The sequence below is a fragment of the Bos indicus genome, chromosome 1, assembly GCF_029378745.1.
Source record: "Bos indicus isolate NIAB-ARS_2022 breed Sahiwal x Tharparkar chromosome 1, NIAB-ARS_B.indTharparkar_mat_pri_1.0, whole genome shotgun sequence".
Classification (NCBI taxonomy): domain Eukaryota; kingdom Metazoa; phylum Chordata; class Mammalia; order Artiodactyla; family Bovidae; genus Bos; species Bos indicus.
The window spans coordinates 150,831,987-150,963,598 of NC_091760.1; the positions used below are offsets into that span (position 1 = coordinate 150,831,987).

General features: G+C 43.4%; 1 protein-coding gene and 1 long non-coding RNA gene across 7 annotated transcripts; one reads left to right on the forward strand and one right to left on the reverse strand.

Annotated features, from left to right (window-relative positions):
* Positions 1-35,100: 35,100 nt before the first annotated feature.
* On the reverse strand, positions 35,101-41,717 carry LOC139185192 (uncharacterized). 3 transcript variants are annotated; one of them, XR_011568727.1, is made up of 4 exons: positions 40,881-41,717; positions 39,527-39,687; positions 36,617-39,016; positions 35,101-36,251 (listed from the first exon to the last, which is right to left on the reverse strand). It is a non-coding gene; the product is annotated as an uncharacterized lncRNA (long non-coding RNA). The 3 variants fall into 3 exon arrangements; XR_011568725.1 differs by having other exon boundaries at positions 35,101-35,733; positions 36,179-39,016; XR_011568724.1 differs by having other exon boundaries at positions 35,101-39,016.
* On the forward strand, positions 39,378-97,078 carry KCNJ15 (potassium inwardly rectifying channel subfamily J member 15). Of its 4 annotated transcripts, none has more exons than XM_019964215.2 (3): positions 39,378-39,630; positions 91,040-91,144; positions 93,605-97,078. In XM_019964215.2, exon 3 carries the CDS (start codon positions 93,625-93,627, stop codon positions 94,750-94,752), a length of 1,128 nt encoding a protein of 375 aa, XP_019819774.1. In that variant the 5' UTR covers positions 39,378-39,630; positions 91,040-91,144; positions 93,605-93,624; the 3' UTR covers positions 94,753-97,078. The 4 variants fall into 4 exon arrangements, with proteins under 4 accessions (XP_019819774.1, XP_070652980.1, XP_070652983.1 ...); XM_070796879.1 differs by lacking the exon at positions 39,378-39,630 and adding an exon at positions 41,195-41,919; XM_070796882.1 differs by lacking the exon at positions 39,378-39,630 and adding an exon at positions 87,043-88,332.
* The last annotated feature ends 34,534 nt before the right edge of the window (positions 97,079-131,612 follow it).

The window sequence follows — 131,612 nt, forward strand, 5'->3', positions numbered from 1 at the left end:
GGACATGTATGAACATGATATATATTTCTGTTCAGGTCTGCATGGTGGTGGTGGTTTAGTCACTAAATCGTGTCTGACTGTTGTGACCCCATGGACTAGAGCCCACCAGGCTCCTCTGGCCATAGGATTCTCCAGGCAAGAATACTGGAGTGGGTTGCCATTTCCTTCTCCAGGGGATCTTCCCGACTCAGGAATTGAACCCGGGTCTTCTGCCTGGCAGGCAGGTTCTTTACCGACTGAGCTATGAGGGAAGCCCATTCAAGTCTACATATTTCCTCTTAAATACTGTTACGTTTGGGGGGTATGGTATTTTTCTTTCCATTTATTTCTAACAATCTTTTCATTTTGATCTGTTCTAGGACCTATGTTTATTAGAAATGTGTTTTTAAACTTACAGAAAGTTTTAAAACTCATGCTTTGAATTAATTTTAAATGGTTACTTTCTGTTTTTTAGAATAGTATGCCAAAAGAACATAGCTCCATGATATAACTATTTTGACATTTAAATATTTGTTTTATGGCTTATGAAGTGGTAATTTTTGTGTGCTCTATGGGTATATAAAAACAATTTATTTATGCCCTCTAATGATGAGATAAGAGCTTCGTAAATACTAACTGGATCAAGGTTGCCAGCTTTCTCACCTAAAATCCTACATACCTAATACTTTTTCTACTTGGTCAGTTTTTCTGAGATATATGTGCTAACATTTTTAATTCTTCCTGTAGATTTTAAATTCTTTCTCGATAATTTTCTTAATTGTATTTCCTGTATCTTTAGGCTACAAATTTAGATCCATACACTTGCAGAATTTTTATATATTGAATTGTTAGTCTTTCATGATATGGTGACCCTCTTTATTTCAGATGTTTTTTGTTGTTGTTGTTTGTTTTGTTTTTACATTAAAGACCATTTTTTTCTGACATTAATAGTAAAGATATCCCTTTTCTTCTGTCTTTGTTTACTTTTTAAAAATTTAAACGACATATAGCTGGATTTTTAAAAGTCTGACTTGAAAAATCCCAATCTTTTAATTAGTAAACACAGCCCATTTTAATTAATCACTAAGAAAATGTGTACCATGTTATTTTCAGTTTTAGATGAAAATAGATGAGATGGTTAGATAGTGTCCCTGATTCAATGGACATGAATCTGAGCAAACTTCTGGAGGCAGAAGGGGACAGAGGGGCCCGGTGTGCTGCAGCCCATGGGGTTGCAGAGCACCGGACGCGACTTAGTGACTAAAGAACCATAGCAACATAGGCTATATTGTTTTGCTTCTTTTCTTCTCCTCTTCTGATTTTTTTTTTTTAGAAATTACTTTTTAATTCCCTTTCCCAGTCTTTTGTGTGTTGTATATTGTACTTCTTTTGGTCTTTAACTGGCATCTTTTAAATATTTAGCATACATACCTGAGTCTAATATTAATGAGCACCTCAGCCATTTTCTTGAAGCCCAATCACTCTCTCTCACCTTTTAGGCTATAGTTTCTTATTAGTTTAATCAAACTTCATTTTTTATGTTTTATATTTAGCTGCAACTTTTTAAAAGATCTCTTTTAAATGCTATGCAGCACTTTTAAATAACTGTGGCATGACACTTGTAAGATTATGCAGGGTACCAAAAATGCTGGTCATTTTAAGGTCAGGTTGTAAACATGTGTTCAATCTGATCTCAAAGAAAATGCTTCTTAGAATCAATGTAAAGAACTAAAAAGTTAAAATATGGAACATACCCTCTTTAAAGATATTTCTGAAAAAATGAAATTAATATCTGCGATGTCCCTCCTGTTGTTCTCAATGATGAGCTGTGTATTTGTTTCTTAAGCTGTCCGTCAATGCACGGAAGAATCATACTGCAGGGCTGGCAGCAGCAGATGCAGTTCCACAAGCCCCCAGCAGGTGGCAGAAATGCCCTCAGCCTCCAGGATATGGTCTAAATGCTCCTCCAGAGCCAAGAATAAGCAGAGAGGAGAACCGTTTATCATCTCAAGGAGAGTTTGGTCGGAGGGCTGGAGTTGTGTGAAGTCTGAGGCAGTCAGGAAAGCCCATATATCTTAATGTGACCCCAGCGACACAGGAAAATATCTCAGGCCAACACAACTCCATTTAATTTCATTCAAGTTCCTCAAAAGGGGGGAAAATAGTGGTTTTCCCAACAGCAGAGCAGGAGGAAGAGAAAAGTACTCAAAGAGGGGGAAAAGTCTGAATTTTATGGAATATTTTCACTGGGTGGTCCTTTCTTTGATGGTAAAACACCATTTCTTTTCCCCTTGGTTGATTAAAAAATGAACCCACCCTACTTCCCCCTCCCCCAAACACAAAACAAACAAAAACTAACCCATGCTCAGCTGGTTTTGCCCCGGGATCGACTTTCCTCTTCAGAAGAAGATCCCTGTGTCTCTGCGAATTGGCAGCTCCAACGCTGATGGGAAGAGAGTCCTGCCCTGAGATCGCCCAGTGCATGGGCTTGTCTGGTTCCTGTCAGTTCCAGGGACGTGGGAGAAATCCAAAGACCAGGAAATCTTTGGAGAAGAGCAGTCTTTAGAATCCCCAGCCTTGGCGCCTTACTTTAGAGGAACAGAAGGCCTCGTTACACCTCACGATCTGCACGCAGCGACAGGAGACACACAGCTGAGTGTGCAGCCCCAGGAGCACACGCACCTACCTACCTGGGGGTGCCTTCTCATCCTCTCCTCTGGGATTTCCCAGAGGAGCAAGACACGGGCCAATCCCAGGAGTACGTGTTGAGGCAAAGAAGGATCCAGAACTGTTTCTCACATCAGCTGGGTGACGAGAGCCCTTCCCGTCTCCTTCACATGCGGCCAAGGTCGCCTGGGCTTTGCAGCTGGAGGCTCAGTGCCACGCCTGGGGCAAAACTCCAGGATGAAAAAGTCCCAGGAAGAGGGAAGAGGGCGATGCGACATATCCAGATCGGGGTGTGAATGTCAAGGGAAGGGCAGAGAGATGACTTTCACGGTGCGTGATGCTGTGAATGGCATAGATTGGAAAACAAAAATAAGCACTGAGGGAAGCAAGAAAGCACCGTGAAGCCCACATGGGCTGAAAATACCCAGTTGTGGTTGGGGCTGGTCTGGGGCAAGGTGGAAAGGCAAGAATGGGACCCTCAGATCAAATCCCACCCACCCCAGCCTACGGCCCTTTGTACACATTCGGAGGGCGAGGCAGGATGTTTCATTGGCATGCAAGCTCCAACTTGGAAATACTACTTTGTGGTGGGGGAAGCTGGTTAACGTGAGACTTCCAATTTTCGTGGTTAGAAATGAGGGTCTGACAGTGAGTATTACTATTCAGTGATAACAATGTGTGCATGAGCATGCAAGTGTGAAACCCAAATGTCTTCCCGTTACATCGAGTGGGAGCTTTCCTCGTTGTTTCTTGTTTGTTTTTTTGTTGCTGAAACTCTGTGAAGCAGCCCTTCTTCAGTGACTGACTCAACACCCTCTTGTTACGTTTGTCACATTTTTCTCATTTTTTCCTCTGCAGTCACAGTGCTGCTTCTGTGTTCTCCTGCGGTTTCAACACAGTTAATTTTTCTCATCAATTCCTTTTTAGCTTTTGTGTTACACAGAGTTAGAATAAATCTTGGGCCTTCTTGCCTCACTTGGAAATCAACTTCAGTGTGTTTCAATCAATCACTGGAGTTTTTACTGAACTCCTTGAATACAGATTGAGAAGCTCGATGGCTCATTTATCAGAACATGTAAATTCGAGAGAAGTATTTTTTTTAACCCCCCATAAAATCCTGCTTTTTCTTACTTTGTATAAGCATTAATAACATCCGTTCTATTACCAATCCAATATTGGTAAAAGATGAAGGTATTTTTTACCTTTCTAAATATTTTCTTGTTTAGAAGGACTCTCTGTTAAATGTGTGGCAAGCAAATTTTGTATTTTTTGGACAGTCACTAAAGCTACAGTACCAAGTATGGCAGTTAAATAGAAACACAGTCAGTCCTTAATCCGTGGAAAGTTATAATTACACCTAGACCGTTTTCCTGACTGGGTTCCCTTTGAGCTCCAGGATATGAGCTGCAAGTAACAAAAATAATCTGTCCTTTAGTTTTACAGTGAGTGATAAGGAGTGTTTAAGCTTCTAGAAATATAAATTATTTTTAAGCCAATTAATTACTGCTATTAAGCACTGTATACAGTGGTCCTCACCAGGCGCTACTTTCCCCCTGTCCCCAAGGGACATGTGCCAATGTCTGGGGACAGTTGTAGTGGTTATAACCAGGGGAAAGGGTGTTACAAGCATCTGAGGAGCAGGAGCCAAAGATGCAGCCAAACACCCAGCAATGCATAGGACGGGGGACCCGTCCTCCCACAACAACAAACGCCTTGGCCCAGAATGTCAAAGGTGGCCACATTAATAACTGTTACTATAGTGAGTGATTTTACTAAAGAAACCGAACCTCATACGACATGACTCGTAAGTCTGTTAAATTTCTCACACCTTTGTTGTTCAGTCGCTGAGTCGTGTCAGATGCTTGGCAACCCCATGGGCTGCAGTGCACACCACCCTCTGTCCTCCATTATCTCCCGGGGTTCACTCAAATTCATGTCCGTGTAGTTGGTGATGCTGTCTAACCATCTCGTCCTCTGTCATCCCCTTCTCCTCCCGCCTTCAATCTTTCCCAGCATCAGGGTCTTTTTCAATGAGTCGGCTCTTCACATCAGGTGGCCCAAACTATTGGAGCCTCAGCTTCAGCATCAGTCCTTCCAGTGAATATTCAGGGTTGATTTCCTTAAGGATTGACTGGTTTGATTTCCTTGCTGTTCAAGGGACTCTCAAGAGACTTCTCCAGCACCACAGTTCAAAAGCATCAATTCTGCAGTGCCCAGCCTTCATTATGGTCCAACTCTCACATCTGTAAATGACTACTGGAAAAAATATAGCTTTGACTCTACGGATCTTTGTTGGCAAAGTGACGTCTCTGCTTTTTTAATATGCTAAGTTTGTTGTAGCTTTCCTTCCAAGGAGGATACATCTTTTAATTTCATGGCTGCATTGAGATATAATTCACATACCAAACAATTTACACATTTGGAGTATACTATTCAATGGTTTTTGCTTTTCATGGAACTGTGTAGTCACAGTTCAATTTTACATTTTTATCTCCCCTAAAAGAAACACATTACACTTCAGTCATAATCTCCCCACCCTCCCCCTACCCTCCCCAAGCCCTTGGCAAACACTAATCTACTCTGTAACTGTGTAGATTTGCCTCTTCTGTTTATTTCATATAAATGGAATTAATGTGGGCTTCCCTGGTGGCTCAGGTGATAAAGAATCCACCTGCAATGCGGGAGACCTGGGTTTGATCCCTGGGTTGGGAAGATCCCCTGGAGAAGCGGAAGGCTACCCACTCCAGTATTCTGGCCTGGAGAATTCCATGGACTGTATAGTCCATGGGTTCACAGAGAGTCGGTTGGACACGACTGAGTGACTTTCGCATATAATATGTGCCTGTCTTTGTTCACTTAGCACAGCGTTTTCAAAGTTCATCCATATCATGGCAGGTTTCAGCTCTTCATTCCTTTTCACTGATGAATAAATAACACGGTTTGTAAATAAACTGTCTTATTTATGCATTCATCAGTGGTAGGGCATTGGGCTGCTTCCTTTTCAGGCTTATTTTGAATAGTGTTGCCAAGTACGTTCGTGTATAAGTTTTTGTGCCAGTGTGCGTTTTCATTTAGGAATGCCAGGAATATATCTGTACCAGGAATAGATCAGATAACGCCACTTTTCACATTTTCATTTTCCATCACCACCACTAATGTAAGAACATTTCAAATTCTCCACATCCTCATCTTTTATTGTTACCTGTCTTTCATCCTTATTACCCTAGTGGGTGTGAAGCAGTTCCTCACTAAAGTTTCAATTTACATTTCCCCAATGAGGAATGATGTTGAGCATCTTTTCATGTCCTATTAACCCGCTCTTTGGAGAAATGTCTATTCAGATCAATCATCCATTTTTAATTCAGTTGCTTCTATTTTTATTATTAAAAATTAAAAATTCTTTATATAGATATAAGTTCTTTGATATATGATTTGCAAATATTTTCTGTCATCCTGTGGGTTGTCTTTTTGCTTTCTTGATGGTGTCATTTGCAGCATAAAATATTTTAATTTTGTAAAGTTCCAGTTTAATTTTTTGTCACTTGGTTTTTTTTTTTTAAATTTCATATGTAAGGCTTTGGCTAACTCTAGGTGACGAAGGCTTCCTTCCAGGTTTTCTCTCAAGAGTTTTGTAATTTTAGCTCTTACATTTAGGTCTATGATCTATTCTGAGTTAATTTCTGAGTGTAAGGAAAGCATCCAACTTCATTCTTCTGCACGTGAGTGTGCAATTGTTACGTCCCCGTTCATTGATAAGACTTTCATGTCACCATTGAATTGTCTTGCTGCCCTTCTGTTCTATTTTTTTCAAATAATTTCTGAATAGTCACTATTAGTTCTCTTTTAATGTTTGGTAAATGCACTAGTGAAGTTATCTGGGCCAGGGCTTTAGTCATTCAATCTTTTTATCTTTTATAGGCCTATTCAGATTTGTTAGGTGGAAAATATGTTAATATTTTTTTCTGATAGATTGACCCTTAAATCATGACAAAATGTCCTGCTATTTCCAGTATCCATTTATTTAGCCTTAAAGTATATTTTTCCTGATATTAGCAGTACCTTATGGTTGTTATTTAAATGGAACATTTTTTTACATTTTTAATTTTTCAACTTATTTTTATCTTTGAATCTAAAGTTTATGACCTATGGACAACATATAGTTGAATCATGTTTTTTGTTTGTTTGTTTGTTTTTTTTTTCTAATGCAATCTAACAATTTCTGCTTTCACAGAAGCAACCTAAGTGCCCACAGACAGAGGAATGGACAAAGAAGAAGTGGTACATATACACAATGGAATATTCCTTGGGCATTAAAAAGAATGAAATAAGGCCATTTGCAGCAACACGGATGGATCCAGAGAGTGTCACACGGGTTAAGGTTAAGTAAGTCAGACAGAGGAGCAGGAATTCTGTATGGCATCCCTCATATGTGGAATATAAAAAGAAATGATGCAAATGAAGCTACGAAACAGACTTTCTGACTTAGGAAACCTATGGTTGTCAGGTGGAGGGGATAGTTAGGGAGTTGGGGACGGTCATGTACCCACTGCTATATTCAAAACAGATAGCCAACAAGGACCTACTGTACAGCTAAGAAAATGGTTCGATGTTTCACGGTAGGCTGGATGGGATGGGGGTTTGGGGGAGAATGGATACATGTGTATGTATGACTGAGTATCTTCAATTTTCACCTGAGACTATCACCGTGTGGTTAATCATCTATACCCCAATAAAAGATAAGAAGTTTAAAGTTTGAAAAATAAAGTTCTCTCCTTAACAATGTCTGCTTTTTGATCAGACTATTTGATCTATTCATAATTAGCACTGTTACTATATGGTTGGATTCATGTCTTCCATCTTACTTTTGCTTTCTATGTAGCTTATGCCACATTTCATTCCTCCGTTCTTTTTCTGCTTTCTTTTGCATTGAATAAACATTTCCAGTGCGATATTTTAATTCTCTAATAATTTTTGACTGTATTTTTGAGTTACTTTCTTAGTGACTTAAAATAAGTTATTTTCTAAGGTTTATAGTATGCATCTTAATTTATCAGAATTGACTTTAGTTTTGTCCTGACTTAATACCAACCAGTGAGATATAGAAACTTTACCCTTACCTAGTTCTATGCCACCGTCCTCCTTTTTTGTGATAATACATATTACTTCTCTCTCTCTTGCTCCATGTGTTCTCTCTCTCTCTATACACACACACATATATATATGAAATAAACCCCACAATTCATTGCTATAATTATTTACATTTTGTGATATGATTATTATACATGCTATCTTTCTCTTGCACACACACACACACACACATACACGGGGTTGGCCAAAAAGTTTGTTCCGATTTTTCCATACCATCTTACAGAAAAGCCCAAACAAACTTTTTGGCCAACCCAACACACATTATCTCTCTCTGTCATATATATAATATATCCAACAATACATTTCTATAGTTAATATTTTATCTAGTATTATATCATTTAAGGAAGCTGAGGTAAGAGAGAAGAGAAAAAATATATCTAAAGATTTGTTTATCTCAATCTTCTTAGTTTTCATCTTTGGTATCCTGCTTAATCCTACAGATTCAAGTTACCATCTAGTGTCAACTCTTCACTCCAAAATATCTTTGTTCTCTCCCACCTTCTTTATGCTTTTATTGTCAGATATATTACATTTCTATTATGTTTATATTCATCAGTTCAATTCAGTCACTCAGTTGTGTCCGACTATTTGTGACCCCATGGACTGCAGCATCCCAGGCCTCCCTGTCCATCACCAACTCCCGGAGTTTACTATATATTATATATATTTATCGGAGAAGGCAATGGCACCCCACTCCAGTACTCTTGCCTGGAAAATCCCATGGACGGAGGAGCCTGGTGGGCTGCAGTCCATGGGGTCGCTAAGAGTCGGACACGACTGAGCGACTTCACTTTCACTTTTCACTTTCATGCACTGGAGAATGAAATGGCAACCCGCTCCAGTGTTCTTGCCTGGAGAATCCCAGACGGGGGAGCCTGGTGGGCTGCCGTCTCTGGGGTCGCACAGAGTTGGACACGACTGAAACGACGTAGCAGCAGCAGCAGGATATATATTTATATGTATGAATCAAATTTTGAGTAGAAGTTCTACACACAGTAAATTTACTAGTTACTACAGACCTGGGTTCTTGGTAGACCAAAGAGTCAAAGAAACAACTTTCTTCAAGCAAGATGTAATCATGGAAATTAAGGGACTTCATGACTTGTGGTCTGTTGGCAGGACCAGCCAAGGCTGTGTCTAAAGATTCTCTCCGATTTATTAACAAAGGCTTCACAACTTGGAGCCCTTTCTGATCAGACCGACCAGGCAGTGAAAGAATCACAACGTCTTTAGTGTCCGCTACTCCTGTACCTGTAGAGACCCAGCTTGAATGCTGGCAAAGGCATTACAGGGTTCCTTTCTGCCTATATTAACATTTCAATACATGAGAGTTTATATATAAAGACATTTGTTATTTGAGGAATCTGAATAATAAGCACATGCTTTTGACAACATTTTACATTTCTGAATTTTAAAACTTGCTTAGCATCTTAAGTCAGACAAGGTTAAGAACAAAACGAAATACAAGCCTGGCAACGGAGGTGTTTTCTGACTCATGAGTGAGCCATCCAGGCAGAGGCCATACCGGTCAGGCAGGTTAGGTGTGTGGCTGGATCACTCTCTCCTTGCTCAGACAGCCTGTAAAGTCCAGACACCCTGTAAAGTCCAGACACCCATGAAAGTAGTTTCCTGCTCAAATTAATAAGAGCTGGGATTTCAACTAAGATCTTAACTCTTAAGAAAAACCAATACAGTCCAGATACAGTTTCAGCAGATTTCGTAGGTTTTGACACAAAATCTCTCCTGTGCAGTCTTTCTCGAATCATATAAAACATTTCCTCCCTTTTCATTTTACCTCTGTTTGTTGAAAAATCTTTGGACAAACTGCATCAGATTTTGCCTAAACTCATCTTCTTTTGCTCACAAAGCTGAACTAGAATTGAGGTTTTACCAGCTGTTCCCAGAGAAGGAGGGGTAGACCTCGCATTGCTCCCCCAGGGAGGGCTGAGACAGGCGCCTAGGGAACGGTTTGCTCTCCTGGGTTTCTGTGATTGTACTTTTACGCCGTGTGTGTTATTTGCTCAGGCGTGTGTGACTCTTTGCGACCCCATGGACTATAGCCCACCAGGCTCCTCTGTCCGTGGAATTCTCCAGGCAAAAATACTGGAGTGGGTAGCCCTTCCCTTCTCCAGGGGATCTTCGTGACCCAGGGTTCGAACCTGGGTCTCCCACATTGCAGGCAGATTCTTTAGTGTCTGAGCCACCAGGGAAGCCCTACTTTTACCCTGTGAATAAAGTTCATACATTTTGTCTGAAAAGTAGACCACCAAAAACACTAAGATACTGAGTACTTAAAACTACTTTAAAAACTACTTGAAGCCATCAGTGTCCACCAGTCTGTGAAGTACTCTGGAAATTGTTTGTTAAACTTTATGGGCAACAAAGAGAAGTGTGAAGATAAAACATCTGGATCTTTGTTGATCGCCAATCAAAGATGGTTTTCTCTGGAATCAGTTCATCTTTTTTCCTAAAGATAGGTGATTTAGACTGTGCTAATATTTTTATTCTGCAATTGTATTGCTATTTCCTTTGGCCCATAACTTTTAAAAAATTGAAATACAGTTGATTTACAATGTGTTAGTTTCAGGTATACAGCAATGTGATTCCATTATAAATATATATATATATATATATATATATGTAATTAGTATGTGCCTGTGTCCTCAGTCATTCAATCGTGTCTGATTCTTGTGACCCCATGGACTGCAGCCCACCAGGCTCCTCTGTCCTTAGAATTTTCCAAGCAAAAATACGGGAGTGGGTTGTCATTTCCTTCTCCAGGGGATCTTCCAACTCAGGGATCGAACCCACGTTTCCTGTGACTCCTGCATTGGCAAGTGGTTCTTTACCACTGAGCAACCTGGGAAGCCCACGTAGTGTGTGTGTGTGTGTATGTATATGTATATATATACACACACGTATGTATGTATATATATGTGTATATATATATAAGGAATATATATATATATATATATTCCTTTTTTACATTCTCTTCCATTCTTGGTTATTACAAGATACTGAGTATAGTTCCAATACACCATGTCCAGGGATTTGTGTGGAAAGAGAGTGGATAGAGGGAAATGCTTCTCCCATTCGGTTCTTTACATCTTTCACCTGTGTTTCCCTCATACAGCATTTGCATACTTAGAGGCTGTTCCCTGGTTAGACATGACCTTGTAGCTGGGAGGAAAGTCACTTGGGGATGTCTGACAGTTAAAACCCTATGAGTAGGGTTACAGATGTGACAGGGAACGTCTGGGCTGTTTCTGGATGAGAGTCAATTTGCAGAAACAAGCCATTTTCCACAGCACCATAGAAGCTGGGGAGAAAAGACGTGCCCACAGGAGCTGATGGAGAAGAACTCAGATCTAGCCATTTGATTTTGGTCTTTGATATTTCAGGGAGTCAGATGTCCCTAGAGGCGTGTTCATACTTACTAGATTCCAACCAGAATGCCGTTTCTCTGTTTGATGTGACATTTACTTTACAACTTTAATGTTTGTAACATTTCTCAGTTCCCACAAGCTCACTATCTGACCAGTCCAAGGTCACAAAGCCACCCACCCAGAAAGCACATCAAATGAAATGTCACAGCCATGGAGGGTGCTCAGGGAAGACATGCTATCTCCCTGGAGAATCCACAGGCAACCCAGAGGACTCCTTTGGCAGGGAATCTGAACACATGGGTTCTGATAAACCTCTTCTGGAGTCCTGATTTATTTTTATTTTTCCCCTTTCTCCTATTTTTCTTTTAAAAAGCTTCAAAAAAAAATTTCCATTGTAGCTGGCAAAGCAGGAAAGCTATTTAACTTCAACCACATTTTTGGTACCCTATAAAAGCTAAATAGAAATAATAGTTAAATCGTGAACAAAGCATAGCATAGAAGTGCATGGTCTCTGCAGGCCAATGAGCAAACCAAACATATGAAGAGAGTCGGCTCCTCCAACCTCATCTGAAGATAGAAATTAAGGTTACAAGGGAAATACAAGCCCTACCACTCCCAGCGTGGGGAGCTCTGCTTGGACCCTCATCTCAGCTTTAAGTGGAAGCAGAAAACATTTCTATGTGTCTGCTTTTCTGTGACTTCCCTACAGTGGAAAAAATGGACATTTTTGCCATGACTTTATCATATGATGCAGATGTTTGGCTCAAGTCTCCTGATCTTGTCAAAAAAACTGCCATTAAAAAATTAGAACAAGATTCTTGGCTTATTTATGTTTTCTTATGAGGTGTAAATCTGCATATATAAGCATTATTTGTACTGCAGTCCCTTACAGAGCTTCTAGTTCTAGGATATGTCTCCTATTCTTTCTCCCTGTTATGAGTAGTTAGATATATTACTTAAATTTACTGATCATTTCTGTCTCTCCCCACTCTTGTATCTTCAAAAGTGAAAAAGTGAAAGTGTTAGTCACCCAGTCATGTCTGACTCTTGGAGACTGCATGGACTGTAAGCCCCTCTGTCCATGGAATTCTGCAGGCAAGAGTACTAAAGTGGGTAGTCATTCCCTTCTCCAGGGGATCTTTCCAACCCAGGGATGGAACCTGGATCTCTTGCATTGCAAGCAGATTCTTTACCATTCGAGCCAGCAGGCTCAAGGACATCTCCCCCGCCCGCAACATCACAGTGACGGCCTGTGTTTTCTAATGGCCATTAAGAAAGGTAAACTTCCACCATGGAATTGCAGATGCCTAACCCTCTCGTGACCCTTAGATTTTTCAAAGTCTGCAAAGAATAAAAATAATGGCGAACACTCAAAGTTCATCACGTCCTAGATCTTCCTTAGTGGACCTACTGATTGGATTTGATGCACTCTGTCCAGTTTGCCTGATTGAAAATGGTTACAAAGGAGCTAGGAAGTACTGAAAAAGCAAAAGCGGTTATCATAACAAGTTAGGCATTAGTAAGGAAGTTTTGCTTGAGCATGAGTCTTAACCCATGGTCTGGGCTTTACGAGTAATCTTACACTGCTTGTCTGTTTTCCTTTTAGAGATGGATGGAAAGTTGTTCTCATAATGCATCTGAGTTGTTGAATATCCATTATGTTTCAGGGAAGTCATTCCTTCTTTCAAAACAGTTTTAATTTTTATGGAACCTAAGTTCAAACAGAAAGTTTTTTATCGGTAGAACATTTGGAATGCTTTATTATGAGGATTTTAGTCCATTTCTTGACCAAACATTGTTTTCACAATTGACATCTCTAAAAGAAAAAGAAAAAAAAAAAAGGATTTAAAAAGGCAGACACTTCTGGACTATAAATTCAAGAATTTTCATGGAGCTCAGTCTCTCAAAATGCCCATCTCCCAAAAAAGATTTTCAACAGGTGGTGCCAGCCATGAGTGCTCTGCTTAGGATAAAAATTGCACATGTGTATTATTAGTGCTGCTGAATTTAATAAATGCACCCAGGTCTGTTAATTTATTCAAATTTTGGATAGTTGGTGATTTACTGGGATTAATGATTCGGCGAATACAATTTTTAAAAAGTGTCCAGGACAGGGAGCATCATGGAACATATTGTACCTTATAGTAAAATAAAAATAGCCTTGGACAGCCCATGGAATGTGTTCTAGCAGCATAATCAGTTCTTTACTGTGGTTTTCCTGCCAGTCGGGGAGCCCTGCGTCACAGAGAGTGGGTGCCAAGTGTCTGGTTTGTGCTTTGGTAAGACATGTTTTTCTTGCTGAGAATTTTCAGGTTTGCAATTCCCCCATGCAAGGCAGCCGGGTCACCTTCCAATGCACTGGGGTACTGCTTTTGTTCCAGATAGCTCCCTGAAGGTTGGGGCACCAGCAATCACAACATCAATGAACAGCAGGTGCCCACGACCTCTGTGAAGAGCCCAGGTCTGGGTGGATGGTGGGGCTAGAGGCAGCTCGGTGGATTTTCATCTTGTACAAATAGTCTCACTGTCCAGATCGAAGCTCTCCGCTATGAATAGCAAGTTTGTGACAGTGTGTAGAGTTGAGGCCATTACCTAAATAAATTTGGGCAAAATGTACTCTTGGAGCAATATGGGATTTCTGTCTTGCATGGATTATCCCTCTTTTCAGTCTAAATTTTCAAGAAGGCCTTTGTTGTTGTTCAGTCACTCAGTCGAGTCTGGCTCTTTGCGACCCCATGGGCAGGCCTCCCTGTCCTTCACTATCTCTCAGAATTTGCTCAGATTCATGTCCATTGAGGGGAAGGCAACAGCACCCCACTCCAGTACTCTTGCTTGGAAAACCCCATGGACGGAGCAGCCTGGTAGGGGGGTCGCTAAGAGTCAGACACAACTGAGCGACTTCACTTTCACTTTTCACCTTCATGCATTGGAGAAGGAAATGGCAGCCCACTCCAGCGTTCTTTCCTGGAGAATCCCAGGGACAGGGGAGCCTGGTGGGCTTCTGTCTATGGGGTCTCACAGAGTCGGACACCACTGAAGTGACTTAGCAGCAGCGTGTCCACGGAGTCAGTGAGGCGTGACTCGCTCCTTCCTATCTCTTTGTCCACAAAGGCCCAGTGTTGGTGTGTGCAACCCGCTTTCCTCTGTCCAGGGATGGACACCTTTTCTTTAACACAGGCTCGGGCACCTGGAGCCCCAGCTGCCCTTCGGTACTCTGGTTATCCCTGCCCTACGCTGGGTCCACTGGTCATTTTGTTTTGTGCAGTTGAGACCTGGATGGTGCATTTTCCACCCTCTGTGTTGGTTATTTACTCAAACAGAAAATGTGGCCAGGGAGTGGCAAGATGGTGGTTATGTGCGTCCCGGCTGGACTCCCAGCTGTTCTTGTATGTGTACTGTTCACTGCTGCTTCTCTGATGTGTGTTTCTGCCACACTGACCATAATCTGGGGTTACCTGAATGCCAGGATTGCATGTGGGGCTGTGTGTGGGAGAGACCCCTTCCCCTGCACACACACCCGTGAGACCAAACCAAACCAAAACGAAGGACAAGGGGTTTAAAGAGAGAGGGCCTCACCCAACATTTAAATCATATAAAATGCTCAAGTAGAGAAAAAGGCTTCCTAGGTGGTTCAGTGGTAAAGATTGTCCCTGCAATGCAGGAGACACAGGTTTGATCCCTGGGTCTGGAAGATCCCTTGGAGTAGGAAATGGCAACCCACTCCACTGTTCTTGCCTGGAGAATCCTATGGACAGAGGAGCCCAGTGGGCTACAGTCCGTGGGATCACAAAGAGTTGCACACGACTGAAGTGACTGAGCACAGCACACAGAAAAGGGGACCAAGTACAGTGGTGGTGGGAATGAAAATTGGTGTGGTCATGAAAATTGGAAAACAGAATGGAGGTTTCACAGAAAAATTAAGAATAGAGTTGCCGTATGATCCCACAGTTCCACTCCCAGGCAAATATCTGAGAAAAAAAAAAAACTCAAAAAGATACCTGCACCTCCAGGCTCATGGCAGCACTATTTATGATAGTCAAGACATGGAAGCGATCTGCGTGTCCATTAACAGATGAATGGATAACGAAAATATGATACATATATACAATGGAATATTATTCGGTCATAGAAAAGGAATGAAATTTTGCCATTTGCAGCATCATGGATGGACTCGGAGGGCATTAATTTAAGTGAAATAAGTCAGAGAAAGATGAATACTGTATGATATCGTTACATGTGGTATCTAAAAAATACAATACCCTATTGAATATAACATAAAAGAAGTAGACTTGCAGGTACAGAAAAGCTAGTGGTTACCAGTGGGAAGAGGGCAAGTGGGAGGGACAGCATAGGGGTTGGGGAGTGGGAGTTACAAGCTACGGTATAAGAAAGACTCAAGGATGCATGAACAAAGCTGAGCACCGCAGTACTGATGCTTTAGAACTGTGGTGTTGGAGAAGATTCTTGACAGTCCCTTGGACTGCAAAGAGATCCAACCAGTCCACCCTAAAGGAAATCAGTCCTGAATATTCATTGGAAGGACTGATGCTGAAGCTGAAGCTTCAATACTTTGGCCATCTGATGTGGAGAGCCGACTTATTGGAAAGATCCTGATGCTGAGAAAGATAGAAGGCAGGACAAGAAGGGGACAACAGAGGATGAGATGGTGGGATGGTGTTATAGACTCAATGGACATGAGTTTAAGCAAACTCCAGGAGACGGTGAAGGACACGGAGGCCTGGCGTGCTGCAGTCCATGGGGTCGCAAAGAGTCGGACACGAATGAGCGACTGAACAACAAGGATGTATCATACAACATGGGAAATACAGCAGTATTTTGTAATAAGCAAATGGAAAATAACCTTTAAAATTATATAAAAATTAAAATAAATAAATACAATGTCAAAGTAGCTTCGTTTCCAATTCTTACGAAGGTCTCGAGGCTCTACAAGATTTTCTTCCCAAGCCCACAGCCCTGGGCCTTTCCTACCACCCAGGCATCCCGGCTCTCCTCCCGGGGCACACCCAAGCTGTCCTTCTCCTCTCAGGCCCTTTCTGTCTGTTTGGCTAGCTTCTCCATCTCCACTGGGCTCTGTCCCAAAGTAACCTTGTAAGTGGCACCGTCCTGGCCTTCCAGCAACCTCCGTATTTTCCATCACCCTCACCTGCTTTCTTTTCCTGCATCATCACCTGATAAGCTGCATGCTTATATGCTTACTTACACACTCAAGGCAAAGATAAAGGAAACTGGATTGGGTGGAGGGCCTGTTTTGTTTCCTGCCGTCTCAAACGCCTATAGAAGAGTGCCCGGATCATAACTGAGTTGCTTAACTAAACTTGGTGAGTGTCGAATAACTGAAATTATCAAGCCGAATGAACAAGGAGGAAACACAGTGTAGAAATTCACTTTCCTGCCTCTCCACTGGCTGCCTGACCTCAGTCCAGTTTAAAAGTGAAATAAGCAAGGACTCAAGCTTGAGCATCACTTAGCAAATGTTTGTTTAAGTAACAAATGGCCAGCGATAGGAATGCAACTCAAATCATCCCACCTTGCTTATGTCTATTTCAGAAGCATTGAACTTCTCAGGCCTTTGTCTGTACCATTACTGAGATTCAGTTCAGTTGCTCATTTCCTGTCCAACTCTTTGCAACCCTACAAATTGCAGCACACCAGGCCTCCCTGTCCATCACCAACTCCTGGAGTACACCCAAACCCGTGTCCATTGAGTCAGTGATGCCATCCAACCATCTCATCCTCTGTCGTCCCCTTCTCCTCCTGCCTCCAATCCCTCCCAGCATCAGAGTCTTTTCCAAGGAGTCAGCTCTTTGCATGAGGTGGCCAAAGTACTGGAGTTTCAGCTTCAGCATCAGTCCTTCCAATAAACACTCAGGACTGATCTCCTTTAGGATGGACTGGTTGGATCTCCTTGCAGTCCAAGGGACTCTCAAGAGTCTTCTCCAACACCACAGTTCAAAAGCATCAATTCTTCAGTGCTCAGCTTTCCTCACAGTCCAACTCTCACATCCATACATGACCACTGGAAAAACCATAGCCTTGACTAGACGGACCTTTGTTGGCAAAGTAATGTCTCTGCTTTTGAATATGCTATCTAGGTTGGTTATAACTTCCCTTCCAAGGAGTAAGCGTCTTTTAATTTCATGGCTGCAGTCACCATCTGCAGTGATTTTGGAGCCCCAAAACATAAAGTCTGACACTTTTTCCACTGTTTCCCCATCTATTTCCCATGAAGTGATGGGACCGGATGCCATGATCTTTGTTTTCTGAATGTTGAGCTTTAAGCCAACTTTTTCGCTCTCCTCCTTCACTTTCATCAAGAGGTTTTTAGTTCCTCTTCACTTTCTGCCATAAAGGTGGTATCATCTGCATATCTGAGGTTATTGATATTTTTCCCAGAAATCTTGATTCCAGCTTGTACTTCTTCCAGCCCAGCGTTTCTCATGATGTACTCTGCATAGAATTTAAATAATCAGGGTGACGATATACAGCCTTGACGTACTCCTTTTCCTATTTGGAACCAGTCTGTTGTTCCATGTCCAGTTCTAACTGTTGCTTCCTGACCTGCATATAGGTTTCTCAAGAGGCAGGTCAGGTGGTGTGGTATTCCTATCTCTTTCAGAATTTTCCACAGTTTATTGTGATCCACACAGTCAAAGGCTTTGGCATAGTCAACAAAGCAGAAATAGATGTTTTTCTGGAACTCTCTTGCTTTTTCGATGATCCAGCAGATGTTGGCAATTTGATCTCTGGTTCCTCTGCCTTTTCTAAAACCAGCTTGAACATCTGGAAGTTCACAGTTTACATATTGTTGAAGACTGGCTTGGAGAATTTTGAGCATTACTTTATTAGCGTGTGAGTTGTGTGGTAGTTTGAGCATTCTTTGTCATTGTGTTTCTTTGGGATTGGAATGAAAACTGACCTTTTCCAGTCCTGTGGCCAATGCTGAGTTTTCCAAATTTGCTGGCATATTGAATACAGCACTTTCACAGCATCATCTTTCAGGATTTGAAATAGCACAACTGGAATTCCATCACCTCCACTAGCTTTGTTCATAGTGATGCTTTCTAAGGTCCACTTGACTTCATATTCCAGGATTTCTGGCTCTAGGTGAGTGATCACACCATCGTGATTATCTTGGTCGTGAAGATCTTTCTTGTACAGTTCTTCTGTGTATTATTGCCACCTCTTCTTAATATCTTCTGCTTCTGTTAGGTCCATACCATTTCTGTCCTTATCGAGCCCATCTTTGCATGAAATGTTCCCTTGGTATCTAATTTTCTTGAAGAGATCTCTAGTCTTTCCCATTCTGTTTTCCTCTATTTCTTTGCATTGATCGCTGAGGAAGGCTTTCTTAACTCTCCTTGCTATTCTTTGGAACTCTGCATTCAGATGCTTATATCTTAAAGGTCAAACTTTGGATGGCTTTTCAAGCTTATAATGGTTTAGAAATATTTTCTCTCTAAAGGAAGAAATTCTCTTGACTTTTTCTGTTGGACTATAGCTTTCTGGACAGGTTTGTAAAATGCACCTAATTTTATTCTCTGGTAGGCCCAGGACAAACCCTGCACTTAATTCGTGCTCAATACTTACTTGTTGGGAAGAACCACTTTTTCTTCTGGAGACCTCTACTCACTGTGACCAGGAAGATGATATATGATATATATTTCACATGATATATTTTATATTGTTTGATCTGCTAGAGTTGGCAAAGTTTTTCTGAAAAAGACCAGATAGAAAGCATTTTCAATTTCGTGGGCTTCGCTTCTCACATTTTGGTCACTATTCTACAGTTCTGCTGTTCTAGTGTGAAAGCAGACACACAAAATTTGTAAACAAATGGTGTGGCTCTAATGCAATAACACTGGATTTACAGAAACAAATGGTGGGCTATGTGTGATCTCTAGGTTGTAGTTTGCTGGCCCCTGTGCTAGACTATACTTGCCATGAAAGAACTGGTCCTGAAAATAAGCTGTTTGTGTCTGTTGCGTTTCTGAATTGGGCAAGAGCTGTGTGAGATAATTTTAGTTTCATTTCTTTTTTTTTGTAAAGAAAGGCAGACTGCCACGTGCAGCGCCTCATTTGGATGTGTCTGGAGTCTTGGAAGCTTGACTACCCTACGTTCTCCTACAAATGGACCTTGAGAGCTTGTTTGGAGGTTCTAGCAGGGGAGCGCAGCTACTCGTATACCCTTGACCGAAGACCGGTCCTCCTCTAGCGGGGATGGTCGTCCTCTTCGACCGAGCGCGCAGCTTCGGGAGGGACGCACATGGAGCGGTGAGGGAGGAAGGGGACACCCGCCTAGCCAGCCAGATCAGCCGAATCAACCCTGGCGATCAATGGGGTGACAGATGTCGCAACCAGATTGCCCTCACATCCTTTAGTTTCATTTCTATTGTTGTCTTGTGGTTAATTGAATAAAGACTTGCTAAGTGACTCCCAAGTTTGAGTCCTTATTTAATGTTTAGATTGTACAAATCTTGACGCACCTCAGAAGTGTACTAAGGCTGCCTTTTCTTCTTTCTTTCCTCTTTTTTTCCACACAGCACCCATCTTTGTGACCCTCTTGTGCACATAAACTAAACCTGAGACAAGGCTTCTAGCGCTGGCTTGCTAAGCTCTTTGTGGTTAAACTGGTTTCTCACCCACCACACTCTGGAAGAGGGAAAGAAACACCAGATTAGACATGTTTTAAAGAGGGATCAATATGTAATATAAACCAGATTGTACCTCCTTCACTCTCCCCAGGCCCAGTTGCAAGCAATCCTCATACACAAGTGGGAACTAAGGGGTGGGCTTTGGTGCCTTAGTTGAGACTTTAAAAATCCCAGGGAAGCAGAGAAGAGTCTACGTTCCATGCTTAGGGCGGAAACCCGACCTAACCTGGGTCTAGGACTGCATACACAGCTACTGTCTTTCCTCATCCAGTGGTGGCCAAACCAGCTTCTGCATAGGTATGCCTTCTCCTTCACCTGAACACCACCTCCATCAGTCTAAGGTGGGTCAGAGATTATCCTTGAAACTGTCCTCTCTCCTGGCAGGAAGGGAAACCCAGAGCCCCACGGTCTCCGAAGGCCCCTTATAAGCAGAACGAAGACCTCAGCAGTTAGATCTTAATCTCTGACTCCACCCCAGTCCCTTCACACCCCTGAGTTCCAAACAACTTCAGGTCCCAGACCTCTGGAAAGCTAGGTTTCTCCGCAGGCCCTCAGGGCAAAAGCATTGGCGGCTAATGAGACAGCAGGAAATCGTCTTGATACTTTTATGGCATTTATTCTGCAGAAGTAATGGGAACCAGTGGGTCCTGTGGACTAAGAAGAGCCTCTTTTCTTCCTGAGATGACATAATCAAAGTCGCATTGTGGACTGGAAGCAGACCAATGGGCCAGCTGAGGGAGTTGGGCACACCCTGAGGTCGACTACCACGTGGACACCATGGGTCTAAGATGCTCTCTGGGGGCTGGTGACTCGTTCATAGTGTGCAGAGAAAGACACGCCCCTTCCTGACCACAGGCACTGTCGTGACAGGGTCTGACACAGGACAAGGTCAGAGGGAGAGACTCAGCAGAAGGAGACGGACTGGAGACCAAAAGCTGAGTTTATCACCTCCTGGTTCCCAGTGTTCTCTCTCTGTGTCCAGCCTCCTATTCTCAACTCTGTTTTATCCAAGTCATCTCAGGCTCTTAAACCCAAATCTGGTGTTAAGACCTCACCCCAGGCCAACTAAACTAGAATCTCTTGGACATTTAAAAAGTCTCTGGGTGATTTTAATGTGTAGGCAGGGTTGGAGACCACTGTTCTAATTCATTATCACCTTGATGTTGAAATACTACAGGAAGGAAATCAGGAAGGCTATCAGCTACCCTGAAATCTTTTCGTTTGAGAACCTGCTCAGTTAAGACTTGTAGATAAATTTCAGATAAGGCTGCATCTGAAACTAAGCTGTGAGGTCGCCTTATGAATAATGCCATTTATTAATACTTTTTGAAAAGATGAAAGAGGCCTATAGCTGGAAATCAAATAGAACCAGGGCAGACATCATGTATTCATTGTTGTTCATTTCAGCCTTCTTCATGGTGTGGTTCATTACTGCAGCTTAGTTAAGCCTGAGGAGACCCGCGCAGGCTGTGAATTTACGGGTAACTGTAAAATGCAGGGACTCAGAGTGTGGTCTTGGAATGGAGACGGAGATCTGAATCTCCACTAATGCTTATGGAGCAATGCTTAGATTGCTAACTATTTGACCTCTGGCAAGTGACTTAATTTAAGACTTAGTTTTCTCACCTACAAAGTGGGAAGAATACTCTCTGTCTCAAAGATAGATTTGTTAATATGATGTCTTCCATAAATGCCTTCCCTGTGTTAGTTGCTCAGTCACGTCCAACTCTTTGTGACTCCATGAACTGTATGTAGCTCACCTGGCTCCTCTGTCCATGGAATTCTCCAGGCCAGGTTACTGGAGTGGGTAACTGTTTCCTTCTCCAGGAGATTTTCTTGACCCAGGGATTGACCAGGTATGAAACTAGAATAAATAATAATCAATAATAATTAAACAAGGTGGTGGATATAAAACACCTAAATCAAATTCCTGACCCTTTCTAATCCTTCAACAAATGACAGTTATTATTATTACAACTAAAATGAATTGTGTGTCAGAGTCTTGGTTCCTTGTGTTATGGGATAATGACTCAAGGATAAGAATTGAATCCACTAATACTAAAGTCTTGATTTTTCTTGAAACAATGAGCTCATTAGAGTCTCCTTGTGTTGCCAAGTTCAACGAGATCCAGGAGTACTGGTTGCTGTCGGCGTACAATGAAGACATACTTCTGGAGGAATCTTGCTGTGAGATGCAGGCCAAGAATAAAAACTCCAGGGCCACCTCTGATTTCCTTTAAAGTCACAGCAGCTCACATGAGGGGTGAAGATATTTCCACATTCCCTTCTATCTGCTGGGGGTCAAGAGATGACCTGAAAGAGGTGTTTTTAAAATCTTGGTTAGGGTTTGTATTAAGCATGTAGGTAAAGTGTGAATATCTCCAATGCATGATTTCAATTCTTTCAATGCTTGATTTAAATTTCAATTTAAAAAATAAAGAATAAATATACCACAAAGAAAGCAGAATTCCAACGTAATCTTTAGAAGTTAATTTGTGTTTCCTGGGTGCTGCATTATGACCATAATCCTTGCTACCTGGCCAGGCCAGTACGGGGTGTGTGTGTACATGTGTGTGGGTGTGAATGTTGGTATGAGTGCATGTGTGTTGTGTGAGTGTGCGTGTGTTTGTGTGTGAGTGTGGGGGTATGTGAGTGCATGTGTCTTGTGTGTGTGTGCACATGTGTGTGGTGTGAGTATGTGTGTGTTAAACGGGCATGTATTTACCTACTTCGCTATCAGACTGGTAGTACCAGTCCTTTTCCGCAAATTCTAACATTTGGGATTTGCTGTTCACAATAATAGAAATGTGTGTTTGAGAACCATACTTGAACTTAGACCTTTCGACAGGAGACTTCTGTAGTTGGAAATTACCCTGAGCTTCAATTTCAAGAAAAAGACAAAGTTGAAGAAAAAGAAAAAGAAGAAAGAAAAGAAAAAATAGAGAAACAAAAAAGAAGAAAAAGGCAAAGTTTACGTTATAAAATCAGAAAGCGAAGGGCAGATGACTGGCTAGGCAGATGTGTACGTTGTTGGACAGATGAGTTTCATAAAACACTGGAGCTACTCTGCACGCCTGCCTGTTCTCCAAGGCCACTTGAACAGTGAGGCTTCTGGTGGAAGAACGGTAATACAGTCGTCTTTTTGTTTCACTTGTGCCTGGGTTCCATGTTTTCCCAGATTTCTTATAAACACACACATGGTTTAGCATGTTCGACTGGAAAGAAGCTTTCCGTCACCTGCCTTTGTGATTCCTACAGTTCAGGGGGAAGTTTTCCTTGTGTGTTTATCTCCCGCAAAAGCACATTACATCACAAGGAACAGCCAATACCATACATAAAACCCCCCTTAACCTTGCCCCTCCAGACTCGCACACATCAGCAAATTAGCTGTATCTGTCCTTGGTTCAGGGTTGGCTGGTGAAAGCACTTCAATAGCAAATGAGGAACAGGGGCGGTTTCTGAGCAGCATCAAATATTATTCTAAGTTCTACAACCAAGATAGGAGATACATTCTCATTCTCAACTGCTGGTAATACTAAGGTCCTATAAAAGTCAAGGAATAATGCTTAACTAAGCGGCCTAAAGTTTATAGCTTATCACTGCAATGCAATGCACTTCAGGAAAATTGGCACGAGAAAACTCAGTTTCCTAGGAACAATCTAATTGAGCTCTGTTTATTCAAGTAACCTAAACTAGCTGACTATTCAAATGGCTTGCAATAAAAAAATAGAGTGGGCTCAGAAAGCCCTCGTGCCTCACGCTGTCCTTGGAAGAACCAGCAGGGGGTTCTTGCTGGAGTTCAGTTGGGGGCTTCTAGGGACTGCGATGGAGAAGGCAATGGCAACCCACTCCAGTACTCTTGCCTGGAAAATCCCATGGATGGAGGAGCCTGGTAGGCTGCAGACCATGGGGTCGCGAAGAGTCGGACATGACTGAGCGACTTCACTTTCAATTTTCCCTTTCATGCATTGGAGAAGGAAATGGCCACCCACTCCAGTGTTCTTGCCTGGAGAATCCCAGGGACAGGGGAGCCTGGTGGGCCGCCATCTATGGGGTCAGCAGCAGCAGCAGCAGGGACTGCAAATCACTTAAGGGGTTTTAAACCAGCTCAGGGTCTCTGCAGAAGGACTAGTGTGAAGAGCAGATCTTAGAGGAACTGGAATACCCAGTTTATCTGTCCTACCGTCAAATCCAGAGGAAGAGAGGAGAATCTGGGTGTTAGAATAAGGATTTGCCTGTGACCATTCTTGGATCAGAGTTCTGGGCTTCCTGTCCCAGCGGCAGACCACAGTGGGCAGGAAGAGTGTCTGTCTAGACCCTGGCCACCTTCACCACTCCCTAAAGTTCTCTGATAGAATCCCTTGCGGCACTGGACTCTTCCTACACGCACACTCGAGTAAGCTCCATTAGCACCCTGGAAAGTGCATTTGTTTTCCTAAGTTCACTAGAGCAAAAACCAGCTCAGAGTCGTCAGTGAACGTGCCCCAGGTCATGCATTTGTGTTAGTATTCAATACATAGCCATTCTGGAATTAAATCCATGTCTATCTAAGACTAGACATGTACTTTTACTTATACTGTATAGCTTTTGAGAAAAAAATAGTATAACAAGTCAATGTTCTGAGGCAAGGATAAAGTGAGAGTTGGCTAGTAAGATAAGCGATACCATTAAGAAATTTGAAAAACAAAACATAACAGTGTTTGCCTAAGAGGCTGCCCTGAGTCTAAGCTGATGATCCAAGCACTCTTGTTGGGGTGCGTGCTTCACTGGGTGATAAGTGTACTTACTGACTGATAAATAGTAAGGCTGTACTTTTGCAATCACTGCAGCTTGTTAGGTACACACAGATTTCAGGAAAGAAGTGAGCAAAGGCAAGTTTGCAAGGACTAGAAGTTCACTCATGAAAGCAGTTTGAAGAAGAGCAAGTCTTAAGTCAACACTCACTCTGGGTTCACGTGACTACCCACCAAACCCAGGCTGGTGGGATGGAGCAAATAAGAGACAGGAAATATTCTTTAGAATGTGATCAAAAATAAATTCACAGGGGTGCAATAATCCTAGCGATATTTCTTAAAGGGAGAATTTAAAAAAATCAGTCACTCCTTTGCCAGTGTGCGTAGATCAAGAATCAACGAAAGGGAATCCTGTATCACTTGGTTTCAGGAGCCCAACCCTGCCTCCTATGTCTCCTTATATTCTTCAGGTTGGACCAATCTAGAAGGAGAAAAATAAGGGGAAGAGAGTACTTTTATTGGAATTCTTTATCACCTCTTTGTTCTGCTGGTGACTCAGCTGCCTCTACAAGTGCACTTAATAAGACAAACAAGAATGACCGTGGACAGTTTTCCTTCTGAGGTCATTCTTTTTTTTTTTTTCTTTAACAAATGTGTGTAGCCTTGGGTAAACGACAAGTTCTCCAGGCAGTGTTTGCTCAATGAGTACTTGCACTTGATAAAGAAGACCACGATTTGCTGGGGTTTGGTGCTGTAGTTTGAGTACCCAACACCATCTTTCTACACCCAGACTACTGCTTCAGTGCTAAGTCCTCTGGAGTTTATGACAACTCGGCTGGGACCTCCACTGTACATAATTAGCCAATTTTCTTTGCTCAGTTTTTCCACAATAACTAGAATGTTTGGCAAAAAGGTACAGTTTTGCAATGGGAAGGATCTCAAAGTAAAATCCTAGTTGTTTACCCAGTTCTGTTAATAATAAGTACCTCAAATGAGTCCTGAGAATTCTCCTAGGCTCTCTGCATTTACACCATGTAGGAATGGGGGTACTGATGGAGAATCAGGGTTTTACTTTCTTCTGTATGGTTACCAGAGGTAGAAACTATATGGATGCGTAGAGAAGAGTTCTGGAACATTATAGATGAGTTATCTCATAATAGCATCACTAAATGCTAAACCAAATAAAGAGCAAGAAAACATACAATGTGGACCCAATGGGCTGTACCAGAAGCGAGGGACTGAACTTGGGAAAAGTGGGAAAGAGGCTTTATGAATGCTCAGGATCCAAAATATTATGGCAAGAAACTTTAGAACAATGAAACCTTTAAAGAGGGGACAGTTTGATGGAACTCGGATGCTTTAAAAGTAATGCCTGTGTCCAGCAGATAAAATGAAACACGTTGCCTATACTTTGATATCTCCATTCCAAGAAGAAATATACTCTTCTGTTGACTGGATGAGGTTTTTAAAGCTGAAGTATGTAGCTTACCAGTGTGTGTGTGTGTGCCAGTACATGCTCAGTTGTGTCCAACTCTTTTTTTTTTTTCTAATTTTATTTTATTTTTAAACTTTACATAATTGTATTAGTTTTGCCAAATATCAAAATGAATCCGCCACAGGTATACATGTGTTCCCCATCCCGAACCCTCCTCCCTCCTCCCTCCCCATACCATCCCTCTGGGCCGTCCCAGTGCACCAGCCCCAAGCATCCAGCATCGTGCATCGAACCTGGACTGGCAACTCTTTGCAATCCCGTGCACTGTAGCCTGCCAGGCTCCTCTGCCCATGAAATTTTCCAGCAAGACTACTAGAGTGGGTTGCCATAACCTTCTCTAGGGGATCTTCTCGACCCAAGGATTGAACCTGCATCTCTTAAACATCACCTGCACTGGCAGGTAGATTCTTTGCCACTAGTGCCAGCTGGGAAGCTAAACTATGAAAACCAAAGGAAAAAGGGGCTCTGGTAGCTCAGATGGTAAAGAATCTGCCGGCAGTGCAGGGTTTGATCCCTGGTTCAGGAAGATCCCTTGGAGAAGGGAGTCGCAACCCACTCCAGTATTCTTGCCAGGAAAATCCCATGGACAGAGAAGCCTGGCAGGCTACAGTCCATGAAGTCACAGAGTCGGACACGACTGAGCAACTTAGCACAAGGAAAAAGGTAGAATGATCCACTACTTTTGTGTTCTCCAATTAATCGTTGAAATAATTTGGGGGTTATGACAGCACTTTCTGTAGTCTATCTTTTTTTTTTGTCTGCACCAGATCTTTGTTGTACAGACTTGTCTGCCTTGGGGCATGTGGGATCTTAGTTCACCCAGCGTCCCCTGCCTTGCAAGGGGACCACCAGGACCACCAGGGAAGTCTCTGTACTACTGTATTTTAAATAATCTAAATGTGACTCTGAGTTTTGTACTCAGACAACTACTGTGTACAGATTGGCCACTGGATGGAGATGGGGTCTGTGACCACAGACATCTCACTGTATGGCCTAGAAGGTCACTCGTGTGGTTGATTTAGAGTTAACAACCAGAACACAGCAATAGAGGACGTAAGTTAATTCAATCCAGCAGGTAGCACGTGGCCAGATGAATGACAGGTTTTGTAAGGAAGGTGGGATCATTCCGGCTGCAGTAGCCTGGAGGTGAAAACTGTACTGTAGGAACTGCATTCCTATTTACCAGCCATGTGTCAAGAGTGAAAAACAGGCATAACCATATACCTTTCATTGATGGAAATTGCCAAAAAACAGGTCACTTACTAAGGTGGGTCTGAAGTGACCCAGGAACGAAATGTGTGTATTTAATGTGCAGTGTAAGTCTGCACCCACAAGGGCTAAAGCAACAAAGCCCAGCTTGAATAAGGCAGGACGAAGCCGGATCACCACTGGATCCATGTCTGTAGTGCTTTGAGACTCACTGACTCCCAGGTCATGCTGGGACAGGGACTCGGAACTACCGACAAACCCTGGAGGGTATGGGGTTAAAGGAATGTGACCAGCCTCTATGCAGTTCAGTTCAGTCGCTCAGTCGTGTCTGATTCTTTGCGACCCCATGGACTGAAGCACGCCAGGCCTCCCTGTCTATCACCAACTCCTGGAATTTTCTCAAACTCATGTCCATTGTGTCGGTGATGCCATCCTGCCATCTCATCCTTTGGCGTCGCCTTCTCCTCCTGCCTTCAATCTTTCCCAGCATCGGGGTCTTTTCAAATGAGTCAGTTCTTTGCATCATGTGGCCAAAGGACTGGCGCTTCAGCTTCAGCATCAGTTCTTCCAGTGGATATTCAGGGTTGATTTCCTTTTGGATGAACTGGTTGGATCTCCTTGCAGTCCAAGAGAATCTCAAGAGTCTTCACCAACACCACAGTTCAAAAGTATCAATTCTTCAGTGCTCAGCTTTCTTTATGGTCCAACTCTCACATCCATACATGACTACTGGAAAAACCATAGCCTTGACTAGATGGATCTTTGTTGGCAAAGTAATGTCTCTGCTTTTTAATATGCTGTCTAGGTTGGTCATAGCTTTTCTTCCAAGGAGCTTTTCTTCCAAAATCAACTGTCTTTTAATTTCATAGCTGTAGTCAACATCTGCAGTGATTTTGGAGCCCAAGAAAATAAAGTCTATCACTACGCAGAGTGCCTCTATGCAGATTGTTGGGCATTTCCTGTGTCTAACTGGGTATATATCTTCCCATCTGACAAAACTGGATTTTACAAATGCTCTAGGAAATGTCCAGTTGGTGCTAACAGATTAGGAAATTGTGCCTATACTTACATTAAAATTTTTTTTAAAATTATATGTTAAAGTTTGACAATTGCCTCCAAAAGAGCTGGAGACAGAGAAATAGGGTGACCAACCATCACAGTTTGTCTAGGACCAAGCAAAGGCCCAGCACATGAGATTTTCAGAGTTGATGCTGGGACAGTCTTGGAAAGCCGGACTGACTTGTCTACAGAGGATTCACTTGAAGGAAACACTTTTGTTAAGTGACATTTCCATTTGTGCATAATTTTTGTGCTGTCCCATTAAAGAAGAATGTGAGAAAGCCCAACAGTGGCTTCAGTGTTTTTCAGAGGAACTCTTTTTAGTTGGGAATGGTGGTGGAAAGCTGGAGAAACCTCCCGCGGGTGATGGCCTGGGAACCCTGAGGAGCAAGAGGAGGCAGGGAACTTGGGACTTCCTAGAAGAGCCCGCAGCCAGACGACCTGCCAGCCAGAGGCTGGACTTTGTTCCACAAGACCCGGTTTAAAAACCAAGACGTGGACACAAGTTTAAGAGCATATGCACTTTGTTGTATCCTAAAATGACTTATTTTTAATTGAAGTATAGTTGATTTATAATACTGTGTTAATTTCAGGTATGCAGCAAAGTGATTCTGTTATACATTTTCTAAGATTATAATTGTGATTAGCACATACAAACTACCATATATAAAACAGACGAGCAACAAGGACCCATTACACAGCAGAGGGACTACCCTCGATATCTCACAATAAGCTGAAATGACTTACAATTTAATTGTTCAAATGTTATATAACAAATGCACCCACAGTGATTACATTTGACATTCATTGGAGTATAGTTATTTTACAGTGTTGTCTTAGTTTCTGCAGTATAGTATAGTTCACCAGCCATATGGATGTATATATATATGTATGTATATGTATATATCTGTGTGTGTACATACAGATATATATGTATCTCCCCTCCACAGATATATATGTATCTCCCCTCCTTTTGGATTTCATTCCCATTTAGGTCAACATAGAACATTGAGTGGGGTTTCCTGGCGGCTCAGATGGTAAAGAATCTGCCTGCAATGCAGGACACGTGGGTTCAATCCCTGGATCAGAAAGATCCCCTGGAGAAGGGAATGACTACCCACTCTAGTATTCCTGCCTGGAGAATTCCACAGACAGAGGAGCAAAGAGTCACACAGCTGAACGACTTCCACACACACATAGAGCATTAAATAGAGTTCCCTGTGCTACACGGTAGGTTCTTATTCAGTTCAGTTCAGTTCAGTCGCTCAGTTGTGTCCAACTCTTTGTGACCCCATGAACTGCAGCACACCAGGCCTCCCTGTCTAGCACCAACTCCCGGAGTCTACCCAAACCCATGTCCATTGAGTCGGTGATGCCATCCAACCATCTCATCCTCTGTTGTCCCCTTCTCCTCCTGCCCTCAATCTTTCCTAGCATCAGGCTCTTTTCCAATGAGTCAGCTCTTTGCATCAGGTGGTCAAAGTGTTGAAGTTTCAGTTTCAACTTCAGTCCTTCCAATGAACACCCAGGACTGATCTCCTTTAGGATGGACTGGTTGGATCTCCTTGCAGTCCAAGAGACTCTCAAGAGTCTTCTCCAACACCACAGTTCAAAAGCATCAATTCTTCTACACTCAGCTTTCTTTATAGTCCAACTCTCACATCCATACATGACTATTGGAAAAACCATAGCCTTGACTAGATGGACCTTTGTTATCAAAGTAATGTCTCTGCTTTTTAATATGCTGTCTAGGTTAGTTATAACTTTCCTTCCATGGAGTAAGCGTCTTTTAATTTCATGGCTTCAATCACCATCTGCTCATTAGTTATCTATTTTACACCTAGCAGTGTGCAAATGTCAATCCCATTCTCCCAATTTATCCCACCCCCTCTTTCCCACTTGATGCCCATATATTTGTCTATGTATATGGGGAGTTGGTGATGGATAGGGAGGCCTGGCGTGCTGCTATTCATGGGGTTGCAAAGAGTCGGACACGACTGAGCGATTGATCTGATCTGATGTCTCTACTGTTGCTTTGCAAAATGAAGCAACTGAAAAGGATTAATTTTCAAAATATACAAATAACTTATGCAGCTCAATACCAAAAAACAAACAACCCAATCACATGCACTTTTAAGCCATTCAGGGAGGGAGATTTTCCTGTTCTTTTCCAGAGCTCTTCCTTTAGCCCAACAGAAGTAACTGGCCTTATCACAAGGGCTGTGGACAATTTTAAAAGTCAGCTCAGCCACAGGGCCAGATTCTCTATTAGGATCCTTGAAAAACAGTTACTTGACCTTATGTACTCAGCACTGTGACTTAAAGTAATTGGTTTCTTAAGCTCCTAGTCAGACTTTGTTGTTGATAACTTCAAAACTTCTCAGGTCTTTCAAAGAATAGCCCCGTTCCTCACCCTAACTAGTGCCCTAAAACTTAACATCTGTGGCCATGATTGTAACAGCAGAGGACCACACTTAGGTATCTGAACCTTCAGTTAGGAAAAAATATTAAGTGGCCTTTGAGTCCTGTGTTGGGGCAAACTGACAGGGGGAAGAAGTGAACCCATCAAGGATGGGGTTTTGGCCACGAGACGTGTGAAGAGAGGCGGGCGCAGAGAGGCAGTGAATGCTGGCACCCATCAGTATCCTCACCAGGCAAAATGAAACGGTCCTGGGAGTGTTCTCATAGTCATCGCAAATGTTCTAAGTGTCTCAGTGATCAGCCACGGAAGCACCAAAAGGAAGGACAGACAGCCCTGGAGACAGGGGCCAGCACCTGCTTCCACTCTGAGCTAAATTCCTGGGGACACTGTTCTGTTTCTCACCTAATCTGGTGCAGTGTCCACTAGGAGGGCTTCCCACGCCCGAGGCTTTTAAATAGAAACAGGGATAGACTTTCTTTTTTTGGGCTCCAAAATCACTGTGGAAGGTGCCTGCAGACACAAAATGAAGACACTTGCTCCTTGGAAGAAAAGCTATGACAAACCTAGATAGCATATTAAAAAGCAAAGACATCACTCTGCTGAAAAAGGTCCATGTAGTCAAAGCTATGGTTTTTCCAGTAGTCATGTATGGATGTGAGAGTTCACCCATAAAGGAGGCTGAGCACTAAAGAATTGATGCTTTTGAACTGTGGTGTTGGAGGAGACTCTTGAGAGTCCCTTGGGCTGCAAGGAGATCCAACCAGTCCATCCTAAAGGAGATCAGTCCTGGGTGTTCATTGGAAGGACTGATGCTGAAGCTGAAACTTCAATACTTTGGCCACCTGATGCAGAGAAATGACTCATTGGAAAAATCCCTGCTGCTGGGAAAGATTGAAGGTAGGAGGAAAAGGGGACAACAGAGGGTGAGATACAAATTTTTACACAGGTTTCTGGCACTTGATATGAATATACATGTGTCAGTGGAGGGACTAGCTTACCAGAGCATGGTGCAGTGTATGAAAATCTGTGAAATTTCAACTTGAATCGTGGGTTCCAGTCTCTGTAGATGCTATGAAAGTCACTCTCTGTTTGTCCCTGTCTTAACTAGGAACATTGCAAAACTGGGCAGGGGTATTTCTAGGCTTCTTCAAGGTTTAACCAAGCCTTTGTGATTCTTCTTCTCCTTGCTTTCTGCAACACAGCCCTTAGTGAAAGTTTCCATTTCTCTCAGAGCCAAGCCCAGCAGAGGAGAAGCTGAGTGGGAAAAAGTTGTTGAGTGCAGGAGGCAAGGCTGCCAGAGGAAGAGAGGAGCCACTTATATGTATGGGAGTGGCAAGGAATACTGGTGAGGTGCCTTGATGAAAAGAAGTGAAATTTTCCTTGATGAAATTTGAAATTTCTATTCAGTGACTTAAAAGTCTGATTGGAAGATAGAAATAAGAGAGAACACATTTTGATTCTTCCATTCAAAAATGAATACTATTTACAAAGTGCTATAGACCCTGATTGGAGAAGGCAATGGGACCCCCAATCTAGTACTCTTGCCTGGAGAATCCCATGGACAGAGGAGCCTGGTGGGCTATAGTCCATGGGGTCGCTAAGAGTCGGACACGACTGAGCGACCTCACTTTCACTTTTCACTTTCATACATTGGAGAAGGAAATGGCAACCCACTCCAGTGTTCTTGCCTGGAGAATCCAAGGGACGGGGGAGCCTGGTGGGCTGCCGTCCATGGGGTCACATAGGGTTGGACATGACTGAAGTGACTTAGCAGCAGTAGCAGCAGCAGCATAGCAGCAGCAGCATAAACCCTGATGCTGGGAAAGATTGAGGGCAGGAGGAGAAGGGGACGACAGAGGATGAGATGGTTGGATGGCATCACCGACTCAATGGACATGGGTTTGGGTAAACTCTGGGAATTGGTGATGCACAGGGAGGCCTGGCGTGCTGTGGTTCATGGAGTCGCAAAGAGTCGGACATGACTGAGCAACTGAACTGAACTGAATGTTAATACTGTTAATGTTATAGCAGAAAGTGAAGAAGAACTAAAGAGCCTCATGATGAAAGTGAAAGAGGAGAGTGAAAAAGTTGGCTTAAAACTCAACATTCAGAAAACTAAGATCATGGCATCCCGTCCCATCACTTCATGGCAAATAGATGGGAAAACAGTGGAAACAGTGGCAGACTTTATGTTTTTGGGCTCCAAAATCACTGCAGATGATGACTGCAGCCATGAAATTAAAAGACACTTACTCCTTGGAAGGGAAGTTAGGACCAACCTAGACAGCATATTCAAAAGCAGAGACATCACTTTGCCAACAAAGTTCGTCTAGTCAAGACTATGGTTTTTCCAGTAGTCACATATGGATGTGAGAGTTGGACTGTAAAGAAAGCTGAGCACTGAAGAACTGATGCTTTTAAACTGTGGTGTTGGAGAAGACTCTTGAGAGTCCCTTGGACTGCAAGGAGATCCAACCAGTCCATCCTAAAGGAGATCAGTCCTGAATATTCATTGGAAGGACTGATACTGAAGCTGAAACTCCAGTACTTTGCCCACTTGATGCAAAGAACTGACTCACTGGAAAGGACCCTGATGCTGGGAAAGATTGAAGGCAGGAGGAGAAGGAGACGACAGAGGACGAGATGGTTGGATGGTTGGTTGGTAATGGACAGGGAGGCCTGGCGTGCTGCAGTCCATGGGGTCACAAAGAGTCAGACACGACTGAGAGACTGAACTGAACTGAACTGAATGTTAATAAATAAAATGTGACTGCTTTTCATCTGATATTATTAAGAAAAGAGCAACTTTTGGTCCCATGTGGCCATACTAATTTAACCTGTATTATTTCATGCTTAATGAAACACCCATAATGGTTCTGTGCTTAAACCATTTTTCTGGATTTGTGCTGTCTAAGGGTAAAGCTGTAACATCAGGCTCCACCATTGTTCAACTGACCCAGAGTTCAGATTTCTTGGCTCCTTACTCTTCACCATTATTTGTTCTGTTTCTTTCTCTTGGAAAGTGTACAACTCTCCTCTGACTCCACCTATGGAAATCTTGTCAGTTGAATCTGTTCCCTCTTCTGAAAGCGCATCTTAGAACTCCCAGTCAGAATTCACTGCCCTTCCTATGGGAATATTTTGACCATACACACACGACATTGCATTATAGTCAGCTATTTGCCCATCTTTCTGCTGAACTGTAATTTATGCCAGGGTGGTTAAAGTGTTAGTCACTGAGTCATGTCTGACTCTTCGAAACCCCATGGACTGTAGCCCACCGGACTCCTGTGTCCTTGGGATTTTCCAGGCAAGGATACTGGAGTGGATAGCCTTTCCCTTCTCCAGGGGATCTTCCCAACCCAAGGATCGAACTCAGGTCTCCTGCATTGCAGGCAGATTCTTTACCATCTGAACCATCTAGGAAGAGAGTGGCAAAAAGAAGGCATTCATCTTAGCTATTAATCAAATTAAATTGATGTGACATCCATCACAGTGGGTTCTATTAGTAACAGAAGGCTATGCTGTGGACTTCCCGGCACTTTGAACAACTGACCATCAGCACAGCAAGGCTATGTGCATCTAAATCAAATTCCAGAGTTAGTGCTGAGATTCCCTAATTTTGTTTTGGTCAGAAACCTGCTGTCATGGAGGGGGCAGAAGAGGCTTTCGGAGTGAGGGAGCCGAGATAAGGGGATGGTGCTGTGCCAATGGAAGGGAATCATTCCAGAATCACAGGATTCATGACTTTGGCCAATGTGGTGGTCTTCCCACATCCCCTTGGCCTGGAGTGCCTGCTGCCATCTCCCCGAGCCTCCCCTTTGGCCCCGGGAGCCTTTTCTTGGCAGATGCAGGATTCCAGAGCTCTTGGGAGCTTGCATAGCCTGGCACTCTTATTCTTAGCAAAGGCTGATTGGGACAAGAGCATGAAAGCCCTGTTACCTAATCACCCAGTACCCAATAAGTACCTTTTCCTAAGATGCTACCTTCACTCCAGAACTCCCTCCAAAATCAGGCAGGGAATTGGCTGTGGCCTGAAATCTCAGTGTCACGTGACTTCTTCCTTTCCCCCAGTTGGCTTCCCCCACTCCCTGGCTTCCTCGGAGAAATCGTGCTTTAATAAATTGCATGTGTAATGGTGTCTCAACATCTGCTTCTGGAGCATCTTCTTCGAGACAGAATTCCAACTGATGGTTTTCTAAGGGAAGCTTCTCGCTGGAAAGGTGAAAGGCAAGTGGGACCCTGCCTCTGGCCTGCAGTGTCCTGAAATGCTGTGTATGGGCCCCTCCACCCTCCACAGCACCCTCCTTCCGAGGGGACTTTCCGCCAACCTGTCATGGGGATTGCGGGTGCAAACTGGAGGCGGCCACCGAAATCCCACCTAGGCTGTGGAGGGTGCTTTAAGTGGGCAGCACCATAGGAGGTTTCCAGAAGTTTCAAAAACTCACATAGTCCTCCATAAATAGTTCCATATCTAACTCAACTGAAATAGATTTAGTCAAAGGTAAAATGTATGTTTTTTCCTCTCATCACACTACAAGGTTTTTTAATGTCTCGATTCAAGCCAAGATGAAAATTGGAAGCACTACAGGCTTTTTTTTTTTTTTCCTTTTTAGGAAATTATTCTTGGGAAATGGTTCTCTTAAAAAAGCTGGTTCTAGTGAGTTTTTTGTTTTTGTTTTTTTTTGCCCAGTTTTCAGACATCCCTTTAGAACTTTAGATAAAAGTCCAGACTCTAGATGTATATTCTTTTCAAACTGGACAACATAAGAGTCTTGCTTTCGGTGAAGTGAGAAGAAAGAAAGAAAGAGAGAAGACAGATGACTTGCTGAAGAGTCACTCACGTTATTTTTTATTTTAGGCTAAAGGATCAATAGCATCGACCATCTTCCATTACAAATTAGCTGTGTTCTTTGACGAAATCTCAAAAGGTAGATTGCAGAATCCACTCCGTAGAACCTGACTGTGTAAAAACATTTGTTCACTGGATGAGAGGGAGCTGAGGTGACAAAAAACATATTTTGTCAAGACTAGTGATTTGCCCTGGTCCCCTTATTTGCATGCATGCTCAGTCGCTTCATTCGTGTCCAACGCTTTGCAACCCCATGGACTGTAGCCCGCCAGGCTCCTCTGTCCATGGGATTCTCCAGGCTAGAATACTGGAGTGGGGTTCCTTGCCCTCCTCCAGGGGATCTTCCCCACCCAAGGATTGAACCCATGTCTCCAGTGTCTCCTGCATGGCAGGTGGATTCTTTACCTCTGAGCTACCACGTAAGCCCCATTCCCCCATTTACCCTCAGAAATTTCCAGAAATGCTTAGATTATCCACTTATTAAAACATGCATAATAAAGTCTGTCCCCTGTGACAGAAATCTCATGGATGCTGATTCTAGAATTTTCGTTCTCACCTGTCAGCTCTTTAATCATGCCTTTATGATGCCTCACCTTCTCTTGTGAATTCTATCAGATCTGCAACATCATCTGATTAGTAATATTTCCCCAAATGGAAAAAAAAAAGAAAAAACAGGTTAACATCACCAAAGTGAAAAATATTGTCTTAAAATTTAAGTTACTTCGTGTGTTCATCCTCTTTTTACTCATTTTCTTCTTTCATCATTTTTAAAGACTGACTGAATGAATCTAATCTCTACTGTGTATGGTCCTGCAAGAACTAACACTTGCCAGAGTATTAGCCTGTGATTAAATTTGTGCAGTGTATTACTTGATACTCAAAGGAATCTACAGGTGTACATCTATGCCCATGGTAGACTAACTTGGGAAAAATGTAGCCTAATGAAAAATGCATGCGCTGAGCATGAGAAGAGCTGTGTTGAGACTCAACCCACCTCTTTCTAGCTCTGAGGCTTTGAGAAAATCACTCACTGTCTCTGGCTTCCACTTCGTCAACCCTAAGGTGCAACTAATTATGCCTTTTGGCTCTGAGCATCCAGTTAATCACATTTCTGAAGAGCTTTGTAAGCCAAGACATGTTAGTGTCAGCCTCTCAGTCGTGTCTGACTCTTTTGTGACCCCGTGGATTGTAGCCCTCTAGGCTCCTCTGTCCATGGGAGTCTCCAGGTAAGAATACTGGAGTGGGTTGCCATTCCCTTCTCCAGGGGATCTTCCTGACCCAGGGATGGAACCGAGGTCTCCTCATTGCAGGTGAATTGTTTACTATCTGAGCCACCAGGGAAGCCCTATGAGCTGAGAAAGAACAGTCACATATTAGTTTACTAATAAGAGCTGAGACTGGAAATATGCATTAAAATAATAAGAATTAAAGTTCATTTGTAACAAACAGACCATCCATTTATAATCTTTCGTAGATCTACCTGAGAATTAATTTTCTGAGGGGCTATGATGTGTCAGGCATCCCTCCAGAAACTTGTGGGGAACCAGACAGGTGTGATCGAGTTCTGCAGTGAAGCACAGACAGTAATTGATAAAACATGAGGATTCATGTAACTTATCAGTTTAGACCATGCTAAATGACATACAAAGTGAGAGGGAATGAAATGGTACCATGTGGGCTAAATCTGGACCCTGCTGAGGGGTCCAGCCAGCAGACGAAGACCTGAAGGAAAAGACTGCAGACAGAAGGGACAGCTCATGCAGACCCTCAGGAGGGATACAGTCAGGTCTTAAAGGCTGCATTTTTCCCTTGCTCGTTCTTCTTCATCTTTGAGTTTACCTATTTTATTAGGGGGCTTTTATATCCAACCTCCTGGGAGGTCTATCTGAGTCTACCCACCTGGAGGAAGACCAGGTGGACCTGAATAACTCCTCACCCTTTCCTGCCTTCATTGAGTTCAAGATCCCTAAACAGCAACAGCTGAACCCAGGATCAAGGAGAGGGGATGCACAGGAGCCTGGAACCCAAAACTCAGGAAGAGGTCTGGACCTTATGTGGCTTCTTCATTGTCTCAAGTCCTGAACCCCTGGAGCCCAGGGTCTTTTCTTGGGGCGGGGGGGCGGGCACATACTCTTCTGATTGAAGAGGAAAGCTTTGCTTCATGAGAAAGAAGAGGACCCAAGGATGGAGGCAGATGCTTGTTCCCTCTGGGGAAGTGATCAGGGAACGATTATGCCTTGGCTCAGAATCAAGGGGAAAAGTAGGAGAAAGGGGCAGGTCTCGGACCTTTCCCCCCAAAGCAGAATAACTCCTCACCCTTTCCTGCCTTCATTGAGTTCAAGATCCCTAAACAGCAACAGCTGAACCCAGGATCAAGGAGAGGGGATGCACAGGAGCCTGGAACCCAAAACTCAGGAAAAGTTAACACATCACTTTTTTTCATCAAATCAAGTCACTCCCTGGTGTCTCTGATGTGAAGCAGCTGCAGGGCCCTGGGCTCTGCCCAGGTTCTGGGGTAGGGGACTGTGTGAGCGTATCAGTGTCTCCATGGTGACAGTCTTTGCATCCCACCCGGTGTTGTCTCTGGACCAGCATCGGGGAATCTCACTGGGGAAAGTGCCTGTGGGAATCTTATCCCTTAGGATTTACCAGGGTCCACAGGGCAGAAAAGCCTGGTGGGCTACAGTCCATAGGATCACAAAGAGTCTGACATGACTGCAGCGACTTAGCATGCACTCGGGTCACAGGATGGGGGTAACTGACAAGAACCACGGACTGGTCTCCCTAGGTGTGATGACTACCAGAAACTGGTGGGGTAGGAAGGACACGCTAATACATTCCAGGAAGAAGCCCACTGCTTCCATTGCCAGAGGCTGAGAGATCACCCCTTAGACCCTGGCTTCAAGGACGGAGTTCTGACTGTTTCTCACAGAAGTGCGAAACCCTGTGGACTGATGCTGGCCAGTTCCAACACTGAACTTCAAGTACAACTTCCACGCTGTGAAAGAAATTGGTTTTACCCGTGTCTATCCACTTTTATGCTTTTTGATCAAGGAAAACAAAGGCTATAGGAACAAATCAATACGGCCGTAAGAGGGGCTGAGTTGGAAACACAGTGTCCCTCTGCCACACTTGCATATATGAATGCCTGATAAAGACTGAGGGCGTCAGAGGATGAGGTGGCTGGACGGCATCACCGATACGGCGGACTTGAACTTGGGTAAACTCTGGGCGATGGTGAGGGACCGGGAGGCCTGGCATGCTGCAGCCCGTGGGGTCTCAAAAAGGCAGACACGCCTGGGAGACTGAACAGCAGCAACGTATTTGATGCTTGCGTGTGTCTATATGGGTTCATTCCGATTTTCCCAGGAGAGAGGATTTTGTTACTCTTCACCTGGAGAGGAAAGAGGGGAGAGGAGGGGAGAACAGGAGTGAAGGAGAGCTTGTGAGAAAAGATAACCCGGTTATTTATTTATAGTTTATTTCCGCAAAGGGACCTTTGCAAGGGCTTTGATAAGAGGGGCCAGAGTTTCTTAAAGATTAACCGGCCTCCTTTAAGAGGGCATTGGCCTTCTTTCACGCAGGTGTCTGGAGGATGCAGGACTGGGTGGCCCTCAGAACCTTGCTGGTCTGTAGATCCCCTTAAGACACACTGCTGACATCATGGCCTCCTTTCTCAGATTCCCCTCTCTCTCTCTCTCTCTCTCTCTCTCTCTCTCTCTCACTTTTCTCTCCTTCCCTCCCTCCCTCCCTCCTTGCCCGTCCCTCCCTCCCTTCGCCCAATCTCCCCCAGTCTCCTTCTCCCTCTCTTCAGCTCCTTCAGGTAAATCCTACTCCAACTTGCACCAACTTGTTTTTGACTGACAGTGAACAGCGAAGAGAGCTTTCTTGCTTTGGAGCACACCTCAGGACCCAGCCTTCCCCAGGCAGCCGGCGTGGACGGTCCCTTCCCTGGCCTTGTCCTAAGTCCACATCTAGCCAGGCATCTGCGTTCACCCGTCCTTGCAGGTAAGAGTTGCAAGCTTGTTGGTCATTACTGGAGCATGCTGCACCCTGAAGGAATTTCTGAAAAAAAAAAAAAAAAAAAAAACCAACTTTCCTTCGAAAGGTAATGAAAAAAGTATGACTCTGTTGAAACTGACTGAAATCATTCAAGACGTCCAAACTTATCTGAGGGAATTTACAAGTGCTGTTTGCTGTGGAAAACAGGTTTTTACTTAATGATGGGGCTAAAAAAAAAAAGGCTTTATTCATGCCCGTAAAACAATATCCAGATGTTATCTTGTATACTGTGGGTAGAAGCGCTCTAGATGGAGGGAGAAGGCTTACTCTCTTTGCAAGGTTTTTTTTTCCCCCTTCTAGTGTCTGTGAGAGCAAGTTTGTTATGGATTTTCAGTGATTATATAGTGTTTTGTTTTGTTTTGCGTCGTTCTTTGGTAGTTATTTTCCTTTGTCGGTGGAGAAATCAGTTTAAGTTGGCGTAAGGGGAAACCTCTCCAGAATATTTTAAAATCTTTTACCTATCCTTACGAGAAAATAGTTATGTAAGTTTTCCACGGTAGGTATGAGGAATGTAAACAGTTCTGACTACGGCAACATTAGGAACCTGGTTCACAACCCATGGCTAATGTGTTTTATAGTCTGTGTGTAATTTCATGGGCGTCTAGACTGCTGTTGGCTAATCAGTGTTATACTGGGTGCAATTTCCATATTGTTCTTGTGAATCTGGTTTTTTATCTCCTCTCTCCACTTCCGCATTTAGTTGCCCAAAGGAAATAAGGACGTGTTGTTCAATAGATGTCTCTTGACCTCATGAGTTCTTTAAGTCACAGGTTAGGAAGCTTACAACAAATGCAGTGTTCCACTCAGTAAAACCAAGGACCAAAATTTGGTCCTTCAAATTCAACTCAAACCTTCAGACTGAATTCTTCTTATCAGAAAATATCTTAATCTTTTTTTTAACCTATAGGAAGGATTTTGAAAAAAAAGTGACAAGTGATTCTTGAAGTTCTTTTTTTGAGATCTCAAAATCACACTGACACACACACAGTTAATCCTAGATCCTATTCCATTCTGCCTTCTCTCATAAATGTTTAAACAAATATGGAACAATCAGCAACAGCCTTAGGTGATCAATTCTTTCACAAAATTGCCCTAAAAATCAAAAGAGAAGAGTCAAATGCAATCATCATGCATATTCAGATGCCATCATTTTATGAAAATTTAGGAGATTTCTGGTTGAACAACTAAGCACTTACCTTGCACACAGCTCCCCTTGGTGCTGTTCTTGTTCTGGGTTTTATTCTGTAGCAGTTTTCCTTCTTCCCTAGTGATAAATATAATAAATGGCCAGGCAGGGAGTGACCCAGAGGTCGTATGACAAGTCTCTTTAAAAGTCTAGAAGGTAGAAGAGTTTCACCAAATCCCCGGTAGTGGTGTCTCAGAAATACTAATGAAATAATGGGCCTGACAGGTTCTCATTCAGTTAAATAAATGCCCAAGTCATTTGGGGGTTTCCTAGAAGTAGACTTAGCTGGATTTCGTGATTCTGGTGGCTTAAGGAAAACATAACTTTAAAAAGTCCTCCCGCCCTCTCATCCCTCCTCCCCCAGTCAACCGTTGTGGTCATTTTCCAGAAAATGCTCCTTTCCCCTATTTCCTCTCCTGACACTTAGAGCCAGTGCAGACAGCCAGTGTTTGAGGGGGAAAGAGACAGAGCGAGACCCCAGGCTTCCCACGCCCACCGTCCAGAAGAGCCAACAAAAGCAGCGCTGCCGGCTCCTTCCACTCTCTCTCTGCCCTTGCGTGGAGGAACTCTTAAAGGGATTGAACTTTCTTGTTTGGGGATGTGTGCATGTGTAATTATATACCTGAATGACAACATGCCTGGTACAAGGAAAACCACCACTGTGTGGCTTGAGGCAGCCGAGAGAGGAGAGGCAAACTTTTTCAGACTTTGTCACTAAATGTCAAGACTCTGAAGCCTCCTTTCCTGCCACACCCCCCTCTCATCACTCAGAGACACGGGGCAGCCACTGACTTTACTTCCTGACTCTGCTTCAGGGTTGTTTGTCGAGTGTGTTTGCCTGGTGGACGCATCAGAACCTTAGAGGCGGCACAAAAGGCCAAAGAATGAGGCATGAGCTTGCTAGAGTCGCTGACGACCGGCCCCTGGGGACGCTTGCTTAAGGCATATAAGCCTCCCTGATCATTTCCTTCAGCCTTCACTCTGTAAGGAATTCAGCTCCCGTCTTCTCCCCTGCAGCCTGTGAAGCACTTCATGCCAGAGTCGATCAGGTACTGCGCCAATCCTGCTGTTTCCATTCTTCTTTCAAGTAAAAAGAATTCTGCTCCTCAAAGCGGTAGTTAGCTATGGCCAGGGTTAAGGTTAGCTTATGTGCTTGTGAAGCAGAGTGTGTTGCTTATTAATGGGTACATGAGATGCATATCAGGGAGAAGCAGTTCTTCGTTCTCCTCTCTCCTGCTCTTCACCTTCCTTGGATGCAAACATCTTGGGAGTGGGGCTGGGGTGCCTTGGGAGTGGCTGGGGGCTGGATACAGAGAGGGAAGAGGCAGGAGAGGCGTGGAGTGATACAAGCAGGAGGGGAGCTTGCTCTGGGCATCTCAAGGAGGAGGTGGCACTGTGGAAGGGGGCAGGTTTGAGCCCAGACGCCTTGCTCTTTGCTGCCATGCAGGTGGCTTCCTGCGTCAGTTTTAACGACCAGGGAAAGCCTACGGTGGCCAGAAGCAGTAGCTCCAGAAGTGACAGATCCTCCCACAGCTAAAGGAGTGAAGGGCAGCCTGCTTGGCCACCTGGAGTGGAGAATTGAGAGAAGAGAAAAATAACTTAGAATCTAAAAGCAAATGTCCCGGGAAAGAAGCTTTATTTGCTAAATGTGACTTTGTTAGGATGAAAGGAGAAAAATGAGCACATACTCATTCCTAGTGGAAGACAAAACCAGATAAGGGAGCCTGGGGGACGCCCTGGTGGCCCACTGGTTGAGATTTCATCCTTCCAATGCAGGGGGCCTGGGTTCAATCCCTGATTGGGGAACTAAGATCCTACATGCCCTGCAGCATAGCTAAATGGTGTTTTTTTTTTAATTTTTTTTTTTAAAGTGGGGGAGGCTGAGAATCTGTCCTCCCTGCAAAATGCTGGTTGAGCCAATGCAGGCAGTGGTGTGGGCAATTTTGCTCACAACGCAGCTGAGTCCACATGGAGGTTCCCACCGTATCCCCAAGGCTTTTTACCCAAAAACATTTCTGCTCTTATAAACAAGGTCAGAGCTTGTGAGGAGCCTGTGTACCTGACTTCCCTTCAGCTGGTACTGTGAATTAACTGGTGAAGGCATCCATTAAACAAGAGTCACCACAATCCAACTGGACTCTACAAGTTCACACCTGGCCTAATTCGAGAATAGTTCTTCCACACCTAAAACTCTATAGCACAGAATCCCAGGTATTTCCATCATGCTTCCAAGATGAGCCAGGGTTTCCTGATCAGGGTTCACAGTATCAGAAGACACACGAGAAGGACAAGGTGTTGATTTGAAGCACTAAAACATACCTGTCTGTAGGAACACACCTGTCCACAGGAAAGAGTGAAGTAGAAGAGCATGTCTGTGCTACCTGAGGGCTGAGGACTCGGAGGACTTCAGTAATCCCTCTTAAAAGGAATTAGCGAGCAATAGAATAGGGCTTCCCAGGTGGTGCTAATGGTAAAGACCTATCTGCCAATGCAGCAGACATAAAAGCCCATGGGTTCCATCCCTGGATCGGGAAGATCCCCTGGAGGAGGAAATGGCGACCCACTCCAGTACTCTTGCCTGGGAAATCCCATGGACAGAGGAGCCTGGCAGGTTACAGTCCATGGGGTCGCAAAGAGTTGGACACGACTGAAGCAACTTAGCACGTAGCGATAGAAGAAGCCCAGTTTGGTTCTGTTCTTCCGCATGACCCTACAGCTCAGCTTCAGAGCAATCTAAAAGCATATTGATCCACATTAAACAAGGCAAGCAGTTCCTTTCCTACAGGAAAGGAATGTGTCTGAAGCCACATGGCTGCATTGACTATGTAGGCTCCCATTCAGGGTTCTGAGTTCAGAGAAATGACAGCCAGGGCCTGACCCTGTCCCTCTGATTACAAATCACACTAATCCTCAGAGTCACCGTCAGAGCTGTCGGAATACAAAGGAGGTGGCTCTGAGGAGGAAAGCTGCAGAAAAGGATTCAGTATTTGGGGTGTTTTGAGGGTCCAGATGGCTGGCTTTGGGTTTCAATCCACAACCTGTTTCAGCAGAAATTACCCTGCAGTGGGGCTGATAACTATGAACTTCTTGTGAGTTGAGAAAACTCTCCCAGGACCAGAGGCTGATCAAGACTTTATGGATCTTCAAGATTATGCAATTTAGAGGGCCCTCTTTAAGAAAAAGGAATGCAAGATTATGACTATAAAATTGGGCACAAGCTCTGGAGAGAGTTGGTGCAGGGAGGAGCCCTGAAGCTCGCATTTGTCACGTCCGACTCTTTGTGAACCTATGGACACTAACCTGCTCAGCTCCTCTGACCGTAAGATTCTGCAGGCAAGAATACTGGAGTGGGTTGCCATTTCCTCCTCCAGGGGATCTTGCCAACCCAGGGAAGGAACCCGTATGTTTTGCATTGGCGGATGGATTCTTTACCACTGCGACACCTGGAAAGAAAGATCTTTTGTTGTTGTTGTTGTTCAGCTGCTAAGTTGTGTCCGACTCTTTGTGACCCCATGGACTGCAGCATGCCAGTCCTCCACATCCCTCACTATCTCCTGGAGTTTGCCCAAGTTTATGTCCATTGAGTTGGTGATGCTATCCAACCATTCATCCTCTGAAAGGCATCAATAAAACACTTCGAACAGGCCTGAGGCTTTGCCTAGCAAAATATCTATGTGTCTGTCTAGGGACAGCCTCTTCTATTTCTATGAATGCTGTGTTCAATTCCAATAGTAGTTATCAGTGTCATTTCTCAGTGTGAATGCTGGCTAAACCCATGCCTGCCAGGTCAAATAATGCTCTTACTCAGTAATGTTTCCGTCTTCAAATATTTGCAGATTTGTATCTTGTTCACCTTCATATCCTTTGCCAAAGAATGTAAGGTTGGCTCTCCAAATGAATCTGGCTTTCTTACTTCCTGAGTTATTCTTTGTCTACCTTTCAAAAATATATTTGTGAAGCTTATCATTAGCTTTGAAATATCATGAAATTTGACATCATCTCTACTCTTCCTACCAACCTCATCCCCAAATACTTGCAACAAGTTAAAGAAAATATGTGAGCACAGGAGCCCCTGGATCCTGTGTCAAGAGCCATCTAACAACTAAAGAATGTCTTCTTCCTATTTTCAAAAGTCCAAAGGAATGGAACAAATGGAAGGAATCTATGTATAAGCGAAAAGTGAGCTACATCACTTGCAGACATATATTTGCAACTGACAAAGGCAGTGTGTGTGTGTGTGTGTGTGTGTGTGTGTGTTTAGCCATGGTGGCTCAGATGGTAAAGACTCTGCCTGCAATGTGGGAGACCCAGATTCGATTCCTGGGTTGAGAAGATCCCCTGGAGAAGGGAACACACTCCAGTAGTTTTGCCTGAAGAATTCCATGGAGAGAGAATCCTGGAGGGCTACAGCCCATGGGGGTCACAAAGAGTCAGACATGACTGAGCAACTAACGCTTAATAATGAAACTGATGGTGAGATATAGAGGGAATATTCAAGTGCCAACAATGTCACAATACAATGGGGCTTTGCTTTCAAAATTTTGCCTTGTTTGTAAATTTCAAATCTATAGTTAGATTAAGTGTTTAACAATTGCCCTCTGAACAGTGCTTCCATAGTGACGTTAGTCTCAGCATCCCTCTTTAACAAAGGAGGTGGTTTCATGTCATGTGACTCAATTCTTGTTGACATGGATGGCATGATAATCTGAGCAAGAAACACTCAGGGGTTCAGCTCTTGAATTCACAGCCTCCCTGACTCCTACTGCCTTGGGGAGATTAAGGGAGTGAAGGCTCCTCTCCGATGCCTTTGTGACTCAGTCTCTTGGAAACTTGAGAAAGATCCCTCAGAAGCTGGCTGTCTATTGCTTGTCTTAGGAGTCTAGGGAAAGGAGAAATTCCCTAGCCAGAAGGCTGAAGGGAGCATCCCAAAACACAGTCAATACAAGTAAGGCAGCATCTCTCCTGGTAAGCTCTACTGGTCAGCAAAGGGTCCTGGGGAGAGTTTTGTGTGCTCCTTGCCCTGTAGGAAATAAGAAGGTCTATACTCTGATTGGGCTTCCCTAGTGGCTCAGTCAGTAAAGAATCCACCTGCAATGTGGGAGACTTGGGTTTGATCTCTGGGTTGGGAAGATCCACTGGAGGAGGACATGGCAACCCACTCCAGTATTCTTGCCTAGAGAAACCCCATGAACAGAGGAGCCTGGCAGGTTACAGTCCATGGGGTCGCAAAGAGATGGACACGGCTGAGCGACTAAGCAGATACTCTGATAAGGGAGAGGCTACCCACTCCAGCATTCCGGCCTAGAGAATTCCATGGACTGTATAGTCCATGGGGCTGCAAAGAGTAGGACACAACCGAGCGACTTTCACTTTCACTTTTCTTTCTGATAAGTTTGGGAAATTCATCATAGTCTATAAAGTTCCCCTTGGAAGGTCCCAGTTATCATTACCATAATGAACAGTCTAAGAGATCTGGCAGCAAAGACATCCTTTAACTTTGAATCCCAAGATGTTTAACCATTCTGGACTACAAAGCCGCCTGCCACCTCCTTCCACCTCCTTGCAACTCCTATTCAGTCCTCTGACTAATATTTCGCATGACCCCATCAAGGACACTTACGCAGACTCTGATTGGTGTGGGGTGGAGAGGTTCCACATGGTCCAAGGGAAAAACACGTTATGACTTTGATACTCCACTTGGCTGTGAGTTGTACTTTGGGGACGTGCAGGTGACTGGCCAGCTTTTGGGATTTCAAAGTGGCCTCAAGGACTCAGCCACAAAAAAATGGATTTCCTTTTTGTTTCTTTGTATCTTTGAAGTGTAAGTCATTCAGTCGTGTCCAACTCTTTGTGACCCTATGGACTGTAGGCTCTTCTGTCCATGGAATTCACCAAAGAATACTGGAGTGGGTTGCCATTCCCTCCTCCAGGGGATCTTCCCGACCCGGGGATCGAACCCTGGTCTCCTACACTGCAGGCAGATTCTTTACCCCTAAGCCACCAGGGAAGGCCCTTGTTTCTCTTGTGCATCTCATTCCCAGAAGGATTAGAATGAGTCTGCAGAGATACACCCACACACCCTCACACAGATTAACATGAATTAATGGTAGATGGAAAAGAAAATAAAGGTAAGTCTCAAAGAAGCAGTCTGATGAAATCATTTACTTACATGAGTTTTCATCTATTTTTTAGGAACCACAAACTAAATGTACACAGACCTACAGCCGCAGAATTGTGTTTGTGCTTCAGAATTAAACGTATGTTTTAAAATATGTTTTATGTTTGACCCTGGAAATCAATTAGGCTCTCCCTGAACCTAGTTTTACTCACACCATGTTTTATAATTCTTTTGAAAGAATTATAATGACAATTATAATTAAAAGAATTATAATTAACAATATTAATTCTGCCTCTTGAGATCCCTTTCTTCTTTTCTGTTGCTCATTAGGGCTATGATTTAACTGTCTATAAGTGAGGTTATAAGCTTTCTTCATCCAGAATGTAGCTGACTGATCCCACATCACTCCACTTTACAATGGTCTGTCTATTTGCCTCTTTCCCCTACCAGGCAGTAAGCTCAACGTCAGTGGAGATTTTACCTTATTCTGTCTCTGTGCTCCCAGAGCTGAGTCTAAATAATTCCTCGGGCAATGCTTTTGAATCAACATGCATTGACGTGAAGGCATGATTTCTGCTATAATTACATCTTCGGTTGAACCATGATTTACACCCACCCCATCCTGCAAACATAGAGGACAGAACCCTGTGCCTGAGGTGTTTTGAAAATACATTTATCTGAAAACTCCTGACTAGGGCATTTTCTCCCTTAATGATATTTGCAAAGTGGTAGATTAGCTGTTGGAATTGCTTAACGGGGGTTATTAAAGAGCAAAACGTATTTGTATGAGGGAGAAGAAGCAGGCCACCAGTAGCTGTGGCAGCAGTTGGGTGAACCCACGCAGTGGAAATAGGAAACACACACACAGTGTATTTTGGAAAGAAGAAAATTGAAATAAAGCAAAAAAAATAATAAATATGGAGCCAGCAGTGATCTGTGTGGGCTGAAAGTTTGATCCTGGGGAAGAGAATAATGGAAAGGAAGGACAGAAAGAATTTACTGTGATCTTAGTAGGCAGGAAAGGGTGATTTGATCCATGGTGAGACCCATCCAGGAGACAGGGAATTCACATCATTTCAGGCTCCCTCAAATGCTATGTTTAGATACGGTCTGTGTTAGCATACCTGTGGCAATGAGGGTATTTGGCTCACAATGTGTTTTGAATTTTAAGATGAAGAGAATTTCCTAAGATTTGCCCATTTTAAAGATGAAATATTATAGGACTAAAATTGAGAAGAGCCACTTTTCTGTGGTTACAATCAAATGCGTATCATTCCGACTGGGGGTAGTGGATGCCTGTACATGGTGTTTCAGAATCCGCACAAGGGTATGGATAGTTAAACCTACATTTTGTAACTGTGGGTATTAACTTATCTAAAGTCCAATATCCTGGGGATGCTCTCTTAACTAGCCCTTTGGCACAGCGTTTTGCTTTGTTTTCAATATGTGAAGAAATGATCTGTGACCTCCTAGCACTGTGGTTGGTCGAAATATACATTTAATGGGTTTCTTCACCAATGCCCATCAGTATTTTGGTTGGTTAGGCTCTGACACTCCGTTCTGTCCACCTTGTACACATGTGCTGGCAACTCGCTCTGCAGGAGGCTGGGTGACGGTGTCTCAGATGATACAGGAGGAGAGGACTGTCTGTGATCTCAAGGAATCTGCATTCCCCTGCTGGGAGGCCACGTGCATGTGGATGGAGGGGCAAAATTGTAAAAAAAAATGATAATAATATTCATACTCAAAACCCATGAACAACCGTGGCACCAGGCAGAATGTGATGAGCGTTAAGTGAGGCCTTAACAAAGGGCTGAGGAGAGTCCAAGAGGGAAAGACTAGATCCATTCGGGGATCTGAGAAAGACCTTGGGCACTGGAGACAAACCTGGAGAATGAATAGGACTTTAATGTCAGGATGGGGAGGAGCAGCCTTCAGAGGTCAGGAGCATGGCAGACACAGGGGTGCACCCGAAGGGAAGGCAGGGAGGCCCAGAGTGGGCAGAGGGGTTGAGTCTGGCATGGGCAGCGTGGGAGTCGGGAGAGATGACTGGAGTCCAGGTGATACAGATGGTGGAAGACACTTCTGAGCACTCACCAAAGGCTGAGTCACTCTAGGTGCCTCTGAGTTCTCGAAACTACTGGCTCTCCAGTGAGCTTTCTTATTCACCTTGTTTGAGAAATTGGTCTGTAGAGTCAGAGCTATGGTTTTCTGGTAGTCAAGTACAGATGTGAGAGTTGGACCGTAAAGAAGGCTGAGTGCTGAAGAGTTGATGCTTTCAAACTGTGGGGCTGGAGAAGACTCTTGAACTGTAAGGAGATCAAACCAGTCAATCCTACAGGAAATCAATGCTGAATATTCATTGGAAGGACTGATGCTGAAGTTCCAATCCTTTGGCCACCTGATGCGAAGAGCCGACTCATTGGAAAAGACCCTGATGCTGGGAAAGATTGAGAACTGGAAGAAAAGGGGGTGACACAGGGTGAGCCAACTGTGGCTCAGATCATGAACTCCCTATTGCCAAATTCAGACTTAAACTGAAGAAAGTAGGGAAAACCACTAGACCATTCAGGTATGACCTAAATCAAATCCCTACGATTATACAATGGAAGTGACAAATATATTCAAGGGATTAGATCTGAAGAACTATGGAAGGAGGTTCATGACACTGTACAGGAGGCAGACATCAAGACCATCCCCAAGAAAAAGAAATGCCAAAAGGCAAAATTGTTGTCTGAGGAGGCCTTACAAATAGCTGAGAAAAGAAGAGAAGCTAAAGGCAAAGGAGAAAAGGAAAGGTATACTTATTTGAATGCAGTGTTCCAATGAACAGCAAGGAGAGATAAGAAAGCCTTCCTGAGGGACAAGGTGCGGAGGGAGGTGGGAGGGAGGGTTAGGATAGAGAACACACATACACCCATGGCTGATTCATGTGAATGTATGGCAAAAACTACCACAATATTGTAAAGTAATTAGCCTCCAATTAAAATAAATTAAAAAAAAAGAAAGCCTTCCTCAGTGATCAGTGCAAAGAAATAGAGGAAAACAACAGAATGGGAAAGACTAGAGATCTCTTCAAGAAAATTAGAGATACCAAGGGAACATTTCATGCAAAGATGAGCACAATGAAGGACAGAAACGGTATGGACCTAACAGAAGCAGAAGATATTAAGAGGTGGCAAGAATACACAGAAGAACTGTATAAAAAAGATCTTCATGACCCAGATAATCACGATGGTGTGATCACTGACCTAGAGCCAGACATCCTGGAATGTGAAGTCAAGTGAGCCTTAGGAAGCATCACCATGAACAAAGCTAGTGGAGGTGATGGAATTCCAATTGAGCTATTTCAAATCCTGAAAGATGATGCTGTGAAAGTGCTGCACTCAATATGCCAGCAAATGTGGAAAACTCAGCAGTGGCCACAGGACTGGAAAAGGAGAGTTTTCATTCCAATCCCAAAGAAAGGCAATGCCAAAGAATGCTCAAACTACTGCACAATTGCACTTATCTCACATGCTAGTAAAGTAATGCTCAAAATTCTCCAAGCCAGGCTTCAGCTATACCTGAATGGCAAACTTCCAGATGTTCAAGGTGGTTTTAGAAAAGGCAGAGGAACCAGAGATCAACATCTGTTGGATCATCTAAAGAGCAAGAGAATTCCAGAAAAACACCTACTTCTGCTTTATTGACTATGCCAAAGCCTTTGACTGTGTGGATCACAACAAACTGTGGAAAATTCTGAAAGAGATGGGAATACCAGACCACCTGACCTGCCTCTTGAGAAATCTGTATGCAGGTCAGGAAGCAACAGTTAGAACTGGACGTGGAACAACAGACTGGATCCAAATAGGAAAAGGAGTACGTCAAGGTTGTATATTGTCACCCTGCTTATTTAACTTATACACAGAGTACATCATGAGAAACGCTGGACTGGAAGAAACACAAGCTGGAATCAAGATTGCGGGGAGAAATATCAATAATCTCAGATAGGCAGATGACACCACCCTTATGGCAGAAAGGGAAGAGGAACTAAAAAGCCTCTTGATGAAAGTGAAAGTGGAGAGTGAAAAAGTTGGCTTAAAACTCAACAATCAGAAAACGAAGATCATGGCATCTGGTCCCATCACTTCATGGCAAATATATGGGGAAACAGTGAAACAGTGACAGACTTTATTTTGGGGGCTCCAAAATCACTTCAGATGGTGACTGAAGCCATGAAATTAAAAAACACTTACTCTTTGGAAGAAAAGTTATGACCAACCTAGACAGCATATTAAAAAGCAGAGACATTACTTTGATAACAAAGGTCCATCTAGTCAAGGCTATGGTTTTGCCAGTAGTCATGTATGGATGTGAGAGTTGGACTATAAAGAAAGCTGAGTGCTGAAGAACTGATGCTATTGAACTGTGGTGTTGGATAAGACTCTTGAGAGTCCCTTGGACTGCAAGGAGATCCAACAAGTCCATCCTAAAGGAGATCAGTCCTGAATATTCATTGGAAGGACTGATGTTGAAGCTGAAACTCCAATACTTTGGCCACCTGATGCGAAGAGCTGATTCATTGGAAAAGACCCTGATTCTGGGAAAGATTGAAGGTGGGAGGAGAAGGGGACGACAGAGGATGAGATGGTTGGATGGCATCGCAGACTCAATGGACATGAGTTTGTGTAAACTCTGGGAGTTGGTGATGGACAGGGAGGCCCGGTGTGCTGCAGTCCATGGGGTCACAAGGGGTCGGACATGATTGAGCAACTGAACTGAACTGAACTGAACTGAGGATGAGATGGCTGTGTGGCATCACTGATTCAATGGACGTGAGTTTGAGCAAACTCTGGGAGATAGTGAAGGACAGGGAATTCTGGCATGCTCCAGTCCATGGGGTTGCAAAGAACTGGACACAGCTTAGTGAATAACACCAAAGCAATGAAAAGTCACTGAAGATTTTGCTTGAGCTGCACTTGAGTATCATCCCAGCAGGAAAGTTATGCGACTTGTCAGAAGGGTATTTTGAGAGTCTGGGAGAAGGGAATGGGGAACTGGAGCAGAGCAGGGGCAGGAGAGAGGGAACGGGACACCCAGGAGATGCACTAAGAAGGTAGGACGCCTGGGCTGAGTCTAGATTAGGCAGGAATGAGGGAGTGTCCGGACAGGCAGGTGGGAGAAGGGGACACCATTGTTTGGACCCCAAAATCAGAAGTAGTTTGATATATGGAGAACAATGGAGCCAAGTTTTGGACTAGTCTGTTCTGAGCAGTTCTCTAAGGGAGGTGAACCAGGGGATGCTGGAAACAGAGTGAATCTCAGAGGGAGGAGCCACAAGTAAAGAAGTGGGGCCAGGGATGGCCAAGAGAGTAAGGCCAAGGATGCTGAGAGAGCAAAGAGAAATAAAGGAGGCTGCAAGTAAGACCCTGGGGGATATGACTGAGGGTGGGAAGGGGAAGAACAGAAGTCCACCAAGCAGAAAGCGAGTGGATAATCAGGGCAGCCCCTGGAAGACTACACAGTCTTCTGACCCAGTAGCAACAGGCAGAAAGAACTTTCTGAAGACACTGCCACTAATACCCCTCTGGCCCACATGTCAGAGAACACAAGAACTTGTGTGGAAGCTGAAGGAGAGAAGCAGCGGAGAGTCTGAAGAAAAGATGGGGGAGAAGGGCTGTGTAGCTCCCTCCCAACTCACCCTCCAGATAAAAAGTCAGAGGAATTGAGATTATCATTTGACTGGTAAATCAGAGTCTCAGAGGCTTGGAGAATGAGTGAGTGAGTAAGTGAAAGTCACTCAGTCATGTCTGACTCTTTGTGATCCCGTGGACTGTACAGTCCATGGAATTCTCCAGGCCAGGATACTGGAGTGGGTAGCCTTTCCCTCCTCCATGGGAGCTTCCCAACCCAGGGATCGAACCCAGGTCTCCCGCACTTCAGGCAGATTCTTCACCAGCTGAGCCACCAGGAAAGCCCAAGAATACTGGAGTGGGTGGCCTATCCCTTCTCTAGCGGATTTTCCCAATCCAGGAATTGAATTGGGGTCTCCTGCATTGCAGGCAGATTCTTTACCAGCTGAGCGAGGGCTTGGAGGATGGCTACTTCTAAATCAGTTAATGGCACAAGTTTCTTTCCCTTTATTTCCTGGTTTAAGTATGCTTAACCCATTCCCTTTCCTTTTAAAGCCAATCAAGTTATTCCATAATTTAACATACATCATGATTTTAAAGTGTGTTAGTTGCTCAGTCATGTCTGACTCTTTGCTACCCCCTGGACTGTAGCCCACCAGGCTCCTCTGTCCATGGGATTTTCCAGGCAAGAATACTGGAGTGTGTTGTCATGCCCTTCTCCAGGGGATCTTCCCAACCCAGGGATCAAACTCCGGTCTCCTGCCCGGCAGGCAGACTCTTTACCATCTGAGTCTATGCTTAGCTTCAAGATTGGTTATATGTGTACCCAAAGGAAGATTATATCAACTCACAGCCCCTGGGAACAGCATGAATACCTCGTCTTTGCAAGTTCTGTGATTTAGCTTTCTGAGACACTCTGGATAAAGTACAAGTCCTTTCTTGAATGTATTTCCAGTAAAAAAGAAAAGATAATGCAGTGTCCAGATTTGCTAATTACTGCCATGATTAAAGCAAAACTTTTCAAGTTGATTTTTTTTTTTTTTATAAGATCAGCAACCTTTTGAACACAAACAGGACCTAGCAGATGGAGAAGGCAATGGCACCCCACTCCAGTACTTTTGCCTAGAAAATCCCATGGACAGAGGAGCCTGGTAGGCTGCAGTCCATGGGGTCGCTAGAGTTGGACATGACTGAGCAACTTCACTTTCCCTTTTCACTTTCATGCATTGGAGAAGGAAATGGCAACCCACTCCAGTGTTCTTGCCTGGAGAATCCCAGGGACAGGGGAGCCTGGTGGGCTGCCATCTATGGGGTCGCACAGAGTCAGACACGACTGAAGCGACTTAGCAGCAGCAGCAGCAGGACCTAGCAGATAGTCTCAATGATGCAGAGAGAGCAAGCAAGCAAAGCCAGGTCCTTCAGAACAATTCCTTGCCGCCGGCTTTGAACTTACAGTTTAAAGTTTGTTTTGCTGGGAAGATCTTCTACTTTTTTTTGGTGCTGTAATAGGATTAAGCAAAACTTGTGCGTGTCTTAGTCACTCAGTCGTGTCCAACTCTTTGCGACCTCATGGACTGTATCCCGCCAGGTTCCTCTGTCCTTGGAATTTTCCAGGCAAGAATACTGGAGTGGGTAGTCATTCCCTTCTCCAGGGGATCTTCCTGACTCAGGGCTCGAACTCAGGTCTCCTATATTGCAGGCAGATTCTCTACCATCTTGAGCCGCCAGGGAAACCCCAAGCAAAAGTTAAGCAACACCTAAAATGCTACTTTATAGTAGTTTTGAAAAATATGTGAGTAGATTTTTTTTAAAAAATCAAAGTCTTAATTTGTTTAGAAAAAAATCAAGTGAGTAATCTTTTGGAAACTCCTGGATAAGAGAATATGAATATCTGATAACTGTTCTTTTTTTCAACTTTTTTGTTGATGTATAGCTGATAACTATATTGAACAGTAAAAGGATAAACATGAAGATGTAAAGGAGGACCTCAAAATCATAAAATGTAGGGGAGGGGAGGGAGAAAATGCAGATTTTATTTTTTTCCAGAGTGTGTTTGAGAAGAGTTCTTGAAGCCCTAGAGAAAAAATGATGAAAGGGAAGTGAGGAAAGCCTCAAGGCAAATAATGTGGAAACCTGAGAGAGGCCACCTGTGAAGAGGGCCAGGCAGTCTCAGGAAGAGATTTTGAACTTGGTACTGACACTCTTGGATGTGAATTTCAGGTGTGCAGACTCCCTCGGGTGAGGTGCCCTAACCATCAAAGCCTCAGTGTATCTTACGTGGCTTACGGGAAGCAATCAACAGAGGCTGGTCCCTTCTCTCCCCATTCCCCACTCTCCTCCACTGATCCCTTACCATCACTTCCCACCCCAAGGGCAACACAAGGTTTTTCTTTAAGGCAGCTGGTGGAAAAAAAATACATAAATAAAAAGCTAGACTTGAAAGTGGAATCCCTGCGTTGGAGTCCTCACTTCTTGGAGTCCTCACTTCTGGGCTGTGTGGTCCTCTGAAAGTTATCTAACCTCTTAGCTTCTTATCGGTAAACCTGGAGAAATTCTGACTCACAAGAAGAAAACAGGAGAGCCTGATGAGCTGGTTTTTGTAAAAATGTGGGGAAACCACGTCTGGTTCTATGAATCAGTAGGGAACTGGCATTCTCAAAATGACCCTCCATTCCTCCCTGAGGACCTAATTCCCTTTTTATACAATTATGCTTTTGAAAAACTTACTTTATAAAGAAACTCACCATTCCACAGTCTAGGTTATCCCCCATACAAAATCTGTAGGCTGCTTTTTACTTTTTTTTTTTAATTTTTAAAAGGGACTATACTCCTGTAACAACTCAAACTTTGATGGAGGAGAGTTTGGTTTCGGCAAGACTAGTTTACTGTGCCTCCCTCTAGAAATGACTGTAGTTCTCAATGCAAATTAAACTAGAAATTACTCTTGTAACTTTTTTGGAGATCCTTCATTCTTTTCTTTTAAAAGTACACAGACACATTCAAAAGGTAACTTTCTCCTAGGTTTTACAAGCAGAGGAGAATGACAGAGAGAAAGATTATGAACTTGGCATACCATTGAACTATGCCCTGGAATTTGGGTGGGTCTAGGAAAAAGTACAGACTTCAGTGGAAAACATACATGGGTGTGGGAGAAGCCTCTGTGAACTATAAATTGACTACATACTGCACAGGCTGAAATGGAAAGAGACCGCAAGTCTCCCAAAATCCAAAAAGAGGAGACAGAGTGAATTTGGCAGGGAAGGAACACCAGGTGCCCTTGGGAGGTGGAGATGTTCACAGTCAGCAGTAGTCCTAACTGGCTCTGTGGGACCCGGTAGTCAAAAGCGTCTACGATGGTGCCCGGCAGTTACCTGTTCTAGGACCTGCTTATCAGGGTCTCCAACACCTGACTTCACTCCCCGTTTTGTTGCTTCTAGATTTCATTCCACCTTGTTGCCTTTGTCTGCAAGGTCTCTTCCCTGAAAACTCTCAGAATCTCATTATCCATCCTTCACGACTCTTCAAGGCATGTTAGGCTCGGGTTTTCCCTTCCCCCCTTGAGCCTGACCGCTGCATGCTTCCTAAATTTCATTTTCTTGAGGCTGAATCAAACGAAGAGTGTATCCCTGCCACTAAGACCTAATCACATATCAGTGTCCTGATGTGGACATTTGCTGGGTGCAGTTCCTGCCTTCTTCCCCATCAGATTACCAGCCCCGGGACTGTGGAGGTCACGCCACACTTGACTGAGTAAAAGCCAGCTGACTACCCTCTGCAGAGTCCTATTTTCACCTTGAATTGGGCACATTCAGCTCACTGTTTGCCATCCCAGTCTGATGCCAGGTGAGCTTTATCATCTCTCTTTTGTAAAAAAAGGAAGCTGAAAATCAAGGAGACTAAGCCCCTTGTTCAAAGTCACCAGCCCAATCACTTTTCGTAAGGCATCTCACTTCCTCACCAAGGTGACCCTGTTAGATCAACCCTGACTCCAGCTTTCAGACTTTAAGTAACTTGCCCCTCCCCGCCACTGTTGTAACCAGAAGACCTGAGATTTGAACCCAAGTCTGTGTGTGGCTCCAACCCTACACATTTACACTTGATCACATGGCTTCCCTGTCATAGAATGCTCCAGACAAATGGACCATGAAATAGTAATAAATGAATACATGATGAATGATCCATCTCACTTTGTCAAAACTAAAGGACTATGACAAACCCCTGAATTTGACCAGAGAAGTAGTATTCCCTTGCCCTCTCTCCACCTTTATTTATATAAATAATTATAAATACATATATAGAGAGTGTATATGTATATGAAGAGTGTGTATATATATATGTGTGCATGCGTGTGTGTACAAAAAATATATATAAATATTGAAGGCAAAAGGAGAAAGGGCTGGCAGAGGATGAGGTGATTGGATAACGGCACCAATTCAATGGACATGAACTTGAGCGAACTCCAGGAGATAGTGGAGGACAGAGAAGCCTTGCGTGCTGTAGTCTATGAGGTCACAAAGAGTCAGATATGACTTTATCACTGAACAATAATATGAGCATAATAAAAATATAAATATTAAAATTATACATATTATTTTTTCAATACCTTTTTTAGGGCAGCTTTAGGTTTACAACAGAATTGAGAGGGAAGTTCAGAGGTTTCTCATTCACTGCCTGCTCCCACACAAGCACAGATTTCCATATAATCAACATCATTCACCAGATGGTAGATCTTTTTTTTTTTTTAATCAAGGATGAACATACACTGATCCATCCCAACCATCCCCAATCCATTGATGGTCATAGGGCTCACCCTTGGTGTTGAACATTCTGTGCGTTAGGACACATGTGTAATGGTGTGTATCCATCATTATAATATCTTGTAGAGTGTTTTCCAGAAAAGAGAAAGGCTACCCACTCCAGTATGCTTGTCTGGGAAATCCCATGGACAGAGGAGCCTGGGGGGCTACAGTCCATGGGGTTGCAAAGAGTCAGACATGACTTAGCGACTAAACTACCACCACCAGAGTATTTTCACTGCCCTAAAAATCCCTCAGACCTCTCTATTCATTCTTCCCCTCCCTAACTTCTGGCAACTACTGTTCCTTTTCTGTTTCCACAGTTTTTCCTGTTCCAGAATGTCATGCAGTTCAGATTGGCTTCTTACACCTAGTACTATATACACTGACGTTGTCTTCGTGTCTTTGCATGGCTTGATAGCTCATCCTCCTTGTATATTTATGAGAGTATCAAGACAATACTTGACTCTTCACTTTAAAGTAATAGGCTAAAAATATGTATCAACATGTTAATGTTTAAGAGAGTGCGTAACTATTTTATCACCTGAGTCACCATACTTCCATACCTGTCACGTGCCTCATAAAGAATTTCAAATGCACCAGATATGTTTCTATCCCAATTTCTTGAATAACCGAAGATGCTTCTGAGTGGCAGCATGGCTCTCATCTCATGGAGCCAAGTTCCCAGCAGCCCCAGGAAACACCAGAATCAGCAGGTGTCTTAGCTGCAAGAACTTCCATCTTTCTGCATCTTTTCAGTGGCAAAACTGAGCAGGGCAGCCTCCCAGACCGGTGTTCTTATAAAACTGCTGTACATGCTTAGATGAGCACACATATGGAGTTCAGGCTCTCTTTGCTTTATTTTGAAGATTCACTTAATAGAAAGTTAAAGCTTCAGGGGGTATCAGAGAAATCAGTGTGAACTCCTCTCCTATTAAAGATAAGGAAATGGAAGCCTGGGGGTCATGTGACTCACCTGGGGTTTTGCAGCATGTAGTGGAGCTGATGGTGCTTGAGACCTGTCACCAGGGCTCCTCTTATCCCAGGAGGAACCCAAGAGGAAAAGGGGAGCCCAAACTCAGAGGGATGCCGAATAACTGAACTGTCTTATAATTTGGAAACAGAGGAGAGGAGTGAATGGAAAGAATCAGAAAATCAGTTAAATATTTGCCGTTTTTCTATAAAAAGAGGAGTCCTACTTTTCCTAAACTGTTGACATTTGTCAACATGTCCTTCTCTGAACTCTCATTCCGAACAGAAGTCCTATAAGACATTGTTCAGTTGCTAAGCTGTGTCTGACTCTTAGCAACCCCATGGACTGCAGCACACCAGAATTCCCTGTCCTTTACCATCTACTCGACTTTGCCCAAACTCATGTCCATTGAGTCGGTGATGCCATCCAACCATCTCATCCTCTGTTGTCTCCTCCTCCTGCCCTCAATCTTTCCCAGCATCAGGGTCTTTTCTGATGAGTCAGCTCTTCTCATCAGGTGGCCCAAGTATTGGAGCTTCAGGGTTGATTTCCTTTAGGATGGACTGGTTTGATCTCCTTGCTGTCCAAGGGACTCTCAAGAGTCTTCTCCAACACCACAGTTTGAAAGCATCTCTTTGGCGCTCAGTGTTCTTAATGGTCAAACTCTCACATCCACACGTGACTACTGGAAAAACCACAGTTTTGACTATAAGACATGTTAGTCTTTTTTTCTAATCGGGAAGTGGTCAGCCTGTGTGCTATGGCCCTGGATGCTGGACCTGGTCCTTGTTACCATGTGCAGATTGTCCACATCCTGTCCTGAGGTCACTGTGGGAATGAACTGTGCAGGGAAGAAAGGTCTGTAGAATGCACTGGGAGGTCCAAGTAAAGAAGGTACGAAAGATCCAGCCAACGTCACGGGAAGTTTCTAGCATGTTATCATTTGTTTGAAATATTTATCCACCACAGGCGTCTGTGTAGTTACCTGACATTTTAAAAGCCAACTGCAAAACCTGTGGTTTAGTGCCAGGATCAGACCCAGGAGGGAAAGTATGAAGCCCTAGGACAGCTCTGAGAGCTGCTAAAATGTGAGGTTTTCCCAGGTAATTTCCCAAGGTCCCAGAACCCTCCAGATATAAATCAAGAGAGAGCAAGAACTCCTGGTGTCCCCTAGCTCCTCTGAAGAATAAGATAACCCTGTGCTGCCCCCCTGGAGAAGGCGATAGCACCCCACTCCAGTACTCTTGCCTGGAAAATCCCATGGATGGAGGAGCCCAGTAGGCTGCAGTCCATGGGGTCCCTAGGAGTCGGACACCACTGAGCGACTTCACTTTCACGTTTCACTTTCATGCATTGGAGAAGGAAATGGCAACCCACTCCAGAGTTCTTGCCTGGAGAATCCCAGGGACGGGGGAGCCTGGTGGGCTGCCCTCTCTGGGGTCGCACAGAGTCGGACACGACCGAAGCGACTTAGCAGCAGCAGCAGTGCTGCTTCCCAGGCCTCGGTGGTGGTGCTGCTTGGCAGTTATTTTTGTCAAATAGGGCTTCCCTGGTGGCTCAGACAGTAAAGAATCCACCAGCATTGCGAGAGACCTAGGTTCAACCCCTGGGTCAGGAAGATCCCCTGGAGAAGGGAATGGCTACCCACTCCAGTATTCTTACCTGAAAAATTTCATGGACAGAGGAGTCTGCTGGGTTACAGTTCATGGGATTGCAAAGAGTAGGACATGACTGAGCAACTCACACTTTCAGTATTTCAGCTTAAAAAAAGTCTGGGGCTGTATCAGGTATAATTATCTTATGACGCAAGGGGACAGTATTTTATGCACACAAACCAAGCCTTGTGTTAGATGCATTCCTGGCCCACGGGCTCTGTCCTTGGAGGTGAGCTGGGGCTGCTGGGGTGGGGACAGAGGCCCCTGTTCCGTGTCCAGGTTCCACCTCCAGGGTGGAGGGCACTTGTGGCCCACGCCCTGGGCTCTGACGTCAGCAGAAAGCCTAGAGGTGTGGATCAGAAACCAGCCTCCTGGCACCTCACACTTCCTCTCTGCAGAGCCAGGCTTCTTCATCACTTCCCCAGATGGCTGGGATCTTGAGCTGAGCTGGGATGGGAACCTAGACTCCAGGTAAGACCCCAGAGTGCTTTCCACTGATCACCAGGGTGGTAGAAAAGGAAGGGAAAATAAAACACCCTCAAAGGACCAGGGGATTTCTGGAAGATCCAACCAGAGTGATGGACCTCAGGCACGATTTTTTTCCCTTACTCTAATTTTAACTTGTATATATCTTACTGATTTGAAGAAAACTCTCACTTTGGAAACTTTCAGTGCTTAAAAATGAATAAGCACTACTGTGCATGCTTGCTCAGCAGCTTCTGTTGTGTCTGACTCCTCTGCAACCCCAAGAACTGTAGCCTGCCAGACTCCTCTGTCCTCGGGATCTTCCAGGCAAGAATAGTGAAGTGGGTTGCCATGCCCTCCTCCAGGGGATCTTCCTGATTCAGCGATTGAACCTGCATCTCCTGCATTGCAGGGGGATTCTTTACCCATTGAGAAACCTGGGAAGCCCACGCGCTACTCTGTGACGCTGTGAATAAAATATTCATTTTTGTCAGAAAAGCTAGCAATTAAGACTTGTATCCTATATTGTAAAACTGAAATCTCAATTTATTTGCATAAACAAGGACCTTGGTGTATAAAACTAAAATACAGTTCCCCAGGCCAAAGACTCCTTTCAACAGTACTTCACTGAACATGCTTTCATAAAGAGCAATTAGCTATTAATCCAGATAATATTTATAAGTAAATAATTTGCAGGGTTAGTGCTGAGTTTTAACCCTTAAAGACTTTGATTTCAGTGAAAGATGCATAAACATGCAACTGTTTGAAAAAGCACAGATACTTAGGCACATTTCTTTCAAGATCATGTGTATACATGATTGTGTATACTTGTTATTTGCAAGTTGCTCACTAGTACCCTAGTGATCACATTTTAAGTTTTCAGAATCCACTCAAGCTCTCAGTTCAGTTCAGTTCAGTTCAGTTGCTCAGTCATGTCTGACTCTTTGCGACCCCATGGACTGCACCACGCCAGACTCCCGGAGCTTACTCAAACTCATGTCCATCAAGTTGGTGATGCCATCCAATCATCTCATCCTCTGTCGTCCTCTTCTCCTCCCACCCAATCTTTCCCAGCATCAGGGTCTTTCTGAGGGAGTCAGTTCTTCACATCAGGTGGCCAAAGTATTGGAGTTTCAGCTTCAGCATCAGTCTTTCCAATGAATATTCAGGACTGATTTCCTTTAGGATGAACTGGTTGGATTTCCTTGCCATCCAAGGGACTCTCAAGAGTCTTCTCCAACACCACAGTTCAAAAGCATCAATTCATTGGTGCTCAGCTTTCTTTATAGTCCAACTCTCACATGCATACATGACTACTGGAAAAACCATAGCTTTGACTAGATGGAACTTCATTGGCAAGGTAATGTCTCTGCTCTTGAATATGCTGTCTAGGTTGGTCATAACTTTTCTTCCAAAGAGCAAGTGCCTTTTAATTTCATAGCTGCAGTCACCATCTGCAGTGATTTTGGAGCTCCCAAAAACAAAGTCCTTCACTGTTATCATTGGTTTCCCATCTACTGCTGTGAAGTAATGGGACTGGATGCCATGATCTTAGTTTTTTAAATGTTGAGTTTTAAGTCAACTCACTCTCCTCTTTCACTTTCATCATTAAAGATTATTAAACATTTATCTTTAATATTGATTATTTTGTTTATTATTAGTATTATTTATTATTAAAGACTAAAGATTTGCTCAAGGTCTAGCTAACTCTTTTTCATAAATTTTGAGAGGGATAAAAATGTTCCTATATACGGCACAGGGAACTATATTCATCATCTGGTGATAAAACACAATGGAAAAGAGTATGGAAAAGAATGTGTGTGTGTATGTATGTGTACATATGTGAATCATTTTGCTATACAGCAGCATTTAATACAACCTTGTAAATCAACTATACTTCAATAAAATAGATATTTAAAATAAGATCCTACAGATATTACTGTAAATTAATTTTAGCTCTGAAAGACAAGTCATATTTGCATCACTTTATCTAATATTCCTACCTATTATCACCCTAATATTTGAAAAGATCCTTCTCTCTCGCTCTCTCTCTCAATACCATTTGACCAATATTTCTCTCTTTTCTTCCATCACTCACAAAGAAATTCCCCAGGTTTGCAAATATTAGAACTCATTTCTAATCATTTTCTAGTCAGTTGTATCAATGTCCTATAAAAAACCTACCAATTACACTGCTCACCTACCCATGACACTTGCGATTTCTCCCACCACAACTGAGTTGTGTATTTTCACAGATCAACTAAGGGTTTTGTGTGCACAGACCTAACCAAGTCCTGTTTGCTCAGCAGCTGCATTTCCGAACACTAACAGTTAAACATTAGACGTAGACGTTAAGGGAGGAAATTAACTTTCAGAATTTCACATGTGCTCTCAGGATCAGTACTGACCGTGCTGGGAGAGAACTCTGAGGTCATTTTGTCCGAACCTCTCATTTTACAGATGAGGAAAACAGGACTAATTGATAGCTAGCAATACCAAATTACAGCTCTCCTAAAACTCGATAGCAGAGTTCATAGGCTTCTTAATGTGCTCAATTACTATCTGGACTCCATGAGCTGATGAGTCTGCTGTGACCTTGAGCATTTCCATTCTGTGGGTTTCCAATGCTTATGTTTCTAACATGGTTATTTGTCATCCGAGTCCCAGGCACCACTGGAGCTCTTGCCAATACCTAACTCAGAGCACCCTACCTCTTCCCACATCTCAGCCAGCGCCTCCAGGCTGCAAAGTCACGACAAGTGTCACCGAAGATGCCAGCTTGTGCTTGAGCAGCATCTAGGGCCTTTGCAGCTGGTTGAACTTCTTTCTCCAGTCCTTATCACTTCTCCCTGTGCTTCTCAGGAGGCAGCCCAGGACTGTTCAACATTTTTCAGCCTCGTTCCTCTTATGCCATAGGACTGAAGCATCAGTGCTTGGACTAAGGGCCTAATTCCTCAAGTTTCATTCTCAACTGCTCAAAAAATTCTTATAACTTTCTCATCTTTTTTTTTCTTCTCTACACCTGGACCAGAAGCTTCATGGAACAAGCATCTTGTCTGTACTCTGTATCCCCAGCATCTAGGTGAGTCTGGAAAATAATAAGGGCTCTTGACATGTACATGTGTAATGAATGTAACCTTTCCCCCTTCCTTCCTCTCTTAGGGAAGCAGGTACCCACCTCCAGTCTCATACCTAACCCCCTGGGAGCATCAGTGCCTCCTTGTTCACCTTGAAATCTCTGACCTCTGGATCATGTCCTCATTTTTGATATCTTGCCTCCTTAGTCATCCCCTTGATGAGTATCCAGAACTGTCTCACCAGCTGGTGCTCTTCCTTCAGTTACTTTGTTAGAAAGTTCTCCCTGTCTTCAATACAGGCAGTCCCCAAGAGTCTAAACTCAGCTGCTTTCTTGTATTGGTTTCTTTTCTGCAGAGCTCTTTGGCTCATGGTGGTCAATGTCTACATCTTATACAGTGATCTCCGAATCTCCATTGCCAGCCCCCAATTTCTAGGGATGGACTCCTCAAAGCAAACATGCTCAGAGCCAACCTCGACATGTTGCCCCCAACAACCTCTGTTTCTCAGGCAGGGCCACCTCTTCATCCAGGGGCCAGACTCAAGTCATCTCAGCTCTTAGACCCCACCCCCACTTCACATCTAATAGGGGTGTGAGGCTTACCTGTTGGTGAACATAGGTGGTGGTACCCCCAGATTCGTGCATTGCTTAATGAATTCAACAGCCTCCGAAATAATCTCTTTATAGCTATTCTTTCCTTCTCAATCTATTTAGCTAGATGCACCTGGCTTCTTTTTGCCTATTGAAAGGTCAAATTTTTCAGTTTGATCTCCATGGCCTTTTAAAATCTGTTGCCCATATAGCTTCCAATCTGGCTGCATACTAGGAGCAAATGAGGTGCTTGGAAAAAGCACCCAAATTCTGGCTCCTACTCACGTCTCCCCACCACCCCACCTCCCTAAAATAGTCTGATTCAACTGACCTATGGTGAAGCCAAAGTATTTTAGTGCATTTTACAATTTCCCAGGTGTTTATTACATGCAGTGATAGTTGATAGTCAAGATATACCTTTTGATACAATCTAGTGAGGGCAATTAAGAAAGTACTTTACTACCACCCCATATTTTGCTGGAAAATTCTTCTTGAGGGCAATTCTCTTTGCTGTCTGCTTCTTCCTACAGAATATGCATAAAGACTTCTGTGATTCTTCTCACTGGAGTCCATCCTTTTCCCGGAAATCTTTAGTAACCTTCCTGGAAGAGTCTTTGTCAGATAAGATAAATGGAGTGTTAGAATAAGACAAGGTCTCTGTCTTTTCACTGCTTCCCATCTTCTGGGACGAAAGACACAAGAAACACAAAACACCAAGTATTGTAAGTTTCATGATAGAAGTATGGAGGTGTTCATGAGACAGTGTTTAGGCATAAAAATCTCTAACAGTTTATGTGCAGTAAATGATGACATATGCATACATTGCTATTGTTGCTCAGTCATGAAGCTGCGTCTCTTTGTGTCTCCGTGGACTGCAGCCCGCCAGGCTGCCCTGTCCTGCACTGTCTCCTGGAGTTGGCTCAAATTCATGTTCATTGTGTTGGTGTCACGCTCTAACCATCTCATCCTCTGTGGCCCCCTTCTCCTTTTGCCTTCAGTCTTTCCCAGCATTAAAGTCTTTTCCAATGAGTCTACTCTTTGAATCAGGTGGCCAAATTACTGGAGCTTCAGCATCAGTGCTTCCGATGAATATCCAGGGTTGATTTCCTCTAGGATTGATTTATTTTATTTCTTCGTAGTCCAAGGGACTCTTGAGATGTATTTCAAAGACCACTTTTTTCTTAAAATAGTGTAAATGTCTGCTGAATCAATGAATGAGTGAACAAGTGAATTAATAATATGTTAGTGATTAGGAGTCATTGGGAAATACTTGCAGCTTCAAGAAAAACAGTGCCATAGTTTACTGCCTGCCCAGGGTGGAGGGTGTCCCACAGGAGTTCAAAGACTCACGTCATCATTTTCAGTCCTAAGCCATGTGTGGGTTTCAATTTCCCTCAACCATTTATTCCATAGTCTATTTTAAATGGTAATAAGAATAGTGTATTAGAAACTAGGTCCATTCTCTTAAGACTAGAAGGTGGTAATGGTCTGTCCTAAACAATACTTAACCTCTTTGAATTTAATAAGCAAATCCTAGAGATCAAATGTGATGGTTTGATGGCTAATGGGAAGAACTGGGGTGGAGGTGGGTGGAAGAAACACCTGCCCAGCCTATAGGTCCATGAGAATTTCTCCTTCCCTTTTGACCTTGCTATGGTCTTTAAGTCCTTGGGTCTCTTAAAGATGTTGTTGAGAAAGCTGCTAAAAATGGACACCAAATGAAGGACTTCCCTGGCTGTCCAGTGTTTAAGACTCTGTGCTTCCAGTGCAAGGGCTGTGGGTTCAATCCCTGGTCAGAGAACTAAGATCCCATATGTGATGAAGTGTGACAATAAAAAGTGTCCAAATAAAAAGAAATAGCCACCAAATGAATGAAATCAAATCAGTTAGTTCAGTCACTCAGTTGTGTCTGATTCTTTGTGACCCAACGGACTGCAGCACACCAGGCCTCCCTGTCCATCACCAACTCCTGAAGCTTGCTCCAAATCATGTCCATCAAGCTGGTGATGCCATCCAGCCATCCCATCCTCTGCTGTCCCCTCCTTCTCCTGCCTTCAATCTTTCCCAACATCAGGGTCTTTTCCAATGAGTCAGTTCTTCACATTAGGTGGCCAAAGAATTGGAGCTTCAGCATCAGTCCTTCCAATGAATATTCAGGACTGATTTCCTTTAGGATGGACTGGTTGGATCTCCTTGCAGTCCAAGGGACTCTCCAGAGTCTTCTCCAAAAAAAAAAAAAAGTCTTCTCCAACACCACAGTTCAAAAGCATCAATTCCTTGGCACTCAGCCTTCTTTACAGTCCAACTCTCACATCCATACATGACTACGGGAAAAACTCAAAATGAGACAAATAGGACCCTGCAGTAATTTTCAGGCTAATTGGAGGTGGGGTGGGGGACAGAATTAAGCAAGTGAGGAACCAATGCACATGTGAAAGTCATTGGCTTCTCCAGTAGAAACCTCTAATCCTTCAAGTAATCAATCATACTCTAAGAAGTAAATCATCCTTGGGGAGAAATCAGTATCTGAACATCCATGTACTCTGAGGATGCTAGTGAACTGCAGCATCAAGAGTCATCAACTGAGCGAGCTGAAAGGGTTAGCCCAGCTTCCGGGAGCGTCTGACTCAGATAAAAGGAAATGTTTCTTAATCCAGAGGATTTCAACACTATGGAAACTCATTTCCCACAGAGTTACAACAATGTGCAAATATAAATCACTTCAAAGAAGCCATTTAAAAACTTCGCCTGGCATGATACACGCGATGAAACTGCTCACATGTTCTGGGCCCTGTCTTTGACATTTATTCATCCTTTAATTTATGGATAGACTATTAATCCACTTATTTATTCATTGACTCATTTATAGAGTCATGAGTATGAGTTATCATTTTCTATTTTTTTGGTTTGAGCATCTGCTGCTATATGCCAGGGGCTGTGTTACTGAGGGTAAAACGATGACTGTGGTCCAATCCATGCCGGCATGTAGAAGGGGAGAAGAAACACGGAGAGGAAACCATGATACTGTGGTGAGTGTATTCATATGACACTTTACAGTGGTAAAGGAGAAGCGGGATCTTAAATGAAGAAGCAGTAGGGGAGTTTGGCAGGGGGAGAATCCAAGGGAACATTGAGGGATCTGGTTCTAGGATAGACTTTGCAGGCAGGAGGGACATTGGGAGCAAAAGCAGCTGTAAAACGGTGGGGTGTCGTATCAGGTGGGAAGAAGGGAAAGTCACTCATCATTGTCAAAGCCTGGACCATGGAGGGAACATCCAGAAATGTGACTGGTAGCTGGAAGATTCAGACACTGGGAAAACAGATTATAGACTTTAACATGTGAGACCCAAAGACCCACCTGAGAACTGGCATGGGGCCCTGACTTGGACACGTTCTACTTGTTGCAAGGTTATGGTTGCGGTTAGGGAGATCCTGGCTCTGAATGGGAGGCAGCGTGGAGAGGCGTCAGGAGGACCCAGCAGGCTGCTGAGGAGGGGGAAGCCGTGAAAGGGCAGGGGAGCAGGAGGGGGAAAGAGGGCTCACTCAGGAGATAAAAAGGCACAACGTGCGGCCATGGAGGAGAGGGACGGGGAGGCAGACGCCGGAAGTAAACAACACAGGGTGAGGAGCACTTCCAGGTGAGGCTGCGGGCAGGGCGGTGCAGTGCAGCTTAGGAGCACTGACTCTGTAGGCACAGAACCATCCGTGTCTTCCAACGGTAAACACTGGACTGCACAATAAGGGACTGAGGCAAAGTAATTTTCCCTCCACTTAGCTCATCAATTCAACTGATAGATAGGAGCTTTTTTTTTTTTTTTTGGAGACCCCAAGCTGCTTTTCCAGAACTTGAAGATTCCAAGCTCGCTTTGTTGTCATTCATGCATTCACTCATTCATACATTCGAAAACACTAAGCCCCTGCCAGAACCTAAGCACCGGCATAAATCAGGTAACATATGATAGCTCACATTCTAGTGAGAGGCAGTGGGGTGTGATGGATAGCCAGCTGGCTTTTGAGTTACAGACCAGGATCTGGATGTTGTCGCCAGTTCTAACCAGTTATGTGACCTTAGGCAAACTCTCTAACTTACTAGAGTCTCCATTTACTTATTTTGACCAGTGTTTTACCAGAGTTGCTCAGAAGTTCAAGTAAATGAACTGGTGACATGTCTGTTCTCTGCTACTGGTAGCTATTAGTTTGATAATTATTATTGCAACTAGACATATGCATGGGTCCATGCTAAGTGGCTTCAGTCGTGTCTGACTCTTTGTGACCACACGGACCGTAGCCCACCAGGCTTCTCTGTCCCTGGGATTCTCCAGGCAAGAATACTGGAATGGGTTGCCATGCCCTTCTCCAGGGGATCTTCCCAACCCAGGGATTGAACCTGAGTCTCTTACATTTCCCGCACTGCAGGCGGGTTCTTTAGTGTTAGTGCCACCTGTGAAGTCCTAATTAGATTTCCTGTCTGACGCTGGGGCCCCAGTGATAGCCAGCCAGGCTCCTCTGTCCATGGAATTCTCCAAGCAAGAATATTGGAGTGGGTTGCCATTCCCTTTTCCAGAATTAAACATGTACAAGTAAGCAGTTCCACTACACTGAGATAAATACTCGGGGAGACAAAACCACAAAGAAAGCACCTAACCCGTGAGAACAGGTAGGGAAAGCACCTACCTAGAAGCAGCAATGCTAAAAAAAAAAAAAAAAAGATACGACTTATTAATAGTGCTGCAATGAACAGATGGGGAAACAGTGTCAGACTATTTTTTTGGGCTCCAAAATCACTGCAGATGGTGACTGCAGCCATGAAATTAAAAGACGTTTACTCCTTGGAAGGAAAGTTATGACCAACCTAGATAGCATATTCAAAAGCAGAGACATTACTTTGCCAACAAAGGTCCGTCTAGTCAATGCTATGGTTTTTCCAGTGGTCATGTATGGATGTGAGAGTTGGACTGTGAAGAAGGTTGAGCACCGAAGAATTGATGCTTTTGAACTGTGGTGTTGGAGAAGACTCTTGAGAGTCCCTTGGACTGCAAGGAGATCCAACCAGTCCCTTCTAAAGGAGATTGGTCCTGGGTGTTCTTTGGAAGGAATGATGCTAAAGCTGAACGTCCAGTACTTTGGCCACCTCATGCGAAGAGTTGACTCATTGGAAAAGACTCTGCTGGTGGGAGGGATTGGGGGCAGGAGGAGAAGGGGATGACAGAGGATGAGATGGCTGGATGGCATCACCGACTCAATGGACATGAGTTTGAGTGAACTCGGAGAGTTGGTGATGGACAGGGAGGCCTGGCGTGCTGCAATTCATGGGGTCGCAAAGAGTCGGACACAATTGAGCGACTGAACTGAACTGAATTGAACTGAACTGAATGAATAGTGGGATGAATGCATCTTTTTGAATTGCGGTTTTCTCCGGGTATATGCCCAGCAGTGGGGTTGTTGGGTCATATGGTAGTTTTATTCCTAGTTTTTGAAGCCATCTCTGTTCCCTTCTCCATAGTGCCTGTATGGATTTACATTCCCACCAACAGTGCAGGAGGGTTCCGTTGTCATACTTAGAGATCGGACTTGTGGACACAGCAGGGGAAAGAGAAGATGGGATGAATAGAGAGAGTAGCGGTGACATATATACCATGTGTACAATAAGTAGCTACTGGGGACCTGCTGTGCAGCACAGGGAGCCCAGGCTGGTGCTCTGGGATGACCTGGGAGAGGATGGAGGTGTGGGGGAGGGAGGCTCCACAGAGAACAAGTGTATATATATATATATATATATATATATATATATATATATATATAATTCTGGCTGATTCGCATTGTTGTACAGCAGAAAGCAACAAGACATTGTAAAGCAATTATCTTCCAATTAAAAAATTTAATTTATAAATAAATACATATGAGAAAGCAGAAGGAAGGGGGCTTTCAGCAGGTGGCCCCCAATGCATTGACTCTGTCAGTAGAGGACCAACCCATGGGGACGACAGAAAGCCATTCAGCAGGGAGCAGACTGCGGACCAGCTGGTGTCAAGGCTAAGGTTTCCTATGCCCTGTTCACAAGGTCAGGAGCTGAGGCTATGCTTTGTACATTAGCAGTCCCCAACCTTTTGGGCACCAGGGACTGATTTCGTGGAGGATAATCTTTCCATGGACCAGAAGTGGTGGGGAATGTTTTGGGGATGATTCAAAGCACTTTCTATTTATTGGGCACCTTCTCTCTCTCTCTCTTTTTTTTTTTGTATAATTACATTTTATTAAAAAGCCTCTAGAAGGATATATATCCAAATTTCGACTGAACTGAACTGAATTATTTCTCTCTCTCTCTCTCATATATATATATATATATATATATATATATATATATATATTTTTTTTTTTTTTTTTTGTAAAAGCTCATTGGAATACAACTCGTATCAGTTGTATGACCGAACTGAACTCAGATCGGTTCGGTCGCTCAGTCGTGTTCAACTCTTTGAGACCCCCCTGGACTGCAGCTCACAAAACTGTGTTAATTTTATGTATCTTTAAAAAACCTTTTTATTTGGTTTTGGGGTATAGCTGATTAACAAACAATTGTTGTCACAGTTTCAGCAAAGAGACTCAACATTTTGGCCCAAATTCCCCTCCTATCCAGGCTGCCACATAACGTCAAGCAGAGTTGCCTGTGTGCATCTGTTTTCCAATCTAATGCTGCTACTAATCAGATAGGACATACCTATCCACAGCCCAGAGTTCCTTTTCCTCTTTGTTCTTCTTCACTTTCTGCCTTTAAGGTGGTGTCACCTGTGTATGTGAGGTTAGAGATACGTCTCCCGGCAATCTTGATTCCAGCTTGTGCTTCATCCAGCCCAGCATTTTGCATGATGCATATAAGTTAAATAAACAGGGTGACAATATACAGCCTTGACATACTCCTTTCCCAATTTGGAACCAGTCTGTTGTTCCACGTCCAGTTCTAATTGTTGCTTCTTGACCTGCATACAGGTTTTGCAGGAGTTAGGTTAGGTGGTCTGGTATTCCCATCTCTTTAAGAATTTTCCACCATTTGCTGTGATCCACACAGTCAAAGGCTTTAGTGGAGTCATTGAAGCAGAAGTAGATGTTTTTCTGAAATTCCCTTGTGTTTTCTATGATCCAACGGATGTTGGCAATTTGATCTCTGGTTCCTCTGCCTTTTCTAAATCCAGCTTGTATATCTGTAAGTTCTTGATTCACATACTGTTGAAGCCTAGCTTGAAGGATTTTGAGCATTACCCTGCTAGCATGTGAAATGAGAGCAACTGTACGGTACTTTGAACTTTCTTTGGCATTGCCCTTCTTTGGGATCGGAATGAAAACTGACCTTTTCCAGTCCTTTGGCCACTGCTGAGTTTTCCAATTTTGCTGGCATATTGAGTGCAACACTTCAACAGCATCATCTTTTAGAATTTGAAATAGCTCTGCTGGAATTCCATCACTTCCACTAGCTTTGTTTGTAGTAATGCTTCCTAAGGCCTACTTGAGTTCACAGTCCAGGATATCTGGCTTTAGGTGAGTGACCACACCATTGTGGTTATCTGAGTCATTAAGACTTTTCTATACAGTGCTTCTGTGTATTCTTTCCACCTCTTCTTAATCTTTTCTGCTTCCGTTAGGTCCATACCATTTCTGTCCTTTATTGTGCCCAACTTTGCATGAAATGTTCCCTTGGTATCTCTAATTTTCTTGAAGAGTTCTCTAGTCTTTCCCATTTTATTGTTTTCCTCTATTTCTTTGCATTGTTTACTTAAGAAGGCTTTGTTATCCCTCCTTGTTCTTCTTTGGAACTCTGCATTCATCTATACCACTTTTTTCAGATTCCACATATAAGCGACTTTATATATTTTTTTTCTCTTTCTGACTTACTTCACTCTGTATGACAGGCTCTAGGTCCATCCATGTCTCTCCATCCATGACCCAGTTCCATTCCTTTTTACGGCTAAGTAATATTCCATCATATACATACATACATACACACACACACACACACACCATATCTTCTTTATCCATTCCTCTGCTGATGGACATTTTGGTTGTGTCCATGTCCCAGCTATTGCAAACAGAACTGCAATGAACACTGGAGTGCATGCATCTTTTCTGAATTATGGACTTGCCTGGGTATGTGCCCAGCAGTCGGATTGCTGGGCCACATGATAGTTCTAGTTTTAGTGTTTTAAGGAAACTCCACACTGTTCTCCATAATGGCTGTACCAATCTGCATCCCCACCAACAGTGCAAGAAGGCTCCCTTTCCCCCACACCCTCTCCAGCATTTGTTTGTAGATTTTGTGAGGATGGCCATTCTGACCAGTGTGAGGTGATACCTCATGTAGTTTTGATTTGTGTTTCTCTGATAATTAGTGATGTTGAACATCTTTTCATGTCCTTGTTGCTCTGTATGTCTTCTTTTGAGAAATGTCTATTTAGGTTTTCTGCCCATTATTTGATTGGGTTGCTTTTTTTTTTTTTTTAATATCAAGTTGCATGAGCCATTTGGCTTTGTGATACAAGGTATCCTCCTTGTCTCTCCCCACATCCCAAAGAGAGGTGGTTTGGCCTTTTTCATTTCATGACTTTTATTTCCAATAATTAAGAGGAAACAAAAGATGTCAGCCAGAACAAACAAGAGGGCCATGCCCGGGTCTTTCAACCAGGGCCCCTTAAAATGTCAGCTCTCAAAATTGGCTCTCTCAGCTGAAACAGGACTGAAGATAGGTTCAGAGTAAAATATTAAGAATTGGCCAAGTAGGTCTGAATTTAGGGCCCAACTCATCTCAAGTGGACAACATAAAGGCCCCTTGGCACGTGCTCTTCATCCTCACGTCTCCATTTTCATGGTTAATCTTGAACATGTACTCTATTGTGTTGATGTGGTCAGAGGCTGAGTCCTGTTAGGATGCCTTATGTTTGTATGGACGGCAGACCTCGTCAGAAGAAGCATCTCTAATTCATTGATACATAACCTTTTTGTGGACACAAGTTACACAGTGGAGAAGATGTTAGATATTCGAAAATGTATTTATAACCACTTTTGCATAGTAAACCAGCTCAGAAATCAAACTAAGGCATATGGTTCATATTAGACTGAAGTAGTCTTAATAAAACTGTATGGGACACCCAAACATGAATTGCTGGGTAGACTTTGCGAACTAGGGGAATCAATTTATTTATCAATAATGTGTATGCATGTGTGTGAGACTGTGTATGCATTCGTGCTCAGCTGTGCAGTCATGTCTGACTCTTTGCAACCCTAGGGACTGTACCTGCCAGGCTCCTCTGTCCATGAGATTCTCCAAGCAGGAATGCTGGAGTGGGTTGCCAGTTCCTCCTCCAGGGGATAATCTCAACTCAGGGATTGAGCCTGTCTTTATTATGTCTCCTGCATTGGCAGGTGGATTCTTCACCACTTACCTGGGAAGCCTATGAGTGTGTATATTCACTCACAAATATTCACCAGCGGACTATATGTGTATCTGTGTCATTTTTCTCTTCTTCTTTTGGATGGAGAATGTCTGTAACACGCTGACTCAATATCAGGGTTGATACCCTGAGTGAGGGTATATGGAGGTGGCCCTGATTAGCCAGAAACTCCAGACTCAGCACTCTGCCACGTAAGTTAGCACCCCAGGGTCTTTGACCATCAGAAGTGGTCAAGACCTTGGTTTCCAGCTATGTTTCTCATAAAGGAAGTTGTCACATAGAAGCCAAACACTGAGCAAGAAATGCTGACCCCAGGACTGTTTTATAAAACTGATGGTGATTTTAAACAGTGCTTTTTTTTTTTTTTTTTTAATGAAGTCAGCTAGTGCCTGAACTTTCTCCAGTAGGTAGTCATGAGCCAGCGTGCTGCAGTTCACAGGGTTGCAAAGAGTCAGACATGACTGAGCGACTGAATTGAACTGAAAAGCCATGTGCCAGCATGCTTCTCGGAGGCCCCTTTCTCCTAGATCAGCCTTTGTGGCCCTGAGCTTCCTCTGCTTAGAATGAGTTATTGTCTCTCCTCTGCTCTCAAGCGACGCTAGCCACGGCTCCCCGTGGGAGCCACCAGAAAACAGTGCCGGCACCACCATCCGTGTTCTGTGCTGTGTAGTTCAGAGGAGGCCCTGGGGTTGCAAAAGTCGGGCTGCCACTCCAGGTGTAGCTGCCTCCAGCCTCAGCAGCACATCACCCGGGAGCTTACTGGACATGCCAATTCTAGACCTCAGTCCAGACCTTCTAAATGAGAATCTGCATTTTAACATGACCCCTAGGATATCTGCCCGCACATTACAGTTTAATATGCACTGGTCTAAAGCAATGGATGGGGCTCCCCAGGTGGTGCCAGTGGTAAAGACTCACCTGCCCATGCAGGAGACATAGATTCAGTTCCATCTCTGGGTCGGGAAGTTCCCCTGAAGGAGGGCATGGCAATCCACTCCAGTCTTCTTGCCTGGGGAATCCTATGGACAGAGGAGCCTGGTGGGCTACAGTCCATACGGTCATAAAGAGTTGGGCACAACTGAAGTGACCTAGCACACAAGGCAATGGATTCAAAAATGCACAATCACACACACACACACTCATGAACACTTTGGGACACACATGTAAAGTATATAAATTTTTTGTTCTTATGAATATATAATGTATGAGTTAAAGTATGCACAAGATACAAACATTTCAAAGGATAAAGTAGAAGCTAAATTTGAATAATTTGATTGCTTTCTTAATGTACCCTTTTAGGTTACTGGGGTATAATACTTTGGAGACCCCTGTTCTAAGGAAGGAAACACAGAGCTGAAGGGAATCTTAGAACACTTTGTCAGGGTGCTGCAGGGAGCACAAAGCACGCACAGAAAATAATCTGTGGGGCTAAATTTGAATATATTTATGCCTCCCATAGGTAAACCCATATGCCCAGCATATGCATTCATGTTTGTGAAGTGGAAGTGTTAAAGTGTTAGCTACTCAGTCGTTCCTGACTCTTTGCAGTCCCATGGACGATAGCCTGCCAGGCTCTCCTGTCCATGGGATTCTTCAGGCAAGAATCCTGGAGTGGGTTGCCATTTCCTTCGCCAGGGGATCTTCCCAACCCAGGGATCAAACCCAGGTCTTCTGCACTGTGGGCAGATTCTTTACCATCTGAGCCACCACATGTTTCACACATTTGTATTTAGCGCTCATCAATTTCATCAGTTGAGAAATGAAAAACTCTTTTCTCTCTTCAAGGTAAGATGTTGTAGGATATTCTTTGCACTATGAGTCAAAATAGGAAGTCTAAATCTTTACTTCTAGTTCAGTCATTCAAGTCAATAATATATTTGGTCTCCCCTGTTCTCCAACGTACCTTGCTTTGGTGAGGTTCCCTGTGACCTAGAACATAACTGATGAATTACATCAGTTATTAAATCTGGATGGTTCTGAGGTCACTTGAACATCGTCTCTGCCCATCCTCTTCCTTCCTCACACAGTGAGTCCTTCCCATGTGGCAAGTCTCGTGTTGACATTGGGATTAAAAGACAAATTGCCCACCCATGCCACAGAACCTGGTTTAAGGAGAAAAAGAAGCTTTAAAACAGATCATTATGGCAACACATAAGTATTGCCATCAGGTGTGGACAACTTGCAAAAGGCAGAAGAGGGGAGTAAGAGGAACTCCCTCCGAAAGCTGGAGGAGGTGACATTTGAGCTGGGCTTCAAGGAATGCATAGGAGTTTGCCAGACACAGGGCACAGAGAAGGAGTCTGAGGTAAAGGGACCTTCCTGAGCAAAAGCATCAGGCAGGAAACCTGCTTCATCAGCATTCCTCTTGGGTGAAGGACAAAGTCTTCTAACTCAGTCATTTAAATGAAGTGATTTAAATTGATGTGTAATAATAACCCAGTGCACTTACTGAACAGTAGGCTCTTGGGTTTGCACATTCGAAACAACTCTGAGAGTAAATGATTTCGTATGGTTTGGCCACGACAGCGTGTGGAAAGTTTCTCAGCACAGCACGGTGAGTACTTCTCATTTACAGTAAAATCTGGAATGTTTGGGAATGGTCTGGGTTAGGAAAATTGAATTTTCAGATTAGCTGCATAAAAATGGAAAGTCTGGTTTAAAAAAGACCTTCCTAATTTTGTTTTCCTTTGAAGAGATTAACTGCTGTTTGTTAACATTTTAATCTTATCTAAAGAAAGAGAAAAGTAGAGCACTTATCCTGTCCTTTCAGCTAAATGCTTTTCTAAAATTTAACGTGGTTAGCATTTTGTCATGACTTTTAAAGACTACATAGTATTTCAGCTTATAAATATTTTATAAATTTAAAATCGGGTCCATGTTACTGATAATCCAGGTTGGCTTGGAGGTTTCAGTATTATAACTAATGTAGAGAGCACGCTTGTACATAATCCTGATGCATACTTTATTAATTCTTAGAAGTAAATTGACTGGGTCAAAGATTAAAAATAAGTAATTTTAAACTTTGGTTATGCACGGTCAAGTTGTTGCCAGAAAAAAGCTATGCCAAATGACTCAATCTGAGGCTGTGTACAAAGCCATTTATCTCTGCACACTTGTGGATATAGTATGTTGACACATCTTTTAAAATCTCTGATTATTTGATCAGTAAGCTGTGTTTCTTGGATCCCTGAGTCCTTCTTGGTCTGGTTTGCCAAGGCCTTCCACTCTGCCTGGCCCCTGGGCTGCTCACGCCTCAGTCTGGGGCTGCTTCTTTCACACCCTAGGTCTAGGAGAAGCTCATCCATTTCCATGTCTCACTCTATTTGTAGACTTAAACAATAGAGGCATCCATCCTGCCCAGCCCTCTCTGTTGGGCATCATCAGGTCCATCAGCTCAGACCCCAGTTCTCATCGGAGCCTACCCTAGTGCACCCCCTCGAACCTCACCTCCAGATCAGGATCCTGTTTCTGTACTGAGATTTTGTACCAGAGTGAGCTCCACATTGATCAATATCAAAACCTTCTAACAATGTGGGTATCTGATAATGCAGGAGTGGTTTTTAGCTACAGGTGAAGATCCTGTGTCCTCTGCATCCGCAGCTCGCCCACACCCAATCCATCTCTTTCTCATGTCAGGAGTCATCTCTGAGACCTCATCCACCTCTCCGCTCACCCCCCAGCACCCAGCTGTCAGAGATGCATATTGCTTCTACCTGGAGTGTGTGACTCTGAGCTCCTGGCTCCTCTTGGTCCACTGACACCATGCTTGTCCACACACACATCAGTGATTTTAGCTTGGTTTATAGAAAGCGCCTGATAACCAGACTTCCAGCATCTATGCTTGCCTCTTGATGATTTTGGAAAGCAAGTCCAATCCTTTCTCTTCCTCGAAGGAAACCCGGAGATGTTTCTCGTTCACCTAGGAAGATGCTGATGGTCCTCAGTGGGGCCCACCAAGCCCTGCATGGAGTGGTTCAGCCCTAAGCTCCTTCCCACACCCCCTCCACTCTCCCCAACTCACTTCCTGGAAGGTGAAAACTCCAAGCCTTGGCAAATGCCAAGTGGCCCTCTGCCCGAACACTCATCCTTCTCCCAGCCTGCCTGCTAACCTGCCAAGTGCTCATCCTTCTTGATGTCTCCACCTTAATGCCACCTCCCCCAAAGAAGTCTTCCTGGAACCCCGTGCTAGGACATGTTGTACACCCCATGTTCTATTCTAATGACTTATTTAGTACTTTCTTCCCCTGCTCTGTTGGACACTCCATGAAAGCAAGCAGCGAGTCAGTCTTTTTGCCTGCTGGATCTCCAGGCCCCTCCACAGTGCTGCACGTAGGAGGTGCTTCATACACTCTTGGTGACCGAATGAATGAATAACTGTTGAAATAGCTTCCAGTGCGTTTATTTGAAATTGTTTATTTGTAAATGTTACTATTTGGGGGAAAAGGATTTCTATTGACTTACAAGAACTCTGTCCTCGGTGGTAAATTGTCTCTGGGTAAGTCACATTTTGTGTGTTTTGTTCATTGCAAGCATATGACAGTAACAGCTAACTCATATCATCACGAGTGTGAACAGGTGGAGCTTTAAGGTGCTTTTTATGTTTAACCTCACACCACCCTAGCATAAATCAGCATGATTATTAGCACTGCTGTGCAGAGGAGGAAACTGAATTTCAGAGGGTTTAATTAAGTTGTTGGAAGTCACACAGCAACTTTTAGCAGAAACAGGACCCTATCCTCTTTTATATGATTTTTTTTCTCCTCTTTAAAGCTTTTTGTTTTGTATTGGGATGCAGTCGGTTAACATTATTGTTATAGTTTCAGGTAAACAGCAAAGGGACTCAGTCATACCTGCACATGTGCCCATTCTCCTCCAAACTCCCCTCCCATCCAGCCTGCCACACACCACTGAGGAGAGTTCCCTGAGCTGTATGGTGGGTCTTTGTTGGTTGGGCATTTTAAAATAGAGCAGGGTGGACGTAGGACCCTGTCCTCTTAACCTTTACACGACGCTGCCTCTGAAGAAGGGTTTATTTATTTATTTTAAGTACAGAGGAGGTAATAATCAACCTGCCATTTGAAGAACAGGTAGAATTTGACAGAGAAGGAGAGAGCAGGACAAGTGCCCTTAGGAAGGGGCAGCTGCTGGTCATGGAGCCACGAATGCACTGAGCGGTCAGGAAAAGGCAAGTACATACTCAGGCTACATTCTGGAGGCAACAAAGCTGAAGAGGATAGACAGCCAGGGCTTAGAAGAGCTTTCTGCTTTGTGAAGGTGATCAAGATCTATCCTGTTAGCAGTAGAGGCTGCTGGAGGATTTATGAAGGTGTCTATTGTCTACAATACTCTCCAGATAAGTAAGCTTTCTTTTTTCCTGGTAAGAGTTATGATGAAATCATGCTAGCATATAGTTGCATGCAACCAAATAGTGTTTGGTTAGCAAAAATTCACCTTTCCAGTCCTGAGAAATCAGCCGTGAGTTCCAGAGGAGGGGATGTTGGACTGTCTCTGTGGGGGGTATGCTTGCTCCAATGATGTGAGCACCAAAGGAATGGTCACTGCCAATGCTAGCGCCCACAGAGATGTCTTACCAGAAAAGGAGTCCACGGTGATTTCAGCTGTGAAATATCCCAATTCTTCTTCCAAAAGAAATAGAATCTATCTGAAAAAAGAAGAAAGTGAAAAAAAGTGTTAGTCACTCAGTTGTGTCTGACTCTTTTGCAACCCCATGGACTGTGTCCTGCCAGGCTCCTCTGTCCATGGGATTCTCCTGACGAGACTACTGGAGTGGGTTGCCATTCCCTCTTCCAAGGGATCTTCTTGACTCAGGATCAAACCTGGGTCTTCTGCATTGCAGGCAGATTCTTTACTGCCTGAGCTACCAGGGAAGTTATCTATCTGAAAGGCTGCTGCTACCGCTACTGCTAACTCACTTCAGTCGTGTCCGACTCTGTGTGATCCCATAGACGGCAGCCCACCAGGCTCCCCCGTCCCTGGGATTCTCCAGGCAAGAACACTGGAGTGAGTTGCCATTTCCTTCTCGGATGCAAGAAAGTAAAAAGGGAAAGTGAAGTCACTCAGTCGTGTCTGACTCTTAGCTACCCCATGGACTGCAGCCTTCAAGGCTCCTCCATCCATGGGATTTTCCAGGCAAGAGTACTGGAGTGGGGTGCCATTGCCTTCTCCATCTGAAAGGCTAGTCATTATCAATGGCAAGAGAGTGTTTACAGGAAATTAATCAAGAAGGATTCAATAGGTTGGCCCAACTGACATGATCAGATGTTAACATTATCAGATGTGACATTATTGACATTATCAGAATTACTGTCTCACCCACAGCAAGGTTTACACCCAGGTCCATGAAACCTGGAGAAATGAGGGGTAGAATCAAGCATGTCTGTGACCTGGGATGGTGGGGACAGATGAGGTAGGGCAGGGGAATATCACCTGTAGCTAAAATCTAGACTTTTATTTTTTTTTTTTACTATGAATGTGTAACACACCACCATCATTTTAGTCCCAAGTGTGATTTCATTATAGTGGAAGTCACGGTATTTCAACACAAAGTTGCTTCAGAGATCTTGAAATAACATTTCAGCTCACCACCCTTTCTATGGAATTCTCCAGGTGAGAATTCTGGAGTGGGTAGCCTTTCTCTTCTCCAGGGCATTTTCCTAACCCAGGGATCGAACCCAGGTCTCCCACATTGCAGATAGATTCTTTACCAGTTGAGCCACCAGGGAAGCCCAAGAATACCGGAGTGGGTAGCCTATTCCCTTCTCCAGTAGATTTTCCGGACCCAGGAATCCAACCTGGGTCCCCTGATTTGCAGGCAGATTCTTTACCAGCTGAACTACCAGGGAAGCCCTTCAATATGGTGAGCTCTTCCTAATTAATACTTGCAAAAGAAGCGCAACTTTGTTTTTAAAATAATTGATGTCTTTTGTAGTCATACTTGTTTTATTTTTATGTATTTAAACACATTCTGAGATGGCAGTCTTAGGTCTTACCTGTCTGCCAAAAAGGACTATAATGCAAAAATGGTTAAAAAATCCCTGCTGCTGCTGCTGCTAAGTCACGTCAGTCGTGTCCAACTCTGTGTGACCCCGTAGACGGCAGCCCACCAGGATCCCCCGTCTCTGGGATTCTCCAGGCAAGAACACTGGAGTGGGTTGCCATTTCCTTCTCCAGTGCATGAAAGTGAAAAGTGAAAGTGAAGTCGCTCAGCCGTGTCCGACTCTTCTCGACCCCATGGACTGCAACCTACCAGGCTCCTCTGTCCATGGGATTTTCCAGGCAAGAGTACTGGAGTGGGGTGCCACTGCCTTATCCCAGAAATCCCTGAGCCATGTAGAAAACAGACTCGTGGTTGCCATGAGGGAGGGGGAGGAATGAAGTGGGAGTTTGGGGTTACCAGATGCAAACTATTATACACAGAATGGATTAACAACATATCTATAAGATCCGACTGTATAGCACAGGGAACCGTAGTGATAAACCATAGTAGAAAAGTATATGAAAAAGAATATAAGCATCTGTATAACTGAGTCACTTTGCTACACAGCAGGAATTAACACAACATTGCAAATCAACTATACTTCAATAAAAGGCATTTTTAAAAGAATCCCCGAGCTGAAATATTAAAAATGAGGCCAGCTTACTAGATTGACTGGACTTCCTGACACCTTCTGGTGCATCACACATGATAAAGCTTTCCTCCCATTAACGTCTGAGTTGTTTCCAGGACTCCTAGTACTGGGAAAGTATGGGTTGCTCTTCTTCTAAGAAAGTTGTCTGTGCTTTGAACCTTGTCTGAGTTTTTTTTTTTTTTTTTTTTTACTTTCTGAGCTTCTCTAGAACATTGGTCTGCTCTAACCTAGGGTTCCCAGGTTTAGCAAATAAAAATATAGGACTCCTTTTGACTCTATCTATATGGTACATATATGTGGATTTCAAATAAACAATGCCTAATTTTGAGAATAAATATTTATCAAGTACTGAATGACATACTTAAACTAAAAATCATTTGTTGTCCATTTGAAATTCAGTTTTAACTCACCATCTCATATCCTATCTGGCAACCCTAAAAACACTAAAATTGGGCCAATATTCCCCAACAGATGATTAGAATGTGTTTTCTTACTCTGTTGACTGATGGAGGTTAGTTAACTGCCAAAGATCTCAGACTAAATGTGATGCTATTAATATTTTGAAGTCTGAAATTTTCTTATTATTACTCAGTGATCACAAACACCTATATTTTCAACTTTGGGAAAAGTGGACAACTCAGAAATATTGCCAGACCTTAAAGTACCTTGACCACCATCCAAGAATTTTAGTTTTGACTGTGTCTCCTTGAGATCTCATGATAATTCATTTTCTATATCAGAGAAATGTGGTCAAAGTTTAGACTGACAGTGAAACTGAATTTCAAAACCTTTGACACTCATTCTATTGTTAAATAACTCCTTGGTTCTAAATCAAGGAATAGTCATAATTTCCTTTGTCTGGGATGAGATTTCAATCATGACAATGAAGAGCATAGAAATGACCGAGGAGAATTTCACTCTTGCGTCCAGGGGAATCACACCAAAACCCATTAATCATTAATTGTTCAAGGCCAAGAAGTCCAAATTTATTTTGAACAGAAGAAAGTAGTCAACATGAAGCCAGAAAAACAAGCCAGCTGAAATTCAGTACATATATTTATAATACGATACTCTTTTTATCAGCAGTGACTCATTGGTAAAAGAATCCACTTGCAACATAGGAGATGCAGGAGACATGGGTTTGATCCCTGGGTCAGGAAGATCCCCTGAAGTAGGAAATGGCAACCCACTCCAGTATTCTTGCCTGGAGAATCTACTTGACAGAGGAGCCTAGTGGGCTACAGTTCACAGGTTGCAAAGAATTGGACATGACTGAGTGGCTGAGAATACACACACACACACACACACACACACACACACACGCACACACACTCTTTCTGTAAATCTGTGCCTTCGTCATAGTAAAAAATATATTATAAATGTGAGACAAAGAAAAATTGTTATTGTTAAAGGCGGTGGGTTCGACGTCTTAGTGAGTGAGACATTTTAGGGAAAAGTCAGTCTGAATATTTCAAATTATATACTGATGCAATGTATAAGTGCAGTGATCTAGCCTCAAGCAACTTTTGAAGGCCAGAGATGGGGGCTTGAGAAAACAAACTTGCTTTCTTGCTTTCCATTTTTTTCGTCCTCTTTTAGAGCTATGACGATACCCAGTTTGAAGTTTCATTGAATAGAATACACTAAATACAATATTTGTTTCTCTACAAGTATCATCTGAAAAAAAACCAGTACCTGCTGTCCTGAATTATTTCCAGGTTACCAGTTATGATCAGACACACCCGAACACTCTATATTTTCACCTCTTTATCTCAAGTTTGGAGCCATCTCCCCTGTGGCACATTTGAATGAATCCAGACAAGAATAGAAAGTAAGATTCCGCGGGCTACTTAAATCTCTTCCCTAAAGACAAAGTTGGAAGCAGTGCATTAGGGCGTCTAGTGCAATCCAGTTGGCCTTGTTTTTTTTTCCCCTCAGACATAAATTTTCCTGTTTTGCCAGTCATCTTACAACAATGCATGTCCAAACCATGCTGTGATTAGAGGGGAGTATATGCTTATTACCCAAGTTCTTCACATGTCGGAGCATGGAGAGATCAAGGGTGGTAAACCAAAGGAAATTTCCATTTGCTTTTTAGCTGCTGCACATTTTTACTCTATAGGAAAGTTAACTGTTAGTAAGTAATGATGTTCAGCTGAAGTTGGTCACTCGTAACAACAGACAGATGTATAATGTTTTATTTGGGTTAGCCAGCTCTCTCCCAAAATAAAGGGCCTGAAATTAAACTGTCTTTAGAAAAATATTCAGCAAATGATACCTTATTCCAGGGCTCGGATTCTTTGCCATGGAAAATGGAAAATGAGTCTGCTAGTGAACTCAGTATCTGTTTAAACCTGTCTTTATCCAGAGAAAGCTTGATATTCTACAGAATTAAAAAAAAAAAATTTAGAAGAGCCTACATTGAGGGGCAAAGAGCATAACTATGCAAACCGCATGGAGAGATGGAAAAGGATTTTTTAGTTACTTATGGAATTTGAAACAATAATAATGGAATGGAAACATAGGAAAAAGGCTAAATATTTGACCACAGAGGCAAATTGGATCATTAGAGACCCACATGCAATGTCAAATGTGGGATTTGTCTTTAAAGCAGTACTTGATGCTTTTCCAACATACAATAAGGCACAAAAGACTTTGCCAGTTCTCCAAGCGAGAACCTCCAGCCACATAATCCTTTCGGAAGTCGGGTGTTTTTAAGACACTGGTTCTGATTCAGTGGCCCAAGCAGAGGACCACTTTAGCTGGCACTTCTGATGAACATTTCTAAGTGATGCTGGTGCTTCTGGCCTTCTTTTATATGCTGCCCTGTCTTCAGGGTCCAGGGTGATGGATAGCTCATCTCAGGATATTTCATGTCCACAATGAGAGCTAGACATCCCCCCATCAAATGGACTAAGACTCACAAAGCCTTGTTTCCAGCCCTACTTCTGCCACTGACTCAATGACCTTGAATAAATCACTCAACCTTTGTGATCCTCTTTTTCCCTGGATACAAAGTGCAAAGTTTAAACCAGATCAGCCCTCCTTAGGGTGCTCTCAAATGTTGGCCAAGTGGAGGATTTAGAGGGTTAAGCGTGTTTCTTTGCTATAGAATTCTCAGACCCTGTACTAAACAGATGTGCAGTGTGAGTCTACAGTAGGTAGAGACAGTGGGGTACTTGAGGGTTCGGGATGCAAGGCAAGTCACTTTATTTGTGGAGCACCTCTACCAGTTATCTATGTTAGTCGCTTAGTCCTGTCTGATTTTTTTGACCCCATGGACAGTAGCCCGCCAGGTTCCTCTGTCCATGGGATTCTCTAGGCAAGAATACTGGAGTGGGTAGCTATTCCCTTCTCCAGGGGATCTTCCCAGGGATCGAACCTATGTCTCCTGCGTTGAAGGTGGATTCTTTACCATCTGAGCCACACACTTAGGGGAAGCCTGAGCAAGAGGACTGCTAAGGCCCTTCTAGCTTCAGCTCTCAGTCCTAAGCTCCAGGATCTTTCCTCCAGCCTCTGGTGTTCTTAGCTTGTGAATCCTCAAGTCTACTGTAAGATGGTATCCATCATCCTAGAAAGAAAACTTGGAGAAATTTTAAAACAGTTACTTGCATTTCCCCCCAAATTCTCATTGTCCCCCTCAAGACAATTCATCTGAACTTCTAAACCCTAGGAGGCCCTTTTCTGGCTAACTGAAAATGCCACCCAACAGCTATCATATATTTGTATTCTTGGCCCCTTTAACTTGCTATTCCTTCGCACACCCAAGGGCCCACTCCTTTGCTTGAAAGCAACAGGACTGAACTTTTAGGTAACCTAGTTTATGTGCTTGTGAATTTCCCACAGATTCTATATAACTCTAATCTCAAAGTATCGTCTCTAGATGAGCAGCCTCAGCATCACCTGGGAGCTCATTAGAAATGCAGATTTCTAGGCTCTCCTCTAATCCGAGGGGCTTCCCAGATGGCTCAATGGTAAAGAGTCTGCCTGCCAAGGCAGGAGATGCAAGAGACACGGGTTTTATCCCTGGGTCAGAAAGATCCCATGGAGGAGGAAATGGCAATCCACTCCAGTATTTTTGCCTGGGAAATTCCATGGGCAGACAAGCTTGGAGGGCTGCAGTCCATAGAGTCACAAAGTCAGACACGACTGAGTGACTGAGCACTCTAAACCTCCTGGGCAGAGCCATGTGTATTTTAAGGCCTCCGGGTGATTCTGATGCTCGCTGAAGTTCTAGAACTCATGTTACAGAGGTGAGAAATGAGGATTACAGACTCAAACAGACCTTGTGCTGGATCTGTTCTTTACCTGGACGCCTGGAATAATGGCATTAATCCTTTCTGAATCTAAGTGAGAGTTAATACACGGCCCCTTAGATAAGGTGTGCACAGGATAAGCAATAAATCAATTATAGCTGTTGTTCTCTAAGGACTACTAACATGTAATGAGCCAGAACTCATTTTACAATGTGCTGCACAGAATTGCTCAACAGTGAGAGATGTCTACTATGAGTTAGTTTTGAGGACAGTTAGTTTTGGTTAGACAGGAGCACAGGTGTGAAGACAGGTCTGGCTTGCCAACAGGGTCCTTTAACTTTTATGAACGCGTATAAATGATTGAATCTCTCAGTTTAGTTTCCTCATTTAGAAAATCGAGAAAACACTTTCTTCACAAGGTAAAGAGAAGGATTAAATAAAATACTGTGTGTGTGTATGTTAGTTATTCAGTCATGTCTGACTCTTGCGACCCCATGGACTATACCCTGCCAGGCTCCTCTGTCCATGGAATTCTCCAGGCAAGAATAGTGAAGTGGGTTGTCATTTCCTTCTCCAGGGGATCTTCCCAACCCAGGGATCGAACCTGGGTCTCCCATATTGCAGGCACATTCTTTACCATCGGAGCCACCAGGGTTTGAAAAGGGCCCAGTCCCTTTTTAAGCAGCGCCCAGCCCACATGAAGGCTACTAATGACATAAGGTCTGGTATGCTGGGCATCACAGATCATGGTGCTACATGATCCTTAAACACTGGCTTCTTGCGCCACAGAAATAAGAACAACAGGATCTGAGGCTCTTACATCTTACCCTGAAAAATCGCCTTATCCTGAGAAATTTAAGTCACAATGTCAAACTATTGGAAAGAGAAAAATTATTCACTTTTTCTATGCTGTCCTTCAGGATCAGGCAAATCTTTCTTCTTGTTGAAATCTTAAGAGGTTTATATTTCTTTTCTTTATTTTTTAATTGGAGGAAAATCACCATGCTGTGCTGGTCTCTGCATTACTACAATGAAAATCAGCCATAAGTACACGTGTCCCCTCCCTCTTGAGCATCCCTCCCACCCTGCATCACCCATCTAGGTCATCGCAGAGTGCCAGGCTGGGCTCCCTGTGTTATATAGCAACTTCTCACCAGCTATCTATTTTACACATGGTAGTATAAATATTCTTTTCCTATTCGGTGTTTAGCCATAGACCAACATTTGAAGTTCACACTGAGGGCTGTTTCAAGACTTCACCTGTTTTCTTTAAATACAGTACCTTTTAGATCAGACACTTAGTCCTGAAATACAAAAATATGTACTAAGAGTATCGCTGCAGTCAGACTTTCACCAGGTTGTGTCTCATTATCAGACAAGGGGCTTCCCTTGTAGCCCAGTCTGTAAAGATTCTGCCTGCACTGCAGGAGACCTGGGTTTGATCCCCGGGTTGGGAAGATCCCCTGGAGAAGGAAATGGCGACCCATTCCAGTATCCTTGCCTGGAAAAATCTCATGGACAGAGGAGCCTGGTGGGCTGCAGTCCATGGGTTCGCAAAGAGTCGGGCACTACTGAGCGACTAACACTTACAGTATCAGACAAGTCCAAGAACTCAACAAGGTCACGGGACTCTTTTCTTTCCCGTGTTACGAGTCAGCCTGAGTTCAGCTGCAGCTCACTTCTCCCCACCCCAGTCCCCATCGCTGTCAAGAGGAAGAAACGGTCCACTCCGAGCCTCCCCTGAGAGCAGGGGCAGAACCAGAACTGAGCCACCCTCACTCCGTTCAGGTGAGACTTGGGTCCCCGCAGCGGACACGCCATTGGCCGAAGCAGTCACGTGACCACATCTGACCCAGAGGATGAACACACATCCCCCAGCAGAACCGCCTCGGGTAAGGAGGCTCATAGACTGACGATGGGCCCCCCAGAGACTGGAAGCCACAACCACCACAAGGAAAAGCGACCGTGGCTCCCCCAATGAGGCTCCAAGTTCCTCTCTTCAAAGACAGCTCATTAAGATACAGGACACCGGGTGGTGAATTTGCCGTAACCTTAACCAGATCCTCATATTCCTCATGGAGGAGAATGTCCAACGGCATAGCCTCTCAAACTTGCCAGTCCTCCCAGCCACCCTTAGTCCTCAGAAGGGTTTGCAGGAGGAAAGCGTCATTTCCCCGGCAGATAACAACCAAAGGGGCACCCTTGGGAACCTGTTGAGGGGCCACTCGGGGCACCTTGTTGTCGTTAATGAGCACGCCCAGTTCTGAGGCCACCTGGGCAAAGCCATCCGTGCCCTCAGCTGACGCGGAGGAAGCCAAGAAGCGGATTCAGAGAAGGAGGCGCAGCCGCTGGAGCGAGGCCGAGGCTGCTCGGAAGAGCGGGGGGAAGATGGCGGGAGGCCAGCGCCAAAGGCCCCCCCGCGTGTTTATGTGACCACAGTCACAGGACCCAAAGACAGGATAGCTAAGCCTCGCTGAGTTTATTTTCCATTACGTTTAAACCTTTGGAGTGCAGTGAACCCCAACTACATTCTTGTCAAGCACTTTTTAAAAAACATATTTCAGCACTTAATATTTAAACCCATGTACCCTTCAAGTAAAATATCAGCCAGGTGTTTCGGATTCGTAGCAAAGAGAGAGATCATCAAAAGTTTGCTTCGTCAGAAATATTTGACACCTGAGAAAGCTTTTAAAGCAACTTTTCTTACAAACAGGCAGCTGTTTTGCCAGCGTTCTCAAGTCAGAGTCCCTCAAATTCCAATTCTAGTCTGGAAATCAGGAAGTTGTAGTTGGATTTGAATTTTACTTTAAGCCTCGCCACCCCGTTTGAAGGTATGTAGAATGATATCACTGGAGGCGTGACTGAGAAGCTCCAGGTTTAGGGAGTGACTGTCTCCTCATTTTTAAATTATTGTTTTCTGCAACTGCATGCATTCTGTTAGCCCACCATGGAACACAGAACTTTTTCCCAGGATGGACAAACTGAAAACTTCCAAAATTTGACTCAGAAGAGTTCTAAATTCTTAGAAGTTCTCAGTGTTGTACTAAGAGAAAAAAAAACCCTTCTTAAACCATATTTTCTTTTCCTAACCAAGTGTTACATGAAAGTTAGCACGATTATCCCATTTTTGAGAGTCAAATACTCTGTAAACACAGTTTAGTTAGTAAAAGTTGTGGGTGAAAGTCTATTGTGGAAATGAAAGACTTGCCTATGCTTAATGTTGGCTAATATTTCTACTAGCATTATTTATATTACATTAAATATTTAATGTAATATAAATGTTTACTGTATGTTTACTGTAAATATTATATAACATAAATTTTATTATAAGCATAAATTGTATAGTAAACATAAACATGTTTACTGTAAATGTTATATAACATAAATTTTATTGCATATAATGCTTACATATTCTGTAACACAATATGTATATGACATTTATATGATGAATATAGATAATGTATTATAGTTTTGATCAGATTCTCCATATATTGCTACTTTAAAAAAATAATTTTATTTATTTATCTGTCTTCCTTTTGGCTGTGCGGGTCTTTGTTGCTGAGCAAGCTTTTCTCTAGTTGTGAAGAGTGGAGGTGACTCTCGAGTTGCGGTATGCAGGCCCCTCACTGTGGCGGCTTCTCTTGCTGTGGAAACAGGCCCTCGGTGCGTGGCCTTCAGTGGCTGCAGGTCCTGGGCTCTAGGGCACAGTCTATTTGTGGTGGCTGGGTTCAGTTGCTCTCTGACATGCAGGATCTTCCCTAATCAGGGATTGAATCCATGTCTCCTGCATTGGCAAGCAGATTCGTTGGCACTGAACCACCAGGGGAGCCCTATTGCTCCTTTAAAGAATTAATACTTAGCCGTGGGCCACTGGGTCACTGGCTTTCCTTTATTTATAAGGATGGTGGAGACTGGGAATTTCTGGAAAGTAATAAGCAGATGTTCTCTACGTCTATATGCAATAGTGTTACTTCAGGACTCTAAGGGCGAGTTGGGGATAGGATATTCACCAAGAGGGGAGAGCTGTTAAGATGTTGATAACGATTCAATTTCTGTATCCAGTGTGTTGGTTCTCAAAGTGTGTTCCTGGAGCAGCAGCATCATCTGGGAACTCTTCAGACCTGCAGTTTTTGGGGGTTCCACACCAAACCTACCAAATCGAAAATGCCAAGCCTGCCAGGAAGTTCTCAGGCACTTAGGGTCTGAGCGTCTTCGTCAGGCTGGTCAAGAATGTGGGCACAGGGGCTTCACAGGGACCCTTCTGCCCAGTGCCAGCTGTTGAGAGCTTGGATTTTCTGTGGCCCTGTTTCCTCCTTATGGGGATGCTCTGAGGGCTAATTATGGCCACACATGAAAAGCACCTAGGAGAGAGGCTGGTCCCTGGCTCTAGTGTTATCTGTTTATGATGATGAGTACTGTAATTGGTGATCTGAAGCTTTAGTGTTTTTGCCACTCACCTGAATCTTCATTACTGTCGTTTTATTTTCTGTATCCTTCCCACTTTGGGCTTCCCTGATGGCTTAGATGGTAAAGAATCTGCCCATAATGCGGGAGACCTGAATTCGATCCCTGGGTCAGGAAGAGCCGCTGGAGAAGAGAATGGCAATCCACTCCAGTATTCTTGCCAGGAGAATTCCATGGACAGAGTCTACAGTCCGTGGAGTCACACAGTAAGATATGACTGTGACTAACACTTCCCAATTTGGACCATTTCTGGCTCCGTCCTTACTCTGTTCTTGCTTAGTGTTTGCATATGTATTTCTCCTAATTGGTCAGGGTCTCTCTGTCCATTTACAGGTAGGTTTCTCTTTGATGGGATGGTGTGTTCCAGCTCACAGTAGTTCATTTCTTTGATCTTCCATTCTTACCATATATATATAAGTAGAGTTTAGTAAAAACTATTTCAGAAAAGGAGCATGCCAAAATGCCAAAGAGCCTGGTGACATCAGAACAGATTGCATTAAACTTCGGAGGTTTAAGAGGGATTTGTGTGCTGACAAGAACGCTGGTCTAGCTCCCAAAGACTTTGGAGCTTGTTCGTTCTGCCATGGGCAAGACAAGTCACTGCAACCTCCCAGGTCTCCTCATTTGAAAACCGTGTGTCAGATGCCTTGGTTCTGACATTCTTTTAAACTCTAATGTTCTATGACTCAACAGTAATAATGCATTTCCACAGGCGGTAAAAATATTCTAGACTCTTCCCTTCCAATTCTCACTGTTTACTTCCTCTGCACTTCCCCTTCCTGCCTCCCTGTTTGCCGGCCAGTTGATAGTGGGCTTCTGTGGGGGTGAGTTAACCCACTCTTTCCAGGGTGTTTTACTACTGAGCTCCCTCCAGAGGGTGGGAATTCTACAGTGAGGATTGTGGCTGGGGCTTCAGTTTCATTCCTGAAACACTCCTTGAGCTTTGATCTATTCTGGGCACCCTGCCAGATCGCCAGGGGGTGCGGGGGTGGAAGGTGAACGCTGAGGGTCAGTTTCACTGGGTCAGTTTCTTAGTAAACACCTGTGAGCTCCACGTGGCCCTCTTTCTTTCAGGAAGTAGCAGAGTCCCATGGTAGCCAGGTGGGCGAAGGGGAGTGAGGACCATCCACCTGCCTTGGAGAAGACACCATCTGACCCGCCTGCCGAGTGAGCCCCCAGGTAGCATGCGGTTCTGGGGGCACGGGGTGTTGGGAGGGAGGGAGTGGGTGTTTAGCCTTGGGGTGCTGTCCACCAGCCACTCTTTTCCACAGTGAGAGGCTGATCCCAAGGCCCTTATCCCCATCCATCTAGGTTTTCTTCCCCCGTATATGACCCCCATCCTCAGATGGCCGTTGGGGTCATTGATTCCAACAGTTGTGCAAAACTGTAGCACAGGAGCTTTGGGGAGAGAGAGGAGACAGAGTCAGCTCATCCCTAGCCTCTGCCCCTTTGAAGGAGAGGTTAAAACAGAAGCGTCGTGGCCCTGCCTTTGTAACAACAGGGCCAAGTCTCCCAGCCTCTGGCAGAAGGCTGAGCTGGGAGCTTCATTTGTGCCACAGGACAGTTGTGTAGCACGCGCACAAGAAAACTTAAGCTTCTGTTTTCACTTCAGTGGGTTGAATGGCATGCACTTGCCCCTAAGAGTTTTGTTTTATTTTAAGCTCATGCAGTTACTTGTCCGTAAGCTACGTTTGTCTTTGCCAGCGCCCATGTTCTGAGCTTGACTAGGCACTTGGGCATGCCAGCCTGGCATTATGTTTCCAAACTTCCACTGTGGTTGCTTTCCTCTTGATTCCTGAGAGGGGCTGCTGAGGGTCTGATAAAGCCCACACTAAATTATATCCTGTACTTTTCATCTAAGTGTTAGCCACTCAGTCGTGTCTAACTCTTTACAACCCCATGGACTGTGGCCCTTTAGGTTCTTCTGTCCATGGGGTTCTCCAGGCAAGAACACTGGAGTGGGTTGCCATTCCCTTCTCCAGGGGAGCTTCCTGATCCAGGGATTGAACCCGGGTCTCCCGTATTGCAGGCAGATTCTTTCCTGTCTAAATCACCAGGGAAGCCTACTTTTCATCTAGACTGGTCCCCAAATTAGTGGGATAGGCTTCAACAAGAAAAATAAATTCTGGATAACATAGGGCCATTCTTTGCAAGGAAAATGAAAAAGAGACTCCCCTTTTCTGAGAAAAAAAAAAAAAGATCATTTCAAGGGGCAGGCAGTAAATGGCACACTTTAACAGTGCAAGAGGAAAACTAAAAAGCCCAACAGATTAGCCGTATCCTCAACAGGTGTTAGCCTTTAATGGATACAGTTTCAGATTCCTTGAAGGGATTTGCCCAGAGGATTATTTTAGAAACTCTGCTGAGAAAACATTATTCCAACAGCAAAGATTACTGCATGAATCATAGACCACTGTATACCAGTGTCATTTTAAAGGGAGAAATTTTTTATTATTATTAAAATGCCACTGAGGTGGAAAATCATGCCAACCAGGTGGTTACCCTGTAATCATTCACATTATCTTTTCCAAGGAATGCAGGGGTAACTTATCTCAGTCACAAGGCAGGCATTATAAGATGCTGTGTGGCCTCACCCCAGCTTTTCCCTGTCTGTAAATGCGGAGCGTTCTCTGGGGCTCAGCATGGCAGCCTAGTACCTCTTGCAGGTAAGTCTGTTCTGCTACATTGTCAGATGCCTGTACTCATGTATTTGTTCACTAGCTCTTTAAAATAGATACTTAGGCTGGTTCTACTTAGCTCGAAAGAAGTAAGGCAGGATTTTTGTGCCATACCTAAATGCCACGCCTAATATTCTATATTGATAACTTTTATCTCAGCATAACCAGCCATTAATAAAGTTTGCTTATTTGTTCTAAGTTTGTTTTTGGCTGTTGGATAACTTGATCTTTCCCATTGTAATCAAAAACTGGGACAGATCAAGGATTCCAAATAATTCATCAGACTATGGGGGGAAATCAATGGCTATTAATGGCTATTGCTATATCATGCAAAAGAACAGCTTTAAAAAAATTTTTATGAATAGTACCCAAGGTTTTAAAGTTTGTGCTAACATTTTCCATCACTATATCAAAAAGTATCTTGTGGATGGTGCATTTTATTTATATCAGTACTGGCCCTATGCTAAGTCAACTTATTTTTTAATTTTCTATACTTGAAAATCCTTGAAAGCGGAATATACATAAATATTCATAATACTCTGTGGGGTGGATGCTTGTGAGTATGATATCAGAAAGAGAAGATTTGCATTTGAGTGTGAAGTTCTGTTTTGACACTTTACAGCCATTATCTCATTCAACCATCACAAAAACTCTGAGAAGCAGACTGTATTCCTAGTTCACAGATTAGGTAGCTGGGGTCCAGAGAGGTTAAATAGCATGCCCCAGTCACACAGTGAGTAAGTTGGAAAGAAAGAATTTAACCCCAGTCTCTTTGTCTCCAGTCTCTGCTCCACACTCTCTCCTACCACCATCCCCAGGTACACATCCATGAATCTGGCCTTCAGTCTTCACCTTTCTTGTGAACTTCCGTGTACATTCACTTTTATCTCATAGGAGTATCCTGTTTCTACTTTCTGGACACGTGACAGTAAGGGGACATCTTCCTTTGTCCTTTCCTTAGGTGGCCCTGTGAGCTGGTCCATGGACCCGATTCACATCAGCATGGCCAGCGCGCCCCTGGTGAAGCACACCGCTGGTGCTGGCCTCAAGGCCAGCAGACCCCGAGTCATGTCCAAGAGCGGGCACAGCAACGTGAGAATTGACAAAGTGGATGGCATATATTTGCTCTACCTCCAAGACTTGTGGACCACCGTCATCGACATGAAGTGGAGATATAAGCTCACCCTGTTTGCTGCCACGTTCGTGATGACCTGGTTCCTGTTCGGGGTGATCTACTATGCCATCGCCTTTATCCATGGGGACCTGGAGCCCAGTGAGCCCCCTTCCAATCACACCCCATGCATCATGAGAGTGGACTCCCTCACTGGGGCGTTTCTGTTTTCCCTGGAATCCCAGACGACCATCGGCTACGGAGTCCGTTCCATCACCGAGGAATGCCCTCATGCCATCTTCCTCTTGGTGGCCCAGCTGGTCATCACCACCTTGATTGAGATCTTCATCACGGGCACCTTCCTGGCCAAAATCGCCAGACCCAAAAAGCGGGCGGAGACCATCAAGTTCAGCCACTGCGCCGTTATCACCAAGCAGAACGGGAAGCTGTGCTTGGTGATCCAGGTGGCCAACATGAGGAAGAGTCTCCTGATCCAGTGCCAGCTCTCAGGGAAGCTCCTCCAGACCCACGTCACCAAGGAGGGCGAGCAGATCCTCCTGAACCAGGCCACCGTCAAGTTCCACGTGGACTCCTCTTCTGAGAGCCCCTTCCTCATCCTGCCCATGACGTTCTACCATGTGCTGGATGAGACAAGCCCCCTGCGGGATCTCACCCCCCAAAACCTGAAGGAGAAGGAGTTTGAGCTGGTGGTCCTCCTCAATGCCACCGTGGAGTCCACCAGCGCCGTGTGCCAGAGCCGCACATCTTACATCCCGGAGGAGATCTACTGGGGCTTTGAGTTTGTGCCTGTCGTCTCTCTCTCGAAAACCGGCAAGTACGTGGCTGACTTCAGTCAGTTTGAACAGATCCGGAAGAGCCCGGATTGTACCTTTTACTGCGCGGATTCTGAGAAGCAGAAACTCGAAGAGAAATACAGGCAGGAGGATCAGAGGGAAAGAGAGCTGAGAACGCTTTTGCTGCAGCAGAGCAATGTCTGACGGCAGTGGTGTTGCCTCGGCTTATCTCCGAGTGGCTTTCGCATCTGAGATCCCTTCCAACACAGAGATCACCAGGGAACTGAAAATGTGTGGACACACCCTGAAACACTGCGCGTGTTACAGACCTGTTCCTCTGATCTGATGGCTTTAAACAACCTTTGCCACAACTGAAAGGGTTCCTTTCTTCAATGCTCTGTCTGAAGCGAACTCCCTAAATTCAAATTTTCCAAAAGGGGGCTGCATTTCAAAAAAGCTGGTGGAGGGCTATGGGAACAATGTCCTGCTGAGTGGACAGACATTTCAGGATGCTGATACTGAAAGGAAATGTACTTCTTATACAAAGACGTCAGCTATAATATAAGGTATTTATTCAGTCCAAGTATGAAAGACATCACAACCAAGAGCTGAAATGTGGTTCGGTATCCACTTACATTGTTGCTTTAAAACACACTCGTTTTTTTCAAGCAGAGAAAACAGTATTTATAATGGAGGCTATCTGGTCAAACATAAACTGGGGCAAAGGGACTCTGTATTCACAAAGTATAATTCCGTTTTTACCTTTTTCAGTGAATGTTGTTGTATAGAGTGAAATTGATCAAATTAGAAATGAACTGTTGTAAAAATATGCAAATGGAGCTGATGTGATTGTTCACATTAAATTTTTTGTTGAAATGTACTAGCCCCTTTTTATTTAAAATGAAGTTCACAAGCAGCACCCATCAGCATCATCCAGGAGCCTTATTAGTACATTAGCCCCACATGGGCTTAGAGAGTCATAGTCTGTATCTTAACAGAATCGCCAAATGATTCATGCAAAAATGAAATTTTGAAAAGCTTCACTCCCAACAGAGTTTCTGAAGTAACTTTCTGAAGCCAGGGGACTCTGCTCATCCCTTATCCCATTCTTTATTATGGCCCAATATTCCTTTCAGGGGTTTCCTTCCTTTCTGTTAAAATACCTTATCCACAGAGGAACTGGCATGGACATTTCAAGAGCAAAATAACACTCTTGATAGTAATGGTTGTCTCTCTCAAGTCAAGTACATGCTTGTTGATTACAATCAGCACAAAAGAAAATTTCAGCTTCATAACAATCGAAAATTTGCTCCTACTTTGAAATCCAGGAGTTTGGCTGGGGCCATGAAGAACAGGAGGAGCCAAGGCTAAGGGGTTCAAATGCAGATGACTCCTTAAAGCATGAACAAAGCTTGATACCTGATAGCATGTAAAGGGTGCTCTCAGTATTGAAATAAGTCTCATACAACTCAGTGTTACAGAGTAACGTTTGGATTTTGGCAAGATTTAGAGCATTTCTTTGGGGGCGGAGAATCAATGCGCTAGGATTGGCTAAATGTGCGAAAGGTGAACTCTCATTTCATTCAGACAAGGACAGATTTGAACATTCATTCAAGAAGAATGGATGTGCGCGTGACCCCATGTGTATGCATACACTGACCTGCACACACATAGACCTAAACACACACACACACACATACACAGGCATGCTCCTCCTGGCTCTTCCGTCATGGTTGTGGAAACCATCCACAAAGACATTTGTGATTAAGACAGCAAGTCTTCGACAAATGTGCTCATGTTTATTTGGTTCTTTAAGAATGGGAGTGCTGGGACTCGGAGCAAACAGGGCCTGTAATCTGGATTCAGGTTTTCTGTGAAACGGTGTCATATCATATGTTACCATAATCTCAAGTCTCCCTCCATTAAACAGAAAATGTGCCTGAAACCTCTGACCCGGAAGTGAACATTTAGGTATGAAAACAATGGAGTTGAAGCTGTAAAGTTTAAAAAACAATCCTAGTGCACAAGAAGTTATTGTCTTCAGTTATTCAGGAAGTTTTTTTTTTGTTTGTTTCTGTTGATCACTTTATGGCAGTTTGTTTTAGATCTTCATTCTTCTTAAAAAATCACGTTAGTGTAGTTAGATATTAGCCCTTTCAATTATTAAACTTTTTAATTGTATAATGTAGTGAAATCACAGGAAAATAATGCCTCGGCATGTTTACAATTTTTTGCTTGTACCATAAAGTTTTTTCACAGATTTACATCAGTGCTAATTTAAGTGTGATGAAGATGGGGAATCTTACATACTTATATTGTATATGGTACAATGATATGGCATAAGATTGAAAAGTCTTTCTTTATGTTCACTTTGCATATCTGTTTTGGCCAAATATGGAAGACTTGATCATCTGATCTATTGCAATACATACAAAATAAATATGTAGTTTCTCAAAACCCAATACTTGTACCAGTCAATAAATCATGTTATAAGAAACTATTCAATAAATAGCACTAAAGTTGTGTCTGATTTGAAGCTTAGTATTTTCCAAGCACACTTACTTATTATTACTTTGTACAAAATCCTTTTGTATTAACATGCTCACAAAAGGATTCAGGTGGCAAAATTATTTGATTATATCTGGACATGAATCTGACTGAAACAGACTCATACTCAACATCCAACTAAGGACAGTCAAACTAATAGAGTGTTTTGACCCATAAAAAGGGTTTTTGCATTTTGAAACATTTCCAGGGCATCAAGCCTTCTTAGTGCAATTGTTCAGAACTATCCTGTTCCATTTGAGAAATCACAATATAAACAGCAGCAAGTCAGTGTAATCTGCAAGCCGTGTCTTATGTAATAAAATGCATTGTAATGGTAACCCACTCCAGTATTCTTGCTGTGGATAGAGGAACCTGGCAGGCTACAGTCCATGGGGTAGCCAAAGAGTCAGACACAACTTTGCAACTAAACAACGACAACAGCATTGTGCTGACGTGGCATCCAGTAGGCAATGGCACCAAACAGTCCAGTAAAAATTCACTCAGTGACCAAGACAAACCATCTTTGGTTTTCTTTCTTACTTATCAGGAAATTACAGCCCAGAAATGACTCCAGAAACCTAAAAGAACTGGTTAAAAGTAAAACGAAGATCATGGCATCCGGTCCCATCACTTCATGGGAAATAGATGGGGAAACAGTGGAAACAGTGTCAGACTTTATTTTTCTGGGCTCCAAAATCACTGCACATGGTGACTGCAGCCATGAAATTAAAAGACACTTACTCCTTGGAAGGAAAGTTATGTCCAACCTGGATAGCATATTCAAAAGCAGAGACATTACTTTGCCAACAAAGGTCCGGCTAGTCAAGGCTATGGTTTTTCCTGTGGTCATGTATGGATGTGAGACTTGGACTGTGAAGAAGGCTGAGCGCCAAAGAATTGATGCTTTTGAACTGTGGTGTTGGAGAAGACACTTGAGAGTCCCTTGGACTGCAAGGAGGTCCAACCAGTCCATTCTGAAGGAGACCAGCCCTGGGATTTCTTTGGAAGGAATGATGCTAAAGCTGAAACTCCAGTAGTTTGGCCACCTCACGTGAAGAGTTGACTCATTGGAAAAGAGTCTGATGCTGGGAGGGATTGGGGGCAGGAGGAGAAGGGGACGACAGAGGATGAGGTGGCTGGATGGCATCACTGACTTGATGAACGTGAGTCTGAGTGAACTCCGGGAGTTGGTGATGGACAGGGAGGCGTGGTGTGCTGCGATGCATGGGGTCGCAAAGAGTTGGACACGACTGAGCGACTGAACTGAACTGAACTGAACTGAAAAGTAAAAAGTGCCATGAATGAGTGGACTAGATATTTAGACAATTATTTCGTCTGATTTTTCTCTGAATTGACTGATTTCAATCCCATAAAAATGTAAATTTTGTTGTATTCAGTCTCTCAATCATGTTTGACTCTTTGTGACCCCAAGGACTGCAGCATGCCAGGCTTCCCTTATCCTTTGCTATCTCCTGGAGTTTGCTCAAACTCATGTCCATCAAATCAGTGATGCCATCCAACCATCTCATCCTCTGTCACCCCCTTCTCCTCTTGACCTCAGTCTTTCCCAGCATCAGGGTCTTTTCTGAAGAGTCAGCTTTTCATATCAGGTGGTCAAAGTATTGGAGCTTCAGCATCAATCCTTCCAATGAATATTCAGGGTTGATTAAATGAGTCAGACTTTTTTAAAAAGGGACACTTCTGCAGGATGACTCTTTCTTCCTTCTTGAATCCTCAGGACTCCATCTGGAGAAAGAAGAAAAGAAAAAAGCAAAGTCAGGAAGACCTGAAGCCTTTGCCCTGGTACCTCAGTAAAGGAGCAGCCTCATCTTCAGGCATGGTTCTGTACCTGGTCTCTGGTCAAAGAGTTAGACATCCAATGATGTGACAATAGCAAACCGTCCAGCCTCTCGCTCTTGGCTTTCATGCATCTGTTAAATATTTGAAATAGCTAGTTTTGAATGCAGGCTATTTTATCATAGCCTTCTGGAAGGGATTTTTTTCTCAAGTGAAAGGTGGCAGCATTTCAAGTCTTAATTTCCAAGTTCTGCACTTTGCATGTGTGTGTCAGCAATTGACTCTGTGTAAGTCCAAGGTGCACTTAATTTTCTTCCCTTAGAAAGACTTAGCCCTGAAGGTCTAAAGCTTAACATTTCACTTCTAATTGATTAACTATTAATACATACACTTTGCCTTTTGTGAATTTCAGTTTATCTTTAATCAGAATGTCCTGCCAACCCGTCCTTGGGTTTCTGGGCAGCAAAGAGTGGCTTATTCTCTCAGAGTAAGGTACCTTGTAAGAAGACTTTGAGTCTCCAGAGTAAGAATTTGCAATGAAAAAGTATAATTAGAGTTTAATTTTATAATTAGATTAAAAAAATAAAGCAGTTACTTAACTTCTTGAGGCATTTGTATATTCTTTGGTAGACTTTTTCGTAATTGCTGTTCTGTTGTTTTGATTTTTTAAAAGAAATCTGAAACAAAGTCTTTGTCTTCAGAGTAAGGAAGGCAGTGAGAAAGGTGTAAAAAAAAAAAAAGCTAATAGTTGACTTAGCTAGGCTTCCATGTAAACAGACTTCTGCCAGTGAAAAAGAACTTCAGAGAAAATATTGCTCATTCAGTCTCACATTACAACAAACCATCATCATATCCTTTGGCTTCCCAGGGGTAGCAATTTTCCTAACTCTTAAGAAACATTGATGAATTAAGTCCAACATTTTTTTCCAAAATTTTTCCACTAGATACATAATGAGAGAGAAACACGAGGCAAAAATAAAGCTCCAGGCATTTCACTTCATCTTCATCCTCTGTCAGCTCTCCTGAGTCAGTTTCCTCTCAACTGCCCATGTGCTTGGTTGTCTATACCTCATCCTTGCCAACCATTCTAGCAAGCCAAATAAACCCGTGGGTTAAAAATAAACAATCCAAATTAGTAGTAATAATTTGTACTAGGCATCTATTTAGATGCCTAAAAACTGGGGATAGGAACTCTTATCTTTCAATGAGTACGTTGCTAGTATGTTAAAATAGAAGACAGAGAAAAAGTGTTGATTGGAGTGGATAGTTAATTCCTAATAAAATTACAAGAATTGATTATGGAAGTCAAAAGGTGTAATTGGCACATGAGCATAAATGCCAAAGGTGTCATATATGTGGATAAAGGCCATGTGACTAGTAAAGGTAGTGCAGCGCATGCGAGCTCAGTCGTGTCCAGCTCTTTGTGACCCCAAGGACTGTAGCCCACTGCTCTCCTCTGTCCATGGGATTCTTGTCTTGCTCCAGACAAGAATACTAGAGTGGGTTGCATTTCCTCCTTCAGGGGATCTTCACAACTCAGGGATTGAACCCATGTCTCCTGCATTGGTAGGCAGATTCTTTACCTCTGTGCCACCTAGAAAGCCCCCTAGTAAAGATAATTTCAGCCAAATGCAGGGACTTTGGGTAAATTCTGGGCATGCTCTTTGTTTATCACAGAAAGGCTGGGAACAATGGGCACATCATTTTGTATTACTAACCACCACTAGATGGGTAAAACCAAAGATAAAGGCATCTGCCTAAAAGCCCATTACCACGTTTTTTTGTTTAACAGCTCCAACCTTGTGATGTACTTAGCTATGATCTTATCTTTCCTCAAGGCTAAATCTTATCTACTATACATGCCTTCACAACAATCTAAGATATCTAATTTCACCCCTCAAAAATATTCATGTTAGACATAGAACCTTCTCAAATTTAGACTCTAAGGGGGCTACTACAATTGATTGCATAGTACACATTCTCTTAGGAAAAAAATCAGAAGCTGTTGATTTCGAGCTAAGATGTATGACCTTTTAGCTTATTATTCCTATGATTGTTATTATTGCTAATGTCTTTAATATTGCTGAAAAAGTAAAGAGTTCCAAGAGCATGATTGGATGGGAGTTCAAAGGAATGACTTTTTTTTTTTTTGTCCGTTTACTATAAGGTAACCATATTCTTTCATCTGCAATCAAATCTTAAGACTAAGGATGTTGCATGAAATAAAATCATTACAGGAAGTATGACGGTATCAGGGACTTTTTACAAAAACAAACTTCCAGATCACAAGAGGAAGCTGTGTTTGTGTGCTGACAGAAAGTATTTAACAGCAGTCAGGAGAGGAAGGCAGGATGACAGCCAACTTGGATCTATTTTTGAAGAATTATTTCTGTAGAGTGTCATGGAATTGTAAGTTACAAAAAAGAATGCTTTGGTAAACAGTCTTCTCCATTCCAAAAGGACTCACTCCAAAATACCACTTAATGAAATTCACGGGAATGTTATGAAGATGGAAATCCCAAATGACAGGCAGACTTTACAAGCGAACAGTCCTACTTTTTGTAAATCCTGGCAGTGTGCATTTACCAAAATCTCCGTCACACCATGCTCTCTTGCTATATATAGCACTCCATCTGATCTGATCGCTATACCATGCGGCAAGATGCATGTCCTTGCTTTCTTCTGATTTTTAACTAGTCTTAAATTTGTCTTAGCGTAGCAGTGACTCCTGCTTCTCAAGGTTGAGCTACTCTTTGGTACATTTTAGAAATCTCAAATTAACGTGTGTGTACTCAGTCACTACTGAACCCAATGACCAATCAGCTTTAAATAGGTCTTTTTACTTTCTATGGATTCATCCCTCTATTTATCAAACCATTTCTTGTTTTTATATGTAACTCTATCACCTGTCTTTAATTATATATATAGAATCACTCTCATCTGTAAAATAATAGCAAATACAATAAAGCTAATTTTGAAGTCTTGAGTTTCTTCTCATTTTATTGGAAGGGTTATGATGTTATAGTTCATGCTTTGATGGACAAGGATTTAATATTTTCCTAGAGAGCTCAGAAGAAAATTCTCATTTGAAACATCTTTTTCTGATGATGGTAATTACAATAATTTGGGGATAAGCAGGTACTTTTTAAGATGGTATTTTCTACCAGGGCCTAAAGGAATGTATTTTGTTTCTTTTCTAATCAAAGAAAAGAATATGAAATTTCTACCTTATGTCTTTCTTTTGCCGTGATGTTCTACTTGCTCATTTTATTTTAGTCAATGATTAAAGATCAAGTTAACAATTTAACAACATCCTTTCTGCACCTTATTTCTTACTAAAGTTTCTTGTACTCCATTGCCTTTTTACTTTTATGGGTAAAAAGAAAGCACATAATTATATAAGCCTTAAAGGTATCAGTATGGGTGTGACCGCAAAGCAGCACAGCTGTTTAAGATCCACACTGTAGAGATTTGTACCCAAGAGACAGCCACGGTCCTCCTATGGGGACACCACACACACACACACACACAACAAAGTGGCTGCCACAGCTCCAAACTTTCTACAGGTGTTTCTTGGAACTGCTCTTTTGAAATCTTGGGTGATTCATTGTGGTATTTTCAGTGATGGCAAGATAAGTTTCTTTTAGTGAGCATGTGATAGGTGGAAATATAAAAGGCTGGTGCATATGGTAGGAAGTCAAATTGGAGGATGCTGTTTGGGCCAAAAAAAAAAAAAGTTTTCCAGAAAGTGCACAGTAATCTGGAATACAGTAATAAGGCTCATCAGTTTGGAGGACATTTTATTAATTTCAATTTGCATGAAATTTCTCAGACACATATCATCTATTCCATTATCTCAAGCATCTGCTTGCCCTCGTGGGATGACCTTGGCCAAGAACTGAGCTGTCTATGTTCAAGACATGAAAGAGGTTTGCCTCCACCACACCATGTCTTTGTGGCGGTGAATGTATGGGGCGTTGTCACAGCAGCACGGGAGCTTTGCTCTGGGCTGGAAACACAGCATCCTGGCAGCCATAATTTCTCTTCTCAGAAATCCTTGATTTCAGATAAACAAGCTTTGTGGTTTAATTTTTAATGCAAAAGTCCATATTCTTTCCAGAAACTTCTACCTAATTTGAGGTTTTAGTCCCCAAATTTTCTATCCCTTTACTTGAATTTTACACTTCCTCTATAGTACCTCATGCTTTTGGTCAGTCGCTAAGTCACATCTGACTCTTTGTGACACCATGGACTAAGTAGCCCACCAGCCTCCTCTGTCCATGGGATTTTCCAGGTAAGAATACTGGAGGGGGTTGCCATTTCTTTCTTCAGGGAATCTTCTCGACCCAGGGATCAAACCTGTGTCTCCTGCATTGACAGGCAGATTCTTACTGAACCACCAGGGAATCTCGTATTTGAATGTCCCACATGTGTTCGCACCAGCCTCTAGAGCTGTTTTCTGTATCTTTCTTGTTTACCTCTATTAATCTGTCAGATCTCAGTTTATATGTGGTTTGAAGATCTGCATGTGATTTAGAGATCTGCCATAAGTCTGCTGTAAGCAACAGACACCCCATTCTGCACCAACATGGAACTATATGTGGTTTTCCTAACCTTCATTCCCACCATCAATCGGGCTGACCTGGTACATGGGAAGCATGTTGTAGCGTGTTCTGTTGCAACATGCCTCTTCTACTTATATAAGCCACACACACACACACACACACACACATGCACACAAGCCCCAAGCCTTCCAGTCTCAACTTGGATTTGCAGAGAGCAAATAAGACACACACTCATAGGTTCTTAATGCTTTAAGCCACTTCAAAACACTTACTGGTCCATTTTATAGCCAATGAAGGAAGTGTAGCATGTCTAGTTTCTGTACTTTACAGAAGACCCTACAGCGAACTGAGGTTCAATGTCTCATCCCGTGTCACCCAACAAACCAGTGCAGTGATGTAGGTCTCTCCCTTCTGGTCTAATAGTCCATCCCCTAGATTTACAACATGGGAATTTCACCATGGAGCTGGTTTCTCCATGTGATGGGTCAAAACCAGAGCTTGGTGATGATAGAATAGATCAACCAGGGAAAGCATGAATCTGGGAGCCTGGAATAATTATATGGAGGTCCTGAATGCTACCAGGGGTCTGTTACTCAGAGGCTGAGCATATGGGATAAGTATTCAGAAGGTAGAAATGATATTAATCCATCAGGTGAAAGAAAAGAGCACAGGAATATGAACACTGCTCACTAAGATTTAAACAAAGCCAACAAACCGACTGTTTATCTGAGTAGGGATGAACAGTTGGCCGAAGAATCGACAGAGTGGTAACCAGAATTAAGAAATTCCAGAGGAAGATCTTGGTGGCCAAGTGTATGTAGCTAGTTCGCTTCTAAGTTCCTTACATCCATTATGATTGAGTTGTATCTCCTTAAATCAGGTAAGCATTGTTGTTGTTGCTGTTAAGTCACTAAACCATGTTTGACTCTTTCATGACCCTATGGACTATAGCCCGTGAGGCTCTTCTGTCCATGGGATTCCCCAGGCAAGAAGAGTGGAGCAGGTGGCCATTTCCTTCTCCTGGGGATCTTCCCAACCCGGGGATTGAACCCACATCTCCTGCATTAGCAGGTGGATTCTTTACCACCGAGCTACCATGGAAGCAAGTGTGTCACGATCCCCATTTTATAGGTGATAAAACTGAAGTTCAGAGAAGTTAAACAACTTGGCTAAAGTCACATAGCTAAGAAGTGACAGAGCTGGGAGGAAAACCCAGGACTGACCAAAGTGAAAGTCCATCTTCCTTCCTAAGCTCTTTTCCTACAAAGGAGCCTAGAGGATTTGGTGGTTGATATTCTTGGAACAAAGGAGCCTGGAGGATTTGGTAGTTGATGTTCTTGGAACAAAGAAGTCATTGTTCAGCTTTCATGTGTTTTTGTCAAGTGAAAACAAACCACAGTTGAGTTGCTATGTTGCCACAAACCTGACCCCTGGAAGCTAAACTAATACTGAAGAGCAGCAAGGCAAATAATAAGGGGTTTGTCCAAGTGCTGCCAATACCATTAGAGTGGTAAGTTTCCAAGGGGTTATTTTGCTGAGTTCTGAAAACCTGACTTGCAAGAATTTATACTGGGCTTTTCAGAGAACCTCCAAGAGATATTTGGAGATCATTTTAAGATCTTGGCTGATGGAGAGACAAAGAGTGCTGTGTAGAGATGAGCAATCACTACAGAACCGATAGATACCCTAGAATTTGATCCTGAGTGTAGGTGACCTAGTGGGGACAAGTGAGTGGCCCTGGAAGATGCAGTCACTGCTACCATAATGACCAGGGTTAAGCAGGCAGGCTCAGAACCCAGACACCAAGAAAAGCTAGAAACACAGGGCAAACATGCCAGGGAAGTTGACTGTGGAGTGAAGTTCTGACAGATATGTCCTGATGCTCAGGAAGACCGAGCTGAAAATCTCCCTATTTCACAGACAGGTGGGTAAAGAGAGGAGCAAGTGAGAGAGACATAGTGAATAAATCCACCACAAAGAGGGGAGATCAAGGGAGTGAACTTCAGGACCCAAACCCACGGCAGGCAAATCAGAGACAGGACCCAACTCCCAGGAAGAGTCAGTGAAGAAAGGAAACAAGCAAAACCTTGTTTCTGGGTCTAAAATCTAAGGCTGGAAGTCAGGCATAAAAAGGCTGACCACAACAGGAGTTGCTGCTCACTCAGTTGTGTCTGACATTTTGTGACCCCATGGACTATAGCATGCCAGCCTCCTCTGTCCTCTACTATCTTCTGAAGCTTGCTCAAATTCATGTCCATTGAGGCGGTGATGCTATGTAACCATCTCATCCTCTGCCCCCCCTTCGCCTTCTGCTCTCCATTTTCCCCAGCATCAGGGTCTTTTCCAATGAATCAGCTCTTCGCATCAGGTGGCCAAAGTATTGGAGCTTCAGCATCAGCATCAGCATCATTTCTTCCAATGAAGATTCAGGGTTGATTTCCTTTAGGATTGACTGATTTGATCTTGTTGTCGGAGAGACTCTCAGAGTCTTCTCCAACACCACAATTTGAAAGCATCAGTTTTTTGGTGCCCAGCCTTCCTTATGGTCCAACTCTCACATCTGTACATGACTACTAGATAAACCATAGCTTTCACTCTACAGACTTTTGTTGGCAAAGGGATATCTCTGCTTTTTAATACACTGTCTAGGTTTATCATGGCTTTCCTTCCAAGGAGCAAGCCTCATTAAATTTCATGGCTGCAGTCACTGTTATTGCATTAGAGGATAAAAGCAGATTCCTGGGAGGGAGGATTCCCAGATTCCTGGGAGGGCCATTTGTATTCTTTCCCTAGGGCTGCTGTGACAGATTACAAACTTGATGATTTAAAATAGTGGAAATTTGTTAACTTAAAGTTCTGGAGGCAAGAAGTCTGAAGTCAGCATAGGCAGGGTTGTGGCCCTCTGAGACCTGTAGGATGGGGTTCTTCCTAGCCTCCTCCAGCTTCTGGTATCCCCAGAAGCTCCTTAGCTTGAGGCAGCATCATGCCAACCTCTGCCTCCATGTTCCCATGGTCTTTTCCCCTTGTCTTCACACTGTCTGCTCTCTCTGTGTGTCTGTCTCTGTGTTCAAATTTCCTCCTTTTTGTTTTTATAAGGACAAAAGTTAGATGAGGGACCTCTCAATGAGTTCATTTTATCTTTGTAAGAAATTTATTTCCAAATTAGGTCCCATTCCAAGGCACTAGGAATTGGGACTTCCTCGTGTTTCTTTGAGGGGACACAATTCAATCTATAACACTTTTCTTTCCTTTCTGCTTCCTCACCAGCTTGGTTATGCTCAGCCTCCTTTCATTCCCCCTGAAAGAGATGAAGGGTCCCTCTGGTGATGGTGATTGTCCTTGGTTCCCCAGTTCTTCAGAATAGACAGGCAAAGCAAACTTGCAGCAGATGCTCTGTTGTTAAAAGCTATGCCAGTGGATGCTTTTAGATACTGCTGAGAGGGCTTTCCGTTCTCAGTGTAGAGAACAAAATGTCTTCTTCCTCGGATGTTCTGTCCACTATTTCTGTACACAGGAAGACTTTTTAACCCTGGTTTTCAAATAGTCAGAGGCTAGTTTTAGCTTCCACGAGTTAATCATACACTGGGCTTCCTCTTCCAAGTGCTATCCACCAAGAGTTTGCTGATTTCCCAAGACATGAAAGTACTTGACTTTGAAATGCATTTCATAATTCTGTGTCTGTCATTCTGGGGCATTTCATGTCTCCTCCTGCAGAGATTACTAAAAACCCTTCCTTCAACCAAGACATGCTTCTTGGAGACGGCTCTGTAGCCATTGCCAGTTCACATGCTGTAGTATCCTGGAGTTCGCCCATGCTTGCTTCATGCTGCTGAATCAGATAGCACCATGTCATTCAGGGAACAATGCTCTTATATCCTGTTATCTTGCCCAAAGCATCTCCTCCTCCAGGGCAGGAAACCTGAGACCCTCACTTGTCTTCTCCTGCTCCCTCATCACCAGTATCTAAAGCATTACCCACCCCTGTCTTTCAGTTCAGTTCGGTTTAGTTCAGTTGCTCAGTCATGTCCGACTCTTTGCAACCCCATGAATCGCAGCATGCCAGGCCTCCCTGTCCATCGCCAATTCCCGGAGTTCACTCAAACTCACGTCCATTGAGTCAGTGATGCCATCCAGCCATCTCATCTTCTGTCATCCCGTTCTCCTCCTGCCCCCAATCCCTCCCAGCATCAGACTCTTTTCCAATGAGTCAACTCTTCGCATGAGGTGGCCAAAGTACTGGAGTTTCAGCTTTAGCATCATTCCTTCCAAAGAAATCCCAGGGCCGATCTCCTTCAGAATGGACTGGTTGGATCTCCTGGCAGTCCAAGGGACTCTCAAGAGTCTTCTCCAACACCACAGTTCAAAGCATCAATTCTTTGGCGCTCAGCTTTCTTCACAGTTCAACTCTCACATCCATACATGACCACAGGAAAAACCATAGCCTTGACTAGATGGACCTTTGTTGGCAAAATAACATCTCTGCTTTTGAATATGCTATCTAGGTTGGACATAACTTTCCTTCCAAGGAGTAAACGTCTTTTAATTTCATGGCTGCAGTCACCATGTGCAGTGATTTTGGAGCCCCAAAAAATAAAGTCTGACACTGTTTCCACTGTTTTCCCATCTATTTCCCATGAAGTGATGGGACCAGATGCCATGATCTTCGTTTTCTGAATGTTGAATTTTAAGCCAACTTTTTCACTCTCCTCTTTCACCTTCATCAAGAGGCTTTTTAGTTCCTCTTCACTTTCTGCCATAAGGGTGGTGTCATCTGCATATCTGAGGTTATTGATATTTCTCCTGGCAATCTTGATTCCAGCTTGTGCTTCTTCCAGCCCAGAGTTTCTCATGATGTACTCTGCGTAGAAGTTAAATAAGCAGAGTGACAATATGCAGCCTTGACGTACTCCTTTTCCTATTTGGAACCAGTCTGTTGTTCCATGTCCAGTTCTAACTAACTGTTGATTCCTGACCTGCATACGAATTTCTCAAGAGGCAGGTCAGGTGGTCTGGTATTCCCATCTCTTTCAGAATTTTCCACAGTTTATTGAGATCCACACAGTCAAAGGCTTTGGCATAATCAATAAAGCAAAAATAGATGTTTTTCTGTAACTCTCTTGCTTTTTCCATGATCCAGCAGATGTTGGCAATTTGGTCTCTGGTTCCTCTGCCTTTTCTAAAACCAGCTTGAACATCTGGAAGTTCACGGTTCACATATTGCTTAGGCCTGGCTTGGAGAATTTTGAGCATTACTTTATTAGCATGTGAGATGAGTGCAATTGTGCGGTAGTTTGAGCATTCTTTGGCATTGCCTTTCTTTGGGATTGGAATGAAAACTGACCTTTTCCAGTCCTATGGCCAATGCTGAGTTTTCCAAATTTGCTGGCATATTGAGTGCAGCACTTTCACAGCAACGTCTTTGAGGATTTGAAATAGCGCAACTGGAATTCCATCACTTCCACTAGCTTTGTTCGTAATGATGCTTTCTAAGGCCCACTTGACTTCACATTCCAGGATGTCTGGCTCTAGGTGAGTGAGTGATCACACCATCGTGATTATCTGGGTCATGAAGATCTTTTTTGTACAGTTCTTCTGTGTATTCTTGCCACCTCTTCTTAATATCTTCTGCTTCCATTAGGTCCATACCATTTCTGTCCTTTATCGAGCCCATCTTTGCATGAAATGTTCCCTTGGTATCTCTAATTTTCTTGAAGAGATCTCTAATCTTTCCCATTCTGTTGTTTTCCTCTATTTCTTTGCATTGATCACTGAAGAAGGCTTTTTTATCTCTTCTTGCTATTCTTTGGAACTCTGCATTCAGGTGCTTATATCTTTCCTTTTCTCCTTTGGTTTTCACTTCTCTTCTTTTCACAGCTATTTGTAAAGGCTCCCCAGACAGCCATTTTGCTTTTTTACATTTCTTTTCCATGGGGATGGTCTTGATCCTTGTCTCCTGTACAATGTCACAAACCTCATTCCATAGTTCATCAGGCAATCTATCTATCAGATCTAGGCCCTTAAATCTATTTCTCACTTCCACTGTATAATCATAAAGGCTTTGATTTAGGTCATACCTGAATGGTCTAGCGGTTTTCCCTGCTTTCTTCAATTTAAGTCTGAATTTGGCAATAAGGAGTTCATGATCTGAGCTATAGTCAGCTCCTGGTCTTGTTTTTGTTGACTGTATAGAGCTTTTCCATCTTTAGCTGCAAAGAATATAATCAATCTGATTTTGGTGTTGACTATCTGGTGATGTCCATGTGTAGAGTCTTCTCTTGTGATGTTGGAAGAGGGTGTTTGCTATGACCAGTGCATTTTCTTGGCAAAGCTCTATTAGTCTTTGCCCTGCTTCATTCTGTATTCCAAGGCCAAATTTGCCTGTTATTCCAGGTGATTCTTGACTTCCTACTTTTGCATTCCCATTCCCTATAATGAAAAGGACATCTTTTTGGGGTGTTCATTCTAAAAGGTCTTATAGGTCTTCATAGAAGACCCCTGTCTTTACTACCCCTGAAATGGCTCTCAAATCAGTTTCTTTGCTCTCATTCTAATTGTTCCTCCCTTAGCTCAGGCCACCATCCTCTGTTATCTGTGTCTTTGAAAAGTTTTACACTTGGCTGTACCACCTCTAGTCTTTCTCCCTCCCACTCCATCACATTGTGCCCATGCTAAAATTCATCATATTAAAATCCAATTATATGATTTTCTCACTCAAAACCTTATCCTTCAAAATAAAGGTCACCTGTCCTAAAAATCAATGATTTAAGCTCTAGCTTCAAGAAGTTTTAAAAACAAAACTGAATTCAAGATGAATTATAAAGAACAATGAAATAGAAAAATCCATATATAACAATTTTCCTTCTGGTAACAAACTTATCCTCCACAGATAACAGCTGGGTGGGGCTGGGAAACATATTAAATCAACTACTCAACTCTTTGGAGTGAACAAAGGCAAGGAAACATTTGAGGAAAGTTGAAACTCGTAGGAAGCAGTGAGAAGGGGGGAATATCCCCATCTTTCCAGCTTTGCCCAAAGGAAAATTGCAACTGTGGTGTTTCATGGGTCAACTAAAACACCAATGGAAAGTTAGTACGTTTCTGGCTCAGGAGAAAAGGGAAGGTGCCCAGGGCAATCAGAGCTACTGGAGGGTGGGATCAATCCAAGAAAGGAAAGAGCACATACTGTGAATCCTGTCTGTACATAAACTCCAGAAAAGTCTGTGGGTGACCACTGAACCATACACATGTAGGGCAGACTGCAAAGTCTAAATTGAGAACATAGCTACTAAATAACCACAGGTGAAATCAAGTTTGAATTTTAACTCTGAACAAGTTGATTGCCTGCTCAAAGAAAAAAAAAAAAAAAAACATTAGCACACTGTGTAAGAAGAGAACAGAATTCAGATTATCTACAACTTGACTTAGAAAATGTTTAGGATACAATTCCAAATTAAATGACATATGAAGAACCAAGAAAATGTGACCTAGTCTCAAGAGAAAAGACAATTAACAGGGGCCAACCCTAAGATGGCAATTGCTAAAACTATGGTCAATGAGGTAGAGAAAATACGACAATGAATGAAAAAAAAAAAAAAAAGATAAACCTTACTACAGGCATATAACATATAAATCAGGACTGAGAAGAAATTTTGGAACTGAAAAATGAAATATCTGAAATTTAAAAATTCACTAGATAGGTTGAATAGGACAATGGATATGAAAAGGAAAGGGTGAGTGAACTTGAATATATATCAGCAGAGTTATCCAAACTAAAGAAGAAAAAGAAAAAAAGACTTCAGAAAGGTAATAAGTCCCAGGGATCTGCAGAATAATGTCAAATATATAATGCACAATTAAGCTGAGAAACAGCCATTCCATTCTTAGGAATTATCCAAGTGAAATGAAAACATATGTCCACTCAAAGGCTTATTCTTAACTGTTCATGGAAGTTTGATTCGTAATAGCCAGTAAATCTATGAACAGCCAAAATGTTCATCAGTAGGCAAATGGATGAGAAAATCTGATCTACCCATTGTTTCTGTCATTCAGTCACCCAGTCATGTCTGAGTCTTTGTGACCCCATGGACTACAGCACAACAGGCCTCTCTGTCCCTCACATCTCCCAGGATTTGCCCAAGTTCATGTCTATTGTGTGTCAGTGATGCCACCCAGTCATTTCATCCTCTGACACCCTCTTCTTCTGCCCTCAGTCTTTCCCAGCATCAGGGACTTTCCCAATGAGTCAGCTGTTCGTATCAGGTGACCAAAATACTGGAGCTTCAGCTTCAGCATCAGTCCTTCCAATGAGTATTCAGGGTTGATTTCCTTTAAGATTGACTGGTTTGATCACCTCGCTCTTCAAAGGACTCTCAAGAGTTTTCTCCAGGACCATAGTTCAGGGGCATCAATTCACTGGGGCTCTGCCCTCTTTACGGTCCAGCTCTCACAGCCGTACATGACCACTGGGAAGATCATAGCCTTGACTCTATGGACCTTTGTTGGCAGAGTGATATCTCTGATTTTCAACATACTGTGTCTAGGTTTGTCATAGCTTTCCTTTCAAGAAGCAATCGCCTGCTGATTTTATGGCTACAGTCACCATCTGCAGTGATTTCAGAGCCCAAGAAGAGGAAATCTGTCACTACTTCCACCTTCTCCCTTTCTATTTGCCATGAAGTAATGGGTCACTTCATGGAAAATAGATGGGGAAACAGTGGAAACAGTGTCAGACTTTATTTTGGGGGGCTCCAAAATCACAGCAGATGGTGACTGCAGCTATGAAATTAAAAGACGCTTACTCCTTGGAAGAAAAGTTATGACCAACCTAGATAGCATATTGAAAAGCAGAGACATTACTTTGCCAACAAAGGTCCATCTAGTCAAGGCTATGGTTTTTCCAGTGGTCATGTATGGATGCAAGAGTTGGACTGTGAAGAAAGCCCAGAGCTGAAGAATTGATGCTTTTGAACTGTGGTGTTGGAGAAGACTCTTGAGAGTCCCTTGGACTTCAAGGAGATCCAACCAGTCCATTCTAAAAGAGATCAGCCCTGGGTGTTCTTTGGAAGGACTGATGCTAAAGCTGAAGCTCCAATACTTTGGCCACCTCATTTGAAGAGTTGACTCATTGGAAAAGACTCTGATGCTGGGAGGGATTGAGGGCAGGAGGAGAAGGGGACAACAGAGGATGAGATGGCTGGCTGGCATCACCGACTAGATGGATGTGAGTTTGAGTGAACTCTGGGAGATGGTGATGGACAGGGAGGCCTGGCATGCTGCGATTCATGGGGTCACAAAGAGTCAGACACAACTGAGCAACTGAACTGAACTAAACTGAATGGGGCCGGATGCCCTGATCTTAATTTTTTAATTTTTTTTTGTTTAATTCAAAAAAAATTTTAATATAAATTTATTTATTTTAATTGGAGGCTAATTACTTTACAATATTGTATTGGTTTTGCCATACATCAACATGAATCCACCACGGGTATATACGTGTTTCCCATCCTGAACCCTCCTCCCACCTCCCTCCCCGTACCATCCCTCTGGGTCATCCCAGTGCACCAGCCCCAAGCATCCAGTTTTATGCATTGAACCTGGACTGGGGATTCATTTCATATATGATATTATACATGTTTCAATGCCATTCTCCCAAATCATCCCACCCTCTCCCTCTCCCACAGAGTCCAAAAGACTGTTCTATACATCTGTGTCTCTTTTGCTGTCTCACTTACAGGGTTATCATTACTATCTTTCTAAATTCCATATATATGTTAGTATACTGTATTGGTGTTTTTCTTTCTGGCTTATTTCACTCTAGGTTTTAAGCTGGCTTTTTCACTCTCCTCCTTCACCCTCATCAAGAAGTTCTTTAGTTCTTCTTTGCTTTCTGCCATTAGAGTGATATCATCTGCATATCTGAGGTTGTTGATGTTTCTCCCACCTATTTTTCTTCCAGCTTGTAACTCATCCAGTGGGGCATTTCTCATGATGTGCTCTGTGTATAAATTAAGAAAACAGGGTGACAACAGACAGCAGATTTACCCACACAATGGAATAAATAAAAATTAATGATATAGTATTAGTTAATGAAGACAATGCAGGTGAATCTTAAAACAAACAAACAAACAAAAAATATAAGTAAAAGAAGCTAAAATAAAAGAGTGCATACTGCATGATTTCATTCATATAAAATTCTAAAATATTCTAAAAAATCTACAGTAACAGAATACTAATCATCAGTTCACTGGATTCAGGGATGGAAAGAGAAATGGACCACAAAAAGGCATGAGAAATCTCTTGAGAGTGATGGTTGTTGTTCAGTTGCTAAGTCATGTCCAACCTTTGCAACCCCATGGAGTGCAGCATGCCAGGCTTCTCTGTCTTTTAGTATCTCCTGGAGTTTAATCAAATTCATGTCCAGTGAGTTGATGGTGCCATCCAATCACCTCATCTATCGTCCTCTTCTCCTCCTGTCCTCAATCTTTCCTAGAATCAAAGTGATTGGAGATCATGTTAATTTTTATTATGATGATGGCTCACAGGTCTATATATCACAAAACTGAATTCTAGAGATCTGCTCTGTGATATGGGCTTCCCTGAGAGCTCAGTTGGTAAAGAATGTACCTGCAATGCAGGAGACCCTAGTTTAATTCCTTGGTTGGGAAGATCCGCTGGAGAAGGGATAGGCTACCCACTGCAGTATTCTTGGGCTTCCTTTGTGACTCAGCTGGTAAAAAATCCACCTGCAATGTGGGAGACCTGGGTAGCTATAGTTAACAATACAGTACAGTGCACTTTCAACTACGTTAAGAGAATAAATCTCATGCCAGGTGATTTTCCAAACATACCCTGCACAATTACACAATAGAACATAAGGACATTTCTGGAAGTGACTGGTAGTTTTAGTACTTGGTTGTGGTGATGGCATATCAATGTGTACTTATCAAGATGTGTACATTAATGTGTGTGCAATTTTGTATATCAATTATACCTCAATAAGCTAAACACCAATCAGGATCATCTAAACACACAGTTATTATTTCTTAATATAACATAATAAAATTGGATTAAATAATTGATATAAGTGGTAATCACCAAGGAGCTAGTTAAAATGAAGGGTCTAGTTCATTAAATTTGGGCTACCCCTTGAGATTCTGTATTTTGTACAAGCTTCCAGTGACACCCAAGAGATGGTCTAAGTTCCACATTTAAAGGAGCCTCCTGCTGCTGCTGCTGCTAAGTCACTTCAGTCGTGTCCGACTCTGTGCGACCCCATAGACGGCAGCCCACCAGGCTCCCTGGTCCCCGGAATTCTCCAGGCAAGAATACTGAAGTGGGTTGCCATTTCCTTCTCCCATGCATGAAAGTGAAAAGTGAAAGTGAAGTCGCTCAGTCGTGTCCGACTCTTAGCGACCCCATGGACTGCAGCCCACCAGGCTCCTCCATCCATTGGATTCTCCAGGCAAGAGTACTGGAGTGGGGTGCCACTGCCTTGCTGCTGCTGCTGCTGCTGCTAAGTCGCTTCAGTCGTGTCTGACTCTGTGCGACCCCATAGACAGCAACCCATCAGGCTCCCCCGTCCCTGGGATTCTCCAGGCAAGAACACTGGAGTGGCTTGCCATTTCCTTCTCCAATGCATGAAAGTGAAAAGTGAAAGTGAAGTCGCTCAGTCGTGTCCGACTCTTAGCAACCCCATGGACTGCAGCCTACCAGGCTCCTCCATCCCTGGGATTCTCCAGGCAAGGGTACTGGAGTGGGGTGCCATTGCCTTCTCCAGCCACTGCCTTAAAGGAGCCTAATACTCAACTATTCAATCTTGATAAGATACAGCCGAAGAGCATTTTCTAAATTCTCTCTCCATGTGTGATTAGTATCACTGGTCTCATTCTTATAGAGCTGTGTCATGTCTCATAACTTCCTCTATAGTGTTATCCAGCCACGAGACTTCTAAGGATGATAACCATCACATCTGGCATTTATTAAACACACATGAGTGTTGGGCATTGTTCTCACAGCTGAGTATGAATTTATTGATTTAATCCTCAATGCAAAGGCAGGTAGTACTATTTATCCCTACTATTTTAGCAAACATCGAAAACCAAGCACAGAAAATTTAAAGGACTTGCCCAAGGTCATGATTGAAATCAAGAAGAGGCAGATTCAATCCCAAGCATCACACACTTAACCATTGTGCTCTTTGGCTTCTCCTCAGAGCAATCGTCATGCTCCAAATGTGGCGGGTTCTGGCCCTGAATTCAGAACCACTAATCTGTGTCCAAGAATCTTCCAACTTTGCTGTTCTTTATGGAGGACTTGACTGTTTTAACATTCAATATGTATTCAGCACTTGCTCTGTATCAGGTCTTGTCCACAAGATGGGCCAGCTCTTTGTGTTCTCCTGATTACATACTGTGCTGTGTGCTTAGTCACTCAGTCGTGTCTGACTCTTTGTGACCCCATGGTTTGTAGCCCACCAGGCTCCTCTGTCCATGGGGATTCTCCAGGCAAGAATTCTGGAGTGGGTTGCCATGCTTTCCTCCAGGGGATCTTCCCAAACCAGGGATCGAACCCAGGTCTCCTGCATTGCAGGCAGATTCTTTACCATCTGAGCCACCTTTCCCAGCATCCAAGCAGTGTCTGTTTACCAAGAATGCAGACTGGTGCTCCCTACACCCTCCTCTGTTCAAGGTGTCCTGTTCCAGCAGAACCAGCCCCACACTTTGCCCTGGTGTCTCCTCAAATCAGAGAACCCCCACCATGAGCGATGCATGCCATAAGCCTCTGGGGACTTGGGCTGCCATTTCAGTCTCTGGCTCCCAAAGGAATGGAGTATTGTTCAGATATCCCTGCAACTTGCAGAAATTCATTGAGACTCTTAGGGCAGAAGTGACTTTGGCATTCCATCCTATTAGCCCGTCAAACATTCCCTTCAGTCAGTCTGTGGGGAGACAGCTGGTACCCTGGGTTCATCATCCAGCCTCCAAGAGGACACTGGTGGGGCAAAGTTTAAATCTTCCTGTTTTCCAGTGGCCTCAGCATCCCCATGAACAGGCTGTGAACATCCCATTCAGGTGACTAGGTATGGTCAGGAAGTCAAATTTTATAATGAAATTTGCAGCAATGTAGATGGAGCTAGAGATTATCATATTAAGTAAAATAAGTCAGACAAAAAAGACAAATATCGTATGATATCACTTCTGCTGCTGCTGCTGCTAAGTCACTTCAGTCGTGTCCGACTCTGTGCGACCCCATAGATGGCAGCCCATCAGGCTCCCCCATCCCTGGGATTCTCCAGGCAAGAACGCTGGAGTGGGTTGCCATTTCCTTCTCCAATGCAGGAAAGTGAAAAGTGAAAGGGAAGTCACTCAGTTGTGTCCGACTCTTAGCGACCCCATGGACTGCAGCCTACCAGGCTCCTCCATCTGTGGGATTTTCAAACAAGTGAACTTACAAAATAGAAATAGGTGCATAGACATATAAAATAAATCTATGGTCACCAAAGGGGACAGGGAAGGGGTAAAATAGGAGTTTGGGATTAACAGATACATATATAAAATAGATAAACAGGAACCTACACTGCATATATGTAGGTGTACATATGTGCTATGCTAAGTCGCTTCAGTCATGTCTGAGTCTTTGCAACCCCATGGACTATAGCCTGCCAGACTCCTTTGTCCTTTGGATTCTCTGAGAAAGAATATTGAAGTGGGTTTCCATGCCTTCCTCCAGGGGGTCTTCCCAACCCAGGGATCGAACGCGCATCTCTTATGTCTCTTGCACTGGCAGGCAGGTTCTTTACCACTAGCACCGCCTGGGAAGTCCAGTGTGTGTGTGTATCTGAATCACTTTGCTGTACACTTGAAACTAACACAATATTGTGAATGAACTGCACTTCAATTAAAAAAAAGATATCCAAGGATCTCTGAGTAGTGCATGAACAGTGTCCAGCAAGGTATACAAGCCTTCCAGGGTGGCTAGAAGGAGGTACTTCCTGAAAGGAAGCGTTGTTGATGACAAGAATGGATTAACAAAGAAAACAGAGCTAAACAGGAGTAATCAGGGCTCTCAACGCAGACCTGCCCCGAGGCAGGGGCTGGACCATTGACCTTTCTGGGCCCACACATGTCTGTGAGCCTACCTCAAGCAGTGTCGAGTCGGTTAGGACTCTGTGGGTTTCATGTTGAAGATCAACCGCCCGTGAAGCTGATGGCCATTGGCCAAGCCCACTTCCCAGCTGAGGACAACACGGCTGAAAGCAGCCTGGGCAGCTTCCTGGGCAGCCCATTGCTCTTACCGAATCATATTTTGATGAACTGAGTGTAAATGAATGAGAAACACATGGATTTAATTTCCCTTGAAATTAGGGATGGGTGAGCCCAGCCACAGTTTGGAATTGCTGAAAGTCTCCAACTCTTTTTTTTCCCCAAGTGCTTTTGGTTCAGAAAATCCAAAACCAGTGTTCTGCAAAGCACATGTCCCCTCATTTGTATGAGGCTTCACGTTCTTTAAAGGGAATTTGATCTGCCTATTTCAACTTCTTTACACCTCACTTATCAAGATGTTTAATGCAATTTCCTGGAAGGGTGAGAAATATTTTATAACCTTTTTCAATCTTTTTCATTTAGGGAAAGAAAACAATGGAGAAGGTTGAAAATTGTATATGCCAGAAAATGTGGGGTTTAAGGCCCAGAATTACATACATATGAGGTATGCAGTCAAAAATGTGCTAAAGGAATGTATTTGAAAATCTCTTGAAAAGTGAGGGAAAGATGGGTCCTTTCAATAAGGATAGGCTTGGGGGAAATCTGGAAAATACAACATCGTTTTAAATACATGGTCCAGATTTTCTCATCTCTCTCAGGCAGAGGAACTCTAGTAGCCACTGAAACGTGGGGGAGAATTATAGCACCCTAGCATCATCTGCCAGCATGAATCTCCATATCTCCATGTATCTCTACTTTTTATAAGATGTATGATGAAGGAGCTGCTGTGGAATGCTTCATAATCAGAGAGGGTAGAAGAAATGTGTTGCAGGACGTGGGCGTATGTGGGGCGGGGGAACCCTCAGGGCCATCTTTGTTTCAGAGGTGTGGCTCAGAGCACAGATTCCTTCGTGAGTTCCAAAGAACCGTTTTCACTTAAAGGTCATCCCGAGGTTCCAGGGCACAAAGTAAGCCACAAACAGGAAAGCAGCAGTTGTCCCCAACCCTGGGACAGTCTGTTTGCCTTGCTCAGGAAGCACAAAACTCATCACTAATGGCCCCGCTTCTGTGCAGAGTGGGATGGGGAGTTGGTGGAGCAAGGGACGCTGCCCAGCAGGAGAAAAGAAGGAAATGGTGGACTCTTTGGGAATCTGATCAAGTTTGTCTCAGGTGCCTAGGAGACATACCCTGGGAATTCCCAGGAAAACAATTTGTAGTGGGAAGTTTATGCAGGAAGCAACAATAGAATAGGGTTTATTATGATTAGTATATTCTCCATTTTAATCCCCAGGCTGGTGTAACATAGGTTACACATCTCTTTAGAACTACGGATTTAACTGTTAATTTTGATAAAAATTTCTGGCTTTGAAAGTAGAAGACTAAAGTAGGGCCATTGTAGGAACAGTGACAATAGCAATGACCAATATTCCTTGGAAACCTGACATTGCCCAGTCTCCTTTGTAGTTAGGCTGAGGACGTGTGATTGGTTCTGGCCAACAGAGTTCAAAGAAGAACTAAACCTCTACTCTGTTAAGCAGCTGGAATTTGTGGGTGGAGGGAAGCTTGTTTATGACACTAGCCAGTGGTAACCAGCCCGATTAACACACACTGTAAACCTTGAGTTGCTGATTTAAAACACATCATTGTGATGCTCTGATAGTAATAAAACTGATGATTTTAGGCTAGACTCTTTGAAGTTTCTGAGACTGTAATGATACCTTGTATTGGTTATCTTATTATTGCATAAAAACTGATCTTGGAAGGTGCTGGTTTATAGCAACAAGCATTTCTTATCTTGGTGTTTTGATGGTCAGGAATGTGGGAGTGGCTTAGTTAGGTGGTTCTGATTCAGCATCTTTATGATATGCAAGCAAGGTGTTGGCAGGACCCTTAGTCATTTGAAGGCTTGTTCGGGGCTGGAGAATCCACTGATAATAGGTAGACTTGATTTCTCACTGGTTATTGGCTAGAGTTTTCAGTCTTCACCACATGGGCCTCTCCATAGTCATTCTCATGATATGAAAGCCAGAATCTTCCAGAGAGAGTGATCCAAGAGAGAAAGCAAGCAGGAATCCACCGTGCCTTCTCTTGCTTAGCTTCTGCTGTTGCACTGTGTCACTTCTGCTTTTTTCCCCCTGTTTATTATTAGTAAGTCACTAAATTCAAGGCAGGGGGGATTGACTTTCAAGAGAGTATCATAGAATTTGTGGGTGCATTTCAAATCACACTATTACTCCAGAGCAGGCTTGTAGGAAGCTGATGGGGATGGAATGATTGATTGCACCTAAGATTGGAAAGAGGGGCTTCAATGATCCTTCACAGAGCAGGCTGATGGAGTGTAATGATATAATTGCTCCGTTCTTACAATCCTCCCTGGTCTCATGAACGAGTAAAAGGAGCCTAACCTGTTCTATTCAAACTATGTGGACCAGACCCCTGTCCTAAAGCTGCATACTGAGATGGCAAGGTGAGCATGAAAGCCTTCATGCTTTCCAGGTCATTTACTGCAGTAAGTCACAGGTGGCTTTCTACACGAAGCAGAGGAAATTTATCCTCATGAAACAGGGGCCCTGGCTGTGTAGGTGGAGATGCAGCATCCTCCTCTGATGCAACCACCACCTGCCGACCTCCTGGTTTGCCCAGGTGGCACAGCATGCCAATTGCTGGTACACACTCTGGGTATTGGCATAGAAGGATAGGAGTTGGACCATAAAGAAGGCTGAGAGCCAAAGAATTGATGCTTTTGAATGGAGTGTTGGAGAAGACTCTTGAGAGTCCCTTGGACTGCAAGGAGATCCAACCAATCCATTCTAAAGGAAATCAACCCTGAATATTCGCTGGAAGAACTGATGCTGAAGTTGAAGCTCCAATACTTTGGGCACCTGATGCGAAGCGCCAACTCAATGGAAAAGACCTTGACCTCAGGTAAGATTGAGGACTAGAGGAGAAAGGAGAAAGGGGATGATACAGTTAGATGGCATCATTGACTCAATGGACATGAGTTTGAGCAAATTCCAGGAGATGGTGAAGGGCAGGGAAGCTGTAGCCCATGAGGTCTCAAAGATTGAGACACAAGTTAGCAACTGTACAACAACAATAGGATAAAATCGGATAAAATGGAAAAGAGAGAAACTCTTCCCTCTGTATAAGACACAGTGGGCAGATGAAGTGGATCTTGATTTAAGCCAAATTTCAGGAAATGGCAATAGCACCGTCAATATTGGCTCTGAGGCCTGGGATGTTTTTTCTCCTGTTTCCATAGTGTCTATGAAAGTTATTGTATGCTTATACAATAAACTCCTTACTGAATAATTTTCTTTAATTTATTGGGTGAATCAATACCATGCAAGAGAAGGTAGCAGAACTAGAGGGTGGTGGGAATTCAAGATTTGTCAGGTTTCTGATGCTAGAAACTTCCATCCCTGTCACGGTGATGACAGGCTGGCACCCTGAGGAAAAGGTCTATCGGGGTCCAGTCCAATTCACGCCTGAGCCCATGGTGGGACCTATGCCAAGACGCAGAGCAATGGTCAGAGATGAAGGCTCAGTCAAGCCACAGAGTCTCAGGCGGGTGATGTTTCAGGAAGCAGACACCATACTTCTTGCTTCATCATCCATAGAAAGCAGCCAGCGGAGACGGCTGGAAAGTGTGGTCAAGGTGAGCATGTCACAGCAGCCTGCCAGAAACATACAGGTAGGGAGCCAGGGGAGGGGTCAACCTCCTTCTCATCTGGGTGTGGCTTCTGGGTGAAGTAGGACACCCCCACTGAGTTACAGGTTTACTCTAACTTAAAAAGGACTTTTATTTATTTTTTAATTTTATTTTGGACACCAAGAGGAGAAAAAAAATATAGTGAATGTCACAGAAGCCAAGGTCAGGGTTAGCAAATGGAACTGAAAAAAAAAAAAAAAAAAAATGAAGACAAAATGTGCCCTTTGAGTTCACTGTTATGGAATTTACTGAGGATCATGGGAGAACAGTGCTGATGAAGAAATTGATGGGTGGGGTGGGTTGAGTAGAAAATTCAGGTTAGGAAATGGAACCAATGATTATAGACAACACTTTCAAGAAGTTATGCTCTAAAGAAGACCAGAGAGGGATCTGAATAGCTAGAGATTCTAACAGGTTGTTGAAAAAAGGTTTTGGTTTATTTATTCATCTATCCATCTATTCATTCGATCATTCACTTATAAATTCCATTTATTTTTGTTCTTAATATACACATATATAAACATTTTGAATATGATTCAAAATTTCTATGTCTGTTTTACATCAACTTCTTTTTATTTTTACTTTTTTACCTTTCAATCTTCTTCATCCATTTCTCTCATCTCCTCATCCCCACCTCTGGAAACCATCAGTCTCTTCTCTGTACCTATGAGCTTCTTTTCTTTTCTTTCTTTCTTTCTTTTTTTTTTAGATTCCACATGTAATAGAGATCATACAATATTTGTCTTTCTTTGTATGACTTATTTTAGTTAGCATATGTCCTTGAGGTGCATCCATGTTGTCACATGGAGATATATGCACCTCCATGTTTATTGAAGTAACATATACAACAGCTAAGTTTTGACAATTATCTAAGTGTCCATCAATAGATGAATGGACAAAAAGTATGATAAGGGAGGGATCCTACCCTAGAGTTATGGGAATGGCCAAACACAGAAAATTCAACAGTTGGAAAATGAGACCAACAGCAGTTTATCAAATATATACACTCATATATGCTCATCCCCTGTCCTTCATTATCTCCCAGTGGAGGAAGATAGGGCTTGAACTGGGGCACAGAGGGAACAAACTGGCTTTGTAGTAACAAGAGGGTAGGGTAACCCCTGGTTCCTATAGGTCTGAGGATGTGATCAGCTTGCTTGAATAATTCTGTAGGCTGGCAGGGAACTGAATAAAACCCACTACTCAAGGAAGAGCAAGAACTACACTTGGTCTGTTTGATAAGGAGGGTTGCTTGGCTATGGGGGTTGCTTAACTGCAGCAGCAACATTCAAAGGGAACTAAAACCAGAGGCTAGGCCATTTGGGGCCCTTCTGATGAGAATAGATATCATCTGTTGTTGTTTTTCAGTCACTAAGTTGTGTTTGACTCTTTACGACCCCATGGACTGCAGCACACCAGGTTCCCCTGTCCTTCATTATCTCCCAGGGCTTGCTCAAATTCTTGTCCGTTGAGTCAGTGATGCTATCTAACCATCTCATCCTCTGTTATCCCCTTTTCCTTTTGCCTTCAATCTTTCCCAGCATCAGGGTCTTTTCCAATGAATTGGCTCTTCTCATTAGGTGGCCAAAGTGTTGGAGCTTCAGCTTAAGCATCAGTCCTTCCAATGAATATTCAGGGTTGATTTCCTTCAGAATTGACTGGTTTGATCTCCTTGCAGTGCAAGGGGCTCTCAGGAGTCTTCTCCAACATGACAGTTCAAAAGCACCAATTCTTTCATGCTCAGCCTTCTTTATGGTTCAACTCTCACATCCATACATGACTACTGGAAAAACCATAGCTTTGATGATATGGACCTTTGTTGGCCAATTGATATCTCTGCTTTTTAATACACTGTCTAGGTTTGTCATAGCTTTCCTTCCAAGGAGCAAGCACCTTTGAATTTCATGGCTGCAATCAGCACCCATGGTGATTTTGAAGCCCAAGAAATAGAATTGGTCACTGATTCCACTTTTCCCCTTTCTATTTGCCGTGAAGTGATGGGACTGGATGCCATGATCTTAGTCTTTATAATGTTGAGTTCAAGACAGTTTTTTCACTCTACTCTACCCTCATCAAGAGGCTCTTTAAGGAAGACAAAATATTGAGTCTTAATTTTAGGTCTAACTTATTACTGAATTTTAGTTAAATTAACTAACTAACTTCATCATCAAAACACTCTTATGGAATATTACCATAGCATTTTACATATGGTGGATTCAAGGCTAAAAGCACTAGTGTCTAGTTCAGTGTTGGCCAGGTAGTAAGTGACGGAGCTGGTATTCAAATCTGGGCTTGCTAATCCCAGAACTTAACTCCATAAACCATGGCTTCCAGGACAGATGTAACAATCCATCTTAGAAATGAACTAGTAGAGGGGAAGAGAAAGAAATTAAGGAGATCAGCAAATACACCTCATCCCCATAGACAGAAACCTCAGTTAAACAAGCATGGTTACTTTCATGGTTTATCACTTGACTATCTGAGTTCCACTCAACCTTCTCCCAAGGCAAACATGTTAATAACACAGTCCCACTGACCACTAGCAGCCAGGCTCTGCCTCTGATATCCAATCTTGTACTTTAATCTGTGGTCCCTGAAATGTCTACAAACCCAGCCAGTCCAGACATATTTCTAATTACACCCCACTATACAGTCCATGGAATTCTCCAGGCCAGAATACTGGAGTGGGCAGCTGTTCCCTTCTCCTGGAGATCTTCCCAACCAGGGATCGAACTCAGGTCTCCTGCATTGCAAGCAGATTCTTTACCAGCTGAGCCACCAGGAAAGCTCTCTGATTACACAGTCCAGAGGAAAGAACCCATCCAAGCAGATCATGTAGCTCCCAGGTGCTTCAAAATCCCAAGCCCAGACAACCCCAAATTAGTTACCCTCTTCCTGCACATGCATGCTGGGTATGCCAATGGGGACTGGAGTTCTAGAATAATTGCCTTTGCACTGAAGGACACCTTATATATCATCCAATTCAACCCCCAGATTTCACAGTTAAAGAAACTAAAGCTAAGTGGCATCCCCAAGGTCACAACACTGGTTGGAGCAAAGTTTACTTGAGTCCCTTCCTTACTCTTTACTGACACCCTCCTCCCACACTCCCCTCTGCTCTAAGGGTCAAAGAAGCCAGACACTCTCTTTTTCAATGTCCTTTGCAGTTAAGGTGACTGTATGACCCATTTCCAGATGTTGTGCCATGAAGAACTCTGCTGGGGAGAATCTGGGAAAGACTTTTCCTCCTGACAGAGGGAAGAGGAAAGCAAAGAGAGCTCTATTGTTTCCCCAGCCCATCTGTTATGGGCTGAATTGTGTCCCCCCAGATGTTGAAGTCTTAACCACCCCATACTTTGGAATATGACAGTACTTGGAAATTCAGCTTTTAAAGGGTTAATTGGGTTAAAATGAAATCACCAGGGTGAGCCGAAGTCTAACATGACTGGTGTCTTTATAAGAGATTAGCATTCCATACACATGCATTAATATGTGATATTTTTCTCTTTCTGACTTACCTCATTCTGTATGACAGACTCTAGGTCCATCCACATCTCTACAAATGGCCCAGTTCATTCCTTTTTTATGGCTGATATATTCCATTGTGTAGCATTGCCATGTATACACTATCTTATGTAAAATGGGAAGTGGGAAGCTGCTGCATAGCACAGGGGGCTCAGCTCAGTGCTCTGTGATGAGGCAGAGGGGTGGGATGTGGGCGTGGGAGGGAGGTTCCAGAGGGAGGGGATATATGAGCTGATTCATGTCATTGTACAGCAGAAACAAATACAACATTGTAAAGCAATTGTACCCAAATAAAACTAAATAAATAAGAGGAGATGAGGACACAGACATGCAGAGACAGAAGACTACAGGAGGACACACGGAAAAGATGGTCATCTACAAGCCAAGAGGAGACGCTTCAGAAAAACCAACCCTGCCCACATCTTATTGCTTGGACTCGCAGCCTCCAGAGTTGTAAGACCATTCATTTCTGTGTTTAAGCCCCCGATCTGTTCTCCTTTGTCATGGCAGTTGGTAGGATGGATATACCATCTCCTGCTCCCTGGGTTCTATCGTGGCCTGGGAGAACATGAATCTTGAAACCAGAGAAGGCGTCTTTCAACCATAAGAGGAACCCCAGAGCTGCTGACACAGCCATGGAGGCCTGAGTCTCTGCATTTCAGAAAGCTCCCAGGGGATCCCCATGCTGCAGATGGTGCACAGACCGTTCTTTGAGGAAGAGCCCATAACTTCCAGGTGTGTTCCTGCAAGTCCACTTCCCAGCCAGTAGATTTGCATTGACATCACACCCAGACCTTCTCTCTGTACTCATGAAATGTCATTCCTGACATCCCAGCAGCATGGCCATCAGACCTCTACTCCTGCTTCAAGCCCACAACCCACACCTGCTTCCCAGGTTCCAGAGATGATTACAATCCCAAGGTCACCCTCAATGTTTCGTGGTTCAATCAAATCACACTGAGCTTGGTTTACAATAAGACAGGAATTAGGAGGAAACATGAGGGTCTATGGAGGCTGAGTTCAACACAAAATACAGGGATTCATGCACACCAGGATTTCTGGAGCCACTTGGGAGCTCTCAGCTAAACCTTGATCCAATGGCCCATGGACCAGAATCAATCAGTCCCTTTGTTCCAGCACTGTGCCCCAGCCCTGCCACATGCTCAAAGCCTGCCCTGCTGCCATTCACCAGCCTGCCTGTACACCTGTCACCTGCCTATGCCAACCACCCTACAACCAGCCCTCCCACCCACAGAGAAACTGGGTGCTGAGCACCCTGACAAGGTTATACCTGCACGCATTGAATTAATTTTCTTGAAGTTATTATTGCTGCTGCTGTTTAGTCACTAAATAGTGTCTGACTCTTTGTGACCCCATGAACTGCAGCACGCCAGGCCTCCCTGTCTACCACCAACTCCTGGAGTTTACTCAAACTCATGCCCATTGAGTTGGCGATGCCATCCAACCATCTCATCCTCTGTCATCCCCTTCTCCTCCTGCCTTCAGTCTTTCCCAGCATCAGGGTCTTTTCCAATGAGTCAGATCTTCACATCAGATGGCCAAAGGATTGGAGCTTCAGCTTCAGTTCTTCCAGTGAATACTCAGGACTGATTTCCTTTAGGATGGACTGGTTTGATCTCCTTGCTGTCCAAAGGACTCTCAAGAGTCTTCTCAATCTCCACAATTCAAAACATCAATTTTTCAGTGCTCAGCCTTTTTTATCGTCCAACTCTCACATCTGTACATGACTACTGCAAAAACCATAGCTTTGACTATACTGCTATTATTACTATTTGTAGTCTTACAATCCATATGTTAGAGAGATAGTAACAGGGGCTTAGGGTGGTTAATGGGAATACTGCCCAAGACTGCACAGCCAGGAACCCATGAAGCCAGAATCTCAGCTTCTTTCTACTTCTAGAAAGAGGGCTCAGAAAGTACCAGCCCGATCTTTGTTTTTTCATGTCTTCTCCATCTCACTGGCACACAGAGTGGTGTGAAGATAGGAGTTTCTGGTTAAAAGAGCAGACAACTGAAATCTTCGAGCTCAGTCTGCCCCTACCTTCCCTCCACCAAACTATGTGCTTGTGCACCAAGAGCCCTGCATCAATACCAGCTTTTAATGGTCCTGGGATTTTAAATCTATTCAGCAGGCAGCACCCAGGGTATTGTTTCCAATACTTGGAGATATCTACATATGCAAGTCTCATGCAGTATCGTCTCTTAAGACAGTGTGTGATTGGGAATAGATTTTAGATGATGTGATTGGTATGCGTGCATGCGTGCTCAGTCGCTTCAGTCATGTCTGACTCTTTGCAACTTTATGGACTGTAGCCCACCAAGTTCGTCAGTCCATATGCTGTCTAGGTTTGTCATAGCCTTTCTTCCAAGGAGCAAGCAACTCTAGAAGTTCCTAGTTCCCAGAGTGGGGAAGTGCTTCTCCCAGGGAGAGAAGATCGAGTCACATTGGAATTTGTGCAACAGCTGTCTTCCAGTAGCTTCAGGCTCCTTATGCCCAAGAGACTTGTGGGTGAGGAAGGGGGTGGCCACGCTGTCAGTGGTGAGTGGCTTGATCTTTGGAAGGTGGTCAAGCTGCTGCTACACCAAGGACACAGGATAGAATATGTTTGACACTTGGGAAAAGGCTTGGGCAGCTCTTCATGCTCTCATGCCCAAACCAAACAATGAAAGTAAGCATAGCTTAAAAGGGTGTTGGAAACAGGGACTCAGATTCCTCATAGATAAGAGTTTGCATCAGCCTATCAGACTGACTGCCCCTACCTGCAGAGATGGGCCAAGGATAAGGTAATCAATACAGGATAGTTGATAGGGGGGATGACAAGTATGAATTCAAGACCAACTGAAGCAGCAGAAGTGCTAATGGTTCTGAAAGTGCTTCTCATGTAATTGCCCAGAAAACAGAAACACACAGAATCCTGTGAAAGTTTTTCCCACTCTGGGCAAACTTACTGTAAGAAGAAAGTAGATCTGGACAGCACAAGGGGTAATGATGGTCTTAGTCCATTTGAGGTATGACAAATGGCATTAAAAATGTAAAAAATTAAAAATGGTATTAAAAAGACAGCATATTAAAAAACAGAGACATCATTTTGTTGACAAAGGTCCATAGTGTCAAAGCTCTGGTTTTTCCAGTAGTCATGTACAGATGTGAGACCTGGACCAGAAAGAAGTCTGAGCGCCAAAGAATTGATGCTTTTGAACTGTGGTGCTGGAGAAGACTCTGGAGAGTCCCTTGGACTGCAAGGAGATCAAACCAGTACATCCTAAAGGAAATCAACCCTGAAGAACTGATGCTGAAGCTCAAATCTTTGGCCACCTGATGAGAAGATCCGACTCACTGGAAAAGACCCTGATGCTGGGAAAGATTGAGGGCAGGAGGAGAAGGGGGCAACAGAGAATGAGATGGTTGGATGGCATCACTGACTCGATGGACATGAGTTAGAGTAAATTCTGGGAGATAATGAAGGACAGAGAAGAGTGGTGTGTTACAGTCCATGAGGTCTCAAAGAGGCAGACAAGAGTGAGTGACTGAACAGCAACAATAACAGAAAACCTTAGATGAGGTGATTTATAAACAATAGAAATTAATTTCTCACACTTACGGAGGTTGAAAGTCCAAGACAAGGTTGCCAAATGGCCGGGTTCTGATAAGAGTCCTCTTCCAGGTTGCAGACGGCCAATACCTTCTCTCTGTGCCCCCACATGGTGGAAAAGTGCTGAGAGCAATATGAGGACTCTGTTACAAGGGCACTGATTCCATTCACGAAGGCTACACTCTCATGACCTAATTACCTACCTCCTCTCTCTCTCTCTCTCTCTCTCTCCATATACACACACACACACACACACACACACACACACACACACACACACATATATATGTTAGTCACTCAGTCATGTCCAACTCTTTGTGATCCCATGGACTGTAGACCACCAGGATCATCTGTCCATGGGATTCTCCAGGCAAGAACACTGGAGTGGGTTGCCATTTTCTTATCCAGGGGATCTTCCACACCCAGGGATTGAACTCAGGTCTTCTGCATTGCACAAAAATCCTATTTTTTTGGTTAAACAGAGGCATTGAACCATAGGCTTCCTGTCTTTCCCTATCTGATAGAATTTCCTGTTACCTGATGAATCTTGGTATTAGAAATAGTGTATCTGGACCTATATTGTGATATTTTGGATATAGAGGAGTTAAAGTAGTTGAGGTCCTTGTTACTTGTTCTTATAAATGTAAACAGAATGCTTTGTGATTATTGAATTCCTCAAGATACAGTATGCAAAGTGTGCATATAAAATTTTTATGAGATTCCTTTTAGAGTTTGTGTGTTTTACCCACAACTTTATGTAGTTAACACTTATCAACTCACATCACATTTATTCTAATTACCATCCATCAACACCTAATTTCATCATATAGAATATTGTATATTCTTATTTATTACCAAGAAATAGACTTTTTCAAGTTTATGATGAAAACATATAGATGCTAACTTATAAAACACATACATGGAGTAGAAAGATTTCTCATCCTTTTTTAAAGATGTATATGAACAATATAAAGTGTAACTATCAATAGAAAAAAATAATACCACTCATAGGTTTCCATGTTCTCAAGCCTCTAGTAAATAAAGACAAATAGGAGGTCAAATTGTGCAATGAATATCCCTCCACATGGGGCAGAGAAGAAGCATCACCTCCCCCCAGACATGACAGCTACATAATTTAGATTTTTCTGGGTAGACTCCAGATCCCAATACTCTGATCTGTTATCCTTAGATTAGCATGTAGGGCAGTCAGATAACTTGTCCTCTTTGGGGGAGGAGCATGGAAACAAACACCTTCTTGCACAACCTACAGAGCCTCGAAGCACAGAGGCTGCAGTGTCCTTGACTTCCTGGCCAGGTGCTCCTGGCTGGCCCTTTCCCTGGCAGTTCCCAGCAGACCTGGTTCCTGGCAGTCACGCCTTCGCTTTCCTTTCAGGTTTATTTTTGCCCAGAGTTGCAGATTCCCCACTGCAAGTCTCCATTCTTTCTCCCCAAGGACCCTATCTGTTTTCATAAAGGAGGGTTTTCCTGGCCCACTCCTGGTGCCTCTGAGTCACAACCAGCATCCTTGCCTGTGGGCCATCAGCCCACTTTCTTAACTAACCAACAACCTTGTTTTGCCTCTGAGAAAAGTCCCTCGTGTGATCACCAGAACTTCAGCCAGAGGACACATGTGGGCAGAGCCTAGACTGAGGGCCAAGACAACAAGCCCCAGGCAAAAACAGAGATGTGAAGTCATCTCCAGTGACTTCTGAGGCTCCAGACACACCCTTGGTAGAGCCTGTGCTCTCCCCGGGGTGACCAAGAGTTCTCACTCCCTTGATACAGCAAAGTCAAGTGTCTCAGCCTTGGAGAAGTCAGGAGGCTTAAATGGACATTTTCTTTGTTGAGCCTTCATCCATGTATCTTCATCCTTAAGGTTATACAAATATTAAAGTGTGAGACGTTTCATGCTGAGATCTCATATGTTCTATATCAAAAGGTATGAAGCCTGATAGAGTTCTGGGAAAATGCATACTGTTGTCTGTGGTAGCCATGTCTTCAATTAATTTTTGCCATGTTGTTCCAGGGAATAGCATTTTAATTCAGTGAAGGCAAGGACATCCCTGTTTTATCCCTGATGCATAGATCACACTGCTGATACCTAAACAAATACTGATGGAATGAATAATCAGTCTGATTTGAAAGGGCATTTATCAAGCTTTTACTCCATCAAACACAAAAAAATCATTGATGATGACCCCTTTTGCTCTAACTTTTCAGAGTTTGCAGAGATTTCTTTGCAGGACTTCATCACCACCCCAACAGGATAAAGGGGTCACCTTCATCCAACTCACCTATATTACCTTTCATCCCAGGCACTTGTGCTGTCCAATGCTTCTAAAAGAAGACTCTTTTCAAGGTCAGGTAGACCAGGAGGATTAGAAAATCCCACACCCCACTAGGTAAACCTACTTCTACTAGGTTCATGAAAGGATGAACTTATACTCATCCTTTGAACTGTGGTGTTGGAGGAGACTTTTGAGAGTCCCTTGGACTGCAAGAAGATCCAACGAGTCCATCCTAAAGGAAATCAGTCCTGAATATTCATTGGAAGGACTGATGCTGAAGCTGAAACTCCAATCCTTTGGCCACCTGATGTGAAGGACTGACTCATTGGAAAAGACCCTGATGCTGGGAAAGATTGAAGGCAGGAGGAGAAGGGGATGACAAAGGATGAGATGGTTGGGTGGCAACACTGACTCAATGGACATGAGTTTGAGTAAACTCTGGGAGTTGGTGATGGACAGGGAGGCCTGACGTGCTGCAATCTATGGGGTCTCAAAGAGTAGGACATGACTGAGCAACTGAACTGAAATTTTTTCTTTCTAACTGCCCCCTATGTTCTGCCAGGCCAGCCTCAGAATATCTCCAAGAGCAAATGGTACCAGGTCTTCATCCAAAGAGAAAACTTTAAATCTTTACCACCAAGAGTTGGGTCTCTGAGTACACTACTCATTAACCAACTCACTCTCTCATATCCACTTGTAGCACATGGTGGGAGCTTTTCTAGTATCTTCGCCAGTTGATCTCCAAGTGTGAATAGGAGTATGGGGAGAGGTTCAGCCCCAGAACCCCTAAGCTGGTAAGGAGCAAAAAATACCTC

Bases quoted from the DNA above. Each gene is read 5' to 3' on its own strand.
- KCNJ15 (XM_019964215.2), top strand. From the start codon at position 93,625: ATGGACCCGATTCACATCAGCATGGCCAGCGCGCCCCTGGTGAAGCAC.